The 144,179-nt window shown below is 39.9% G+C and overlaps 2 protein-coding genes and 1 pseudogene across 2 annotated transcripts; 2 read left to right on the top strand and 1 right to left on the bottom strand.

Annotated features, from left to right (window-relative positions):
- Window positions 1-49,320: 49,320 nt before the first annotated feature.
- On the bottom strand, window positions 49,321-102,115 carry CHIC2 (cysteine rich hydrophobic domain 2). The gene is made up of 6 exons (XM_002814789.4): window positions 101,475-102,115; window positions 86,557-86,611; window positions 86,261-86,416; window positions 55,023-55,079; window positions 54,797-54,856; window positions 49,321-50,746 (listed from the first exon to the last, which is right to left on the bottom strand). Exons 1-6 carry the CDS (start codon window positions 101,591-101,593, stop codon window positions 50,696-50,698), a joined length of 498 nt encoding a protein of 165 aa, XP_002814835.1. The 5' UTR covers window positions 101,594-102,115; the 3' UTR covers window positions 49,321-50,695.
- Window positions 102,116-126,589: 24,474 nt separating this feature from the next.
- On the top strand, window positions 126,590-127,803 carry LOC103890428 (mortality factor 4-like protein 2; annotated as a pseudogene).
- Window positions 127,804-139,970: 12,167 nt separating this feature from the next.
- GSX2 (GS homeobox 2) lies at window positions 139,971-142,315 on the top strand. The gene is made up of 2 exons (XM_002814788.5): window positions 139,971-140,734; window positions 141,399-142,315. Exons 1-2 carry the CDS (start codon window positions 140,158-140,160, stop codon window positions 141,737-141,739), a joined length of 918 nt encoding a protein of 305 aa, XP_002814834.1. The 5' UTR covers window positions 139,971-140,157; the 3' UTR covers window positions 141,740-142,315.
- The last annotated feature ends 1,864 nt before the right edge of the window (window positions 142,316-144,179 follow it).

Raw genomic sequence — 144,179 nt, 5'->3', positions numbered from 1 at the left:
TTCTTTGCATTTAAATTCATGAGATAAAAAGAAGGCTCCCTCCCCATCATTCACTGTTCCCTAGACTCATAAATGCCACATATTCTGAACACCACATCTCGGACACACATTTCTCACAGAAAAGAGCTGAAAGGCCTCTCAGTGAGGCCTCCCCCAGCTGAGGGGCCCTCTCAGCCCGGCCTCCCTCAGGGCCTTCCCAGCGCCTCTGCAGCTCCAAGCACAGCGGTTTGTGTGGCTGAGCCTAAGGAGGAATTTGTAGCTGGGGACTGGGGTCACGGGTCTTCTGGTTTTCTACTTAGTGACACGCTTTCTCACACAGGGGTCAAGAGTTAGGGCCTCACCAGTGCATCCTTCAAGATGAGCTGCTAGAAATGTTTTCTTAATAAGACTCCTTTTCTTTTCCCTTGAGACATGAGGGTTTGAACCCTGGGCCTTTCAATCCTTCGACAGAAGCTATAAACCACAAATGTGCTTCACGTTGAAAGGACATGCAAGTGACCAGCACTCTCTTCTGCTTTCTGCCCCTACAGCCCCCGCCTGTCGTATCTGCTGACAACACTCTCTTCTCTTCCTCAGCCGACTGCTTGGGCAGTCTGCCCATTCTGGTGGGGAAAGAAGTGGGGGAAAGCTTCCTCTGCCCCCAGGGGGCCATCAGGACCACATCAGCTCTGGCGGGTGGTCTCTAGCAGGCCTTTTCTCAGCCCCTCCCCCGGCCGCAGACATGTGCACCATTCTCCGCTTGTTTGTGGATGACCTGCCTGTTTAACACATCCTCTAAGAGTTCTGTCTGAGAAGTCACATTTGCCCCGTTGCTGTGAGGCAGAAAAACCCAGCCGCTGCTCTACGGGGAGAACGGGAGAACCAGCCCAGCTCTGGAGGGACGGATGAACCGGAGCACACCCACACTTGTGCTTGCCCCTAAAGCCAGCTGATGTAGATGAATTTGGAATGTTGGAACATATCACAGTGCAGATTTTCTTCTTCTTCTTTTTAAAAATTGTTTTTGCAAATATTTTTAGCAAGTGTTAAAATGTGTGTGTGTGTGTGTGTGTGTGTGTGTGTGTGTGTGTGTGTATTGGGATTTTCTTTTTTTTTTAATTATTTTTTTGAGACAGAGTCTCACTCTGTCTCCCAGGCTGGAGTCCAGTGGCACAGTGGTGTGATCTCAGCTCACTGCAACCTCCACTTCTTGGGTTCAAGCAATTCTTCTGCCTTAGCCTCCAGAGAAGCTGGGATTACAGGCACGTGTCACCACACTCAGCTAATTTTTGTCGTTTTAGTAGAGACAGGGTTTCACCATGTTGGCCAGGCCAGTCTCGAACTCCTGGTCTCAAGTGATCCGCCTGCCTCGGCCTCCCAAAGTGCTGGGATTACAGGCATGAGCCACTGCACCTAGCTGGGATTTTCTTTATTTAAAAAAAAAAAAAAAAAAAAAGCCTGAAGAAAATGCAGGAGGGTAAATAGAGACGAAGAAGAGGCCAGGTACTCAGCTAAGCAAATGAGGGCAATTCTTGACCTCCAATGCTCAGTCCCCCTGCTGTCTTCATTGGCGCAGGATGTGAAGGGATGACAACAGAGGGTGGCTAAGAGCAGTGAGGGCCTGAGCAGGAGCCACGAGCTCTGTGTTGCTGGATCTGAAGTCCCGAGCCTGGGCCTTCACCCTATACCCCGCCCCTGCACTGACTCTACCCCAATCTGCCCCTCACTCTCTCAGCTCTCTGCACCTTGTACTTCCAGTACAAGCTGAAAGAGCCTCTGACGGCTGGCCTGGATGTCACAGGGACACACAGATATGGCTGGATCAGGGAGGACAGAGCGGCAGTCTCTGTGGTAGCATCTCAGGCATGAGGAGGTTTCCCAGTTCTCTCCTGGGTCCTGCTTGGGTTCCTGCCACCTGAAATTCTCTCCTCACAACTTCTGTCTTGTGACTTAAGCTTATAAGAATTTGTCTTCTCGAAAAATGCAAATGTCCTCAGGATGGGATAGCACTTTAAAAATTATGACTATGGAGATCTTATCATCCAAACACCAAATCAGAATATTTTACAAAGCACATTTCCTATCTTTTTTCACTGGATGAATTTTATTTTCTAGATTTTTTTCCTATATCAAAGCAAGTCATAAATGTTATTTAAAAATTTAAACAAATATAAAAGGAAATCTACTCCTAGCTACACATCATTTCCCTGGCATCTACTTCACGAGAAGTATAACCATGGTTAACAATGTGTGGTTGTCCTTCTAGATGTTTCTCTGCGTGTGCATGTGTATGAGTGTGTGTGTGTGTGTGTTGTTGTTTTTAACAAAAATGTCATTCCACATTACATACTCCTGTGGTATTTGGGGTTTTTTTCCCCCATTGGATACACTAGAAACATCTTTCCAGGAAGAATTTTTTTTCAGTCTATAAATATTGCTTGAAAAATCTTCAAAAGTTACATTTCATTACTATACTTTTAGAAGATCATGGGTTTTTTATTGTTTGTTTTTGTTATCATTCTTGGCCTTTATTAAACAGAGTAAAATTATAAGAAGTCAGGGATTGTCTAGGGCAGTGTTGCCCATTCAAGCTTTGTACGATGCTGGAGATGTTCTTTACCTGTGCTGTCCAATACAGTAGCTGGCAGCCACTTGTGGTTGCTGGATACTTGAAATGTGATCAGTGTGACTGAGCAACTGACTGTACAATTTGCTTAATTTTAATTAATTTAGATGTGACTTTCAATAGCTGTATGTGACTAGTGACTACTGTATTGGACAGCGTTTTTTTTGGACGAATTGATCATCCACTCCCAAAGGAGTTATAGAAAGAAACTTTGAGGCCAAATTTCCTGGATTTGAACCCTAATTCTTTCTACTTCCCAGCTGTGTGACTTTGGATAACAATAGAAACACTTTATTGGGTTGTTATAAGGATTCAATGAGTTAATACTTGCAAAGCAATTGAACCAGTGCTTGAACATGCTGTTAGAGCTCAACAAATATTAGGTATAGAATTCTTTCCTGAGAACAGGAATGGAGAGGAAAGAAAACTTTGGGTCAGGAAGGGGAGAAGGATGGAGAAAGGAAGTAGTGAGTGAATAAAAGGGTGCTTTATTCCCACAGTAAGGGCAGGGCAGAGTGCTACCAAACCACAATAGCCTCTCGATATTGCATAGAGTTGCCTTGACTGCAGTCTTACAAAGATGGGGGAGGCAAAAGTATTGCCTGGAAAGTCAATTTTTTCAACCCTTTATTAAATTCCTCTTTTCTCTTCAGCTCTTTATTAAATTATGATAGGGTTGTGAGCAGCTCTGCAGGGTGCTTCCCCTGCAGACCTGCCTGAACCCTGCCCAGGGCCAGGCCAGACAAAGCCCCGCTCAGGACAGCCACTGTCTTCACTCTCTAAGCCCAGGTGGCTGCACAGGCCTCCCAGAGCCTGTGGCAAACAGCAGGCACAGTGTCTCCAGCCCCCGGGGCAGTCCTTGTCCTGCAGCTGTTTTAAAGGCTAATCCCAGCAAAGGGTGAGAAAGAAGAATCTAACTTTGTCACAGAAGCAGGATCCTCCTTCCCGAGGAAAAGTGGAGTCTGTATAGTTAGACTAAGTTGATGAAGTGAAGCAAGTATTTTTCTCATGGGCTGTTTAAGAGGAGTTTACTGATTCAGACTGCAGGCCCCTCCTGCTACACACACACACCACCCCCGTGTCTAGGCTGTCTGGAATGTGTTTCTCTGGTTATTGCCACCTCCTGAGACACTACTTTGAGCAGCAAAATCAATTGACTTATTTGTCTCTCTAACCCCTGCCCACTGAGTGATTCATGAATGATTTTTGAATGAGTCCTTAAAAATCCATTTCTATCACGTATGTTCTCTGAACACTAAGCATCTTTAACATTAGGAACAGGATTTAAAGCAGGGGGGATCCATTGTGTTATCAGTCTTGAGTCAGCACAGATTGTAAAATGCACCCCTTTCTTAGGGAAAGGCATCAACACTAAACTGGTCATTGGGATGCCTGGGTTCAAGCCAAGATTGCCCTCCAGGGTGAATCTCAACTTCCTTTTTTGGTAAAATGTGGCAGAGACACAGGTGACCTTCAAGATCCCTCAAACTTACACACATTGTACACTGCCCCAAGCTCTCAGAGTTGAGAAGATCCTCCCCACCTGGCACCATTTTCCCAGTCAGGCAGCCCTTTTTCAAGACTTGCCGGATATTGTTGCTCTTACTGCAGCTTCTGAAAAAAGGGCCAGTTATTCCAGTGGCACAACAGAAAGGTCCACAACGGTTGTCTTCTATGGGAGCCAAACCCATCCCTCCAGGCCCTAGCTACAGTTCCGATCACCTCAGTTGCTTTTGAGGGGGGATTTTCATTTACAAACCCCTTTCAGAGGCTTTTTGGACGCCTTCTGTCCTGGTGCAATGAAGCAGGCTGCCTTTTTTTCCACCAAATGTCCCAAAGGGAAATGACATTCACCAAGAATTTGGACAAACTTTTTGAGAAGAAGAAACAGTGTGAAAATTGCACAGATCCTTGTTACTTAAAGCATTTGAGAAGAAAACTGCAGGAAGTAGTAGATTCGGCACATAAAGGACATCATTTGCCTGCCTTATTATCTCATTTTTCAGTGGAGCTGACAGGACAGCTGCCTGTTATTACAGGGCACACCAGGAAATGTTTAGCTGCCAAACAGAAAAGAACGAGTGAGGGATTAGCAGCCCTGTTCATGCCACACAAATAGAATTCTTGCACCTGGTAGTCACGCAGTTAGATTTATTATTTCATAGGGTATGTTACTTAAATCCCATTTACAAAGAAACAAAAACAACCCAAAAAGGCACCTTAATGATATTGTAATTATGAGAAGTATTAGTAACCATTTTGCAGTTTTTAGTCTAGATTAAATTAATTGGTGGTGGTTTTCATTTAATCACACTAATCTTTTATTTGGTTTCTATAATGTCACAAATTTACTATTCTATGTTGCAAATCTAAAGCGTTCTTAAAAATGAAAGATCGATAACAGTTTAATCCTCTACAAGCTGCTCTCATTAATGATGTTGTGTAACAATAGAGATCTTTTGCAAGGTGGCAGATCACCCACAGAAGTAAGATTTCAAAAAAGGAAATAATTTCCATTTCAGCTTCATTTCTAATATTACGGGGTAGAGGGGAGAGTTGGGGGGAGCCAACCCCTTGAGCTGCTATCAGAGATCAGAGAGGCTGCAGGGGGGATGGCAGGGCTCCTAAATGGCTTTCTTGTTCCCACCCAGAGTGAATTCACTTCCCTCGTGCCAAGCTCCAGTAAGGAACCTAACAAGAGAAAAAGTAAGTTTAAGATCCTGTGAAAACCACCCTTTACTATCACTGATCATATACTTTATCAGATGATTCTTTGAATTAATTAAAAACAAAACAAAATAAAACAAACCTCCTCATGGAGCCTTGCTGCTCAAATCCTTAAAGCTTTAGGGTAGAAACCTGAGATTTTTAGCTCTTCATTTTCCTGTAGTATCTGTTATGGACTGATTGTGTGTATCCGTAAGATTCATAGGTTGAAATCTTAACTCCCAATGCTATGGTATTAGGAGGTGGGGTCTTTGGGAGGTGATTAGGTTAGAGCCCTCATGAATAGGATTAGTGCTCTTATAAGAAGAGGCACAAGAGGGTTTTCTCTCTCTCTTTTCCTTTCTCTCTCATTCTCTCCTCTCCACCATGTGAGGATACAAAGAGAAATAGCCATCTGCAAGCCATGAAGGAGGCCCTCACCAGACACCAGATCAGTCTGTCCCTTGATCTTGGACCTCTTGAGGCTGGGAAGGATCCAGATTCAGATCCTTCCAAGCCTCCAAAACTGTAGAGTGAGAAACAAGTGTTTGCTATTTCAGCCAGCCAGTCTGTGGTAATTTGTCATAGCAGCTCAAACTAAGACAACATCTACTAAGGCCTCTGTGTACCAACCCTAGATATTAAAAAATGAGTCCAAGTCTGACCCTGTAGGGACTTCTCACAGTCGGAGATCACCAACTCTTCTTGGAGGTGTCAGGAATGTCTTAGTTTTCAAAGGGAGTATTAGTTTTTCAGGTGAGCAGAAGTCAAGGACATCCCAGCCAGAAAGAACCACAAAAAGGGCACACAAAAGGCTTGAGAGGGGAACTGTTAAGTAGTCGGGTGTGACTAGAACTTGGGTGGCTATGGGTGAATGAAGGGAGGGGAGGCTGAGCCAGCACCCAGGGCCTTAAATGTCCTTTTAAGGGATGTGGTCTTTGCCCCCCATGTGATGGAGCATCATAAGCAGCAGAGTAATATAGCTTGGTGATGACTGTGAAATTTACTCCTACGGCACAGGGGAAGATGAATTTGAAGGAAAAGATGCAGAAGATGGGACGATATAGGAGACTCAGGATAGTCCAAGTAGGAGATGCTCAGGTGGGATAGCAGTAACAGTGGAGAAGAAAGAACAGTTCTCAGAGAGCTTTGAGACATAGCTTTAACAAGATGCCAAAGGGATATAGAGAAGAGGTTCTAGATTTTTCTCCTTGGACACATGGGTGAAGAATGGTACCACTAATATAGATGGGGAACTCAGTAGAAATCTAGATTAAGGAATGAGGGAAGAGAGGATCTGCTCCATTTGAGCATGACAAGTTTGAGGAACTGTGGCCTGTGTAGGTGGAGATGTCTGGTCCCATAGCTCAGAAAAGAGTATGAGCATTCAGGCACCAGAGACCTGGTGCATAAAGGGAGTTCAGGAAGCACAGATTTGGGAGTCCTTGTTAGAGCTCTCTTGTACTTATCTGAACAGAGATAGTGGTTGAGTCCACCAGATTCAGTAAATTCACTCGAGGACTGAGTGTGCACTGAGACTAAACACAGGCTGAATACCAAGGTTAGAGACACCACTCTAAACTTGTACATAGAAAGAGCCAGCGAAGGACAGCAAGCTGGAGGCCAGAAGCCGAGGTGAATCAAGTTTTCATGAAAAAGAATGTGAGCAGCCATGTCACCTGCCAGCCAGGCCATGTCTGTGTCCATGGGAGTTGGCAATGAGGAGGTCATCAATCATCCTGGCAAGTGGTTCTCTCTCTTGAGGTGCACGAGGTGGGAGGTGGGGTGCCCAGTAGGGTAGAGTAAGGGCACTGAGTAAAAGAGCTGAATTTCATTGGGATGAGGAGAGAATAGAGGGTAAGAGCATGGAGACCACAAACAGAGACTTGCTTTTGAAGACTGTGATAGAAAAAAACAAATATCCACAAGGAGATACAAAATTACGGAAGGAATTTTTTTTTTTAAAGATGGAGAAAACCTGAACATGTGTGTGAGCTACTAGGAGAGAACCAGGAGACAGAGAGAGATCAGAGACGGAGGAAAAGACAAATCAGTGTGCAGGTGTGGCAGCTGGCCTTGTACTCCTGCTGTAAACCCTGTCTGTGGGGTCAGAAGTGGCGGTGCTGGGAAGAGAGTGGCTGAAGCGCTGGGTGACTGTGTCAGGCTGGCTTTGCACATGCTGATGCCCTTCTCCCTGTCACAAGGGCTCCCCTTCGTCCCCTGCCCCATCACCTCCAAACCAGATTCTGCATACTCCAAGACCCCCTAAGTGCCCTTTTCTCTGAAGACCTCCTCGTTCCTCCAGCTGTAAGTGATATTTCCCTTATCAGAACCTGGGCACTTCATCTGTTTTCTTCCTCATGGGCCAACGTGCTCTATCTTGTATTATTATTATTTGAAATCAGGGCATAACCCCATTATTAGATGTTTAGCTCTTTGCGGGAAGGAACCTTGTCCTAAATAATTTCATTCCTCCCATATCCACCCACATAACCCAGAACAGTGTGTTACACATGCTAAGTATTCAATAACATTCTCTAAAAGGACAAATGCATAACTTGAAGCTAATTTTAATTTCCTACTGGCTGCAACCACTTCTGGGCCACTTCTTGCCGTCATCAATTTCTACTTTCTAAAAATGTAAATGATTTCCATTTTAGCTTGGATGAAATTTATTGGAAAGATAAATCTACTGTAATCAAAGTCAGATATAAAAATATTTAAATTATCTCTGCCACCCAAGGTAAGTTATATAATATGATGGGGTTTTTTTTATCAGTAAAGTAGAAATAATAATACTATCTATTGTATGAGGTTGTTTCCATCATTAAATGACATAATGTATATACAGTGCTTAGCACAAGACCTGGGATATAGTAAATGCTTAACGAACAATAGACATTAATAATAATAGTTATTAGCCAGCTAGATAATTTCTAAGACCTATTCCAATTAAGTTTGTAATTCTCTCTCCATTAGTGCAGACAATTAAGAATAGATTTTATACATAAAATATGCACATATTTAATAATACACCATAGTCATGATGGTATGGTTAATCCTACATTTAATGTTTGTGTTTTGTTTGTTTGTTTGTTTGCTTGTTTGTTTTGAGATAGGGTCTTGCTCTGTCACCCAGAGGTGGAGTGCAGTGGCACAATCACAGCTCACTGCAGCTTCAAACTCCCGGGCTCAAGCAATTCTCCCACCTCAGTCTCTCAGGTAGCTGGGACCACACACACATGCCATCACACCCAGCTAATTTTTGCATTTTTTGTAGAGATGGGTTTTCTCCATGTTGCCCAGGCTGGTCTCTAACTCCTGGGCTCAAGTAATCCTCCCACCTTGGTCCCCCAATTGTTGGGATGACAGGCAGGAGCCACTGCGCCTGGTCCTTACTTTTAAAATTTAAAGTAGGGGAAAAAAAACCAACTCAGAACTTGAAGCAAACTGAGAACATAGCACTTCCATGTTCTTCTCTGTAAACCTTCCTGTGTGATCAGTGGCTATGACAGCTCATTCATTTGTTCATTCCACAAATATGTTTTGAGCACTTACGACATGCAAGTTTCTCTGGAAGAAGCCGCAGGGGAACACAAGGATTAACACAACCCAGGCTTTGCTCTGAAGCATTCTGAGGTGGGAGGAAGATAAATAAATAAACACAAAGCCCAGTATTGTGCAATATGACAAGATACTGAAGAAGACAAGCTGCAGGAAGGAAAGTCATCAGAAAGAAGGGGAGGGGACCACAACATAACCTTGCACCAGGCACATCGATTTAGAAGCAAAAGCCTTAAGATCTTGCCTTTCGGAAGAAACATGCTCTTTGTATTAGCCTCCTTCTCTCTTTTTTAAAAAATTTATTTATTATACTTTAAGTTTTAGGGTACATGTGCACAACGTGCAGGTTTGTTACATATATACAGGTGCCATATTTGTGTGCTGCATCCATTAACTCGTCATTTACATTAGGTATAGCTCCTAATGCTGTCCCGCCCCACTCCCCCCACTCCACAACAGGCCCCAGTGTGTGATATTCCCCTTCCTGTGTCCAGGTGTTCTCATTGTTCAATTCCTACCCATGAGTGAGAACATGCGGTGTTTGGTTTTTTGTCCTTGTGATAGTTTGCTGAGAATAATGGTTTCCAGTTTCATCCATGTCCCTACAAAGGACATGAACTCATCCTTTTTATGGCTGTATAGTATTCCATGGTGTATATGTGCCACATTTTCTTAATCCAGTCTATCATTGATGGACATTTGGTTTGGTCCCAAGTCTTTGCTATTGTGAATAGTGCCACAATAAACATACGTGTGCATGTGTCTTTATAGCAGCATGATTTATAATCCTTTGGGTATATACCCAGTAATGGGATGGCTGGGTCAAATGGAATTTCTAGTTCTAGATCCCTGAGGAATCGCCACACTGTCTTCCACAATGGTTGAACTGGTTTACAGTCCCACCAACAGTGTAAAAGTGTTCCTATTTCTCCACATCCTCTCCAGCACCTGTTGTTTCCTGACTTTTTAATGATCGCCATTCTAACTGCTGTGAGATGGTATCTCATTGTGGTTTTGATTTGCATTTCTCTGATGGCCAGTGATGATGAACATTTTTTCATGTGTTTTTTGGCTGCATAAATGTCTTCTTCTGAGAAGTGTCTGTTCATATCCTTTGCCCACTTTTTGATGGGGCTGTTTGTTTTTTTCTTGTAAAGTTGTTGGAGTTCATTGTAGATTCTGGATATTAGCCCTTTGTCAGATGAGTAGGTTGCGAAAATTTTCTCCCATTCTGTAGGTTGCCTGTTCACTCTGATGGTGGTTTCTTTTGCTGTGCAGAAGCTCTTTAGTTTAATTAGATCCCATTTGTCAATTTTGGCTTTTGTTGCCATTGCTTTTGGTGTTTTAGACATGAAGTCCTTGCCCATGCCTATGTCCTGAATGGTATTGCCTAGGTTTTCTTCTAGGATTTTTATGGTTTTAGGTCTAACATAAGTCACTAATCCATCTTGAATTAATTTTTGTGTAAGGTGTAAGGAAGGGATCCAGTTTCAGCTTTCTACATATGGCTAGCCAGTTTTCCTAGTACCATTTATTAAATAGGGAATCCTTTCCCCATTTCTTGTTTTAGTCAGGTTTGTCAAAGATCAGATGGTTGTAGATGTGTAGTATTATTTCTGAGGGCTCTGTTCTGTTCCATTGGTCTATATCTCTGTTTTGGTACCAGTACCATGCTGTTTTGGTTATGGTAGCCTTGTAGTATAGTTTGAAGTCAGGTAGCATGATGCCTCCAGCTTTGTTCTTTTGGCTTAGGATTGTCCTGGCAACACGGGCTCTTTTTTGGTTCCATATGAGCTTTAAAGTAGTTTTTTCCAATTCTGTGAAGAAAGTCATTGGTAGCTTGATTGGGATGGCATTGAATCTATAAATTACTTTGGGCAGTATGGCCATTTTCACAATATTGATTCTTGCTATCCATGAGCTTCCATTTGTTTGTGTCCTCTTTTATTTGGTTGAGCAGTGGTTTGTATTTCTCCTTGAAGAGGTCCTTCACATCCCTTGTAAGTTGTATTCCTAAGTCTTTTATTCTCTTTGAAGCAATTGTGAATGGGAGTTCACTCATGTGATTTGGCTCTCTGTTTGTCTGTTATTGGTGTATAAGAATGCTTGTGATTTTTGCACCTTGATTTTGTATCCTAAGACTTTGCTGAAGTTGTTTATCATCTTAAGGAGATTTTGGGCTAAGACGATGGGGTTTTCTAAATATACAATCATGTCATCTGCAAATAGGGACAATTTGACTTCCTCTTCTCCTAATTGAATACCCTTTATTTCCTTCTCCTGCCTGATTGCCCTGGCCAGAACTTCCAATACTATGTTGAATAGGAGTGGTGAGAGAGGGCATCCCTGTCTTGTGCCAGTTTGCAAAGGGAATGCTTCCAGTTTTTGCCCATTCAGTAGCTGGTTTTTTGAAAAGACCAACAAAATTGATAGACCGCTAGCAGGACTAATAAAGAAGAAAAGAGAGAAGAATCAAATAGACACAATAAAAATGATAAAGGGGATATCACCACTGATCCCACAGAAATACAAACTACCATCAGATAATAGTATAAACACCTCTACGCAAATAAACTGGAAAATCTAGAAGAAATGGATAAATTCCTAGACACATACACCCTCCCAAGAGTAAACCAGGAAGAAGTTGAATCTCTGAATAGACCAATAACAGGCTCTGAAATTGAGGCAACAATTAATAGCTTACCAACCAAAAAAGTCCAGGACCAAATGGATTCACAGCCGAATTCTACCAGAGGTACAAGGAGGAGCTGGTACCATTCCTTCTGAAACTATTCCAATCAATAGAAAAAGAAGGGATCCTCCCTAACTCATTTTATGAGGCCAGCATCATCCTGATACCAAAGCCTGGCAGAGACACAACAAAAAAAGAGAATTTTAGACCAATATCCCTGATGAACATCGATGCAAAAATCCTCAATAAAATACTGGCAAACCAAATCCAGCAGCACATCAAAAAGCTTATCCATCATGATCAAGTGGGCTTCATCCCTGGGATGCAAGGCTGGTTCAACATACACAAATCAATAAATGTAATCCAGCATATAAACAGAACCAAAGACAAAAACCACATGATTATCTCAATAGATGCAGAAAAGGCCTTTGACAAAATTCAACAACGCTTCATGCTGAAAACTCTCAATAAATTAGGTATTGATCGGACGTATCTCAAAATAATAAGAGCTATTTACAACAAACCCACAACCTCCTTCTCTCCTTAGCTTAAATTCTTCACAAAGGTGAGGAAAGAGGCTGACTTGTCAGCATTAAGTACCCAGTGGGGCATCAGTAGACTAGTTCCACGGGGACTTCTATTATTAAGCCAGCTGGATTATCCTGCTCTCAGGGGCAAAGCAATTTCTATAGGAAGGGTTGGTGGTGAATCTTTTTTTCCCTTTTTAAGATCCCAGAAGAGCTAACAGAATCAAAATCCTCCATCTGAAAGAGAGGCAGTTTTTGGCAGCCTATGGAAGCCTGAGTCTTCCTTCTATTCAGGTGTCTGGCTGGCTCCCCATCATCGGGAAAGAAGCCTCATGCTTCAAAGAAAATAAATCCTCAGAAAACAGAGCATCATTCTAAAAATAGAATTTCCAGACCATTTGCAATTTGTAATATACACTTGGGCTCTTTTGGAGAGGGGAAAGTGAACAAATTGTCGGGACTCTAATTGATACATGGATCGGCAGACATCCTGGAGGAACTTCAGCCTATTGGTTTATCAGGTGGCTTGCCCCTTCTGCCCGTGATGGGTTTCTGGGAGGTAAGCAGGTGGTGGCAGTGACTGGGAGGCCACTTGTGGAGACTGTTGGCCAGTTATTTACAGATCATATGCAGGAGTATTTCAGGAATAACCTGAAGATTATGTCTTTGAAAGTTTTAGCACAAGAGGTGTATCCCACACTTAAAAAATGTCCTTTGCTTTAAAATGTCTCTAAACTTGCTAGATACTGATAACAATTTGAATTGTTTATGTCAATATCAATTTTTGGTGGCCTTAATGGAAACTTCAGAGCATATTGAAGACTATTTGCAGATACATTGGGTTTTTTAATTAATATAAAATTAATTAAAGGACACACTTTAATTCTGAAACCTAGTTTTCTTAAACCTTGAAGTTCAACATAGAAACCTTATTACTCCATTTATAAATTGAGTAGAGTTTAACCATCAGTTTCAAGGAAATTAAAGCTCTGTCAACTAAAGCTGCAGGAACTAACTTTCCCAAACACTTTCATTTACATATTGAATTAATTAAAGTATGTTAAAAATTTCAAACTGCATTTACATACTTAATATACTGGATCTTTTTTAGCACTTCAAATGCTTCTATCAAACAAAATGTTCTCAAATATATGACTCCAGCAAAATGTAACTATAGTAATGGTTTAGAGCCTTAGTAAAAAGGTTTTTAAAGGCTTCCTTATGCCTTTCAATTAAAAATTACAAATTAGACTCTTTAAATTGGGATATTTCCCTAAAAGGGAAAATATTTGAAATACCAAACGTATATTATCCTCAAAATCATAAAAATCTCTTCCTGACTTTACACAAAAATGCTAACTCTATAGATTTCATTTACTTCTCTACCGCTCTACTTTAAACCTTAACAAAATTAAAAGACAGATTAAGAAAATAGCTTCACCACCCCAAACAAAAGGAAGTCACTACTTTAGTGGAACAAGCATTCATATTGGCCAGAGGTTTTTAGCTGAGGCATAAGATTTGATTCTCTCCATGGTAATGACCTGCAACACAGTGAACTCTTTTTATAGTTGCCACAGCAAAAGTGACTCCAAGTCCATGCCCTTTAGACATCACTGGTTTAACCTGGTTTCAAGATACAACCTTACCGTTCTATCTGCAACCCAGACCCTGCACCAGTTTGCTTACCACTTTATTCGCTAGAATAAAGAATATTTATGCTTGATTCCATTCTGAATGTTTTTCTTATTCTTCCATTATGACTCATAAATATCTAAATGATATCCTATAAAATTCTGCATATCTCTCATCATTGCTCTAATTGATGGCCTCAAACCAAGCTGGTCCCCTTCACATGACCCAGCCGGTCTCACAACATGAGAGACAGTTGACACATGTTGTCTTCCTTTTCCCATTAGGTCCATCTCACACATAAGTCTCTTTGATTGTTTCCAAAGGGATTGACCCAAGTTCAGACACAATAGATCAAGTGAGGTGTGGAAAGGGGCTGTCCTTTAAAGACTGCCTCTCAAACTGTAATGTACATATGTACCACTGAGATTTCATTCAAGTGCAGAATCTGATGCAGTAGGTCTGACCTGGGGCCCAAGACTCTTCCTTATGAACAACCCTGTGGCAACCCTGATCTGTTGGTCCTCAGACCACACATTGAATAGCAAGACTGCATAGTTGATGGTACGTGAACTGTAGGGTCAACTTGGCACCTCGATTCTATGAATTATGCAAGCAAACATCTTGTTTCCCTTCACTAAAGTCCTTCTGTCTCTTTCGTCAATCATTGGTCCTCAGCTTACATTTTTAACTAAAAAAAAATTATTGGTGTAAAATTCACATAACATGAAATTAACCATTTTATTTATTTATTTTATAATTTCACCTTTTAGATACAGGGGGTGTAAGTGTAGGTTTATTAAATGGGTACATTGCATGATGTTGTGGTTTGCGGTACAGATCCCATCACCCAGGTACTAAGCGTAGTACCCAATAGGTAGTTTTCAAACACACACTCCCCTCCCTCCCTTCCCTCCAGTAGTCCACAGTGCCTATTGTTCCCATCTTTATGTCCATGAGTACCCAGTATTTAGCTCCCAGTTATAAGTGAGAACAGGAGGTATTTGGTTTTCTGTTCCTGTATTAATTTACTTGAGATTATGGCCTCCAGCTGCAGCCATGTTCCTTCAGAGGACATGATTTTCCTTTTTAATGGCTGCATAGTATTCCCTGGTGTATATGTACCATATTTTCTTTATCTAGTCCACTTCTGATGGGCACCTAGGTTGATTCCATGTCTTTACTGTTGTGAATAGAGCTGTAATGAACATACAAGTGCATGTGTCTGTTTGGTAGAATGATTTGTTTTCTTTGGGGTATATTCCCAGTAATGGGATTGCTAGGTTGAATCATAGCTCTGTTTCAAGTTCTTTGTGAAATCTTCAAACTTCTTTCCACAGTGGCTGAATTAATTTACATTCCCACTAACAATGTATAAGTGTTCCCTTTTCTTCACTGCCTTACCAGCATCTGTTATTATCTGACTTTTTAATAATAGCTATTCTCTGCAGTGAGCCCAGATTGTGCCATTGCACTCCAGCCTGTGTGAGAGAGTAAGAGCCTGACTCAGAAAAATAATAATAAAAATAATAATAGCCATTCTGACTGCTGTGAGATGGTATCTTATTGTGGTTTTGATTTCTCAGCTCATTTTTTCACAAGTATTCTCTCTCTCTCTGAGACACACACACACACACACACACACACACACACACACACACACCAGGTCCTTTTCCTAACCCTTTTCAAACCTGCCAGTGAGAATCTAATGCTTTAGTCACTTGAAAAGTACTCTGTATGCAGATTTGAAAAGAAGGCTATATAGAGAGAACACTGGGATAGTGCTACGGTTTGGCTGTGTCCCCATTCAAATCTCATCTTAAATTGTGGTTCCCATAATCCCCACGTGTTGTGGGAGGAACCCAGTGTGAGGTAATTAATCATGGGGGCAGTTATCTCCATGCTGTTCTCGTGATAGTGAGTGGGTTCTCATGAGATCTGATGGTTTTATAAGGGGCTTTTCCCCACCCTCACTCGGCACTTCTCCTGCTGCCGTCATGTGAAGAAGGATATGTTTGTTTCCCCTTCCGCCATCATTGTAAGCTTCTTGAGGCCTCCCCAGCCCTGGGGAACTGTGAGTCAATTAAATTTATTTTCTTTATAAATTGCCAGTCTCAGACATATTTTTACTAGCAGCATGAGAACAGACTAATACATATAGTAAACACAAACTTCAGCTATGTGTTAATAATAATGACCATTTATTATGTGCTGATTACGTTTGTCACTAGAAGTATTTATCTCATATAATCCTACGAAAAAGGTATCATTGTCACATTTTAAAGGAAGAGAAAACTGAGGTTCAGGAAGGTTAAGTAACTTGTTTGAGGTCAAAGCATTAGTACATGACAGAGTGGCAGATGTCCACACTTCTTTGAAGCTCATCCCACCATGCTGGCCTTATGAGAGCTTCAGCTGATAGAATGTAGCAGAAATGACTTCCAAACTTTGACCTCAAGAAGGCTGGTAGCTTCTGCTCTTGCCTTTTGAACACTGCTATCTCGTGAACAAAAGTAGGCTCACCTCCTTGAGGAAGAGAGACTTTACAGGGATAGAGGCCCAGTTATCCCACTGTGGCAGCCAAACCAGACATATGAGGCAAGTGAAGCTATGTGGGACCAACTATCCTTCAGCCTATTTGCAAGCTAACTGTGGACATATGAGTGAGCCCAGGTGAGCCATCCTAGGCTGAGCCCTGCCTAAATTGCCTACACATTATGGAAAATAAAGAGTTATTGTTTTGACCCAGTAAGTTACAGGATGGTTTATTATGGAACAATATACAACTGAGCTAAGATTTGAATTATAAGGAAGTCTAGATCTAAAACTCTTCTGAGCCCAAAGCCATGATCCATCACACACTAACTTGTGGTCCATAACTGATTTTGGTCCTGCTTATTCCTCTCAGAGTTCTAGCTCTAGACCTGGTATAATCCATATGTCACTTCTGATTTTTCTGTGCCTCCAACACCTTCACCACCCTTGGGCTGACTGTCTTACCTTTCTTATCTTTGGGCTCCGGTCCTCCTTCAAGATTGCCCTATGTGTCCTTTTTTGAGCTGTCTGCCTGGTAATCTGTATGTGGGGGTTCATGTTCTGATCCTGCTTGGGGTCTCTAGGAGACTGTTTCTTAAATTGTACTGTGCTTACACATCTAACAATTTTGTTAAAATGCACATTCTGCTTTAGGTGGTCTGGGGTAGGACCTGAGATGCTTCATTTCAAATAGGCTCCCAAGGTGATACTGACACCACTTGCCAAAGGATCACATTTTGAGTAGCAAGGCTGTAGGCTACTCTGCAAAGAAACTATTTCACTGCTTCCTCATTCACATAAATAATAGTCATAGCTGATGGGGATCATGGCTGGATTCTTCAGCCAAAGAGGGAGTCTCAGCTGTGCATTTATCAGTGACCTGCATACTTACCAGTTTAACCCAGGGAACAATGTTAAATAGAGGAAATAATAAAAGATAAAGATACAATTTTCAAAGCATTCATTCAATAACACAACAAATATTTACCAAGCATCAATGCCAAACCACTATGTGGTAGTATCTAGGTAGGAAACCTCAGGACATCCTCTTCTGAGGGCTTGGATCACGTAAGAAAATACTATTTTATAATGAAATGTCCTTTCTCTAGTCACCTCACAGCCCCCGGAACTAATTAGCTGAATTCTTTGAGCTTTAAATATAATGCTGACTGAAACAATTTGTTTGTAATGCAGCAGTTTGAGTTTGGGAACCAGTGTTACATTTGCAATGTAACAGTATGGTTAGTGTTTAGCTATCTGTACATAGGTGAATGATCAATCTTGAAAAGTATATGCCTCGGCAGCCCAACCCCTTTCCTAAGAATCAGAGATACATTGGCAGGGCGCAGTGGCTCACACCTGTAATCCCAGCATTTGGGGAGGCCAAGGCGGGCAGATTGCCTGAGGTCAGGAGTTCAAGACCAGCCTGGCTAACATGGTGAAACCCCGTCTCTACTAAAAACACAAAAATCAACCGGGTGTGGTGGAACACACGTGTAGTCCCAGCTACTTAGGAGGCTGAGGCAAGAGAATCTCTTGAAGCTGGGAGGCGGAGATTGCAGTGAGCTGAAATCGTGCCACTGCATTCCAGCCTGGGTGACAGAGCAAGACTCCGTCTCAAAAAAAAGGATCAGGGATACACATGATACATGTAGGTAACCCTGTAAATAGGGCTGGATAGATGACTTATTTGATCTGAATCCCTACATTCTTTCCTTCAGGAGTCCCCCCACCCCCCCGCACCGAAAGATAATGTCCTGGAGCTCTCTAGATAGATACCACCACATACTGTTTGGCATAGGTGTCTTGTGAATATTTGTTGTATTATCGAATGAATGCCTTGAAAACAGAATCTTTATCTTTTATCCCTTTTCTCCTTTTACCTGGTAAGTCCTTCTAAGACAAGTGCTGTCTCAGCCCTGACTAGATGAAGGACTTAGTTTCCCTAGGGACCAATCAGCTACAAGAACCACTCCACTTTCCTCTACATCAACACACGTGCCTGTACCTGGAATGGTGAGAAACTGTCATTCTTTTTTTTTTTTTTTTTTTTTTGTGAGACAGAGTTTTGCTCTTGTTGCCCAGGCTGGAGTGCAATGGCGCGATCTCAGCTCAAAACCTCCATCACCCAGGTTCAAGTGATTCTCCTGCCTCAGCCTCCTGAGTAGCTGGGATTACAGGTGCCAACCATCACACCTGGCTAATTTTTGTATTTTCAGTAGAGACGGGGTTTCATCATGTTGCCCAGGCTGGTCTCAAACTCCTGACTGACCTTAGGTGATCTGCCTGCCTCGGCCTCCCAAAGTGCTGGGATTACAGGCGTGAGCCACCACACCCGGTCCAAGAAACTAGCATTTTTAACTTCTCTCTCCTGCCAAGAATCTACCTTTTTCCTTTTCTTCTAGACTTCACAAGGAGAGGGATGAGAGCTTGCTTTGTTTTACCCAGTCCTGGGTTTGCAGTGCAAAGGCCTACTTCTGGAATGATAAACTTCATCTTTAATTAGTCTAACACAGATAGGATCCAGAGAAGCAATGTGGTGTGAGACAGACAGGGTCCCTCCCCTCGAGATGGCCCAGTGAGAGATGGAGACAAGCTGTTGGGCACTACAGGTATGGCTACTACAATGGGGGAACACACAGTGTTCCTCTGAGCATTTAGGAAGGCACCCACTCTTGTTTTGGGAATGGGATTGGGGTGGGGAAAGGAAAGGCTTCCCTAAGAAGTTATCACCTAAGGTGGATATTAAAGGATAAATAACAGTTAGCCAGGCAAAAAGGAAGGAAAGGGTGGTAAGAGAACATCCTGAAAGAGAAAAGCCATTGTGTAAAATAATTTGAAGAACAAGTCATTAATTCAAGTGGCAATGGTAATTTGAGATATGCAAAACATCCTATTTCTTAGTATTTGAGATTTTGCTCCATCTTTTACAATTGTGCTTACTTTTAGAAAGTGAATTCCATAGTGAAAAGCTTCCCTGAGGAATATGTGATAATTGGACAAAGCTTTGCTGACGTTTACCTTTGCTGCATCTACAAAGAAAGAATTTGCTGAGATAACTAATAGAGCAACCAAAAGCAGATGTACCTAATCTACTTCAAGGACACTTTTTTTTTCAGCATTTTGTAAGCACACTAACTGCAAATTATATTACACATAAAATTAAAAATCAACCTCATCTAGTCATCAAAACAAGTTGTGGCTTAACATCTACCAGGAAACAGCCACTATAAAAATAAATTTGAATTTAATTACACAATGCAGCTTTTTAAAAGCCCTTTCCTTTTAACTTTGTATTAAGTTATATTAAGTTAGCCTGACCTTGTAATTTATCTCACCTACAAGGTTTCACCAAATTTGATAGATGCTGAATTACCTGTGACTGACTTATGTTTTTTGTTAGCTTTGAATATGAAAAAGGAAGTTTCCAAATTCTTTTGTTAGTATCGGTTTAAACAGGACTATAATAATCAATCATAATGGGCTCATTTATTAATAGAATTTGAGTATCCCTTTTCCTAAATAGGATCAGAAGAATTTTGGATTTGGGATTTTGGGGGATTTTGAAACATTTGCATATACATAATGAGATATGAGACCCAAGACTAAACACAAAATGCACTTATGTTTTGTATATACCTTATTCACACAGCCTGAAGCTCATTTAATACACTATTTTAATAATTTGCGCATGAAACAAAGTTGCGTACACTGAATCATCAGACGGCAAAGGTGTCATTATCTCAGCCACTCATGTGGACAATCTGTGGTTGTTTGACATCATCCTCATTCCTGACTCTGAATGTATATGCTACAAATTAACAATCATTTTCACTTATTCACACATAAGTACTTAACAGTAAAAAAAAACAACATCCCATTAATACAGTTAAAAAATAATATGTTCAGGGTAACTCAGCAGCACAGTAGATTCACCAGAACACCTGCATCAGCTGCTAAACAACAGTAGCAACAAATAACAGCAGGCTTTCAGCTTTCACCTATGATGCTGTGTTTTGATTAAAAGGTTACTGTCCTCTGTATTTTATTTTTTTAGGTGAGAAGAAACATCAGAAGAAGTCAAAGGACCAGGAAGTGGGTCTTCTAGGGACTAGGAGGCATTCTGCTGAATGGCTTTTAAAAATGTTTCCTCTAGACTCTTCTGCCTCATTAACAATGGTTGTTGTCTCAGAAGTCTCTTTGATTTTGTAAACTGTCATGATTTCTCGTTCTTGAATGAATGCACGCTGCTCTAGTCCTTCAATAAGCCCATCACACATTTTCACCATGTTGTCTATAGGCACTTTTTCTGTAGTGTTAACAACATCAAATTTATGACTATTATGACAATTACCTTGATTCAGAACCATTTTGGCTATTCTACCATCAGGTGGTGAATGAACAACTGGAGCCTCATTATCGATGTCAAAAACTTCTTCAGGCTGGGCATGGTGGTTCACGCCTGTCTTCCCAGCACTTTGGGAGGCTGAGGCAGGAGGATCGCTTGAGCTAGGACTTCGAGACCAGCCTGGGCAATATGGAGAAACCCTATCTTTGCCAAAAATACAAAAATTACCTAGGTGTAGTGGCATGCACCTGTAGTCCCAGATACTTGGGAGGCTCAGGTGGGGGAATCGCTTGAGCCCAGGAGGTTGCCATGATCACACCACTGCACTGCAGCCTGGGCAACAGAGTGCGACCCTGTCTCAAAAACAAAACAAAACTTCTTCAATAGGCCAGGCATGGTGGCTCACACCTGTAATCCCAGCACTTTGGGAAGCCGAGGCGGGAGGATCACTGGAGGTCAGGAGTTTGAGACCAGCCTGGCCAACATGGTGAAACCCCATCTCTATTAAAAATACAAACAAAAAAATTAACTGGGCATGGTGGCATGCACCTGTAGTCCCAGCTACTTGGGAGGCTGAGCCACGAGAATGGCTTGAGCCAGAGTCCCAGAGGTTGCAGTGAGCCAAGATCAGCCTGGGCAACTGAGCGAGACTCCATCTCAAAAACCCCAAAAATGGCAGGGTGTGGTGGCTCATGCCTGTAATCACAGCACTTTGAGACGCTGAGGTGGGCGGATCACAAGGTCAGGAGTTTGAGACCAGCCTGGCCAATATTGTGAAACCCCATCTCTACTAAAAATACAAAAAATAGCCAGGCATTGTGGCAGGTGCCTGCAGTCCCAGCTACTTGGGAGGCTGAGGCAGGGGGAGTCCCTTGAACTTGGGAGGTGGAGGTTGCAATGAGCCGAGATCAAGCCACTGCACTCCAGCCTGGGAGACAGAGCAAGACTCTGTCTCAAAATAAATAAATAAATAATTAAATAAACCCCCAAAACGAAAAAACTTCTTTAATATAAGAAGTAAAAAAACTTCTTCCAGCTTTACTAATGGACTCCGAAGGTATATTTTTTGCATATGTAAGAAGGCCAGACATCATTTTTTTTCTCACTTGACATACAGAATCGTTCAAACTTGTCACCTTGCTCGTCATCATCACTGAACACAGTTGCAGGCCAGAAGTTGTGCCAGACATGCCCAACCGTGTGTTTAGTCATCGTGTTCCAAGCACTGGCAATAGCATATATAGTATCCTTCAGGCTAAACTCCTTTTGAAAACTTTCCACAGCCACACCTCTGTTCACCATTGCTAGCATGCTGTTCAAAAAGTTTATTGATCTAAGGATAGCATGGTCATATGGCTAAATTAATAAAGTCATCTTTGTGAGAAAGTATATGACATAAACATTATTTTTGCTGAGGATCTCAGGTAAAGGATGAGCAGAACAGTTGTCAAGGAATAACAAGATCTTTGAGTGGACATCCAGTTCAGCTTTTCTGCAGTGTGCATGAACCACTGGTACAAAATATTTGAGAAACTGCCAGAAAAAAATGTCCCTGGTGATCCATACTTTTTTGTTAGCATAATAATGGACTAGTAAGAAATTCACTCCTTGTAAACATCAAGTATGCATGCTTTTGCCTATCACAGCAAGTTTACACTCTGTGTGGCTGTTGCATTAGCACATCCCAGCACAGTTATTCTATCCTTAGTATCCTGAATTCCTACAGGAGCTGCCTCATCAGCTGTAGTCAGAGTCTTTCTGGGGTAATAATACCAAAACAGAGATGTTTCATCAGCATTATAGACTTTTTCTGGGATAAGACTCTCATCAGCAATGACCTTGTCAAACTGATACACTTGTACGTGTTTTATTTTATTTTATTTTTTATTTTTTAAGAGACAGGCTCTCACTCTGTCATCCAGGCAGGAGTGCAGTGCAGTGGCATGATCATAGCTCACCATAGCCTCAAATTCCTGGGCTCAAGTGGTCCTCCAGCCTCAGCTTCTGGAGTATCTAGGACTACAGGCATGAACCACCACCCAGCTAATTTTTTTAAAAAAGATTTGTAGCAATTGGGTCACCCTATTTTGCCCAGGCTGGTCTCAAACTCCTGGGCTCAAGCAATCCTCCTGCCTCAGCCTCCCAAAGAGGTGGGATTACAGGCACGCGCCACTGCATCCGGCTGATGCTGGCAAACTCATCAATGAATTGCTCCACTGCTTCACGATCAGCAGAAGTTTTATCACCACAAATCTTTAAAAATTTAATGCCATTCCTAAATTTTAAATTTTTTTAAAAATTTAATGTCTATTCCTAAATTTCTGCAACCAGCCTATTGACTAATCATAGTTCTCTTCAATTTTCAATTCATCGTGACAGGTCTTTGCTTGTTTCATGATCTACATACTATGAAGTGGCATGTGTTTGTTCACTGCAACACTGACAAACCCACTCTTTCAATACATGATTGAGGTCTTTATTTTTAGCTTTATGCAGTGTTTTTCTATTTTTAATTAACTTCTATTCATCACTTTCAGCATAGAACTTCAACAGTCCTGTTTCTTCATGTCATATAGGGTGGTCATTCTAACACCACACTGCTGTAAGATGTTTCACACTTATACCACTGTCCAGTTTGTCCAATAGCTTGACTCTCTGTGCTATAGATAAATATTCTTCCTCTTTCTCTTATCACTGTTACCCATAGGGGTATCTGTAGGGCTTTTTGATATTTTCAACAATATCTTTACAGAGAATAAGCAAAAATAAAGTAAGTAATGCACGTGGGTCTTGGTCCCATGTGGGGCATCATGGGGAACCTGCTGTTGGCATATCTGGCCTGCACACATGCCATGTTATTATCTTTTGTGGGTGTCCTTGCATGAAGGAATCTGGGCATGCCTAGAAAATATACATCACAATTAAAGGGCCTGGGAGGGTGTTTCTTTGCTCGGGGACACTGAAGGAATTGTGTGTTGTGCATCTGTGTTTTGACTTTGACTCATCATGTGAGGTCAGATGTGAAGTTTTCCACTTGTGGTGTCATGTCAGCACTCAAAAAGTTTCACAGTTTCAAGCCTTTTGGATTTGGGGTTTTCATATTAAGGACGCTCAACCTCTTTATTCAGTTGTCTTATGGGGAATTGAGTCCAGTGAAGGGTATCAAGGAATCATAAAATGTTGAGCAGGAAAGTAGTTCAGAAATTTCCAAACTCAAAGTCCTCTAGAGAGATGAAGTATTTCTGTTAAGTTCACGATGCTTAGTGAAAATGTCAGTACAGGTTCACCTTCTTTTGTTGCAATCCTGAAATCTCAAAGTCGAAATCTTAAAATCCAAAGTTTTGTTTTTTAAACATTTAGTGCCTAACTTATACAGCAAAACGTGCCCTACACCAAGGCTATACATCCTACTTAATGTGAATATTCATACATTTTCCTGAAGACACGCTGATGTGCTGGATTATAGAAAACTTTCCAGGACCTCCATGGAGGTGTATATACACCATGAAGCTTTTCTACAGTCTGAAGAATTCTAGGTTACAAAACAAATCTGGTCTCAAGGGTTCTGGATAACAAGTTTTATGAATCCCTAATAATAGTCATTAATTACTGGGCATTTGCTTTGTACCACATATTGTCCTACAATTTTAGATGCATTTTCATAACTTTGATTTGACACATTCCACTCTGACCTCACCTGCTATCTTTCCAGCTCACTAATTCTATTACCCCAATTCCAAACCTTTTAAACCAAGGGTCTCTCCACCATTGGTCCTTCTCCCACTTTGCACTTGAGGTCCTATCTTCTCTTTATGATTACCTGACTTAAATGCTTTGGTCAATTATTATGCTGTAAATACTTACTTCAGAATCCCTCAAATCCCTTGCCCTTCTCTGGCTTTGACTTATTTGTTTAGCAAAACACAACCCTAGTGAAACCCACCTCTTTCCCTGCACTGGAATGGTTGAATATGTCTGGTGAAAACCATGCTGACTGATGTCGTTTTGAGTTCTTAGTCATTAACCCTTAACTGGGCCCTTAATGCTGCCTGGCATTCATAGCCAGGCATGAGAGTTAGGGTTCACAGCAGGATGAGGTTCCCCTCATCCATTCACTCTCCTGTTCTCCTAGAGAACAAGCTCATACTTCCTTCTTCCCCTCAAGAATACTCCTTTCCCCACTTACTCTTAGGTGATTACTATGCTACCTATTTCTCTAAGAAAAGTGAGAGAAACAGAAGAAAACCTCCACAGACTCCCACAACCACATACTCTCCTACCAGTCACTGTACCCACACTCTCAGCCTTCCTGCCTAGTCCCTATGAAAACTCCCTGTGAGTCCCTGGCACCAACCCCTCTCACGTACTCAAGCACATTCTCCTCTTTCCTGCATCGTCAATTTTCACCCAATCATTCAGAGTTAGATCATCAACACAAACCTCTCATAGCCACCCACCCACATCAGCAATCTGTTAAATGATTAGTTAGATGGGCTCCCCCATTTCACACCAAGCTCTGACAATAGCCTCAAGGTCCTATACAACCTGATCTGCAGTTACTTCACTTCTGCCTCTCCAACCACTCTCTCTTCTTTGATCTTTGCTGTCAAACATGCCTGGCATACTCCTGTCCTCTGGCCTTTGTAATGGCTCTTCCCTTTGCCTTGAACCTGCTGCCTCTAGATATCCACATGGCTTACTCCCTCACCAGCTTCACATCTTTGCTCATGTTATCTTCTCAATGGAGGCTACCCTGTCTCCCCTATACAAAATTGTAACCCACTACCAGCCTCCCATATCCCTCAACCCTGCCTTTGGAACCCTTACCCTGCACTGCTATTTTCTTAGCACACATAACTTCTAACATATTAATATATTTTCTTATGCTTATGGTGTTTTATTTGCTTCCCATCCCCCCCCCCTCACTAGACTGTACATGCCAGAAAGACAAGGATCTGTATTCTGTTCACTGACATATCCCAAACACCTGGAACAATGCCTGACACATAGCAGGCATTCAGTCCATGCTGAATGAATGTCATAGTTTAAATTTCACAAAAATCTAATGTGTTAGGTTTTATATTATCTTTATTTTATATATGAAGAAACGGACTAAGTTTTAAAAATAGGCCCATGGTCAAGTCACAAGAAAGAGAGACAGGCAGGAGCCCAGTCTTCCTGATTCCACAGTCTACTTGCTAAATGGCCAGGCCATGTGGCCTCCCTACATTGCCCTTGCCTCAAGGTTTGGAATAAACATGTTGAACTGCATCTACCATCAATAAACCATCATCAAATGCCACAGAATTTTGTTGTGTCCTCTTGGGGTACATGACAGCTTGGTAGTTTTGATCTAACATCAAATTCTACTCAATTTATTTCCTGACTCCAGAAGATAACAGGTCCAAAAGCTCATCTATTCTAGGCCAAAGAGGTTGGTTTCATTCATGTATCCTTTTTTTTTTTTTTTTTTTTTTGAGACAGAGTCTCACTCTGTTGCTCAGGCTGGAGTGCAGTGGCATGACCTCAGCTCACTGCAACCTCTGCCTCAGTCTCCTGAGTAGCTGGGATTACAGCAGCACACCATCATGCCTGGCTAATTTTTGTATTTTTAGTAGAGACGGATTTTCACCATGTTGGCCAGGCTTGTCTCAAACTCTTGACCTCAAGTGATCCACCCCCGCCTCGGCCTCCTAAAGTGCTGGCCAGGCTGGTCTAGAACTCCTGACCTCAAGTGATCCGCTCTGAGGTCACTTGGCCTCCCAAAGTGCTGGGATTACAGGGGTGAGCCACTGCACCTGGCCATTTATCCACTGATTCATTCATTTATTGAGCACCGATATGCTGAGGGTATCCTGTAGACGGTTGATTTGGATGCAGTCAGTAAACCAAATTTGTCTTCTTGAAACTACCATGAAGGAAAAAATGTCCACATCATCTTTGGAACTAAATCCACAGATGAAAAATCATCTTTTCTCTAACTGCATCAGAACCAATGCTACTCCCTCCAGCTCAGGAAAAGCCTCCTATCCCAGCCCCTGTGCTAGGGCCTCCATTCCAGTGGAAGTAAATGTGAGCTACATGACTGGTAGCTTACTAGTTCTGAATGGCTTTGTACTGGAATTTGGAAGGAATGTGTATAGTGCTCAATATGAAGCTCAGTTTGGCTTCAGGGACCATTTTAATTAAATTAATTATCTCTAAAAGAAACACTTAGAGCTGTTTAAGCCTAAACAATAGGTACTTGTTCTCATTTCTAATAGGAGTCACATTGTTCAGAGAGTTCTCTTGGTGAGCTGAGGACAATGTTACCACCAGCTATTTAAGGAAGGCCTTCCCCTTCTTGCCTCATGCCTTCTCTCTCACACACAGGAGAGAGGCTTTCAGAGAAGTGGGATGGAGGGCCTGGCACATTAATGTACCAAATCTACAAATGCACTCCACTGCTTTCTTTTTTGTTGTTTTTTGATCTTTTTGTTTTGTTTTGTTTTACAGCCAGAGGTCTTTTATTTTATTTTATTTTATTAACACCTATGATGCCATGAATTCACAGGGAATAGGTTCCAGCAGCTCAGGCTCCTTCCCACTAGCTTTCACAAAGTGCGCTTCTCTGGGTGAAGCAGACTGGTGCTTCACTTGAACCCAGGTAACTTCCTCTTTGGCTTCTTTCTTTTTCTGATCATTTTCCTTCACACATTTCAGGAAGCTATCTCGGCTCTTAGAGTGCTTAATGTGCTCAATATGCACATTAATTCTCTTGGCAAGAATCTTACCCTTGTTTGTTTACAACAATGCCAACAGCATGCTGGGGAACACTGTAGACTTTCAGTTTTGCCATCGTAACACTTGGGGGGCAATCCTTTTTGAACAGTATCCATTCCATTGATGTCTACCATATCACCTTTCTTATAGATTCGCATATTTGTGGCCAAAGGAATAAGTCCATGTTTTCTAAAAGGCCTAGAGAATGTATATCGGTGCCTCTCCTCTTCCCCTGTGTTCATCATTGTGGCAAATTACTGGAAGGTGGTGGTTTTGGCCGAAAGGAAGGACTGCTTCCTTAACTTTCCTAATTCATATGCGTCTTTTGTTTGTTTCTGTTGTGGATTCTTAGTCACATGGCCTTGTTCTGTATGGTCTGCATTTCCAAGAAAAGGGTCCCAGCCTAAGTGGCCCTTGTTCCCGTGAAGAAATAGGCAGTGTCACTTTTACTTTGTGTTCTTCTTTCCTCCACCATTTCCTCCTAGTGTGTCTTTGTTTTCAGAAACTCTAGACTGATTTCTAAAAATAATATTGTATACTCTGCCTCATTGCAAGAAGACTCAATCTGGCTTCTTTGCTCCATTTTTTTTTTTTGTTTGTTTGTTTGTTTGTTTGTTTTTTGAGACACAGTTCGCTTTTTCGCCCAGGCTGGAGTGAAGTGGCGCAATCTTGGCTCACTGCAACCTCTGCCCCACAAGTTCAAGTGATTCTCCTGCCTCAACCTCCCAAGTAGCTGTGATTATAGGTGCCCACCACCACGCCTAGCTAATTTTTGTATTCTTAATAGAGACAGGGTTTCTCCATGTTGGCCAGGCTGGTCTCGAACTCCTGACCTCAGGTGATCCACCTGCCTCGGCCTCCCAAAGTGCTGGGATTACAGGCATAAGCCACCGCCCCTGGCCTCTTCATTCCATTCTATCTGTTCTTTTTATTATTGCAGTACAAAGAAGTAAAATGATATCTCCCTCTCATCTTCTGCTCCTCACAGTCAGCCATGCCCCCACAACCTTGTCATCACTAGGAAAAGGAGTGTAGGAGGGCTCTCTTCACCCCTGACATTCACTTTTCAGAGCTGTGTGTTATTTTTAAGGATGCATCATGGCTTTGTGGGAAAGCCTTAGTGTGTGTGTGTGTATGTGTGTGTGTGTGTGTGTGTGTAATTCCAGTCAAAGGTAAGAGTGTTTAAAGCTTTTCTGTGTTGTGCTAAGCCCTTCTCCCTGAGTCTTCTCTCTTAGATACAGTGTGATTCATCTAACTCCAGTGACTCCTTAGAAGAGTTGCAAATGGCCATGCCGAGTACAGGGTTTTGGTCTCTGTTCTTTGGTCTCTCTCTCAGTGAGTGAAGAGTGGACAAGGCACACAAAAGAGAGTTCTAAAGGCAGTCAATCAATACTGCAGACTGACTGACAATGGCAGTATTAAGTGCCATAGTGGTTGGGTTTACTGGAATGAGTGCAAAATAAGGACCAGAGCTAGCCAAATTAGCTTTACATAATAACACTAGGCAATTGGTATTGGAAGAGATGGCTAAAGCCCAGGCCACAGGATAAGCAGGTCCCTTCCAGCTTTGACTATAGTTCTGGTGTTTGGTTTTTTGTTTTGTTTTGTTTTTGTTTTTTTGTGAGACAGGGTCACTATCTCCCAGGCTGGAGTGCAGTGGTATGATCCTGGCTCACTGCAGCCTTAACTTCCTGGGCTCAAGCAATTCTCCCACCTCAGCATCCCAAATAGCTGGGACTACAAGCATGCCACCATGGCTGGCTAATTTCTGTATTTTCTGTAGAGACAGGGTTTTGTCATGTTTTCCAGGCTGGTCTCGAACTCCTGAGCTCAAGCGATTTGCCTGCCTCAGCCTCCCAAAGTGCTGGGATTACAGGTGTGAGCCACCATGCCCAGCCTTCACCTTTAACTATCTATAGTTACTTAGCAAGTAGGACTTGGTCTGTAGCACAGTGGTAATTCCACTACTCTTTAACTAAAGTGAGAAGTAACAATGACATTCAGAATTATTTTTAATTTACTTTTGGTATATTCTAATTCATTAATGAGCAAATAACTGAAAAAAGAAGAAAAACATGTTAATCTTCCAACGTTATTTGAAAAAACCAGCTTTGTTGTAACTAAAATTTCATGAGTTATTAATCTGAGACAAGGTCTCACTTTGTCGCCGAGGCTGGAGTGCATGGAGTGCAGTGGTGTGATCATGGCTCACTGCAGCCTCAAACTCTTGGGTTCAAGCAATCCTCCCACTTCAGCCTCTAAAATAACTAGAACTACAGGTATGCACCACCATGCCAGGCTAATTTTTTAAATTATTTTTTGTAGAGACAGGGTCTTCCTATGTTGCCCAGGCTGGTCTCAAACTCCTGGCCTCAAATGATCCTCCCACAGCCTTCCAACACGCTGGAATTATACTCAGCCTCATGACTAACTGTTAATGTCTGTTTTTTTTCTTTCTTTCTCTAGAATGACCCAACCCATTTGACAAAAACATTGTTTTGAATGCATAGTCAAATTCCAAATCATATCAACATCATTTGTTTACAGATAACAATCAAGTGGGTAGGCCAAATCCAAATAACCAATTTTTAAAGTTTTTCTAATATGTCTTGGTACCATGTATTTTGTATCCTAACAATATTGACCTCTACAGGTACGGAAGCAGAGACCTAGTAAAAATTAATGGCAAAAGTCAGTGCATTAACAGATTAGATTGCGGCAACCCTTAATCATGAACTGCTAAACTTTAGACCATGAGCTACCTGTTTCCTAAGATCATTTTAGTGTACAGAAGAGTTTCCATATTTGAAAACAAATTTTAAAAATGTGGGAAAAAGTGAGGTAAACGAGGGTATTAATCATACTCTGCTTTCCATGTTCTAATGCTTAGTAAATTTACTTGGCACACACATATTCTTACATTAGGAAATACATTTAAGTGAGTCTAAGTTTCATTGTTTCAATTTGGAGAAAGGAAAAGATTATTCTGTAGTAGGAAAGGCAAGTATTATACTCTTAGGCTACCCTCTTAACTCTGCTTTGGACAAACACAATAAAGGATAAAAATGTTTATGCTGATTTTCTTCCCTGTGTTTTCCCCATAGGACAGTCTGTATGTGGTCTAAAATCATGACCTATCAGAGATTTACATATTTTTAAAGTAGACTGGAGCCTCAGTGTCATCCCTCTTCATCATGATACTATATTACCTTTTATCAGCCACATCAGGGAAGTATACTTGTTCATTTAAATCAAGGGTCAAACCAAATACTCACGTGTGTGGGAGGAGTTCTTTTTATAACATGACAATGTCTCTATCTTTTGTTTTGGCCTGTATTGATGATTTAATGATGAACTTCCTCCCTGATGTTTATTCAAAGACACTATTATCCTTCTTTTCATTCTAAGGGATTTGGGGGCTATTATTTTTTAGCAGTGGCTGGTATAGGTGAAAGCAGTGACAAAGCTTCTCAAAGCAAGGAATAAGGCAGTGAAGCCACGGACACATAGAGCCATGGGAGAAACAAGTCCATGGGAGAAACACGACTTTCCTCAGGTTAAAGTCGTGGGGTTAAAACCCTTTTACATTAAAACAAGTATGATTACAAAACGTACTTACTGAACAAACATTTATGGTGCCTTTATCATGTGTCAGACAATATTCTTAATTCTGGAAATATAGTGGTGAAAGTTAAGTTGGCCAGACAGGGCACCCAATTTCATGGAGCTGGTATTCTAACAGCGAATGACAAAAATATGAATAAGAAATTCAGATAGTGAAAAGTGTAATGAAGAAAATATACAATGTCACAGTGACAGTGCAGAGGAGCTAATTCAGATAGGCAGGTTGGGAAAAGTTTCACTGAAGAAGGGACATTTGAGCTGAGACCTGAAATCCTAAGAGGAGGGGGTCATTCTAGGCAGAGACAACAATGTATAAACAACCCCACGGGAAAACTAACTTTGGCTTTCTGAGTAACCGAAAAAGACAATGCAGTCAGACTGGAGTGGGTGGAACACTGATGATAAGAAATGATGTCAAAAGGCAGGCAATGGCCAGACTGTGTAGAACACTGGGAGAACAGCTAAAGAGGCAATTGCAATTCAGGTAAGAACCGATAGAAGATAATGGAAACTTAGAAATAAGGAAAAGCGATGGATATGAAGGAAAAATTAATGTACTGCAGGTGTATTTTTGAAGTAGATTATGGGATTATGGGAAATGGAGGAGAAATGACAGCTCCCGGGTTTTTGTCTGAGTGAAATATATGAGTGAAAGGAGAAGGACCATATAGTGAGATGAGAAAGAATGAAAAAAAGAATCATTTCACAGGGAGAAAGTCAAGAGTACTGTTTTAGCCATTTTAAGTATGAAACACCTTTTTATTATTCAAGTAGCGAAGAGTCAAGTGGGCATTTAGGTATCTAAATTTATAGCTCAGTGGAAAGGTCAGAACTGGCAATATAAATCTGTACATAAGATGGTATCTAAACCATGCAATTAGATGAGATCAGAAGAAAACAGAAAAGTCTTAGGCCTGAGCCTGGAGCACACCAACACTTAAGGCTTAAGAGGAAGACCTACAGCCAATGGATAGAGCAAGAAGCAAGAAACTGGGAGAGCATGCTGTTAAAGAAGCCAAGAAAAGACAGACAGTGCATGAAGAGGACTTAATGGCCAGCTGCATAAATGCAGCAGGAGTTAAGAGAGAGATGACTGATGTGGCAAAGTGGAGGTGTTTGTAATCTTGACAAGAGCAGTTTCAGGGAATGGTGGGATCCAAAACCTAGCTAGGGTCCATAGAGGTAAGCTGGAAATGTGAGGAAATTTTTGAGCAGGTTTCTGTGAAGATGTGAGAGAAGTGGCAAAAGAAGATGTGAGGTCAAGGGAGGGTGTCGTTTTGTTTACAAACGGGAAGCAGAAGAAAATGTTTGTATGCTGACGGAATGGTCCAGTAGTCAGAGGCTGGCGTTGGAAAGTTGAAGAGGAAAGTTATGACACAGTAATTTTGGAGAGTAAGAGAACAAACATGTTTGTGAAGCACAGTAAGATCTTTGGGTAGTACCTATTTGAAATTTGTGGTAATGGATTTAAAACGAAATTAGTCAGCATTGGCTTTAGATTTTTCTCCAGCCCCATTCAGCTGTTAGGTGTAAGCGCAGAGTAAAGAGATGGAGCAGTGCTTAAAACAAGTTAGGACTCACAGGTAGGAGACTATGACAGAGAGTAGATGAAGTTGATATGATTACAAAAAAGCAATTGCTAATGACAGGCTATGATAAATTCCCAAGATATGTGTTTATTAAATGTTTGATGAATGACACAGACCTGGAATCAGACTTTACCCCTTCCTAGAAGGGTAAGTCGCTGAACTTAAGTCAATGCTTCCTTTATAGAATTTCTGAGAGGATTTAATTATAATTTTTGTATAGTGCCTAAAATAGGACCTGGCATTGAACAGTCAGTCACTCAATACATGTTAGTTTTCAACTCCACTTCCCAAGTACAATTTCTCTTCCTCGTTCAGTTACTCAACAATCATTTCTTCAAAACAGTCTGTGCCAGGCACATACTGGGTGCTAAGATATAATAGCAAGGCTGAAAAGAACATGCTTTCATGGTATAGCAGGGGAAACAGACATTTTACAAATAACTAAACTTAATATTTATGTTCAGTTGTGATAAACACTGTGAAGATTGACCAGTATACTTATATAAAAGGGAGATGTTGAAAACAGATTTTTAAAACTTTTAAACTTTTGTAAAAATGTTCAAAGAGAATCTGTCGTTAGAAGTTTAACATTCTGATTTATCTGTTTTGAATACGAAAAATACAAACTCAAAGTAAACATCTAAAACATAAGGCAAATCTATCCATACAGAAAAGGAATAAGAAGGTACTGACCAATGAAGTTGAAACAACACTGTCATATTAATCTCAAAAATGGACCAAACTGGCCTTCATGTTAGGGTCAGAATGCATGTGAGAGTTGGGCTCAATTCTTTTAGAATTGTTCCTTAGGATATTTCTTAAGCTTTAACTTTATGCCAGGCATTGTGCTAAGTGATAGAAAGAGAAAAGCAGCCCTTGGCATCCAGGACTTGGCTTGTTATTACCAGCTAGGCCTTGGTGTTCTCCTGTTGAACATAAACGATCTCACAGAAGACCATCAGTCAAGGTTACTCTGTGACCATGATGAAACAGAAAAGACCTCTTCATATCTTGTGTAATAAGACAAAAACAAAGTCGCAGTGCAAAGCACAAAATACTAAATATGAGTGACTGCTGCTTCTTTACAAATTACGGCTTTAACTTAGCTTCATATCCCCCACCTCCTAAATAAGATCTATTCAGACCAATCATAAAATTACCCCACTTCCTTACAGAATCGAAATCCAGTGCAAACTCTTGCTTGAATCCTTCCCAAATCACTCAACACAAGCCCAAATCCTAAAAGAAGGCCTTTCCAGCACTCAGGATTCCCTACAATGTATTCTCTAGTTTCAACAAACAAAAAAACTCAACTTTGTTCAACTCCTTGTGTGTTCCTAGTGGTCTCCTGCATTGAGTGGCATTACCAGTGGAATATATGCATTATATTGTGTAATCCTCACAAGTATTTCTTGAAACAGGTACTATTAACAAATCCATTTTACAAATGAGGAAATGGAGGCACAGAGCTGTTAAGTAACATTTCCGAAGTCACACAGCTGGAGTGGCAGAACCAGAATTAGATTCCAGTCTGACCCCAGTGAGATTCCCTGATAATGTTCCAGATAATTATTTAGAGTTGTTAGTAGGTTAGTCTTTCAGTTTAACAAAGGGCAAAACAGTCTTTCTGTACCTCTATTCCTTCCATCTTACATACTCTTTGGTCTCATTGCTAAACAGTGAGTTCTTTATTTAAGGAATTTTTATTTGCTAGCTTTACAGGTTAAAACAAATTAACATTGGAGCTTGCTAATTTTGGCTTACTTCAGGGTCAGAATGAGCTTCATCAATGACAGATTTGATCAGGTCCACTCACATTCTCAAAATCTTTCAATAGCTTCAGGCTAGAGTTAAAAAAATTTCAGCATGATACGCTTGTCCCTTCTCCCTTTTCTGACCTTATCTCTTGATGCTTCTGCACAATTCATTAAACAGGTATTTTGTACCAGGCCATCTCCCCATATTTTCCAATCATACAGAAATCCTCAGTACTTTTTTAACACAGCCTTTGCATGTGTTAAGCTTCAACCGATGCAACCGATGACCTTTCCACCCCAAATATATTGCTCCTTTGAAGATCCACCCTATCACTTACTTTCCTTGATTATTAGCACTTTTCATACCATGTTACATGCTTATTCCGCCAGCCTCAACTCTTTAGAAACCAAAAGGCATTATTCTCTTTGCTATCCTTTATACTTGGCATGATGCCCAAGATTGGGCCAAGCTTAGACCTTAGACCATTTCTTCATCAAATTCAAATGTCTCCAATTTCTTTAGTAATTGGTATGGTTTGGGTCTGTGTTCCCCCACAAATCTCATGTTGAACTGTAATCCCCAATGTTAGAAGAGGGGCTTTGTGGGAGGTGATTGGATCATGGGGGACAGATTTTTCCCTTGCTATTCTGGTAATAGTGAGTTCTCACAAGATCTGGTTGTTTGTAAAAATGTGTGGTACCTCCCCCTTCATTCTCTCTTCCTCCTGCTCTCGCCATGTAGGAAGTGCCTGCTTCCCCTTCGCCTTCTGCCATAAGTTTCCTGAGGCCTCCCCAAAAGCCAAGCAGAAGCCGTCATGCTTCCTCTACAGCCTGTGGAACTATGAGTCAATTAAACCTCTTTTCTTTATGAATTATCCAGTCTCAGGTACTTCTTTATAGCAGTACGAGAACAGAGTAACACAGTAACACATTTCTAGTTCTGTTACTGCACTCAAAAAATCTAAGTTTAATAAATTGTGCATTAGTCATAATGGAGGACAATTGGTTTTCAGATTATTTTCCAAAAATTTATTGTGGATCAGAAGATAACTGGATTTTTTGGATGTGTGCTTCTCAACCAGCAATGTAAGTTCAATAGGTCTTTGGGTTACAGCAGTGTCAACTCTTGAAGTAAAACTATGATTTTTTTTTTTTTTTTTTTTTTGAGGAAGTCTTCATCTGCTTTGCCAGGCCACTGGTTATACATGATTAGGGGACACAGTGCAATAATGAGTCTCCTTGATAACTAGTAATAATGAATCCTAATACCAAAATGCCAACACCAAAAACAAAATACCTCACAGTAGAATGATTACTTGGGGAAGCAAACTGAAGAGAATAGAAACTAGCTACTACTCTCTTTTGTATACTGAAACTTGAAATTGATGCAAAAGCAATAAAAATATTCTTTAAAGCTAAAAATGTAGTTGCTGGGGATAACAGAAATAAAGTCATACAGCTAGTGTGAAATAACTGAGACAATTTATCTATTTAAATATAATGGGCTGTCGTATGAAGAAAAACATATCAAAAGAGTGGCTTTTAAGCATAGATTTAAAAAACTGGTCCAGATTCCTTTCAGTTTCAGGAAAAAAGGTTAATCATGTATTTTAAAACTGTTAAAACTAGGGACAAAGAAAACACACTTGGCATTAAAATGTCAGTAAGCTTTTGAAAAAGACTACCTTGGAAAGGCAATTTTTGTGAGTAAATAAATTTGCTGTAATAGTATGTTCTATCTTGTTCATATTAGCAGTCTCATTTCCATAGGATTTGTTTAAAAAACTTTAACAATTATATCAAAGTTTCAAAAAGTTCAAAGCCTTAAACCTCTTGTTGAAGAAAGCAAAAGAACCATTTTGTCAAAACAAACATAAAAACTCAAATTCTGAAATCTAAATGTTATTCCAAGACTATGATTGACTTCCTCTACCTCGCCAACACTTTATTTAAAAATAAAAATTGTCTTTTTTGTTGTATTCTGTTTTAAGCTGTTATGATTTTATGTATCACCCCAAAATACTCTACATGAATTTTTTTTTGGAGCGGGGGGACTGGGTCTCATTGTTGCCCAGGCTGGAGTACAGTGGCATGACCACGGCTCACTGCAGCCTCAACCTCGCTGGCAGCTGGGACCACAGGTATGCACCATCATTCCCAGCTTTTTTACATGTTATTTTTATTTGTAGAAATGGGGTCTCCCTAAGTTGCCCAGGCTGCTCTCAAACTCCTGGGCTAAAGGGATCCTCCCACCGTAGCCTCCCAAGTAGCTGGGACTACAGGCGCATACCACCACGCCTGGCTAATTTTTAAAAGTTTTTTTAGAGATGGGGTCTCACTGTGTTGCCCAGGCTGGTCTTGTGGGCTCAAGCGATCCTTCTGTCTCAGCCTCTCAAAGGGCAGGGATTACAGGCGTGAATCACTGCAGCCAGCTCTTTAAACAAATTTTAACATACTATTAAATTATCAGTAAATAGGTTTTAACAATGTCAGCTCCTTTACTTCATCTTCCTGTTCAATTAATTAAAACCATTCTCTAATTGATTTTGAATGATTTAATGTCATTTTGATCCTGATACAAATTTATTCCAAAAATGCAATTTTGATGAGAACATTAGAATTTTAACATGGACTTACTAAAAAAGTAGTTCAATAGGGGAAACAAAGGAAAGAACCAAAACACTGTTCATATCTATCCACTCATGTGTGAAATGTAGCATTCAAAAATGACAGCACATTTGAAGCATAATTATAGGGACACCATAGTGGTGGAAGAAGACAGTATAAGAAAGACAACTGTCAGAGTGCAGTACTCTGGAACATCAAAAGGCTATGTTCGTCATTGATGGCTGTTTCTTTGAGAACTCCCAAACTATGTAAGTTTCTGAAACTGCTCCAGGCATTCAATAAAGCAAAAAATACACTTACAAAAGTGTTTAAAACTTTGTGATTTTTCAAGTATATTTTATAGTTTTATCAAAAATATATCTAAAGTTTTTTTTTAAGTAGCTAAATTTTCAAACTGCACAATAACAAGCTCTTAAATGAGGGATTCTGGTCAAAAGGCATTTGGTCAGCAAAAACAATTTTAGATATTGTAGTTTTCTGCTACTAGTTAACACACTTGAAATTTATATGATACACAATTGTGCTTGCAGAAAATATATTCCTCAATCATGGTCTAAAGCCATAAGGTTATTACTACTGATGCCAATGACCAAAAGTAGGGCCTTTCCTGTCATTTCTCAGGCACCTGCTTGTCATTTACCCTCAAATGACAGCCTGCTGGACAGCCGGGTCCCTTGGGCATAGAGTTCTTGATTCCAACGTTTCAATTCATTACACTAGTCAGGACTATTTCCCGCACCACACTTTGAAACTTTTTCTAACTTCACAGAACTTCCCAAAATATCACTTGTTTCAAAGAATGGCAAACTGAAGTTGAATAATTCAGTCTTAATTTCTAGTTAATATTAATCATAAAATATTACGTTTTTATATTGCCAATTCATTTTCAAGTAGATTAATTTCTACCCATGTAGCTGCAGAATTAGAAAGGCAAGTCTCTGTAGAGCTGGTTTACTACACAGCTGAGGAATGATGCTCGAAGTACCCTTCATTATCCCAAAGCATTTATTACATAAGAAAACATTATGTAGACTTTATGTGCATATTATCTATAGAGAACGTAAAGTAGGTTTTACTAAAATTAATGTTACTACACATCACAGTGTATGTTTTAAAATAAAAAGAGAAATCAAAAATAAAACAACAACAAAGGATATAGTTAGCACATTATTCACTTGTTTGCTTGGAAAATGCAATGAGCGCGCACACACACACACACAAACACACAAATCGGTATTTGTAGACCTGCCTTTGTAATTTAAAATGTTAATGAAATGTAAATTTTTTCAGTACAAAATTCATGAATGTTCATCCCTAGGCTGCATTGTGTCCAACCTTGTAGGAGTCCTTTTTTAAATTTTATTAGTCCCAAAAGTCCTTCATTGTCCCTTTCCCTTCCATCCTACCAGCACCAAAGAAAATACATTTCACAACCACAATTGGAACAGTGGCAGTAAAACAAAAAATAATTTTAATTTAGAAAACAACACACCCCTTGCACTTTTTGTAACGAAATTAAGTTTTTAGGTTCCAAGCTATTCATCATGAAGAGAATGTGTTTAATCTGATGTGAAGTTGGCTACCCGACAGTCTAGTCAGGCTGTAGAATGTTTAACTCGGGGTCTGGTAGGCTGCCAGCCATTCTAAATGTTTTCACACGGACAAGCAATAAATAATTAAATGTCTAAGTCACAGTTCTCAGATTGGGCAGTAGATAGAACTAAAACTTAACCACTTACAGAGACAGATAAACAATTTTTGAGTGGCTGGAATCCAACAATTTACCTTTCAGTTCCCCAGGCATAGGCGATGCTCTTTCAGTTACAGTGAGCCAGTTGTGGCCATGCTTTCTTACAAGGATTCTAAATGATCACTTTTGGGATTTTTAAAAATCACTAACAACCTGCAATGGAAGATAAGTGATAAACTTCCTAAGCTTTATTGTCATTATAAAATTAGGTTAGAGAGGGAAGGGAAGATATCTTTTTTTAAAAATTTTTAAAATAAGAATAGAGACAGGTTCTTGCTATGTTGCCCAGGCTGGTCTTTAACTCCTGGGCTCAAGTAATCTTCCCACCTCGGCTTCCCAAAGTGCTAGGATTACAGGTGTGAGCCACCACATCCAGCTGGAAGATGTCTTATGATTGATAAAAATATTGAAAATATACATGTTCTTCTTTCCTTCCTCCCAATTCTAATGTGGAGGGTAGAGCCAAGTGTATTTTTAAAACCAAACTACTGGGCTGGGCACAGTGGCTCACGCCTGTGATCCCAGCACTTTGGGAAGCTGAGGTGGGTGGATCATCTGAGGTCAGGAGTTCAAGACCAGCCTGGGCAACATGGTGAAACCCCATCTCTACTAAAAATAAAAAAATTAGCCAGGCGTGGTGGCAGGCGCCTGTAATCCCAGTTACTCAGGAGGCTGAGGCAGGAGAATTGCTTGAACCCGGGAGGCAGGGGTTGTGGTGAGCCAAGATCACACCACTGCACTCCAGCCTGGGTGACAAACTGAGACGCCATCTCAAAAAAAACAATTAAGCCCATATTAAAATTCTAATTTACCCATCAAAATTAGTTTTGGAATGCATTTGTATCAAGATCAAAATGACATTCATTAAATCATTCAGAATCAACTGGAGAATGGTTTTAACTGAAGAGGAAGATAAAACAAAGGAGCTGACCCTGTTAAAACCTAGATACTTGAATAGTATGTTACAATTTGTTTAAAGGGCCAGCAAAGGACTCACGTAGGTAAATCCAAACACTTTGAGAGGCCAAGGCAGGAGGATCGCTTGAGCCCAGGAGTTCAAGACCAGCCTGGGCAACATAGTGAGACTCTTGTCTCTTAAACAAATCTTTAAAAATTAGCCAGGCATGGTGTGCTCATCTGTAGTCCCAGCTACTTGGGAGGCTGAGGTGGCATAACTGCTTGAGACTGGGATATGGAGGCTGCAGTGAGCCTTGATCACACCACTGCACTATAACCTGGGTGACAGAGCAAGACTCTCATAAATAAATAAATAAACAAATAAACAAAAAAACTTCCCAGCTGATTTTATGCACATCCCCACTAGATACTTCCAAGGTTTCTTCCAGCTCTGAGACTCTACCTTCTTTTAAATGGATGTGGCCTATAGCTTAGAAGCAAGACCCAATGCTAATACAATTTGGGAAACAAACTAACAAAAAATGCCTCTCCCATCCTTCTCCCCCAATCTTTCTTCAGAGCTCTCTTTCTTGACACACCTGTCAACAGTTTTGATAGACAGATTTAAAACATGTAATGCATTTGTTTATAGATGACCTAGTTCATCTTTGCTCTAAAATGCATATAGAAGAAACACCGGTCAGATGATCATGGCAGAAATTACCATCCAGCAGATATGTTACAAACAGAAGACCATAAAAAGCTGGCTTTGCAGGACTAATAAATCTAGAATATCTCTAGTAAAATTTATGTATCTTCAGAGAATAACTTAGAGTTTTTGTAACATGCTTGATGTGCAGAATAATACACTGCTAACATCTTACGTAGACAAACGGGTTTACCTACCTGTCAGGCTTTCTCAGCATAAGAGTTTTAAAATTTAAAGTCAGTTCTCAATATATTGATTCCAACTTGAAAAATACAAAGCTCTCAATATTTAGTATAGAAATACGTGTTTTTTTTCTATCTTTCACTTATAATTTATTCATCGCTGTTTTTCTCATTCTTAGAATTTTTAACTTTAGGATTACACAATGGAACAATGGTATCATTAATATAGAAACCATTGACAAATACAGTCAGAACTACAAGGCTGGAAACAGAAATTCATACTTATATTTTCCAACTTTTGTCTTTAAGCTGAAGTTAATTTTAAAAGCTTTAAAAATATTACAGGGAGAAAAAACCTCATAAGTACAAGTAAATTAAGATATAAGACCAAAAAAAGTTACATTTGGCCTGGAAATTGAGATTTTATCCATTAAAGCAAAGTAACTGACAAGCACCCTTTGCAGGAAAAATCTACTGAAAAAGACACTGTAAATACAGGAATTAAGAATTTCCTTTTCAGAGTTTTTTTTTTTTTTTTTTTTTTCCTGTTCCATAGAAAGAACAGGGCTATCCCCCTAGGCAATGGCCCAGTCTCACCCTTTTTCAGATGTTTTTATAGATTTCTATTTCCCAGTGATTGTGGAAAGTCTCTGCAATTATTTCTTACAAAGACTATCAGATCATCCAACATTAGACTGACAGACTTCTATTTTGCTGAAATAACAAATCGTGTCAATAGAAAGCCATTTTTCATCTCCAAATACTGCAATAAAAACCTCAGATGCTTCCCTTATGATCGATTTTTAATTTCCTAACTTCTATAGAAACTTTTCTTCATGGTTTTTATATTTTTGGCATTTCTAACTTAAAATATCTAAAACTCTTTAAGTTATATGCATGAAGCATTTGTGCTTTGATTTAAAAAAAAAAGTTAATATCATGCTGTTTGAACAATGTGAGCCACTAAAGGGTATGACTGTGCTACCATGATATTCTTTTTTTTTTTTTTTTTTTTTGACACAGAGTCTTGCTCTGTTGCCCATGCTGAAGTGCAGTGGCGCAATCTCGGCTCACTGCAAGCTCCACCTCCCAGGTTCACACCATTCTCCTGCCTCAGCCTCCCAAGTAGCTGGGACTACAGGCGCCCACCACCACGCCCGGCTAATTTTTTTGTTTTTTAGTAGAGACGGGGTTTCACCATGTTAGCCAGGATGGTCTCAATCTCCTGACCTTGTGATCCACCTGCCTTGGCCTCCCAAAGTGCAAGGATTACAGGAGCCACTGCGCCCAGCCCATGCTATTCTTTAGCACCTCCATGCACTGCAACCTGAGCAAACCACTTCACTGGTTAAAGACACATCTAGCTGGTCTCTTTCCACTCACAGATGGAATACTTGGTTTCTTTTTTTGGTAGGGAGACAGTTTTTGGAATCTAAAATATGACACAAAGTAAGAAACATATAACTAAAACCAATTTAATCTAGTTAATAGCCTCCTCACCTAGGAATACATTCCAACATTTGAAATACACTAGTCCTCAGAACCAAAAGAACTGGTCCATCCACAGGTTATCCTTTACAAGACAACTTCAGGTCATAAGGCATGGGAAGTGTGGCCTCAGTCATGCTCTAGGAAGGACTCAAAAAAGAGATTTAGAAGTGATTTTGCCACCTCAGAAATCTTCAAGCCCTGTATTAATCAATGAGGTAATCTTTGGTGTGCCAGCCTAGGCTCCAAAAGTGGGTGGTCTTTGCAGAGGGAGGTGCTCACTCACTCTACCTCTGGCCAGAGCCAGTTCCTGCAGCTGGACAAGGGCAGCCCACAGACTGCACTCGGCACATTTCTTCATTTCTCACTTGAGTGCCCTTCTTTAGTTTCCTTTCAACTGCCCACTTTATATCGGCTTCATTACACCACCGCTCCATTTGTAATGTAAATTGGGAAACTCGGGGAAGTTTTTCTTTTGGCCTTGTCTACGAAAGAATACCGAGAGGTATTCAAAACGTATTAACACAAATCAATGGCAGCAATAAAAGCAAAATCTCCTTAGCAACATAATCTTGATTGCAAAAGGAGAACTGAGAGCATTTAGCAGAACAGTGGCCCACATGGAATACGCATTTGTCTGGAAGAATCCAGCACAAAGCCTAAAAGAGAGATTATGAAAAAATCCAAAATTAACTCACAGGGAACAGTTACTCTTTTTTTCAAAAGTACACAATTGGCTACATTAAATCTATCGTGTGCTTTTGGCTCAGCAACATTGTATCACACCGCTTTGCAAACTGAAATTACAACACCCTGCATGGTTCACATGAGTTAGAGGGTGTTTTTTGTTTGTTTTGTTTTTTGGATTTTTTTTCCCTTGGTTGATTTCTTTAGTAGAGCAAACAAAAAAGTCTCAAGAAATATTCATCTCATACACAATGCAAAGAAAATTGAATGGCTATCTAACAATATCTAAGACTGTAGGTACAAAAGGTTGGGCTATCTTTTGGGCTTTCTGTGATGGATTCTAAGATAGTAACTAGTGCAAGCAGTAATGGCATTTTTTGCATAGGTCTCTATTTGTGAAAAAAGAAACAAATCACTTCTGAGAATGCTCACGTTTTTCTGGTCAGGAAGAAAAATTTGAATAAAAGAATAAAAATTCAGAGAATAAGTTATCAATTCTTTAAAAACTACAGTATGATGACTCAAGGAAACAAAAATAACTCACAAAATTTCCCTTTAGTTTTTATGTTTCATATAGAATCAACTGTCATTCTGTATTTTAACTGAAACAATCCAGGTGATGGAGTTACCTTTACTGTCTACTGCAAAGAGATGTCTTAGTGTACTGAGTCACAGTTACTTCATCTTTGATTCTGTGTGTGTATGTGTATTTCCATATATGGATCTATATTAGTAAAGGTTTAGACTGGAATCTGGGTCAACTGAGTAAAATGAAAAATTTGTATTACAAATAGTCACTTGATACAATGCCACAGATAAGCTATTTTAAATAGTGCTAAACGTCTATTTACAGAAGTGGCAACTGGAATTATTTCTGCCTCCTATTGAAAGCTTAAAAACTGAAACAGGATAATTGAGAATCCTATTTACAAGCTGTATTAATTTTAAACTTAAGGGATAACTAAAACACCATAGTGGAGAAAAAAAGGTAATATTATATAAGCTACTTTTTTTCCCCTATTCCTTTTTCCAACTATGATGTAAGTTCATGAACACATAAAACTTTATTTAAATTCATTGTACACAGTTTCTAAACTCATATTCATAATGACATCAATTTGTTTTTCCCCACACATTGTACAAGTCAAATCTACAGAAGCAGGTGTGTGTGTGTGTACTCATTCATTCATATGGTCATTTTAACAGACATTATTAGTTTGGCCAATTTCCTTTAAAGTGATTTGATCTAAGTTCCAGATTCCCTTTTCCAATTCCAACTACACTGGCTTAAGATCTCATTTAATATATTATATTCTTTAAAGACAAAATGCTGTGAATTAGCCCATATTTTAGTTTTGAATATGGAATTGCGTGTTGAAATGACATGTTGTAGTAGACTCACTTAAAAGCAACAAAACTCAACTAGCCAAAGCAAGCCAAAAGTGGGGAAAAAAAAAAATCCCTAGCTCAAATTAGTCTCCATTTGTTTACTAAAAAAAGAACAATCAATACAATCAATGAAGACTTAATTTTACAAGACTAAATATACTACAACCAACACAGGACCAAAAACTAAGCCACCTTAAACATAACCCATTATGTATTTCTTCATAATTATGAAGGCCAACAAGTTTTTATCTAACAAAACAATCTCATTTTAAGAAAAATAGGCGGGGTGTGGTGGCTCACACCTGTAATCCCAGCAGTTTGGGAGGCTGAGGTGGGTGGATCACCTGAGGTCAGGAGTTTGAGACCAGTCTGGCCAACATGACAAAACGCTCTCTACTAAAAATGCAAAAATTAGCTGGGCTTGGTGGCTCACACCTGTAATCCCAGACACTTGGGAGGCTGAGGCAGGAGAATTGCTTGAACCTGGGAGGCAGAGGCTATAGTGAGCCAAAATCGTGCCACTGCACTCCAGCCTGGGCGACAGAGTGAGACTCCATCTCAAAAAAAGAAAAAAAACCACGTTTATTTGACAGTGGGATTAATATCTTAATAATGAAAGCAAAAACATAATACATACCTTTGACATTCAACTTTATATTTTACCAGTTATCTTCATTTTCTAATGTTACTAGACTTACCTGAATGCTGTATAATTATCTGAAAGCATATTTTTAGGGACCCTGCTCTTAGTTCTGCATAACTGCTCACCATCAGAAATTTCTGATTATCTTATATGAAAACTATTCCATGTTCATTTAAGGATATAAATTATGTTAGTGGCAAAAAAAAAAAAAAAAAAAGAAAAAGATATAGGAACAAATTCCTGGAACCCTTTATTTTTTTTAATGGTCACATTTATATTATAAAAGATAAATCTGAGTATATTTGTTTCAAGGTAGCCTCCCATTCTCAAAAGACATGATGATAAAGGAAAATTCTATCTAGAATAATATTTTTTCTTTTTCTTTAAAAATAATTTGCATTGTAATATATAAAGAATGTATAAAGAAAGCAAAAAGCTGTGTGCAATTTCTGACCAATGCATAACGTTCACCCTTGTAAACCAAAGAGTAGGATAATAACGCAGTTATTTCTCTCAGCCAGTAGATTTCAGCATTTTGCCTTCCAATCATGTTTGCCTTGATTCTACTGCCACAACTGGTAAGTTTCACAATACTTAACCCTTCTGAGAGGGCATAATGCTAATAACCTCAATAAACATAAAAAGAAATACAGAATTTAAAAGTGCTTTGATACTTGAGTTAAACAAGCTCCTGTTTATAAAGACTTGGTGGCCATGTAATGAGATTGTTGTAATTACCTAATTAAACAGCTGCTACTAAAGGAAGAGGAGTTCTTTAATTTAGAGCAAAAGGTTTCTTGAGGAAATACTCTTTCCTTCTAGAACATTTTAAATCTATACAGAATTTATGCCAAGAAAAAGAAATGGAACCAGTTATACTAAATTAAGAACCAGTAGAAGACACAATAGGATAGAAACTCTGCAGTCTGAAGGTACGTTATGTCTCAATAAAATCGAGTAGACAAAACACTGACCCATCACTTATGTCTCTTGAAGGCTGCTTAACACTATGTTTCTTTAAATAAAAAACAACAGAGCAATATACAGCTTATTTGCCAAAATTAAGGATACCGGGTATGGTCACTTCATCAAAATACTTTCTAAGATAAAGAGCTGGGAAAGCAATATACTGGTTTTCATAAAGAGAAAAAAGTAATCAACTCAATATCAGAGCACCATGTTTATGAAATAGAGGGGATATAAAAAAAGTCATGATTTTGTTTAAGTATCTCAGACGTAACTGTATTTTTAAAAATCTTATTAGAAACTTTCTTCAAAGTACTATATTTAATGTTTCCCTGATTTTTAAACATGCAAAGCATTATAAGTACATATAGGGAATACCCAATCTCTTCCATTTTAAATGCAAAACCTGACAATAATTCAAGTTTGCGCTGACTTTGTAAATATATTGAAAAACCTGTTCAATCATTATTATTAAACATCTAACTACTTACTTTTATATAGGCCTTAATAACAGGAAAATAAACTATTGAAAAATATTGCTTCACAAGATAACACCCTGAGGTAGTCATAGTATCTCCCTGCTTGGGAAATGAAAATGAAACCAAAAAGGCCAAGTAGTTGGATGATCTTGTAGAATATCAGAAATGAATTCCAAATCAGGATCAACATCCTGAATTTCTGTTTTCAGTACTACCTATTAAGATTATAAACAACCTCTGTTAGTTCGATATGCCATTGGGGTGGGGGAGATAAGGCTCCATATTACAGAAACAGATAGAATTATGATTAATAACACCAATAATATTTAAGCTTCTCTTAATTATCTAAAGATCTCCACAGAAGTGCAGAACAAGATAACTCAAGATTTAAAGACATTCTTCAAATCTCAAGATATATTCCTAAAAACAACATAAAGTTGGCCATGACATCAAGGAAAAATTAAGAGTTACTTTATTTAAGAAAGGGTTAAATAAACACAAACGGCTATGGGATAATTAATAGTTTGGTCTAAAATTAGCCTATTCTTTCCTCCCAAAAACTAATTATTAATCACCTTCTTTCAAAAACAGAGGTTTGAGAAGCAACCCCATGTCCAACCATCCTATTGTTCCCTCCCTAGAAAGCGTGGACCATTAGGGTCTTTTCAGAAGGAAACATCAATTGCACCACTGCATCAATTAAGAAATCTCTTTTTAAAATGCATTTTTAAAATCCAAGTACCACCTTAGCAGAAGTGAGGGTGTCAGCCATTCATCACTTAATGCGACTTACTTTAATTGGTCTTCTAAACACCTACCTAAGAATACAAAAGAATTACTGTTCTTATTTTGGGAGGCTGAGGCAGGCAGATTGCTTGAGCACAGGAGTTTGAAACCAGCCTGGGCAACACGGTGAAACCCCATCTCTACTAAAATACAAAAAAAATAGCTGGGCGTGGTGGCGGGCGTCTGTAATCCCAGGTACTCGGGAGGCTGAGGCAGGAGAATTGCTTGAACCCAGGAGGTGGAGGTTGCAGTGGGCCTAAATGGTGCCACTGCACTCCAGCCTGGACAACAGAGTGAGACTCTGTCTCAAAAAAAAAAAAAAAAAAAAAAAAAAAAATTACTGTTCTTACTGGGAGCTTTGAGGAAGAAAGATAAAATTGCAATTCTGAACTATGTTCAGGCCTAGGTAAACACTCTGGACATCAGGAGGACGGCAAAAGAATCCATGGTGTCCAAAAGGATAAAAGGAAAGAGGGTGCCAGACTAGATGCTGGAGTTCAGTCCAAGACAGCTTTAAGACACTATAGTTTTGATTTAGTACTACTGATTAACAGCAAGTCAAAGCAAATATTTACAGTGAAACATCAAGCATGCAGTTAAAGGTTATAATTGTGAGGCTAAATACCACAAAAGTTTAAACAGTCTGACTATGTACATAGTGTTATACAAAACTAGTAGTTTGAACTCATGCAACTGTGGGTCCAACTGTATGTATTACTATTTAATGTCCTTTTACATCCAAAGATAGAGACAGAATATTGTCAAAGATTTTTATGGTTGGCCTGGGTCTATTAATATAAAGAAACAACCAGAAGCTCTCTAACACTGAAAAAATAACACTAAAGACAAAACCTTGGGGAAAGCTGGATTCTTCCTGATTTAAAATTATTCAATTACAAAACTAGTTTTTCTAGTAAGAAAAGAAAATCATTGTTTACTATTATTCAAGGCTTTGTTGAATTTATTTTGTTGATTTTAGGGCAAAATTACATGTTTATATTTTAAATAAATGAAATCTAGTCATTAAAGAGTCTTAATAAAGCATCTGATGATCATTTTAGATAGGTAAGGTGATCTCCATGTAAGGGAGTGCCAACATCTACCTTAGAAGCTGAATGTGTCACATCAGTTTTACTACAGTCATTAGGCTTTGGAGTATCATTTTAACCCAGATAGCCAGAGTTATATATTAAAATATAACAGGGTTGTCAATGTACATTTGTTGAGAAAAGAATGTTTCTATACAGAAATGGTGACTGATTGTAAAATGCCAGTAATGTATTTTAAAAAGACCATAAGTTATTTACCTTAGCCTATGTAGAATCCATATACCAAACTTTCTGCCAATAATATTTTTTCTTGGCCAGTTTAAAAAGCTCTACGGTTTATGTCCCACAAACTTTAAGTCAGAAAACAGAAGCTGAAGAAAAATCATCACTTTAAATATTTCCTTAGACTGATGTTTACTTAATATGGGCATCTCTACTATCCAGTAATGTGGGCACTTAAATTCATGGTTCAAGAAAGGATACAGTTATACTACAGGCTACTAATGAAAATCCAAGCATGAAAATCTAAATGCCCAAGGCATAACTGGCTTATAATACCACATATTAAGTATTCACAGTTCTTTTCTATATATACATTGGAAGTGTATGTTTCTAGGGAATCTTTAAGCAAATGGCACATGGCTGAATAAAATCGGAAAAGCTTTTAAAGATTCGATACTTAATATCATCAACTATGAAAATTATCTTACAGTTAAAATATCCCTAAGGGAATATAGTAATTTTAAAATTATTATCCACAGTAGACTCGTAACAGGAGAATAAATTATGTAAATAGATAAGTTCTTCTTATAAAGCTTATCAATATGGTGCTCTATGGATTTATACAATTTTATACAGGGAACACTGTGTTGCATAGTTTACACAGTCATTATATTTTTCTGATCTTTCTGAATCCTGAGGCAGATTTAGCGTTGTATGAAGATACAATTATTTTTCACACTGAAACCACAGAGGAATACTGAAGTTTCTAGATGGCATTATTTTTAATTGCACTACTTTAAGGTGGTAGGACACACCCTAGACACAAGTTAAATAAAATAAGTATTTGAATTCTTTGTACTTTGAACTCTTCACAGGCAAAGTGTTCTACAAATTCAAGTTGTTACTTGGGGGGCAAGGAAAACATATAATTCTCAAACAAACAAAAATTTTAAATCCTAGTTTTTAAGATAGCTCCTAATATCCAAGACAGGATATAGGACATGAGATACTGGCATTTGACTATTCAAATTTATATAAGATTACAGTACTTTGGTAAGTACAAAGAAATACTTTTAAAAATACAGGTATATAAATTAATGAAACTGGTATTTAAAAGATTTAATACAAGGAAAAAAGTATTGTATAGTGGTACCAATTCTCAATACAAATTATTAAGCATAGTTTATATAATTCCAAAAGTTATTAACATTATTGCTCGATACCACAGTTGTATGGAACAAGTTCTTGACACACATTAAAACTTGTATAATTTCTGGTTTCTAAAAACAAAAATTTACACATAGGTCATTCACAAATCTAAAAGTTTAAAAATGCATAGAGATATGCACAACAAAAAGGAGAAAAAATTATATGTATTTGTGTATATATATATTTAAAAGAAACAAGCTAATCTGATTTAACATGTATGTCACACTCTCAATCAAAACAAGTATACATAACTGTACTGAAAGTGAACTAGTGGATAAAAATAGTACTAAATGCATCCTCCATTTATTAACAATCTTTTCTAAATATCAATGGGATATTAAATACCAGCTTACTTTTAGTTCTAGAACTTTTGCTTTCTTTCAAAAACTTTTCTGAAACATATATCCATTCTATAATTGTGACAGATTGGAAGAAATATTTTCCTTAGAAATTCTGTAAAGGAATACTTCCACTCTTTTGTATGTAAGATTTGATAAACAATAAAAACCCAAGTAAGGCCATTATTATCATCTTGATCAAAAATATACACAGATCGTGATGCTACTATATTTTGTGATCCTGAGTTCTAGTAACCACTAGATACATGCATACCATTCACTGATTTGTCTATTCTAATAAAAATTTAATCCTGTCTTACTACCTTTGAAGACAGAAATACTTTTAAAACTTTTTGATAGGTCTTCATAATGTTACAGATTATCTGCCATAAACAGAGCATTAGGAATTGTATGAGAAAGGGTATGTTAGGTTCCAAAAGACTATTAAAGAAAACTTACTATTTTAAAATAATGACAATATCAAATTTTAAAAGAAAGAAAAAATGATAGAAGAAGTGTGCTTGCTGGAATAGGTAAGTTGAGCCTTACAAAGGTGTTTTTCTCTGTTAAGGAATTTATAAATAAAGGACTGTGTGTACCTTGGTGACAAAATAAAAAAGGCTGGCCACTTTTTATGCTAAGTTCAAATGTATTTTTTTGATAATACAAAAAAGTAATCCTTGAAAATCAGAATACATAACAGAAAAGAGCACAATAACTTAAGTATTAAACATCTGTATGAAATAACTGTTGCAAAGATTGACAAAAATGCACACTTAGAACATGCGGTTATTTAAAAAAAAAAACAAACAAACAAAAAAAACACCACACGATTCTGTAGAACCAATGTTATGTCACCACCAGGAGAGCACCAAGCAAGGCACCATTGGAAAGACAACATACTTGGAAAGTCTCTATAAATAAAGTAAATGCTAATCTGGTCGAAAAATCGGTGTCTTTGGTAAAAATTCTATGAGGATGACCTGTAAAAGGAGAAGAAAAAGGTTTTAAAAGATTTAAACAAAATTTTTTCTTAAAACTTCAATTATATGCTTTCACAATTTTTTTGAAAATCCATTCACATTTTAAAACTGCAACTTTGCATTACTAAAACAGATCTTTATCTGATAATGCAGAGTTCCATCACTGAGAATTTTTCTTTTTATTTCTGGACCTTTACCAAATACACGAAATACCTTGGCTGTATGAAAAGGAAGACAAATAAGCAAGTAAAATCACCGAAGTCTGAGAAGGGTGATATAGATAGTGCTCCTGATACACTGGGGGAGCAAACATGAATACATGCACGCTCCCCTGCACTCATGAGAAAAGGGGCTAGTATTATAGAACTAACTGTATACCAGGTGTTCCATACTACATTGGGTCTCTTTAAACCCAACAACTTTTCTATGGGGCAAGTATTATAATCCTTATTTCACAGATGAGGAAACTGATGATCCAGAGAAGTTGTATCACAATTGAATGTGGAGTCACTGTTTGAATAAAAGACTTTTTATTTTTATTATTTTTTTATTTTTTAGGATTCTATTTTATCTCCATTACAGAGATATAGTTTTTCTATCATCTATCTATTGATCATCTATCTAATCTATTAATTATTATTATTATTATTATTATACTTTAAGTTTTAGGGTACATGTGCACAATGTGCAGGTTAGTTACATACATATACATGTGCCATGCTGGTGTGCTGCACCCATTAACTTGCCATTTAGCATTAGGTATATCTCCTAATGCTATCCCTCCTCCCTCCCCTCACCCCACAACAGTCCCCAGAGTGTGATGTTCCCCTTCCTGTGTCCATGTGTTCTCCAAAGCCTCGCCCTTTCTACCACCCTACGTGACTGCAGCTCACCCAACATTTTTCTTCACACTTTCTCCTTTTTAATCAACCCAATTACATGAGTCTTCTCTAAGTTCTAGAGTTGCTCTTATTTTACTCTACCAGAATATGTAATCTTTAGATAAAAGGTCCTTTATCTCTTAATTTTTTAAAAAGTCCATTTCTTCTTAGGTTAGCAAAATTAAAGCCTAAAATTTGTTCCAAAAGGCCTTTCAATAGGAAACTAAAGGAAAACCAACGAAAACAAAATATGGTAACACAGAATTACACAAAGTGACCAGAGCTAATCTTTCCAAATTTGAATTTTCTTAAATTACAATCAACTCTTTTGCTCCAAATTTGTATTAAATAGATGGTGATTTAAAAATTATTTGATTTTAAAAGTTTCTAAGTCTAGTGAACTCATCATTCTTTTTCAGAAACTGTGTCTTGCTTGATATGACCTCCAGATTTCAATACTTCTACAAATTAGCTGTCTGGGCCAGGAATCTTCATTTTCAGTCTTCAGTTCTCCTGGCTTTTGATCTGCCTCAATAAAGAAGATATACTTCTATACCTGGCTCAAAAATATTCCTGTCCTACTCTAGGTATCCTGCACTAAGCCTTAGCTGTCACATTTGCCACTCTCCTGACCTGTGATTTGCCTAAAAAATATTCACTAGCTCCCTGTTAAAACACTTTCTCCCAACAAGCTTCTTCATTTGAGCTAGATTTTCCTGTTTCTCAGGTTTCTTATCTATAAAATAAAGGCATTGAACTAGATAACAAGATTATTTGCAGCTTTAAAATTTGACAATTAAATGTTTAAACTACTTAGGAGTCAACATTAAATAAATAATTTTGTATTTCAAGTATGTCCTCAATCAGTCTTTATAATTTTAGTCCCCAGGTGTGGGCATCTCCACACTTTATAATATATACTATTAATACATAACATAAAATAAGGGCTATCTTTGCCTACATTTGAACTATTAGTTTTTAAATAATACAGTCTACAAATTTTTCCTTCAGAAGCCACACATAGAGACTGGCCACTTGTCTCATTTATTCTAAATCATCCATCTCTACCATATCTGAACAAAGAAAAGTTAGCACCAAGGTGGTATATATATATATATGTATATATATATATATACATATATATATATACATATATATATATATATTTTTAGTATCTCCAATGTTCAAATTATAATCAAGGATAATTATTTTCTTTTAACAAAATTAAATTTCCGTAAGTTAAGAAAAGTTGAGGAAAAGAGGGACACATGGTTAAAAAGGCCCAAATTCATTAGATAAAATGAATTTTATTTGCTAGTTTAACTTTCAAAATTCATTTTTATAAATTTTTAAGCTACATTATTCTCACTTTCAACTATCACAAATATATATATATACTCTAAGAAAATCTAGCAAAACACATTTTTTCTCCCCAGCTTTTTTTTTTTTTTAAAGAGAGGTGGGTATTGCTATGTTACCTAGACTGTCTTTGTACTCCTAGACGCAAGTGATCCTGCTGCCTCAGCCTCCCCAGCTAGACCACTGGCATGCCCACTACACCCAGCTTTTTCCTAGCAATTGAAATATTTATTTTATCTTTACTACTCTTCTGGGTATCTTCTATGATGGAGTGAAAATAATATAATGGCTTTAGCAGAAGTGCTTAATTATCTAAAAATTCAAGGAAACTTATTTTACAAACAAAGCATATAGTTGAGAATGTTTTGGAAGGTTACTAAATTATTTTATGAATAAATTATAGTCATATAGTTCTATCTGGAAATCACAGCATTGGGATAACTTTTATGTTTTCCTTTCCAAAGTAAATTTAGAAATGCACGAAAAAATTAATACCTCAGTTTTAAGCTTAGTGTTTGTGTTATAAATGTAGTAAATATTTTTTTCACTAAATTCTTTACATCTCCTATCCATCCCTCTCCCCAAAATACATACATAAACGCTCTTACTATCTAAGATGAAAATACAAGACTAGCTAGTATCCTCACCTCAAAACGAGTTACTCAAATGTGTTATGATTATAAAGAAGTACCAAGTGTCTTTCTCACCATCATAAATTAACATGTTTGATATAGTAAAGATAAAATCTACATTATTTGGTTCATTGAATAAAGCTAGTCTAAGACATTTTAAAAATATTTTTTATGTTCAAGGCTAGAAATAGGATTTGACTGTGTGATAATGAAAGAACAGGAAAATGCTAACAGAGATAAATGATTTTATGATAATTTACAACTAAACACTGTTTTAATCAATATTTTACACATACACACACACACACATCTATGATGGCTATATTGTTTTAAAGAATAGACAAAATTCCTCAGAAATGTTGTTAACAGGTACTTCACAAAGGCTCTGAGTTTTATTTCCAACAATTAACTTTTCCTTAGATCTTTTTCTTTTAAAGTAATAACCTGGCCATATTTAAAATAAAATATCCAAGCTCAAAAGAGAATTAAAATTCTTAATTTTCTAGAGTATTCTGAAATTTTCAAAAGGAGAAAAACTGTTCAAGTAAATCATGGAGTCAGTAAATTAAATCCCATGCTGAGTAAGTTCTAAAATTCATTGTATATATGCGCCAAATCAGATATCTTTTAACAAGTAAACACAAGATGATCAACATCTCATCTCCTGCTTACTTTTAATTTTTACAAAGCAGTATTCTAATAACACTTTAAAAGAGATTCTTTAAAGGGCACTGAGGTACGGGCAGTTAAAATCTATAAAGGGTAAAGGTTTCTTAAGCTCCAATGGCTTGGCTGAAAGGTTTTCTTCCATACTTGGAAACTTGATTAGCATTATATAAAAAAGCCATATCTGACTTGCTGCGTAACCAAAGTTGTGGTTATTCTTTATACAGCATCTAAAATTTCACACTCCATCAACACATGTTCAGGCTATTTTATCTTGGCAATTAATTTATTATTTTTCAGAACACAGTGAAGCCTTGTTTTCAAGTCATTCATAACTTTATAAATCAGTCTTACACATGAAACCATGCATCTGTGAACCGTAGAAAATCCTTGCACTCAGGAGATTAAGCTCCTGACACCTTTGCTGATTAATAATCATGGAAAGAATAAGATCAGAAGCAAAATAAATGATCATTTAATAGAGAAACTCACAAAACAGCCCTTTAACTTACATATTCCATCATGTTATTCGTTTCACATTTCCTTTTGCTCAGTCTCCAATGCAAGCACAGCTAGACAAGTAGGAGAGTAAAAGAAGAAAAATGAGCTCTATTTTATTGCAGCACAGAGACTAACCCATTTGTCCACCTTTCATATTTTTAGTTCAACAAAAGCATCTGTTTCCATACTGTGCAATTCAGACCCCAACAGTATGAAGCTGCTCCCTGTGGTACTCACCTTGTGGTATAACCTATTGTTTTCCCATTCTAATAACTTCTCAATCGATCTTCGTGTCTGGAAGACAAATGAGAAAAAAGTTTACTCTTGACTGGTTTTAGAAAACTTTGTTTTGCAGCTGCTTTTTCTGTGCAAAGGGGAGAGGTATAAGACAGTGACTGAGTATAGTGTGGTGTGCATCACTATCGATGTTCTAAGCACTAAATGGTAACCTGAACACAAAGAGTACTCTTTCTTAAAAAAGATATGGCTTTATTTTTATCATACGAATCTTTTTTTACTAGCCTCTGATTTAAAACTATCAAGTTTTAAAAAGCTAATGTCATCTGCCAAATAAAATTAAAGCCCCACTTCTTTCAAAAATGTTTCCAATACTTAAATAGTAACGCGAGTTCCTTAATACATATTTTAAAACAAAAGTTAACAAAATGCAAATGGCCTTTCAGTAAGTTCCAAAACAAAAAATTGGAATATTAAAAAAATCAATGAGTTATAAAATCAAACTAATTTTCACATCATGCTTAAAATAATGCCCATAATTAAAAGCCAGCTTACTTATTATTCTACCAATAGATTTTTTTGAACAGAGCCAAAATTTTATTTAAACCAACATAAAAGTATCATCTGATAGTAAAATCAAACTCTTAATTCAATACTACTGCTTCAGGAATCAACTGAGAATTTACTTCAGTTGATTGTTGCAAGATATGCTATGCTGCATGAAATGTTTCTTGCTTGAGAATATGAATAAAAGAGGATAATTCATGGTGCCAGGTGTTAGGATGAGACTGACACAGCTGCAGGTGCAAAAATGACAGTGTTGCCACCAGGATCAACTTGCAACTTGGTTCAGCTGCACTTTTCTTGCAAGGGAAAGAAAAAAACATCTTACCACTATTAATGTGGTATAAAGAAGTACTAGTAATCAAATATGAAAATTTGCGTGTCAAGCAAGGATTAGCTAGGTGAAAAACTGTTAGGATCAAGCTGGGTTTGAAAAGTTTAATGTTACATAATAAAATTTTAATATGTATTTAAAGTATCTACTTTAAATAGTTACATTACCTTTTAGCATATTAAACATGCTAAAAACACACCAAAGTCACATAGATGCCAATTATAATTCATAACTACCAATGAATTACGACTACTGCCTTACATTTTCCAAGCTTATGTCATAAAAATCAGAAAATCAACTACTTCTCTCGGTAATAACATGCCAATGACTAATTTATTACATTACTTTTTTTGAAGAGTCTTTTTGGCAAGAATTTTAAAGAAAAAAAATGTGCCCTTGTTAACAATGATCAGCAGACCTCACTTGTTTCTTTGTAAAGATAGCCTTTTAGAGGCTGCTCTCCTTTTAAATGAAAATAGGGCAGCAGTTATGGTCACACTTTTTGTTAATTTAGTTGCCAGTCAGCCCCAAATCAAAAGAAAATAAGGCTGCAGAGTGTAATTAACATTCAGTTCGGTCGTTTTGTCCCTTGTCTAGCCCCCAAGCTTTGTTAAAATTGCCATCTGAATGCTGAAGGCTGTAGGGAAATCGATTTGATTCTAATCGCACCATGAAAAGAACATGATCTAACTGCTTTCAGCCCTCCGTAAATCTGTACTAGGTCTTTAGCACAATGCAACTTCCAATTTAAAAAGCACTGAATGTCTCGTCAATGACTTTGTGAAGAAAAAAGAACAAGGAGCAGACATAAAAATTCCAATAGTTGTTTAAGCATTAAAGTTCATTTGCATCACAGCGAACCTGAAAAGGGCTGACCTCTCAAACCGCCTCTCAGGTCTATGAAGTTGTAGCCTTGACAAGCTCACATTGACAGAGCTCATTGACTCTGAAAGGCTACTCTATCAATGGTGAAAAATGGCAATAGGTTCTACTCTGAGCAGGCATCTGCCTGCCCACCCGCTGCTAAACCAATGGCAAAACCGATTCAAAACCTGAATCTACCTTGTAATCTTTCTTTCTAGGGCCTTTTAATAATAGATTAAGATTACAATTTGAGGTTTTACTTTTACTGATGATTTTGGGGGTGGGTGGATGATGAAAGAACTAGAGCAGAACAAGTTTTCCAAGTCCATTGTTTTATATTAATGTATAAAATAGTACCCAAAAGCTTAATACTACATTCTGCAAATACTTATTACTTAAAGAAAAAAATGTAGTTACCACCATCATTTCATCAGAAATTTAAACTCATGTTATAATAAGAATAGATCTCATTATGATATATAGACACATATATACACACAATTTTAAAACTTAAAAATATTTACTTTAACTTAAATCAACTACTAGTATTTGAATCAAAGATAATTACAAAGTATAAATCTTAAATTCCAAAATATTTTAGTAGGAATTCTGAATTTCTTCTTTGTTTATAATTAGGAGTTTAATGATAGGGCTTGGTATAATAATTTTATCTTACAATATTTAAGAATTCTAAAACAAACAAGCCCTGATATGCCACATTCTGAATAAGCATATAAATATAAAATATTTCTACACACTTCACAGTCTGAAGTAAAAGCTGTGAATTAGCACCATCTAATCTTGCTATAAGACTTCTTTCCTGCTTGACAGGTGAAAAAAAAAGCACTTGCACGTGCAGCTTAATTAATCATTGCACTTGACATCTCAATGATTTACAGTGAGGAGCAGGTGAGAACATACAAAACCAGAAAGGAACCCTTGATTTGAGTGGAACATTTCTAGCACACTAAGGTGACAAGTATATAGATTCTAGCAGTCATTTTAAAAAAAAAGAAAAGAAACTGTGCCACAAATTATTTGTTAGTAACAACAAGAGCTCAAATTAAATAGAAAAAAAAAGGTTGAGCTACTGAAAATGTTTAATACTATGCAATTATTGTTAGTTAAGAAAATCAAAATATATTTTCAAGATTAAATACAATACCAATTTGGCAGATACTAAAAAAATGACACTTCGGCATTTATAAAAGCTACTTAAAAGCTTTTAAAAGAAAGCACTTTATAACTGTAGTCATCTAGATAAAAGTTAAAGAGTTTATGTCCACAGGCTGTCAGGTAGCTATTTCTAATGAAATGTAAGATTCAACAGTGTTGAACTCTACACTTGCTAACTGTGGACAAGCAAATCTAATCATATAACAACCTGTCCTTGGTTTTTAAATGTTTATTTCAACTCCAAATTCAAAACAAGCTGAAGCAAATTAATATGCATCAGAAAAAAATAATATGTATGGGATCTGTCAACATGAAACAAAGTACCAAAAAACACCATCTTTCAGTACTCCAGGCCAGTTTCTAAAAAAATAAGTCATCTTTAATTTTCTTAAGAGAATTTAGTGCTTGTGAAAAGCACCAGATTGATAGTCATGGGAACTAAAAATCTATTTAGCTGAAAGAACAGGGGAAAGGGCAGTTCAGGCTTTAGTGCAAGCTTCCCTACAGTGGGCCTTAATCCTTTTCACTGGTCACACCCTGGGGGTGAGGGGACAGGTTAGCGGTTCTTTACCAATGGAATTCTCAGTCTTTCTGCAAAAGATGATCAACAAGAAATGTAACTTTATCACTTATTCTTATCTTTAATTAAAAGACTCACAATATGCAGGCAAAACAACTTTTTTGTGTGAATGGCGTCATGTTACTAACCTGGTCTGGAAGTAGACAGCTCCAAGCATCTGGATCCCACCCATCTCCCTCAGATCACTTTAAATAACCCTTCTTCTTTTGAAAAAAAAAAAAAAAAAAAAAAAAAAAAACACATTTCTTCATTTCCACAGCTTAGTGGTTATATTTTTCTCATTGGTGAATTGGTTATACTGGCTACTTTTAATACAGCCATTCAGCTTTGTGAAAGTAAAAATTAATAGATTAAAAAAATATGATTTCAATTACTGAATAGGTATTAAACAGACTTAACTTGAGCAACAAGTAGTAGTAACATAAGAATAGAAATTTTGGCTTCTATTTATACTGCCTTTGGTTCCTTTCAGATTTTTGGTAGAATTGTGAAAATAAGGAAAAACATGAAAACGGAAAGAGAACTAAAAGGGCCTCAGTAATTCATAAAATGGCTAATAAGGTAATGATTAATCGGCAATATTAGATAAGACATACCCAAATAAGACATACGTTCCAAAGAAGCATTTAAAGTAAGCTTATAACAGCAAAGCACACATACACCTAGACAAACTCAATTACTGCAATAGAAAACTAAATTTTAAACTCCTAAATCTATAATGCATTAATTAACCTTTAACCAAAATAATGTTTTGAATATATTCATAATCTTGTTTTTAACTTATATTTTTCAAATAAGAATGCTATTCATCTTTAGACATCTGTGTAAATTAAATTTGTTAAGTAAAACAATGTTTTCAGCTGTAAATTATTAGGGAGAAACCATATATAATTTAAAATGAATTATTTTAACATAAGAGAACTTAAGAGGAAATTATATTTTTCACTTCTGTTCATTCTGGATTAATATGAAATTTTATATTCCAGTGATGTGCAGAAAATTAAATAATTATATCACAGTATTATGCTACGTGAAAAACCTAGATTCACCAAAAAAAGAAACTAGAATATGATTTCTCAAAAGGATTTTTAAACAAATTCCTTTCCTGTACATTAAAGCACCTTTTAAAATTTTAATATGAACATTAAGTTTTAAATAACCTAGATATATTAAAACACCCACTGAAGTATCATGTACTATTTGTTAAAAGTAATATTTTTAGATAGAAATAAGCTAAAAAAAATTGCTAAAATTTTGTGAATCAAAAATATCCTCTTAGTACTGAGCAGTGTCTTAATAGGTGCTAATCTTCAACAGAATTTCATCAAGTTTACTATCTAGGCTAGTGAGAGAATATTAACTTGTTTAGGTTATACTGGCTATGAATTATGAAAGATAGGGATTCTCTCTCTCCAGAAAAAAAGAAACATGTATACAAACATGCACAATTTAAAGGGGGTTATCTACTAACTCTGAGTAACATTTCAGAAAATACTAACATTTTAAAAAACTAAAATTAAGTTTTGAGGTCCCCATCTGACCCACCTTCTGCCTGACCTATTTCCACTAAGCAATCATCCCACTTGGTCTCAAAGGGTTTTTTTGGTTTCAATAATCTAGTCAAATAAAAATGTGCTTGGGTTGGGGCAGGGTGCAGGAAGGGTCTCCTTGAATTTGGGCAGCAAATATGTCACTATTATTATTTAAAAAAAAATTATCCAAAAAATTAAGAGATAAAAATAAAGTTTCAACTGACCACAGAATATTAGAAAAACTGTTCATAAGACAAAGGAATTTCCCTAAGCAAATAAAATAAAAAGTACGGCTATCAGGAATTTTTAAAAACATATGTAATTACAAAAGAAAGAATCAGTGCTTACTGTCAGGCCTCTGAGCCCAAGCTAAGCCATCATATCCCCTGTGACCTGCACATATACATCCAGATGGCCTGAAGCAACTGAAGATCCACAAAAGAAGTGAAAATAACCTTAACTGATGACACTCCACCACTGTGATTTGTTTCTGCCCCACCTTAACTGATCAATGTGCTTTGTAATGTCCCCCACCCTTAAGAAGGTTCTTCGTAATTCTCCCCACCCTTGAGAATGTACTTTGTTAGATCCACCCCCTACCCACAAAACACTACTCCTAACTCCACCGCCTATCCCAAAACCTGTAAGAACTAATGATAATCCCACCACCTTTTGCTGACTCTCTTTTTGGACTCAGCCCGCCTACACCCAGGTGAAATAAACAGCCTTCTTGCTCACACACAGTTTGTTTGGTGGTCTCTTCACACTGACGTGTGAGACATTTGGTGCCAACGACTCGGGTCAGAGGGACTCCTTCGGGAGACCAGTTCCCTGTCCTCGCCTCACTCCGTGAGGAGATCCACCTACAACCTCGGGTCCTCAGACCAACCAGCCCAGGGAACATCTCACCAATTTCAAATCGGGTAAGCGGTCTTTTCACTCTCTTCTCTAGCCTCTCTCACTACCCTTCAATCTCCCTGTCCTTCCAATTCCAGTTCTTTTTCCTCTCTAGTAGAGACAAAGGAGACACATTTTATCCGTGGACCCAAAACTCCGGCGCCAGTCACGGACTCGGGAAGACAGCCTTCCTGTGGTGTTTAATCATTGCAGAGATGCCTGCCTGATTATTCACCCACATTTCATTGGTGTCTGATCACCGCAGGAACGCCTGCCTTGGTCATTCACCCACATTCCCATGGTGGCAAGTCAATTGCGGGGATGCCTGCTTTGGCTGCTCACCCACATTGCAGCCCAGGGCTCCTCCCCACCCCCCTTCTCCGAGTCTCTACCTTTCTCTTTAAACTTACCTTCTTCACTATGGGCAACCTTCCGCCCTCCATTCCCCCTTCTTCTCCCTTAGCCTGTGTTCTCAAGAACTTAAAATCTCTTCAACTCACACCTGACCTAAAACCTAAATGCCTTATTTTCTTCTGCAATACCACTCGACCCCAATACAAACTCGATAATGGTTCTAAATAGCCAGAAAATGGCACTTTTGATTTCTCCATTTTACAAGATCTAGATAATTTTTGTCGAAAAATGGGCAAATGGTCTGAGGTGCCTGACGTCCAGGCATTCTTTTACACATTGGTCCCTCCCTAGTCTCTGCTCCCATTGCAACTCATCCCAAATCTTTCTTCTTTCTCTCCTGTCTGTTCCTTCAGTCTCCACACCAAGCTCTGAGTCCTTTGAATTCTCCTTTTCTACAGACCCATCTGACCTCTCCTTCCCAGGCTGCTCCTCAACAGGCTGAGCCAGGTCCCAATTCTTCCTCAGCCTCTGCTCCCCGACCCTATAATACTTTTATCACCTCCCCTCACACCCATTCCGGCTTACAGTTTCATTCCGTGACTAGCCCTCCCCCACCTGCCCAACAATTTCCTCTTAAAAAGGTGACTGGAGCTGAAGGCATAGTCACAGTTAATGCTCCTTTTTCTTTATCTGACCTCTCCCAAATCAGTTAGCGTTTAGGCTCTTTTTCATCAAATATAAAAACGCAGCCCAGTCCATGGCCCATTTGGCAACAACCCTTAGACGTTTTACTGCCCTAGACCCACAGGGGCCAGAAGGCTGTCTTATTCTCAATATACATTTTATTAACCAACCCATTCCCAACATTAAAAAAAGCTCCAGAAATTAGATTCTGGCCCTCAACCCCCACAACAGGGCTTAATTAACCTCGCCTTCAAGGTGTACAATAATAGAGTAGAGGCAGCCAAGTAACAATGTATTTCTGAGTTCCAGTTCCTTGCCTCCGCTGTGAGACAAACCCCAGCTACGTCGCCAGCACACAAGAACTCCAAACGCCCGAACTGCAGCTGCCAGGGGTTCCTCCAGAACCTCTTCCCCAGGAGCTTGCTTCAAGTGCCAGAAATCTGGCCACTGGACCAAAGAATGCCCGCAGCCGGGGATTCCTCCTAAGCCGTGTCCCATTTGTACAGGACCCCACTGGATATCAGACTGTCCCACTCGCCCGGCAGCCACTCCCAGAGCCCCTGGAACTCTGGCCCAAGGCTCTCTGACCGACTCCTTCCCAGATCTTCTCGGCTTAGTGGCTGAAGACTGATGCTGCCCGATCGCCTCAGAAGCTTCCCAGACCATCACAGATGCTCTTGGTAACTCTTACAGTGGAGGGTAAGTCCGTCTCCTCTAAATTAATATGGAGGCTACCCACTCCACATTACCTTATTTTCAACAACCTGTTTCCCTTGCTCCCATAACTGTTGTGGGTATTGATGGCCAGGCTTCTAAACCTCTTAAAACTCCCCAACTCTGATGCCAGCTTGGACAACATTCTTTTATGCACTCCTTTTTAGTTATCCCCACCTGCCCAGCTCCCTTATTAGATCAAGACATTTTAACTAAATTATCTGCTTCCCTGACTATTCCTAAGCTAAAGCCACACCTCATTGCCACCCTTCTTCCCAACCCAAAGCCTCCTTCACGTCTTCCTCTTGTATCCCTCCACCTTAACCCACAGGTACGGGACACCTCTACTCCCTCCCTGGCAACTGATCACACGCCCTTTACCATCCCATTAAAACCTAATCACCCTTACCCCGCTCAATGCCAATATCCCATCCCACAGCACGCTTTAAAAGGATTAAAGCCTGTTATCACTCACCTGTTACAGCATGGCCTTTTAAAGCCTATAAACTCTCCTTACAATTCCTCCATTTTACCTGTCCAAAAACCTGACAAGTCTTCTAGGTTAGTTCAGGATCTGTGCCTTAGCAACCAAATTGTCTTGTCTAGCCACCCTGTGGTGCCAAACCCATATACTCTGTCCTCAATACCTCCCTCCACAACCCATTATTCTGTCCTAGCAAACCTAGCTGACCCCACAGATCCCAATTCCTTTCGCCACTCCTCTTTCCGTTCCTTAAAAACAGCCCTAGAAGCTGCCCCCATGCTAGCTCTCCCTAACTCATCCCAACCCTTTTCATTACACACAGCCAAAGTACTGGGCTCTGCGGTCAAAATTCTTACACAAGAGCCAGGACCGTGCCCTGTAGCCTTTCTGTCCAAACAACTTGACCTTACTATTTTAGGCTGGCCATCATGTCTCTGTGCAGAGGCTGCCGCCGCCCTAATACTTTTAGAGGCTCTAAAAATCACAAACTACGCTCAACTCACTCTCTACAGTTCTCATAACTTCCAAAATCTATTTTCTTTCTCCCACCTGATGCATATACTTTCTGCTCCCTGGCTCCTTCAGCTATACTCACTCTTTGAGTCTCCCACAATTACCACTGTTTCTAGCCTGGACTTCAATCCAGCCTCCCACATTATTCTGGATACCACATCTGACCCCCATGACTGTATCTCTCTGATCCACTTGACATTCACTCCATTTCCCCATATTTCCTTCTTTCTTCTTCCTCATCCTGATCACACTTGGTTTATTGATGGCAGTTCCACCAGGCCTAATCGCCACTCACCAACAAAGGCAGGCTATGCTATAGTATCTTCCACATCTATCATTGAGGCTACCGCTCTGCCCCTCTCCACTACCTCTCAGCAAGCCGAACTCACTGCCTTAACTTGAGCCCTCACTCTTGCAAAAGGACTACGCATCAATATTTATACTGACTCTAAATATGCCTCCCATATCCTGCACCACCATGCTGTTATATGGGCTGAAAGAGGTTTCCTCACTATGCAAGGGTCCTCCATCATTAATTCCTCTTTAATAAAAACTCTTCTCAAGGCCGCTTTACTTCCAAAGGAAGCTGGAGTCATTCATTGCAAGGGCCATCAAAAGGTGTCAGATCTCATCATTCAGGGCAACGCTGATAAGGTAGCTAAAAAAGCAGCTAGTGTTCCAACTTCTGTCCCTCATGGCCAGTTTTTCTCCTTCTTGTCGGTCACTCCCACCTACTCTGCCACTGAAACTTCCACCTATCAATCTCTTCCCACACAAGGCAAATGGTTCTTGGACCAAGGAAAATATCTCCTTCCAGCCTTACAGGCCCATTCTATTCTGTCGTCATTTCATAACCTCTTCCATGTAGGTTACAAGCCGCTAGCCCGTCTCTTAAAACCTCTCATTTCCTTTCCATCATGAAAATCTATCCCCAATCTGCCACTCTTGCCTCCCTCTTGGAGTGGATAGATGATCTTTGCTGACAGGACACACTCCAATACTTTCACCCTGATGAAGTCCTATTCTTTACTTTTATACTCACTCTTATTCTTGTTCTCGTTCTTATGCCACCCACTACCTCTCCTCTCCCCAGCTATCTCCATCACACTATCAATCTCACTCACTGTCTCCTAGCCATTTCTAATCCTTCTTTAACAAATAATTGCTGGCTTTGCATTTCTTTTTCCTCCAAAATCACCAAGGCCCTGACTTACTCACTGCTAAAAACAGGGGACTCCGTATATTTTTAAATAAAGAGTGTAAAATTTTTCTCTAAATCAATCTGGCCTGGTATATGACAACATAATAAAACTCAAGGATAGAGCCCAAAAACTCACCAACCAAGCAAGTAACTATGCTGAACCCCCTTAGGCACTCTCTAATTGGACGTCCTGGGTCCTCCCAATTCTTAGTCCTTTAATACCTGTTTTTCTCCTTCTTTTATTCAGACCTTCTATCTTCTCTTTAGTTTCTCAATTCATACAAAACTGTATCCAGGCCATCACCAATCATTCTATATGACAAATGTTTCTTCTAACAACCCCACAATATCACCCCTTACCACAAAATCTTCCTTCAACTTAATCTCTCCCACTCTAGGTTCCCACGCCGCCCCTAATCCCGCTCAAAGCAGCCCTGAGAAATATCGTCCATTATGTCTCCATACCACCCGCCCCCCAAAATTTTTGCTGCCCCAACACTTCAACACTATTTTATGTTATTTTTCTTATTAATATAAGAAGACAGGAATGTCAGGCCTCTGAGCCCAAGCTAAGCCATCATATCCCCTGTGACCTGCACATATACATCCAGATGGCCTGAAGCAACTGAAGATCCACAAAAGAAGTGAAAATAGCCTTAACTGATGACACTCCACCACTGTGATGTTTCTGCCCCACCTTAACTGATCAATGTATTTTGTTATCTCCCCCACCCTTAAGAAGGTTCTTTGTAATTCTCCCCACCCTTGAGAATGTACTTTGTGAGATCCACCCCCGCCCACAAAACATTGCTCCTAACTCCACCGCCTATCCCAAAATCTGTAAGAACTAATGATAATCTCACCACCCTTTGCTGACTCTCTTTTCGGACTCAGCCCGCCTGCACCCAGGTGAAATAAACAGCCTTGTTGTTCACACAAAGCCTGTTTGGTGGTTTCTTCGCACGGACGCATGAGACACTTAGGACCAACAGGTAGAAAAGGGGTAAAGGCAGGGCGCAACAGCTCATGCCTGTGATCCCAGCACTTCGGGATACCGAGAAGGGCGGATCACTTGAGCCTAGAAGTTCAAGACCAGCCTGAGCAACATGGTGAAAACCCATCTCTACAAAAATTACGAAAATCAGCCAGGTGTGATGGTGCACACATGTGGTCCCAGCTACTTGGGAAGCTGAGGTGGGAGGATCACTTGAGCCTGGGAGGTCAAGGCTGCAGTGAACGTGTCACTGCACTCCACCCTGGGCAACAGAGTAAGACCGTCTCAAAAAAAAAAAAAAAAAAAAAAGGAATTGTTTTAAAAAACAAGAAGAAAGGGGTAAAAGAAAATCACCTGCTGACGGATGATAACAGACAACTGGAGAAACAAGAAGAGACAAGGAACCAGCATTTGTGGATCCTCACTTTGGGTCTGACCCCATGTTAAGTGTCTTGCTTTTCTTACCTTACTTAATCTGCACAACAAGCCTATATGGCGGCTTGGACTACTTTCTTTTTACATATGAAAACTAAAGCTTACAGAGGTGAAGAAATGTAAATTTATACTAGGAAATGATGGAGCTCGGATCTGAAACCAGGATTAAATGGCCTTCAATTTCCTGTTCTTTTCATCATGCTACAGAACTATTATAATACTATCACAAAAAAACAATTTTTGTAGGCTGGGCACCTTGGCTCACACCTGTAATCACAACACTTTGGGAGGTGGAGGTGGATGGATCACTTGAGGTCAGGAATTTGAGACCAGCCTGGCCAACATGGTGAAACCCCAACACTACTAAAAATACAAAAATTAGCCAGGCATGGTGGTGTGCACCTATAGCCCCAGCTACTTGGGAGACTGAGGTAGGAAAATTGCTTGAACCCGGGAGGTGAAGGTTGCAGTGAGCCAAGAGTGTACCACTGCACTCCAGCCTGGGTGATAGAATGAGACTCTGTCTCAAAAAAAAAAGAATTTTTGTCAAGAACTTTTCTTTTTTACAGATATGTGATGGATATTTTACAGATATTATTCTGAGATGAATAAAGGAATGGCCCTAGTATACATCTACTAAACAAAGCTGGAAAATAGAGATAATAAATCTTTATACACCTTCTCCTCTGCCCTTCACCTTTCTTATTTCCTAGTACGCCAAATTCTGACAGTTTTTGTCTTTTAAGTATCATTTTAATCTGTTTACTTCTCTTTCTTGTCTACTTTTAAGCCTTTCTCTTCTTGACTAATGCAGTCACTTCACTGAATCCACCCATCTTCCCTTCACTTTAAAATCTTAATGGTTTCATTTCAATTATATTTTACATACATTTGTTGTTAATTTCAAGGCCATTCATGACTTTATAAAGAAAAATTTTTGTAAATCGAACTTTTTTACAGATATTATCCTGAGACAAATAACACATGTATGACATGCAAGTTTTCTTAGCCACTAACAAGGCTATCGGCCTTGAATAATCAACTTACTCTAAAACTATGATTAATGTGTTCAAGAAAAGAAAGTAGAAAGCTGGATGAAAAAATGAAGAATTTCAAAAAAGAACTGGAATCTATTTTAAAAAACAGCAAATGGACACCCTAGAATTGAAAAATACAGTATCTCATATTAAAAACTCAGGTCACAGAAGAAGATAGGTGCAAATCTTTCTAAAAACCACCACACCAATACTATGTTCTAAATATTTACACCCACCTCGGCCTCCCAAAGTGCTGTGATTACAGGCATGAGCCACCGCGCCCAGCCTTAGTATAGACTTATACTATCCCTGGCACCTAACATGGTACATATATGTCAAGAACACCTCTATAAAAAGAGGATGTTTAGACTTCCATTTTCAGCCAAGATGTAGCAATGGACACCAGATTTACCTTCTAACTTGAAACAACCAAAAAAAGAAAAAACATCTTAAATAGTTTTCAGGACATGGAAAAGGAAAGACAGTGATCCCTGAGAAATCCGAAACAATTTGGACAAGTCCTACAATTTCCCAAACTCCCTGACTTAAAGCTTCCAGGCCACAGAAAGCAGGAGAAACCAGGCAAAGCCTAGGGACTCCTTAAGTTAAAAAGATAGAAGTGAAAGAATAGGAAGACCAGGGCAGCTAGAAGTCACAGAGTGAGTACCAGAGGAGAGTGCTGAACAGAGAACGAACTCCAGAGATCTGCAGATAGTCCTTACTGAATATCAAGGTGAGTAATGAGCAAGTATCAGAGGCAGATAAGATCCTATGTAAGGCAAGGCATGGTGGCTCATGCCTATAATCTCAGCACTTTGGGAGGTTGAGGTGGGAAGATTGCTTGAGCCTAGAAGTTCGAGACCAGCCTGGGCAACATGGTAAGACACTATCTCTACAAGAAATAAAAATAAAAAATAAAAATCCAGCATAGTGCCTCTTTCCACCAGCCAGACTAGAAAATGTTCTAATTCAGAGTACCCAGGAGGGTCTTACTTCACAAGGACACTATTCTGGATCCTCAAGAAGTGAAAAACAGAATTACCATATTTCTAGGTATATACACAAAAGAACTGAAAACAAGTACTCAAACAAACACATGCACATCCATGTTAATAGCAACAACTGCTAGTGGAAACAGCCTAAATGCCCATCAACTGATGAATAAATAAATTGTGAGATATACATATAATGGAATATTATTAACCCATAAAAAATGAAGTACTGATACATGCTACAATGTAGATAAACTTGCAAAAAATTATGCTAAGTGAAAGAAGCTAGACGCAAAAGGTCATATATCATATGATCCATTTATATGAAATATCTAGAATCAATAAATCCATAGAGATAGAACACAGACTGGTGGTTGCCTGGGGCTACAGGGAAGGAGTAATGGGGAGAAATTGCTTGATGGGTAAGGGTGTGATTCTGTTGTGGAGTGAGGAAAATGTTTTGAAACTAGATAGAGGTGGGAGTTGCACAATACTGTGAATATACTAAACATCACTGAATTGCTCACTTTTAAATGGCTATGTTACATGAATTTTACCTTACTAATTATTATTTTCAAAAATAAGAAGGCAGGCCGGGCACGGTGGCTCACGCCTGTAATCCCAGCACTTTGGGAGGCTGAGGCGGGCGAATCACGAGGTCAGGAGTTCGAGACCAGCCTGACCAACATGATGAAACCCCATCTCTACTAAAAAAAAAAAAAAATACAAAAATTAGCCAGGCATGGTGGTGCATGCCTGTAATCCCAGCTACTCAGGAGGCTGAGGCAGGAGAATCACTTGAACCCAGGAGGCGGAGGTTGCAGTGAGCCAAAATCGAGCCACTTTACTCCAGCCTGGGTGACAGAGTGAGACTCTGTCTAAAAAAATAAAAAATAAAAAAAATAAAAAAATAAGGCAAAAAATAAGGCCGAGTGTGGTGGTGGCTCCTGCCTGTAATCCCAGCACTTTGGGAGAACAGGGCAAGTGGATCACTTGAGGCCAGGAGTTCGAGACCAGCCTGACCAACATGGCATAACCCCGTCTCTACTAAAAATACAAAAATTAGCCAGGCATGGCAGCATATACCTATAGTCCCAGCTACTGAGGAGGCTGAGGCAAAAGTATCACCCGAACCCAGCAGGCGGAAGTTGCAGTGAGCTGAGACTGCACCACTGCACTCCAGCCTGGGAGACAGAGTAAGACTCTGTCTCAAAAAAAAAAAAAAAAATGAGAAAAAAATGTAAATTTAAAATCTGATTAAAAACACAAACAGCAAAATGAAAGATGAAGAACTTAGCCATAATGATGATCACAATAAATGTAAATGGATCAAAATCCCTAATTAAAAGGCAGAGATTGTCAGATTGAATAAAAAAGCAAGACCCACCACTGCCTATAAGAACAAACTTTAAATAAAAGGAACAAATAAGCTAAAAAAGTAAAAGGATGGAAAAAGATATACCATGCTAACATCAATCAAAAGAAATGGAATGACTATGAATATTAGACAAAGTAAATTTCAGGGAAAAATTCAGGTCAATTTTATAATGATAAAGAGGTAAATCACAAAAATCCTGAAAATTTATATACCTAATTATAGAGTGCCAAAATACATACAGCATAACCTGCATGAATAAATACACAAACCCACAATTATAGTCAATCCATAGAAATGCATTTAAGGAACTGAGAAACTGCCAAAAGTGGAAGTACTATTATTTTATGATCTCACGGTACTGTAGGATAGATTCTGTTCTGCTACATCCTTGTCAACATTTAGTATAGTCTTTTAAAGAGTTTGGGTATGTGTCCCCTCTAAATCTCATGTTGAAATATAATCCCCAGTGTTGGAGGTGGGGCCTGGTGGAAGGTGATTGGATCATGGGGGCAGATACTCACCGCTTGGTGCTGAGTTCTCTCAAGATCTGGTTTTTTAAAAGTGTGTGGCACCTCTCCCAACCCCCTTGCTCCTGCCCTGCCATATGAGATGCCTGCTCCTTTTCATCTTCCACCATGATTATAAGCTCTCTGAGTCCTCGCCAGAAGCTGAGCAGATGCCAGTGCTATGCTTCTTGTACAGCCTGCAGAACCATGAGCCAATTAAGCCTATTCATTATAAATTATCCAGTCTCAGGTATTTCCTTATAGCAATGCAAGAACAGACTAACATAGTCTTTAATTTCAGTCCTTCTAATAAGTATGTAATGTTATCATTATGGTTTTAATCTGCATTTTTCCTAATGGTTAGTGATGCTGAGCATCTGAAAAATGCTAATTTTTCATTTACATATCTTTTTTGGTGAGGTGTCTGTTCTAAATTTTTGCTCAATGTTTCTTGAATTGTTTATTGTTGAGTTTTGAGAATTCTTTATATATTCTGGATAAAAGTATCTGCTTTGCAAAGATTTCTCCCAGGCAGTAGTTTGTCTTTAAATCCTCCAATAGTTTTCAAAAACAGAGATTTTTAACTTTTATGGAGTCCAATTTGTCTGGTGTTCTTTTAGGGATTGTGCTGCTAACGTTATACCTAGTAATTCTTCCTAAGCCCAGGTCACAAGGACTTTTCTCCTGTGTTTTCTTCTAGAGTTTTATAGGTTTAGGTTTTACATTTTGAGTTAAGCTTTCTATTAATATACGGTTTAATGTACAGATTGAAGGATTTTTAAAAATATATAGGTATTTAATTTTACCAATTACATCTCTTTAAAAGACTGTTCTTTCTTTACTGAATTGCCTTTCTACCTTTGGTGGAAATCAGTTCATAAAGGGGTCTATTTTTTGGCTCTGTTTCTTCTGTTTATGTGTTTGTCTATCTTGATGCGAGTACCACACTACTTTGAGTATTGTAGCTTTATAATTATGTCTTGAAATTCGGTAGTGTTGGTTCTCCAACTTTGTATTCCCTTTTCAGAGTTGTTTTGCTTTTGTAGGTTGTCCTTATTCCATATGAATTTTAGGATCAGTCTGTCAATTTCTACAAAAAAAAAAAAAAAGTCCTGCTGGGAATTTAGTTTGGATTGCACTAAATCTATGGATCAGTTTGGAGAAATTGGCCACTTAAAAGTATTTCCTCGCCAGACGCAATGACTCATGCCTGTAATCCCAACACTTTGGGAGGCTGAGGTGGACAGATCACCTCAGGTCGGGGGTTCGAGACCAGCCTGACCAACATTGAGAAACCCTATCTCAACTAAAAATGCAAAATTAGCCAGGCGTGGTGGTGCATATCTGTAATCCCAGCTACTCGGGAGGCTAAGGCAGGAGAATCGCTTGAACCTGGGAGGCAGAGGTTGTGGTGAGCTGAGATCACGCCAATCCAGTTCAGCCTGGGCAACAAGAGCGAAACTCCGTCTCAAAAAAAAAAAAAAAAGTATTTCCTCTTCTGACACATGAACCAATATTTTCCCCCACTTACTTAAGTCTTTTAAGTTTTTTTCTGAGTGGTATTTTGTAGATGTTAGTGTATGTGTCTTATACATGTTTTTTTCATCTTTCTCTGTAAGTACTTAGCATTTTTATGCTATTTAAAAATTGTATTTTTTCATTTTAATTTTTTATTTTTTGTTGATAGGGTATAGCTTTGCTAAACTCACCTGTTAGTTTCAGGAGTTTCTTTAAAGATTTTATCGAATTTTCTTCATAGACAAACATGTCATCTGCCCATCAAGACAGTATTATTACTATACTTGTTGCTTTTTCTTGCCTTACTGCCCTGGCTAGAATCTCCAGAATAACATTGATTAGTAGTAGTGAGAACATACTCTTGGCTTGTTCTTGATCTTAGAAGAAATGCATTCAGACCTTCATTATTAAGTGTCATGTTAATTGTAGGGTTTTTGTAGATGTCCTTTATCAGCTTGAGGAAGTTTTATTCTATTAGGCTGTGAGAGTGTTAATCAAGTATAGATGCTGGATTTTGTCAAATGCTTTTTCTGCCACTTTAGAGATTGTTGTGTGGTTTTTCTTTTTAGTTTAGAAATATGTTGAGTTACATTCATTGCATTTTTGGATGTTAAACCAACCTTACTTACCTTCCTGGGAAGGACAATGTACTTGGCCATGTGTGTTTTTTCTTTTCATGTTTTTGTTGGATTTGATAGGCTAAACGTCTGTTTAGAAGTTTTATATCTATGTTCATGAGGAACATTTTTCTGTAGACTTTTCTTTTATAATATCTGTCTGGTTTTGGCCTCAGGGTAATGATGGCCTCATAAAGTGAGCTGGGAAGGGTTCTTTTCTCCTGATTTTCTAGAAGAGTTTGTGTAGAATAGGCATTATTTCTTCCTTAAATTTTGTAAGAATACACCAGTAAAGGCATCTGGGACTGGAATTTTCTTTGTTGGAAGTTTTTAAATTACAAATTCAATTTACTTAATTGATATGAGACTTTTCAAGTCATCTATTTTATCTTGGTTAAGCTTTATAGTTTTTGTTTGCAAGGAATTTGTCCACTTTAAGGTGTTGAATTACAGGCATACGGTTTATAGTATTCATTAATCATTCTTCCACTATCTTTAAAACCTCTTAGTCTCATCACCTGTTTCATTCCTGAAACTTAATTTATCTCTTCTTTCTCTTTTCCCCACTCTGGCTAGAGATTTATTAATTTTATTAATCTTCTCAAAGGTTTGATTATTTCTATTGATTTTATGCTTTATATTTCATAGGTTTCAGTCTGACCATTATTTTTTTTTCCCCCTCCTTACTTTGGATTTAATTTGCTCTTGTTTTTCTAATTTCTTAAGGTGAAAACGGAGGTCATGGATTTGAGGCTTTCTAGTGTAGACTTTCAATGGTATAAATTTCCTTCCTTGAACACTGCTTTAGTAGTATGACACAAATTTTGATATTTTGTGTTTTAATCTTCATTTAATTCATTCTGCTTCTAAATTTCCCTTTTGATTTCTTTGACCAATGAGTTATTTAGAAGCACTTTATTTAGCTTTCAAATATTTGGGGATTTTCTAGTGATTTTTCATTTACTGATTTTTAATTTAATTTTATTGTGGTCAGATAACCTACTTTGTATGTTTTGAATCCCTTTAAATTTATTAAGACTTGTTTAATTACTTTGAATAAGAACTATCTCAGTGATCTGTATGTACTTGAAATGAATGTGTATTTGCCTATTGTTGGTTAGAGTGTTTTATAAATGTCAATTAGGTTAAGTTGGCTGATATCTGTAGGGATTTTCTGTCTACTAGTTCTATCAGTTATCAAGACAGTGGTACTAAAATCTCGTTAAGCTGTTCTTGCATTGCTATAAAGAAATACCTGAGACTAGGTAATTTATAATGAAGAGGTTTAATTGGACAGGCTGTACAAGAAGCATGGCACTGGCATCTGTTCAGCTTCTGGGGAGTACTCAGGGAGCTTATAATAATGGTGGAAGATGAAAGGCAGCAGGCATCTCATATGGCAGGGCAGGAGCAAGGGGGTTGGGGGAGGTGCCACACACTTTTAAAAAACCAGATCTTAGGAGAACTCAGCACCAACCTGTGAAGTTATCTGCCCCCATGATCCAATCACCTTCCACCAGGCCCCACCTCCAACACTGGGGATTACATTTCAACATGAGATTTAGAGGGGACACATACCCAAACTCTTTAAAAGACTATACTAAATGTTGACAAGGATGTAGCAGAACTGAATCTATCCTACAGTACCGTGAGATCATAAAATAATAGTACCTCCACTTTTGGCAGTTTCTCAGTTCCTTAAATGCATTTCCATGGATTGTCTCACAACCACAAAAAAAAAAAGAAAGGAAAGGAAGCTAAACATACACATGACATACGACCAAGGCATTCCACTCAGGAATTTTTACTCAAGTCAAAAAAAAAAGTGTATGTCCCCAAAAAGACCTGAACAAGAATATTCACAGCAAGCTTTATTTATACTGACTAAAATGTCCATCAACAGGTAAATAGATAAACAAATGTGGCATATCCATATAATAAACATTATTCAGCAATAAAAGGGAATGAACTACCGATGCAACAACACTGTTGAATCTCAAAATCATAGTAAGTAGAAGACAAAAAGGGGCCGGCCAAGCATGGAGGCTCACACCTGTAATCCCAGCACTTTGGGAGGCTGAGGTGGGTGGACTGCTTGAGCTCAGGAGTTTGAGAGATGAAACCCTGTCTCTACCAAAAATACAAAAATTAGCCAGGCGTGGTGATGCGCACCTGTGGCCCAAGCTACTTGGGAGGCCGAGGTGGGAGGATGAGTGGAGCCTGGGAAGTCTAGGAAGGCTGTAGTGAGCCATGATCATGCCACTGAACTCCAGCCACAGTGACAGAATGAGACCCTATCTCAAAAATAAATAAATAGAAAATAAAACAAGACAAAAAAGAATGCATATTGTATGATTTCATTTAGATAAAACTCTAGAAAATGCAAACTAATCTATAGTGCCAGAAAGCAGATCAGCACTTGCACAGGGAAGTTTCTGGAAATGATGAATATGTTCACTATCTTGATGCACATAAGTGTATCAAAACTCATCAAATAATATACTTTAAATATGTGTAGTTTATTGCATGGCACTTATACTTCAATAAAGCTAGTAAAATATAAATAAAAGTTTTGAACATGCCATTACCAAAATACACTGTATTTAAGGCTGTGAAATAAAACATATTTAAAAGAACTGAAATCACACCAAGTATATGCTTTGACAGTAATAAAATTAAACTAGAAATCAGTAACAGAAAAGTTTCCGGTAAATCTCCAAATACTTGGAGGTTAAACAAACTTCTTGATAATCCATGACTCAGACAGAAAATCACAAATACTTTGAACCAAAAGAAAACAAAAATACTATATAAAAATGTGTAGGATATAGTCAAAACAGTGCTTTAGAGGGAAAGAGCATTAAATGCTTATATAAGAAAAAAAGAAAAGACAAATCAATGACTTCTACCTTAAGAAACTAAAAAACAAAAGTAAATTATATCCAAAGCAAGAAGAAATAATAAAAACAAAAAATCAATGGAAGTGAAAACAGAAAAACAACACAGAAAATCAAGAATAAAGCAAGGAGTTTGCTCTCATCACTCCTACTCAGCATTTTATTAGGACTCCTACACTGTGAAAAAGAGAAGGAAAAGAAAAAGTACACAGATTGGGAATAAAACTGTCATTATTTTCTGACAACATAGTTATCTCTGTAGAAAATCCCAAGGAATCTACAAAAAAGTTCCTGGAATTTAATAAGTGAATTTGGCAAGGTTGAAGGACATGATGTTAATATGCAAAAATCAACTGTATTTTATGTACTAGCAGTGAACAATTGAAAATCAAAATTTAAAAAACAACACCATTTACAATAGCACCAAACCCAAAGAAATACTTACGTATAAAGCTAATAAAACATGAGCATAATCTATATGCTACGCAAAAAACTACAAAGCTCTAACAAAAAAAAGTCAAAGACCTAAATACATGGAGACTATGTCATGTTCTTGGTTTAGAGGACTTAATATTGTTAAGATGTCAATTCTCTCCAATTCATCTGTAAATTGAATGTAATTCCAATCAAATACCAGTGTTTCTTATACATATTTGACAAGCTAATTCTAAAATTTATAAAGAAAGGTAAAAAAATTAGAACAGCCAAAACAATCTTGAAAAATAAGAAAAAAATGTAAAGGCTCATCTACCTGATTTCAAGACTTACTATAAAGCTACAGTAGGCTGGGCGCAGTGGCTCACATCTGTAATTCCAGCACTTTGGGAGGCCGAGATGAGAGAATCGCTTGAGCCCAGGAGTTCGAGACCAACCTGGGCAACACAGCAAGACCCTGTCTCCTTTTTAATTAAAAAAGAAAAAAAAGCTACAGTAAACTAGACATTGTGATATTTAATCAAGATAGACATATAGATCAACAGAACAGAATAGAGTATGGAAAGAGACCTACACAGGTATTGTTGACTGATTTTTGACAATGTACAATGGCAACTCAAGGGAAAAAGGACAGTCTTTTCAACAAATGGTACTGGAAAACCTAGAAAGTGATATGCAAAAAAAAAAAAAAAATTTGACCCATACCTCACACTCATATAAAAACCTGAGTCAAAATGGGTCACACACCTAAAAGTAAAGAGATCACAGGAGAAAATTTTCATGACCTTGGTTCAGGCAAATTCTTAGATACAGCACAAAAGTACAATCTATTTTATTTTAAAGTAATGAATTCATCAAAAGCAAAAACTTTTGTTCTGCCAAAGACATTGTTGGAGAATGAAAAGACAGCTACAGACTGCAAATATATATTAGCACATATCTGCCAGGGGACTTATTTTCAGAATTACATGAAGAACTCTCAAAACTCAACAAGAAATAACAATTTTTAAATAGGCAAAATATTTCAATGAGCACTTTAACAAAGAGGTACAAATGGCAAATAAGCACATGAAAAGGTGCTCAATATCATTACTCATGAGGGTAATGCAAATTAAAACCACAATGAGATGCTACTATATATCTCTTAGAATGACTATAATTTCTATAACTAACCATATCAAGTCCTGCAAGGATGCTAAGCAATTGGATCTCTCATGCATTGCTGGCTAGAATGCAAAATGGTTCACCCACTTTGGAAAACAGTTTGGAGATTTTTTATAAAATTAAACATTCACTTACCATATAACCCGGCAATCCCCTTCCTAAAAATGAAAACTTGTGTTCACACAAAAACATGCATGTGAATGTCTATGGCAAGCTTTATTCAAAAACTGGAAACAACTCAGTGTCTTCAACTGATAAATGGATACACTGTGATACATCCAAACAATGGAATACTACTCAATAAAAAAGAATAAACTACTAATACATAAAAGAAAATAGATGAATCTCAAATGCACTAAGCTACATGAAAGAAGCCAGACTCAAAAAGTTATATACACTATTTTATTCCATTTATATAACATTCTAGAAAAAACAATATTGTAGGGATAGACAACAGATCACTGGTTGCCAGGGTTTAAGAGCTGACGAGGGTTCAACTGCAGAGGGACAGCACAAGTAAGTTTTTATGGAAAACTGTTATGTATCTTGATTCTGGTGGTGGTTACAAAACTCTATGCATTTATCAAAAATCACAGAACTGTATACAAAAATTTTACTGTATATTAAAAAACAATTTTCAAAAATAGGCAAAGGTAGTTAAGAAAAAAGGCAATTTGGAAGGTCTAAAAAATAATCAAAATGACAGAACATGCTGGGCGCAGTGGCTCACGCCTGTAATCTCAGCACTTTGGGAGGCCGAGGCAGGCAGATCACCAGAGGTCAGGAGCTCGAGATCAGCCTGGCCAAAATGGTGAAACCCCGTCTCTACTAAAAATATAAAAATTAGCCGGGCACGGTGGCTCATGCCTGAATCTCAGCACTTTGGGAGGCCGAAGCGGGCAGATCACTTGAGGTCAGGAGTTCAAGACCAGCCTGGCAAACATGGTGAAACCCCGTCTCTACTGAAAATACAAAAATTAGCTAGGCATGGGGTCAGGAGCCTGTAATTCCAGCTACTCTGGAGGCTGAGGCAGGAGAATCACTTGAACCGGGGAGGCGTAGGTTGTGATGAGCTGAGACCACACCATTGCACTCCAACCTGGGTAATAAAAGTGAAACTCTGTCTCAAAAAAAAAAAAAAAAAAAAAAAATTAGCTGGGTGTGGCTGCAGGCACCTGTAATCCCAGCTACTCAGGAGGCTGAGGCAGGAGAATTGCTTGAACCTGGGAGGAGGAGGTTGCTGTGAGTAGAGATCGTGCCATTGCACTCCAGCCTGGATGACAAGAGTAAAACTCCGTCTCAATAATAATAATAATAATAATAATAATAATAATAATAATAGAACAGAATAAAAACAAGGTCTTGGGAATAATATCAGGTTATAAAAAGAGGGCTAAGTTGGGGATAGATTTTTTTTTTTTTTTTTGAGACGGAACCTCCAGCTCCCTGGTTCAAGCGATTCTTCTGCCTCAGCCTCCCGAGTAGCTGGGATTACAGGCACGTGCCACCATGCCCAGCTAATTTTTATATTTTTAGTAGAGATGGGGTTTCACCATGTTGGCCAGGATGGTCTCGATCTCCTGACCTCCTGAGGGGATGGATTTTAAAGGCAAGACAGAACTGCAGTTTTCCAAATCAGTGAATAATGTGAAGAAAGTAAAAACACTGAGCTACATATCAAGTATGCCTTTGGTCCTGATTTGTCTTAGAGTCTGAGACCATTCTAACCATATAAGAGGATTTCACATCACAAGAAAGAAAACAGAAGTTCACAGGCTGGCAATTTTTTATACTCATGCCTCTCGATCGAGGGTTCTTAACATACAGTACTTAGAATTCTGGGAATCTGTGAAAGTAAGTGAAATGAAAAAATATCTTTTTAACCACTAACTGAAATGTATTACATTTCCTTAGGTTGTGAATGTATGCAACTAACTGCAATAGACTAAACAGGACCTGCACCTTCATCACTTAAAGAAATCACAGATTCTTCCTATCATATCATTATTACCACGGATTTGTTGCTATCTTATTTTGTATGCATTAATAAACATATTTATAAATCACATTGAAGTTTTCTAGTATTTTGATAACTGTATTTTATATAATTGGTTTCCTTTGTAATCCATGTATTTTACCTTATACATTTAGAATACATTAAATATTTTTAAATATATATAAAGCATCTAAGAAAGCATTCATAGGCTTCCCTAAACCATCAAAAGGATTTATGGCAAATAAAACGTTAAAAATCCCTGCTCTAGAGGGGAACATCACACACTGGGGCCTGTCGGGGGTTGGAGGCTAGGGGAGGGATAGTATTAGGAGAAATGCCTAACGTAGATGACGGGCTGATGCGTGCAGCAAACCACCATGGCACGTGTATACCTATGTAACAAACCTGCACATTCTGCACGTGTACCCCAGAACTTAAAGTATAATTAAAAAAAAAAAAAAGGAAAAAAAATCCAAATTATTTTGCCCCCATCTTACAAAGCACCTCTTTCTCCAGGGCCTGTAATATCCTTCACACATGCATGAAGTGTCACTCTTACCATGGTTATGTAACAGTTTACACCCAAGGACAGATATGTATGGCTTTTTTAAAAAGCAAGTCATGTTTGTTTATGCTACCTGGATAGTAGTCCATATAAAATTAAATGCATCAAATAAATATTCCATCTAGTCATATAAAATACAAAGAGAGAACTTAAGACTCAACACTACAATGCTAAATGAAATGTACTTTCAGAAACTACAGATTAAACTAGCTTAAAAAGTCAATCTTATATCTCACATAAGAAGGAATTTAATGAAGGCATTTCAAAAAGGATCTCAAGTTGATAAGAATGCAAAGTTTAACTCATTTACCTTTGTTTTCTAAATACACCGTACACACTGCAACATCTTGTTACTCATTTAAAGGTTTAAAAAAAGGGTATCAAAACAAAACCAACACAAACAAGCCAGATCTCAAAGATATCTACAGTATTAAAACTCTTAGGATTTTTTGGGTTACATGATGGCAATTACCAACCAAGTGAGACATAGCAGGCATTGAAACAATGGAAATGCCCACATAGCAGAAGGGAGTGAGGGGATCCAAACTACAAGAGCCACAAAATCAACTGTGGATCCAGAGACGAAAAAATGTTCTGTAGTGCAAAGGTAATCTGGTGAGAATGATGAAAAAAAAAGAACCATTTTTAGAAAAAAGGAATATTAGAAATATTGAAGTAAATATCACAAGTCATTCTATTACAAAAGCATTAACTCCTTCCTATCAATAGAATGTACCAGTTTAAAAATTTTTGGTAGGAATATGTCTTCTATTTTATAACAGAAATCAAGGGACAAAGAGAATTTGATCATCCATACTTCCTACTCTTATTGGTTGTCAAAATGTAGCCACATAAAACTGTTCATTCATTTTCAACTTAACAAAATATCATTTCTGGCTGGGTGCAGTGGCTCACGCCTGTAATCCCAGCACTTAGAGAGGCCAAGGAGGGCAGACTGCTCGAGCCCAGAAGTTTGAAACCACCCTGGGCATAGAAACCCTGTCTCGGCCGGGCGCGGTGGCTCACACCTGTAATTCCAGCACTTTGGGAGGCCGAGGCGGGTGCATCACGAGGTCAGGAGATTGAGACCATCCTGGCTAACACAGTGAAACCCTGTCTCTACTAAAAATACAAAAACTTAGCCAGGCGTGGTGGTGGGCGCCTGTAGTCCCAGCTACTCGGGAGGCTGAGACAGGAGAATGGCGTGAACCCGGGAGATGGAGCTTACAGTGAGCAGAGATCGTGCCACTACACTCCAGCCTGGGCAACAGAGTGAGACTCCATCTCAAAAAAAAAAAGAAACAGTTGATCACTTGGCAGAAACTCTACAAGCCAGAAGAGAGTGGGAGCCAGTATTCAACATTCTTAAAGAAAAGAATTTTCAACCCAGAATTTCATATCCAGCCAAACTAAGTTTCATAAGTGAAGGAGAAATAAAATACTTTACAGACAAGCAAATGCTGAGAGATTTTGTCACCACCAGGCCTGCCCTAAAAGAGCTCCTGAAGGAAGCACTAAACATGGAAAGGAACAACTGGTACCAGCCACTGCAAAAAAATGCCAAATTGTAAAAACCATCAAAGCTAGGAAGAAACTGCATCAACTAATGAGCAAAATAACCAGCTAACATCATAATGACAGGATCAAATTCACACATAACAATACTAACCTTAAATGCAAATGGGCTAAATGCTCCAATTAAAAGGCACAGACTGGCAAATTAGATGAAGAGTCAAGACCCATCAGTGTGCTGTATTCAGGAAACCCATCTCACGTGCAGAGACACACATAGGCTCAAAATAAAGGGATGGAGGAAGATCTACCAAGCAAATGGAAAACAAAGAAAAGTCAGGGGTTGCAATACTAGCCTCGGATAAAACAGGCTTTAAAGCAATAAAGATCAAAAGAGACAAAGAAGGCCATTACATAATGGTAAAGGGATCAATTCAACAAGAACTATCCTAAATATATATGCACCCAATACAGGAGCACCCAGACTCATAAAGCAAGTCCTGAGTGACCTACAAAGAGATTTAGACTCCCACACAATAATGGGAGACTTTAACACTCCACTGTCAACATTAGACAGATCAACAAGACAGAAAGTTAACAACGATATCCAGGAATTGAACTCAGCTGTGCACCAAGTGGACCTAATAGACATCTACAGAACTCTCCACCCCAAATCAACAGAATATACATTCTTTTCAGCACCACACCACACCTATTCCAAAATTGACCACATAGTAGGAAGTAAAGCACTCCTCAGCAAATGTAAAAGAACAGAAATGATAACAAACTGTCTCTCAGACCACAGTGCAATCAAACTAGAACTCAGGATTAAGAAACTCACTCAAAACTGCTCAACTACATGGAAACTGAACAACCTGCTCCTGAATGACTACTGGGTACATAACAAAATGAAGGCAGAAATAAAGATGTTCTTTGAAACCAACGAGAACAAAGACACAACATACCAGAATCTCTGGGACACATTCAAAGCAGTGTGTAGAGGGAAATTTATAGCACTAAATACCCACAAGAGAAAGCAGGAAAGATCTAAAATTGACAACCTAACATCACAATTAAAAGAACTACAGAAGCAAGAGCAAACACATTCAAAAGCTAGCAGAAGGCAAGAAATAACTAAGATCAGAGCAGAACTGAAGGAAACAGAGACACAAAAAACCCTTCAAAAAAATCAATGAATCCAGGAGCTGGTTTTTTGAAAAGATCAACAAAATTGATAGACCGCTAGCAAGACTAATAAAGAAGAAAAGAGAGAAGAATCAAATAGATGCAATAAACAATGATAAAGGGGATATCACCACTGATCCCATGGAAATACAAACTACCATCAGAGAATGCTATAAACACCTCTATGAAAACAAACTACAAAATCTAGAAGAAATGGATAAATTCCTCGACACATACACTCTCCCAAGACTAAACCAGGAAGAAGTTGAATCTCTGAATAGACCAATAACAGGATCTGAAATTGAGGCAATAATTAATAGCTTACCAACCAAAAAAAGGCCAGGACCAGATGGATTCACAGCTGAATTCTACCAGAGGTACAAGGAGGAGCTGGTACCATTCCTTCTGAAACCATTCCAATCAAAAGAAAAAGAAGGAATCCTCCCTAACTCATTTTATAAGGCCAGCATCATCCTGATACCAAAGCATGGCAGAGACACAACAAAAAAAGAGAATTTTAGACCAATATCCTTGATGAACATTGATGCAAAAATCCTCAATAAAATACTGGCAAACCGAATCCAGCAACACATCAAAAAGCTTATCCACCATGATCAAGTGGGCTTCATCCCTGGGATGCAAGGCTGGTTCAACATACAAAAATCAATAAACATAATCCAGCACATAAACAGAACCAAAGACAAAAACCACATGATTATCTCAATAGATGCAGAAAAGGCCTTTGACAAAATTCAACAACCCTTCATGCTAAAAACTCTCAATAAATTAGGTATTGATGGGACGTATCTCAAAATAATAAGAGCTATCTATGACAAACCCGCAGCCAATATCATACTGAATGGACAAAAACTGGAAGCATTCCCTTTGAAAACTGGCACAAGACAGGGATGCCCTCTCTCACCACTCCTATTCCACAGTGTTGGAAGTTCTGGCCAGGGCAATCAGGCAGGAGAAGGAAATAAAGGGCATTCAATTAGGAAAAGAGGAAGTCAAATTGTCCCTGTTTGCAGATGACATGATTGTATATCTAGAAAACCCCATTGTCTCAGCCCAAAATCTCCTTCAGCTGATAAGCAACTTCAGCAAAGTCTCAGGATACAAAATCAAGGTGCAAAAATCACAAGCATTCTTATACACCAATAACAGACAAACAGAGAGCCAAATCATGAGTGAACTCCCATTCACAATTGCTTCAAAGAGAATAAAATACCTAGGAATCCAACTTACAAGGGATGTGAAGGACCTCTTCAAGGAGAACTACAAACCACTGCTCAATGAAATAAAAGAGGATACAAACAAATGGAAGAACATTCCATGCTCATGGATAGCAAGAATCAATAATAGTGAAAATGGCCATACTGCCCAAGGTAATTTATAGATTCAATGCCATCCCCATCAAGCTACCAATGACTTTCTTCACAGAATGGAAAAAACTACTTTAAAGTTCATATGGAACCAAAAAAAGAGCCCGCATCGCCAAGCAATCCTAAGCCAAAAGAACAAAGCTGGAGGCATCATGCTACCTGACTTCAAACTATACTACAAGGCTACAGTAACCAAAACAGCATGGTACTGGTACCAAAACAGAGATATAGATCAATGGAACAGAACAGAGCCCTCAGAAATAATGCCACATATCTACAACTATCTGATCTTTGACAAACCTGACAAAAACAAGAAATGGGGAAAGGATTCCCTATTTAATAAATGGTACTAGGAAAACTGGCTAGCCATATGTAGAAAGCTGAAACTGGATCCCTTCCTTACACCTTATACAAAAATTAATTCAAGATGGATTAGCGACTTATGTTAAACCTAAAACCATAAAAATCCTAGAACAAAACCTAGGCAATACCATTCAGGACATAGGCAGGGGCAAGGATTTCACGTCTAAAACACCAAAAGCAATGGCAACAAAAGCCAAAATTGACAAATGGGATCTAATTAAACTAAAGAGCTTCTGCACAGCAAAAGAAACCACCATCAGAGTGAACAGGCAACCTACAGAATGGGAGAAAATTTTCGCAACCTACTCATCTGACAAAGGGCTAATATACAGAATCTACAATGAACTTCAACAAATTTACAAGAACAAACAACCCCATCAAAAAGTGGGCAAAGGATATGAACAGACACTTCTCAAAAGAAGACATTTATGCAGCCAAAAAACACATGAAAAAATGCTCATCATCACTGGCCATCAGAGAAATGCAAATCAAAACCACAATGAGATACCATCTCACAGCAGTTAGAATGGCGATCATTAAAAAGTCAGGAAACAACAGGTGCTGGAGAGGATGTGGAGAAATAGGAACACTTTTACACTGTTGGTGGGACTGTAAACCAGTTCAACCATTGTGGAAGACAGTGTGGCGATTCCTCAGGGATCTAGAACTAGAAATACCATTTGACCCAGCCATCCCATTACTGGGTATATACACAAAGGATTAGAAATCATGCTACTATAAAGACACATGCCCACGTATGTTTATCGTGGCACTATTCACAATAGCAAAGACTTGGAACCAACCCAAATGTCCAACAATGGTAGACTGGATTAAGAAAATGTGGCACATATACACCATGGAATACTATGCAGCTATAAAAAAGGATGAGTTCATGTCCTTTGTAGGGACATGGTTGAAGCTGGAAACCATCATTCTCAGCAAACTATCGCAAGGACAAAAAACCAAACACCGCATGTTCTCACTCATAGGTGGGAATTCAACAATGAGAACACATGGACACAGGAAGGGGAACATCACACACCGGGGCCTGTTGTGGGGTGGGGGGAGGGGGGAGGGATAGCATTAGGAGATATACCTAATGCTAAATGACGAGTTAATGGGTGCAGCACACCAACATGGCACATGTATACATATGTAACAAACCTGCACGTTGTGCACATGTACCCTAAAACTTAAAGTATAATAATAATAATAATAAAAAGAAACCCTGTCTCTATTTTTTTAAATGTTTTTTAAAAAATAAAAAAATTTATTAAAAAAAATTTTTTTAAAGTATCATTTTTATACATATAAATACAATTTTTAAAAATTTTAACAAAAATATAATACATTCAATCTATAATAATTTGTCATATCTCTACTAACATCTTAAAATTTTATTTGTTTGTTGAGACAGAGTTTCACTATTGTTGCCCAGGCTGGAGTGCAATGGCGCGATCTCAGCTCACTGCAACCTTCGCCTCCCAGGTTCAAGCAATTCTCCTGCCTCAGCCTCCTGACTAACTGGGATTACAGGCGCTCGCCACCACGCCTGGCTAATATTTTGTATTTTTAGTAGAGACAGGGTTTTACCATGTTCGCCAGACTGGTCTTGAACTTCTGACCTCAAGTGATCCGCCCGCCTTGGCCTCCCAAAGTGTTAAAATTGCAGGCATGAGCCATTGTGCCTGGCCAGAATTTTTTATTATAAGCAGTCAAAATAACGAGTCTTTAAAATTATTTTTTCTGATTACAGAATCACTTTGTGCTCACTACAGGAAACTTGTAAAATATAAAAAGAAGAAAAGAATGTCCCATAATCTTACCAATTAGAAACAACCATTGTAACCATTTTATTTCTTGTATGGGTACTATCTTAGAGTTAGTAAGAATACTATTAATTAATACTTATTAACCACTTCCTTTGAGCTATTCAAGTTTTCCAAACATTTTCATTTTACCTTTACAATAATCCTATTCAAGTAGTACGTGAACATTATACAGTTGTGTCAAGTAGGGTTTAAAGAGGTTAGGAAATGTGCCTAAGGTCACAGAGAAAAGTGGTAGAGCTGAAGCCAGCATCCTTGATCACTATACCACACCACCATCAATGTACAGATAGAGACAATGCCATACACTACTCCTTGCTCCTAAAATTATAAATATAATTTTTAGATGGCTATTTAATAACAGCACTTGGATACATAGTAACTTTACTGACTCACTCCTCTCCTGGATCAGATTATTTTCATATTGTATTCAGGATAGTGTGATTCATTCAATACAAAAAATAAAAACTAGATAAATGCAAGACTTGCTTGTCCGCTTCTAAATTTAAATTAAAAAATATAATTCAACTTACTCTTTTACTGAGGCAAATAACTGGCCACATACTGCAACCTAATGTGCAGCAGCAACAAAGGCAGCCACAAAGTAGCCAACGTACATTAACAGGAAGGTTCTTCTTAAGACAACTGTTAACTCTGTTGATGCTGGCTTTAAATTCTTCAGGAGCTACCTAAAGAAAAATTTTAAGAAATAATAACAATACAATATTAATGTCAAAAAACATGACTCATGAGCATACTTTTTTCTAATTTTCTCCGAAAAAAACTTTCATTTTGAGGCATACAAGTAGTACATAAATGAGCCACTCACTTTTCCAGTCAATGAAGAAGGGAATTCTGATTCAAATTTGTTGCTCAGTCCAAATCTATTTAAAAAAATAAGAAGAATATGTTATTACATGTTATTGTTGTCAAACATGTAGACCATTTAATTTAAAGGTCAAGTCAATAGAAAGAATTTTCACATATGGAGGAAGTTTGAGACATAAAATGGAAGTTTGAGATAAAATAACTGTAACAAGCAATTTATGAAATGTAACAAGCAATTATTTTAGCAGTTAAATGGAAACTTTTGCATAATGATAAGGGGCTGAACGTTAATTAACTAGCAGTATGTAAACAAAAATATAAATGGTTCATTTAATTTGAGCTACCAACTTTATATCTTAAAAAGTAACTACAAAGCATATTATTTTAATGGGTGGGATAGCAATTTTTTCCAGCTTTTAACGTTATTGGTGGAAACAAACAATAGCTGTGAATTTTAGCAGGTGTCCTACACAAGCAATAAGATGAGGAGAAGGAAAAATGCAGGAAAAACAGTGAGGAGGGGAAGAATAAGGAAAAAGGGAGAGAAAAAATTAAAAAGTAGGAATGGACAAAGTGCTACCAAGAACTGTCTTAGGTTCAACACCTATTTGTCAGTGCATTAGATGGTATGAAAGAAAATGTAGACGTGTACTATACCTAGATCTATTCCTATTACCTAAAAGACCTTTTCTTGAATCATGGTTAAAATATTCCATGGCTTTAGAACTGATAAAAGATTTAAACTATTTTCAAAGAATGGTAAATATAACAAGAAGATAAAAGACATAATAAAAACAACCTATTTTGCTTTTATCTATTACAAGTCTACCAGTACTTGGAGAACAGAGAATCCATTCAAATCACAACTACTGAGTACATTCCATGCAACACTTCAGTACAGGCTTTCATGGCTTTTACAGCTTCCTTTGTTTCCTTAAGAAATCACACACGAGACCACTTTTACTTTTATATAATTTTAGATAATTTTGAAAGTTCATGTAATACACTGTAAAGTTTTGAAGGGGGGACTCCAACTTTACACCTAAATCTAAATGGAATCTTGAAACAGGCTTGTTTTACTCATATTCCACATACATCCATTTCACTATCTCTACATTCCTCCAGTCTATAGTCATAACTCAGTGCAAACCATTCCAATCTGTTATCCTGTTTTCAAGTTTATCTTTCCTGATAGACCTTTTCCATTCCAAACTCCTTCAACATTCTCCTCTGAAACTCTCAATCTGTTGATCTGCAGCTATCAGGATACCTCCTTATATCTTATCTTAAAAAACAAAACAAACCTTAAATACATACAGTTATGTGCCATATAACAATGTTTCAGTCAGGACATACTAGAAGGTGGTCCCACAAGATTTTAATACTGTATTTTTACTGTACCTTTTCTATGTTTAGATACACAAAAACTTACCACTGTGTTATAACTGCCCACAATACACAGTACAGTAACATACTGTACAGGTTTGTAGCCTAAGGGCTATGGGCTATACCATATAGCCTAGATGTGTAGTAGGTTACACCATTTAAGTTTGTATACACGCACTCTGTGATGTCTGCACAATGATGAAATTGCCTACTGACCCATTTATCAGAATAGTCCCCATAGTTAAGCACCACATACTTGTATATATCTTCACTTTAACCACAAACCCTGTTGAAATGCCACTCTTTCCTTAGAAATTCTCAACTACAGTTCACTCCTGACCTTATCTATTCTAAAGAACTTTACCTCCTGCACCTCCATCTAATTCAGCAACCTACTCACTGTGATATATTCTGCATATTGTCATCACTTGGGACTGTATCATCTCTGAAATTCTGAACTGTAAAATTTTTCTCTTACCACTGCCACCAATCATTTCATTTCTCCCATCCTTACTAAATTTGTTTTTTGGCCTCTGGTTGTAATTTATTGCTTCCCACCCCTCCATAGCTCCCTATGACTCCATTTCCTTCCTTATTTGCCAGAACTACATAGTCAATCATTTTGAACATACTCCAACAAACACCTTTAATCATCTCTACAGTGTCCCTTGCCAACCCAGGTTCAATTAAATTGTTTACTTTCTTCACACTGCCTGGAGCTACTGGAGAAAAATCACATTTATAAATGTATCACCATTAATAAATATACATATGACATACATATCTTATTTCTAACCTCATGAGTATTATTATAACAATCTTTATTCATCCCCAGTAAGTTCCCTTTTCCATGCTCCGTAGTTGTTGTGCCTGTCTTTAGGTACTCCACTTTATCCTCACAACTAACATTTTTTTGCAAATAACCACAGTTGTCAACTCTGAGAGAAAAAAATGTCATGGAATATAAACTGCTTTACCTTCCCTCCCTTTTATTTTTGGATTTACTTATATATCTTCAGTATTTTTACCATCTCTCAATGAAGGAAAGCTTCCAAAAACTAACCATTTACTTCTGGGTGCCTCTCCTCCAGTCTCCTCTGCAATTCACTGTATTTCTACCTCGCTTCAGGCTCCTTAAACATAGCCTACAAACCCGAATTAGTCTATCCACCTGAGGATGTGAATCCTTATTTCTTCTTCTCTCTCAATGTCTGATGGCATCTATTTCTTTCCTTCCTCAACTAATGTTTTGAAAGACTCCTTTACATTAACTATCTTTACGTTACCTCCCATTCATTATTCAAACTACCACAATCCAGGCTTTCCTACACACTTCTTCACTAATAAGACTGTTCTCATCAGAGTAGTTGAAAACAACTTTTTTCAGCAAGTCTTCTTTCATATAGCATGCTTTCTCCTGGCAAAGAGCTTGAATGTCAGAATTTCTTATTTGGCACAGGCCACAGCAAATATCTCCTTTGCTCTGTTTTTCATCCCTGCCAAAACCTTCTTTTTTTTTAATCCCAATCTAGACCAACCAAAACAATAGTAGCAGGTAGAATTTTAGCAAGACCATCTTATTTTATTAAATGGATAAGAAAAGTCACACTTCTTGTTTGATAATATAACTGTAAAATATCACCTCTAATGATTTATTTTTGACATAAACCACTTAATTTTGACAATACCTTAGTTCTGGCTTCTTTTTTAAGTTCAGCAGGTGGCAGAGATTGTTAGAATGAAAATGGCATATATATTTTGTTTTCAATTGACAGCATTATAAATGTACCTACAAGTTTACATAAAAGTTTTCATATATGGTAAAAATAATTTCCTTTATTCTAAGACAAAGTACAATTGGCTCAGCACAGTATTAGAAAGGCCAAGTTTCATCCCATAAAATAATAATTTGATGTACTTGAAAGAAGAGCAATGATTCCTGCATTGAGTAGGAAGCTGAACCCCCTTCAGACTCTAATAACCAAATGTTCTACTAATCCAAAAAGCTAGATGTAGCACTTGGATAATTTTTAAAAATATGATTTAAAGTAGGTGGCATCTTAATTCAGTTATCTACAAGACTAATTAAATTTAAAAAAATATTTTACGTTGGCAAGAAGGTCAAGATGGAAAAATATCACACACTGTCAATGGAACTATAAATTGTTATAACCATTTCAGACTAATTTGGCATTGAAAATATTTATACCTTTGTCATACTGTTTTCTCTTTAGAAATATAATATTACCTAAAAAATAACTTGAAATGTGGATTAAATTTATGCATAAACAAGTTCATTGAATCTTTATTCACAAATATAAATATGTATCTATTTATAACATTTTAGGAATGGTCAAGAAAATTATCTTATCTCAATATAACAGAATATTAAACAACCATTAAAAATGAAATTTGCAAACTAAAAACATGGAAATACCATTGAACATAAACTTATTTCCCTTCCCTCCCTTTCATTTTTAGATTTATTTATGTATCTTCACTATTTTTACCATCTTTCTCAATGGAGGAAAATGTTGAAGAAGAAAATTCAATATACCATGATATTAACTGAAAAGAACAAAAATCTTGCAAGTTGATAGAATTTTCAGGAGTGCCATCTGGTAGTATGTAAAACGGGTCTTAAAAAATATTCCTACCCTGGCTGGGTGTGGTGGCTCACACTTGTGACCCCAGCACTCTGGGAGGCCGAGGCAGGTGGATCACCTGAGGTCAGGAGTTCGAGACCAACCTGGCCAACATGGTGAAACCCCGTCACTACTAAAAATGCAAAAATAGCTGGATGTGGCAGTGGGCACCTGCAATCTCAGCTACTCAGGAGGCTGAGGTAGGAGAATTGCTGGAACCCGGAGGCAGAGGTTGCAGTGAGCCGAGATTGCATCACTGCACTCCAGCCCGGGCCGACAACAGTGAGACTCAGTCTCAAAAAAAAAAAAAAAAAAAAATTCCTACCCTTTGACCCAGTAATTCTACTTCCAGAAATGTATCAAGAGAAAATAGCTGCAGTGGCACAGATATGTTAATGAATAATCAAGTATTCTGTAGTGTTATTTTAGGGAGGAGGTATTAAAGACATTTTGTGTCATTTGTTGTTTTTTTAAATAAGAGCTATTTTTCAGTAATGTATAGTTACTGCTAACTAAATAATTGACGAGTATTTTATTTTGTTTTTTTGAGACAGAGTCTCGCTTTGTTGCTCAGGCTGGAGTGCAGTGGCGTGATCTCATCTCACTGTAACCTCTGCCTCCCGGGTTCAAGCAATTCTCATGCCTCAGCATCCCAAGTACCTGGGATTACAGGCGCTCGCCACCATGCTGGGCTAATTTTTGTATTTTTAGTAGAGACGGGATTTCACCACGTTGGCCAGGCTGGTCGCGAACACCTGACAAGTGATCCGCCCACCTTGGCCTCCCAAAGTATTGGGATTACAGGCGTGAGCCACTACACCTGGCAGACAAATATTTTATAATGTACAATACCACCCTAATTTTGTTTTCTTATTTGAATATTTTATTTGGTATTAACTAGGTATTTTAAGATAAGTAAAGGAAATTTAGGTTCACTAATCAATAGTTTTCTTGAATGCATTTCAATGTTTTCCATAGTTCAAGTCCATCTAATCCTCTGTCCTTCTTACTTCAGTTTTAACTTCTTCTGTGTTCCTTGTATCTCCTCATATTAACAATGTCTCTTGGCATTCACTACTGAACTATCATTTTAAATTAAGACATGTTTTGAACTCATAATGAATTTTGCTTTTTAAATGCAGAAATGCAAGAATCCACTGCTTCAACTTGTTTTGCCCTTAATCAAAAATGTATGTTCAATGTGTCTTTTCTTCTGAGTTACAGTGATATTTTTAACAGTTAAATTTTTAAAACAGAAATATCTTATAATTAAATTAATTATAATACAACAATCTGAAAAGATGCTACACAGCTCAAAACCATGTATACTAGAGAGAGTAGTCTGTTACTCCGCATGCCTAACTAGGAACTCCCTATACTTTGGCTAATTAGATCACAAGTGGGCATCTGTTTTAAGAACAGCTAATCCCTGGGCTGGGTAGCAGCACATGGAATGGCAAGGCCAAACAGTCCTGCCTAACTTAGATAACATTAACTAACTCAATCAGCTCTCTCTTGAGGTATCTGAACATAAGACAAAGAGATGGTAACATGCAGAGCTGACAGAGAGAGGGCTTAAACTGAAGTCAAGATGTAGTAAAGCCATCGATAATTAGAAGTCAAAATAAACTGAAGCCAATAGTAAGCAAAAACTGAGATCAGCAGACAAGTAATGATGGGCCAGATCAGGAGGGTCTTGTAGAACATTAGAAGGACTCTGAAGGAGATGGGGAACCTTTGAGGGGCCTGATACAGAGAAAAGACTTGAACTGACTTATGTTTTAAAAGGATCACTATAGCAGATGTACCAAAATGATTGTATAAGAGGAGAGGCAAAGGTGGAAAGGTGGAGATGGGGAAGAAAAAAATATATATATATTTTTTATAATTTAGATGGATTCTTGCTATGTTGCCCAGGGTAGTCTCAAACTCCTGGGCTCAAGTGATCTTTCTGCCTCAGCCTCCCGTGTAGCTGGGATTATAGGTACATGCCACCATGCCTGACTTAAGAAATACATTAAGCGTAAGGCAGAAGGGAGACTGGCAATTCACTCCAGCCGTGTAGGTGGCAAAATAGGGCCAAATTTTGAAGACAGAGCCAAGATGTCAAGACAGAATGGATGCAGTGAAAGAGAAAGAGGAAAATCAAGAATACATCAAAAAGTTTTTGATCTAAACAAACAGGGTCCTCGATTTGCCATCAACTGAGAATGGAAGACTGCTGTTGAAGCTGATTTGGGGTGTAGATTATGAATTCCGTTTTGGATATTCTGGATTCTGAGACATTCAACCTGTACAAATCTATAGATACAGAGAATTTTTATGTTCCTACAGATATGACAAGACCTATGAGCATATGAACTAGAAATTTCAAACTGAACACACTGGTTATGCAGATGGCACATGAAGAGAGTGCTTATTTCCTAATGTTGAACTTTGAGCTCAATGAACTCAAATTTTTAGCTAGTTTTGGAGATAAAGTCATAACTATGGAAAAAAATTAACAGGCTTTGATGCATATAAATCATGCTTTAAGTTTATCTGGTTGATTCACCATATGTCTGAATATCAATGTAGCTCAAGGAGGATGGGATCTAACTGAAAGTATACTCTATTTATACAAAAGATACAGAAATCCTGGAGTTGGAGACGTATATTTGGGTTTCAGAATAATTCTAAAAATTTTAACTCTGTAACCACATTCTGAAAAATATTTGAGTTCATCTGGTTTTATGAAAGTTTAATCTCATTCAGGAAACTAGTGAAAGCAAAGACTTCTCTAAAGCATGTGTTAAATTTACTCTATCATAAACCTCACCATTATACATAGTCTTATAATAATCTAGCATTAGCATTTTATCAATTTTTAATTATTAAGGTTATAATTTCCATTATTAACAGATTAAATATGTTGTTAAGCAGTGAAAGTTATATAAGTGTATACCGATGAAAATGCACAGTATAACTAACTTCTGGTGATATAGGGATGCAGCTGATCTAACTTAGCAACTTTTAAATTTTCTGTACTAAAGAAAAAACATTTTTGTATATCTGATTTATACATATTTTAGAATATTCTTCATACTTCTATAAATCTTAAGAGCAAAATAATGATGCTAAATTATGTTAATTTAAGCAAAATATATGGTTGAATTGATTTACAATATAGACTAACAAAAATATTCATTTCAAGTAACATTTATAATTGAGTAGTTTAGAAAAGACCAAGAAAGGAGACTGGGTACATAGGAACTCCACCACTGAACTAACCAATGCCCACGTTATGTCTACAATGCAAGATCAAACAGAACAAAACAAGAAGCTCTTGCAGGAAGCTCACTATATATAGTACATTCACTTTTTTTATCAATCAAAATAACAAAGTTAGGTTACCTTCAAGTCCAACCAACTCTATCCTAAGTAGACAGTGGGAGAGAAAAAAAGCTTAAGAACAAAAAAATTATTCTTCAGGGACACTGTGAGAACATTTCAGCTCCTACGGATGCAACTGAGTTTTAAATGTAAGATATAAAAAACACAATTTTTTCCTCAAATCTAATGAATCATGTACTGAGGGCTGTCACATACCACACACCTTATAGCTAAAGGATATCACGTTTACGAGGGTTCCCACTTCAAAATCTATGATCTTGTGGGAAAGACGCTCTACTTCTGGCATGTGCTGTTCTCTTGGCATACTAGCTGCCCCAGCAGCAGAACAGAAAGTGCTTGTATGCCATCAAAATCACTCCCAGCGAACAGTAAGGGTAGCCAGTTATTTAACCTCAGCCTACACAAAGCTAAAATTAAAAAATAAACAGACCAAAACAAACATAACAACTGAGGAATTAGACAGCAAAAGTGGCCACTGCTATGTATTTCCATACCTCATAGGAAAAGCTGTGAAATTTGATGGTTTATACACAGAACTGTAATAACTCCTTTAATCTAGAAATCAACACCCTAGCTGGGGCCACCATCACGTCTTATGGAGGCTGCTTCAATAACCTTCTAAATTTCATCCTAATCCCTTTACAATCCTCGCTGACCCCTACTGAACTCTCCAACCTCATTTCAAGACATTATCCCCTTTGTTCACTATATTCTAGCCATAATATAGAGGTATCCTTTCAGTTCCTCAGGCAAGTCAATTTTGTTTTGGCTTGGAGTCTTGGAACCTGCTGTTCTCCAGATTCAGGGGCTCTTGACAGGACTCTCATCCTTCCTAAATGTTAGCTTCCTCAGAGAGGTTCTTCCTAATCACATTATTTTCAATCACAGGATCTTATCCATTTCCTTCACTGCAATTTTATCAGATAAAATTTGTCTATTAGCTGTAAACTCCATGAGGGCAGAAACTATGTGTGTTTCATTTTGGGTTTCATTATATACCCAGAGCTTTGTGCAATACCTGGCAGAAAAATGGGCATTTAACAAATACTCATTAAATTACTTATCAGGAAACCTCAACAAGACAGCTGATAATCGAAGATTAAGCAAAAAATACTCTGAGAAAACAAAATAAATATTGTAAAACCCAAGTACTGAAACCCAAGCATCAAAACCCACGCATCTACATTCAACAATCAGAATGAACTTCTCTTACTTTATATGCAGTTCTAATAAGGCTGGTTGGTTGTTTTGCTTCCAAGAACAGCTGACCAATTACAAAGACAGAAGAAAGCAAACCAAAAAGAACAGCCCACATATGAAATTTAAATGAAAGTGCCATTTAGAGAAGGTTCTCAAACTCCAACATACCTCAGGGCCACTAAGGCATCACTGTGTATCAATCTGATAGCCGCTTTTGATTAAATGATTCCTCTAGTCAATTAGATAATTCTGATCTATGCTCAGAATCTTGTTTTAAAGCAGAAAAGCATACATCACATTTTAGACTGACTTCCCACAAAATGGTAAAGAGTAACCAAAAAATGTGCATGCAGGGTTAAACATCAAAATATGTCATAAATGATAATTCATTGAATGCCTATTAATTAGATAAATTCTCTCACACGTAACCTCTAAGGTGGATATTATCTCTTTCGCAGATGAAAATACTGAAGTTCGCAAAGGTTAATTTACTTATGGTTACTGTTAGGAAGTGACTGAGAATTGAAACCAATTTGCCTGATATCAAAGACCACACTTTTTCCACAGTACCATCTATTACTTTCCAAATATGTCTGATAGAATCACATAACACTCTTACCAAAAATAAAAATCCCTAGACTCTTCCCTTCCAGACCCAATATTCTGATTGGGTCAAAAGTCACATACACACACACACACACACACAATCTTACACAGAAGATACTAGAAGGATACTTAAGAGCATCTGTTGCTACATGTTATATTTAAAGCTTAATTTTATTAAGAATAAAATCTAAATAGCTTTATAGCAGATTAGAAACCTAAGCCAGACATAGCTATTAGAGATTTGAAAGATTTCTTTCTGAGTATACAGCTGGCCTAATATCCTGGGCCTTTAACCTGTTGACAGTATAAACTCCAGCTGGAATTCCGCTTTAGAGTAATATTATTTATTTAAATTATTTAGAATAGTATTTGATTATTTAGTATCATAATAATTACATATAATTTACTTTTCACCATTTAATCCCTCTTTTCCACTTAGCTAGTCATATAAAATTTTAAGTACTAATCAATTTCATATCCCTTGGTAGGCAAAAATCCAACACGGAACTCTTTGGACCAAATGTCATATGAATTCTCAAATTCAAATACAGTAAAAACTTTGAAACCTCAGTTAATTACCATATTTCTCATTTCTTCAAGAAAATCTATGCATTAAGAAATTTTAGTAGTTGGTCCAAATAAAATGCATAGAAGTTTTTCTTCACATTACCAAAGATATGTATTATATCAAATTACCAAATTATAATAAAATTAATTTCCTCTCAAACTATATGGAATAAGAAAAATCTCTGGGAAGCCACGCATGGTGGTTTATACATACAATCCCAGCATTTGGGAGGGCTGAGGCAGGAGGAACACTTGAAGCCAGGAGTTCAAAACCAGCCTGGGCAACACAGTGAAGCCCCATCTCTACAAAAACCAAAAAAATAATTTAAAAAAAAATTAGCTTGGCATAGCAGCATGTACCTGTAGTTCTAGCTACTTGGGAGACTGAGAAAGGAGGATCACTAGAGCCAGGAGGTCAAGGCCACAGTAGGCTGTGATCAGGCCACTGCCCACCAGCTTAGGTGACAGGGAAAGATTGTCTCTAAAAAAAGAAAACAAAAATCTCTGGAGAAAAAAAAAAAAGAGTTATAAAAAAAAATCTACCTTAATTTGATAATTTCCTCACAATTACCAGATTTCATTTTTTAAAACAGAGGAGCTATTTATCTTTTCAATGTGATAAGTATTCTATTACAGAACCTTGTTTGCCTTTGTTAGGAGGTGCAGAGAAGAAAACAGTGATTCATTTGGCAATTCTGACAAAATCCAAAGACGTATACAATTACTTCATTCATTTAGAAAATATTGTAGGAACTATAATATTTTGGACACTATATTAAATAGTAAAGAAAAATCAATAAACACGACCTCTGCCCTCAAGAACTTATAGCCTGTGGAGATACATCAATGAAGCCTTCAAAAATTTCAAAACAGAAAGCTTAATCTTTAGAAATAAATAGAATATGTCTTAAATATTATGCTCGGGAGAAAGAAGTAGGAATTATAAAGGTTAACAAAATTGTTTCATTGAAACGATTCTGTAATTTGGCAACTCACATTCAGGTCTCTTACTGCTAACCACAGCATCTAGCAGCAGTCCTGAAATACTGACACATTTCAAGACAATTTTTTACTAACTCTACCATTTGAAAGATCAATAAACACGAAGGTGTTCTTGTGATGTCTCTTATTCAAAAATCATATTTCATCCCAATGTAGTTCCCAAACATTTTCAAGTCACATTTCTAAATCTTTAATCTTCCATAACATATCTGGAATGAAAACAAGCAAAAAGTGGTTTCCGACAGCCATTGATAAAAACTGGTGTTGAAGGATAAGGAATTCTTTGTGGAGATGGTAAGATTACACCTCAGAAGAGAGTACATGAAGACATGGTAAAATTACAAGAGAATAACATTAGAAACAAACCTCAGCAAAATAATTTGGCTCTATGACAGGGCTTGAGTTAGAAGTCAAAGATTATACATACTCTAGGAAAGCCCCAAGTTTGATTCTGAAACAAGAAGGGTAGAAAGTGGAGATGGGAGCAAATAATGTCTGTTATAATGACAGATTACCTAGGAAATATTGGCCTAAAACTACTTTTAAATTCTAACTTTTAGACTGACACATCCTTTAGAGTTATCACTATGAAAAATGAAACTCTTCAATAAATGATCAACATATTTTGCAAATATATTTTGAAGCATAAGGAACTCCATAATTTTAAAATATTAACCAATCTGGTCAAGACTACCTAATAGTCTTTTTACAGTATTACTGTTTATTTTAGAAACTATTTTTCCTCATTGTCAATTATATGAGAAGTCACCACAAAAGCAAAAAGGAAAGCTACTTTTAATTGAATGGTGAGTGTAAGTATTTTAGGTTACATGTACCTAAATACTATGCAATAACAGGAATTTATCATTTATTTTCCTTCCTTCCAATACCACTTTCCTCAAAATATGCTTCTGCACAAGATTTCCCCATATTGCTACCTAGAAATCTAACAATGAAGGGAAATATTATACTTAAACAGAAGAATGTCAGAAAAGAATACTGATCATGAGAGAAGTATAAAAAATAAGTCTGATTTGGGGGTCAAGATGAAAACATTTGTATTAAAAAAAGGAAAATATTTGTATTAAAAGCCACTTTAAAGCAGACTTTAGGCAAATTAAACATGTTGCATCCTATGTCACAAAAATCTGATTATGCCTAGAGACTAACCTAGAGAATGGAAGATAACTTTCTTTCTCAAATGACCACAATGACATGCCAATCACGTCACGTGAGAATACAAGTTTCTAAAATAAACAGTAATATTGTAATACATTAAAGCAGAAAAAAAGAGCAGAAATAGTCAACTATAAAGGGCTACTCAAAAGTTACATCTGTGAAAAACATATGGATTGATCTATATCCTTCTAGACTGATCTAGACTACAGATGATTCAGTTTACATGGCCAATTACTTTCAAATTGGTAAAGGAAGACTGCTCTGATCAGCACCTAATTAAAAAAAAAAAGGTGGGGGAGGGGGTGTTAAATTTAGCCAGTCTTACTACAACTGTTCTAATAGCTCTTCCCATTTATATTTAAAGCAAGAAAAATTGAATGTGCTCAACAGTTATAGTAACACATATGCACCAATTCTAAAAACCTTTATAGGTGTTAACTGGGCTACCCACTGGCATGGTGTGCTAGTGTGCCTGGGAATTATGCATGACAGAGCCATGTTAAAAAAAAAGTTTTGTATTATTACCTATGTCGCCACAAAACAGGCTTAAGTTTTCAATGCAGAAAGATCCTTATTGTCATCAAAATACTTCAAACACAGCAATTTAAGCACATACACATGCTTAGAAATGGAAAAATAAGACTAAGGTGAATCACTGTTATGTTTGATAATGGCAGTTCTAATTTTTTAGTACTTTGTTTTACACCTGTTTCTCAAAGTGGAAAACTATATCTGAGGAGAATAATAAAAACTAGTATCTATTGAACATAGTACCACACACTGCAATAAATTCTTTTCATGTACTATCTCATTTAATCCTTAATAATCTTAAAAGGTATCAACTATAACTATCCCCATCTCAACTAAAGGTCATGAATAAACAATTTATCCAGGAAGTAGCTGAGGTAGACTTTAACCCAGAGCCTAGAACCAAGATAAATTGGAGAAGAAGGAAGTTGCTGAGGAAAATCAGAGATTTAACTCACAATGTAGAAAGGCATACTGTTTATTGATGATAGATAGTCCCTCCCTATAACCTGGAATAGTTTTCAATCTTGGCTACACATTAGAATCACCTGTGAGATTTTATTTATTTATTTATTTATTTATTATTTTAACTATCCATGCCTAGGACCCTCACTTAGTATTTGGCCTTCAACTGGCCTGGGGTGGAGCAAAGACAAGGGTCTTTTTTTAAAGACACCCAGGATTCTAATGGACAGCTAAGTTTGAAAACCACTAATAATTATTTTCTACCCTATTAACCTCTCCACGTAGCCAACTACAATCAAGTTTACTGATTATCTAGGTTCTGAGCACTTTGCCCACTATTGCATTTTCCACTTGCCCAACAAAGTGCTTAGCTTTTCTCCTCCTTAACACAGGAAACATTACAACTACAGCGGCGCCTTTTTAAATGACAAAATTCTCTAGCTTTTCTTTGACATGACGAATGTAGAAGGAGGGATAGACGACATGACAAAGTTTGGAAATCACTTCTTTAAGCATCCACATACTCCTTAGGCTTAAAACAATGCAAAAAGGTCCTAAAAGTCAAAATAAAATCAAATGGCAGGTTATGAATTCTGTGATATATGTTAAAAGTTTAATATCCATGATATTTGGTTATATTTCCTAAGCTGGTGACAACACTTAGAAAGTATTATTGTGGTGAATTAAATTCCACTGTCTTGTCATGGTGCTGTGATGGCAATTATGCAGTGTTTTTACCCTGTTAAGTCACCTGAATATAAACTAACAGGTGCTAAAGAAATTAAAGCATTACATAAGTATAGTCAAACAACAATACGGCTGGTCATACGAGAAATGCAATTATTTTGCTGACAAACTTATATGAGAAGTCTTACTGTTTCCGAAACCTAAGTTATTCACAGCACATCCCACTCACTCTTCACCAAAATATAATGAAGACTATTCCAGACATTCTCAGACTTGCTGCCTCTTTTGTTTTACTGAAAAGGTGAAGAAATACAGAGATACCTGACAAGTATGGAAGTCTGATCTATGATTTCAACAAGAGATCTAAAATGAGAGAGTATCAATATAATACATCAAGTGGTACAAAACTGTGGACTTCATAGAGAAACATTACAAAACTTCCTGCTTCCGGACAGCTCATTATTTGGTTCAAGTCTTCACATTCCTTTATTTGTCATGGTCTTTCCGAAAGCCTTTCATTCCTTATTAATATCAGACTTTTAATGTTACTAGTGGGACTTTCCAAATTAAGAAGCCCCAAGTTCGTGCCCCAAGGAGGAGCTTCAGGACTACAATCTTCCCTCAGTAACCTGAGCAGAGTGTATGTCCCTCACGTAGTTTTGTTGCTGTTGTTGTTGTTGTAAACATATTTCTTTTTGTATATCTTAAATTTGTGTTCAACTCTATATTTTTATCACGTACAAGAACTTGCATTAGTTCTGCGGAAATTAGTGGAAAAACTGGGAGACCTGTGGGTATGTGTGAAATAGACACGAAACGGAGCTTCGCTGCCAATTGTCACTGGGGTCTCACACGGCCCAGATCTGGCCTCTGAGCCATGTCACTGGGTACAAAGGCACAGACAACCACAGGACAACTGGGCGAGAAAACAAGGAGGCTCCGCGTCAATAGACGTACTTCCACCCTGAAGGGGAAGGGTGGCCCGCCGGGCAGACCCTAATGAAAACCCGTGCCTACTAGGATCGTCACATCGCCCGGGCCTGTAGGGCCTGCTAAAGGGGTGTGTGGAGGAGGAAGGACAGCGTCCGTCCCCACTTCGGAGACCCAAACAAATGAAAATAAGCCAAGTTCTCACTTCCTGGTCGCCTACTCTTCCGAAGGCCCCCGACACCAGACGGACACAGGGGAAACGGGGCTCCCGTGGAGTAACGGGGCCCACCCCAGCCCGCACCTCCCGCCCTCGCCCTCCTCCGGGCCTTACACGGTGACGTGACCGGAGCCGCGGACGACCACCGGGTCCGGCGAGTACTTGAGCAGCTGCTCCTCCAGGGCCCGCTCCTCGTCCTCCTCTTCCTCATAGATTTCGTCGAAATCCGCCATCCTGAGCCTCCGAGCTCCCCTGCCCAAAGGGCCTGACTCCCGGGGTTGGCGCCGGGGTACCGGCGGGCGAGGCGGCGGAGGCTGAGGGGAGTCGCCGCTGCCGCCGGCTCCGAGGCCGCGGAGTTCGCTGTCGGCTGTCTCGGCTCCGGCTACACAGGAGATGGGGTCTGGACCGTCGCCGCCACCGCCGGCGCCATTACCATCAGCAATAACAACAACACAATGTCAACATCCGCCCAGAGGCCGACACCTCCACAAGCACAGCCGCCGCTGCCGCCGCCGCAGCAGCAGCAACTCAGGCAACCACAGCAACAGCCCGAGCCACCCGCAGCGGGAGCAGCCGGCTACGGCATCGCGAGACTTCCCAGGCCAACGGGCGGGCGGGCGCGTGCGTGGGCGCGTGGGCGCGCGGACGGGCTGGCGGGCGGGCGGGCGCGTGCACGTGCGGCCTCGCGCGCTCCCAGGCCGCCGTCTTTCCTCGGCTTCCACCCGCCGACGGCGACCGGGGCGCGCGCTCCCGCCGGCGCGGCCCCGCCCGCCGGCTTCTGGGTGGCGGACCCTGGGGGCGGCGGCTCCGCTGACTGGAGGCCGCGACCCGCGACTCCGACAACGCAGCTCGGAGTGTCCAGTGGGACATGCAGTTCCCCAAAGTCATCTCTAACCAAAACAAACAACTGAAAAGAAAAGCCCTGGCTGGAATAGACACATTTTTGTGCGTGTCATTGCCAGTTTATCTAATAATCGCATCTCGCTTTTCCTCAGATTTTGAGTCTATGATGAGTACCAGAGTCTCTTTTTTCCCAAATTGAGGAGTCCAGCAGAGACACTGCAAACATTTGTGCCCACCACAGGATTTTCCAAGACATCTCCAAATTCAAACATCTTGTCCCTTGATCCCCTTAAGTATAATCCAATATATGAGGCCAACGATGCTGGTATTTTTTTTTTTTCTTACAAGAAATCTCACCGTAGTCATGCTATGAAAAAAAACTGATAAATTACCTGTATTCCATATTAGAAGATGCAGTTTCTTGCCCCAACTCCCCCACCAAACATAACCTGGTTTTTGTTGTTGTTTCCTTAAAATCTTAGGGAATTCCTTTCCTTTTCTTACCAGTTCCTACCACAAAAAAGACCTGAAAGGGAGGAGGAGAGGAAGAAAAGGAGGCAGGAAGGAAGAAAGGATAGAAGGAAGGACGAGAAGAATGAAAGAAGAATGGGAGAGAAAAAAAGGAAGAAGGGGAGGAAGGAAGGAAAAGGTTTAATGGAGTCTACTTAGCTGCCTAGTAACAGTTGAAGGGTCACTTTGGGTACTTGGTTTCATTAAGCATATAAACAGTACAGGGGAAGGAGTGGGCTTCTGAGAAGAGTCCTGGACAGTGAGGATACACCATGGGAGAAGAAAGGATAGTTCTACTGAGCCCAGCGCTGGTCAGGCTCTTCTCCAAGTGCAGTGTTCACGTCCAGTAGTCGGCTTTAGATGGGTCACTGTTGACGTGGAGAAAGTGCAAAGGAGGTCAATGAGGACAGTGAGAGATGCCAACCTCCTTTTGGAAACAACTGAAGGAAATGAGTGTGGTTAGCCAAGAAAAAATGAAGGAAAAATACAGTAGTTGTATCAGACTTATTGTATCCCTCCCTGGAGGGTATTTGTTCATTCAACAAATATCTACTGAACTCTAGCTATGTGGCAGGCACTGTGTGCGTGTGTGAATGAGGCACAGGCCCTGCCTTCCGGTAGCTTATCTATTGTTAAGGCAAGCAATTGTCATCTCTGCCAGGGGCTCATGAAGGAGGACACAGGGAGTGTCAGTGGGGCACACAGGAGGCAGCTTGGTCTGGTGTTTAACAATGTGTGTTCTGGAACCTGACTACCTGGCCTTGAATCTCAGCTCTGCCACTTACTGTGTAACCCTAGACAAGTCACTTAACCTCCCTGTTCAGTACCTGCCCCATTGGGATGCTCAGCAGATTCAAGGGCTTAAGATCTGTGAAGTGCCTAGAAGAGGGCCCAGCACACAATAAATACGGGGTAATAGGTGATGCTTAAGGCTCCCTAGCTTATCAACCCTATGAGGGTTACCACAGCATTATGTAATATTTTACTGCTTATAAAGCACGTGCATAATATATCATTTAATATTCCCCCAAGAACCTGTGAAGAAAGCAAAGAGGGTGTATTTATTTTCAGATATGCTATGTTTCAGAGATGTTATGATATGCTATATTTCAGAGATGCTATGTGGCTTTCTCAAGGCCGTGTGACGATTTAAGATTTAATGGTCTAATTGAGTGTACTGGTGGGCCAAGCTTTCCTGAATGTCTTTTTTTTTTTTTTTTTTTTTTTTTTTTTTTTAAGACAGAGTCTCACTCTCTCACCTAGGCTGGTGTGCAGTGGCACCATCGTAGCTCACTGCAGCCTTGAACTCCTCAGCTCAAGCGATCCTCCCTCCTCAGCCTCTGAATTTCCTTCTTGGCAGGAACCAGGAGACTAGTGGCTGCACTCAGTTAAAGGAACAGCTGCAAATGGGAAGATAAGAAAGAGAATAAGAGGAAATAAGGTCAGTATGTCCTGGCACAGCCAACACCTGGCTGTGGCTGAGAATTCACCTTTATGTAGAAACAGTGGCCAAGATAAGGGGCTAGTGCCCCAAAGTATCTAAATCATCACATAGCTGACAACTTCCCAAAGACGGAGGAAGCCACACAGAGCTCCTTAGAACTCCAGCACCTTCCAGAGTTCCTGCTTCAGAAAAGGAGCTTAATAAATGTTATCTGAATTGAGATATAGTGTTACTAGTGCTCTTTCCAGAACACTATGACTTAATTAGGCTTCAGAGGACTATGAGAACCTCACCCTTATCTTCACACTGGCTCGATGTGGGAGAAATGTTCTTATTCTAAGATCTATTCAACAGAGAGATCTTTGTGACTCCCACTGCCTGGGTATACGGTGGAGGGAGGGAATTGCCTTTTCTTTTTCTTTTTTCCTTTCTATGTGTGTGTCTGTGTGTGTGTGTGTTTTCTTCTTTTCCCTGCTCTGAAAAACCTGTCAGAGCCAGCAAAAGGGTGTGGGACCTAGGAAGAAGGCCAAAGGGGTGAGCGAACATGAGTCAAACATTTTCCTGATGAGAGTTGACATCATAATTCCAACCCTCCACCTCCGCCCCGCCAACCTTCCAAGATCCAGTTTCCTGTAAAACTCCTCCCCCAATTTCTTCCTGGAGATAAGCCGCTTTTCCAGGATCCTCTCCCTCTGTGTCCAGGTACTCCCCTGCACCCTGCTAAGTGCCCATCCCTCCATAGCCTCCTCTTCATTGGAGTTTCTCTTTACATTCTTGTCTCACATATTTTCATATCTACCTTTAGACCAAATGGCTCAAAACCAAACTGGATAATGTCAGGCCTCAGGAGTCAGCAAGACTTGTTTTTAAGGCAAATATTCCTTAGTTAATTCCTTAGACTTGAAAACTTCCCAGTTCCATTTCTACCTAGCGGAGTGGCCATTGGCAGCTTCACCTTTCTAAGCTTCCTTTTCTTCATCTTCAAATGGAAACTATGTCCTGGGGTTCTGGAGGATCAAATGAGATCGTGCATGTACTATGGACTGAATTGTGTCCCCCACCCCCAATTCATATGTTGAAGCCCTAACCCTCAATGTAACGGTGTTTGGAAATGGAGCCTTTGAGGTAATTAGGTTGAGATGAGGTCAAGAGGCTGGGGCCCTCATGATGGAATTTGTGCCCTTATAAGAAGAAATACTAGATAGTTTTCGATCTCTCTGTGCCATGGGGATACAGCAAGAAGACAGTCATCTGCAAGCCAGGAAGAGAACTCTCACCAGGAACCAAATCATCAGGAACTGTGAGCTAAATTTCTGTTGTTTAAGTCATCCAGGCTACAATGTACTGAATGTTTACATCCCCCCAAATTTGTATGTTGATATCCTAGCCCTCAAGGTGATGGTATTAGGAAATATTAGGGCCTTTGGGAGGTGATTAGGTTATGAAGGCTGAGCTCTCATGAATGGGATTAGTGCCGTCATAAAAGAGGCCCCAGAGAGCTGGTTTGCCCCTTCCACTATCTTAGAACACAGCAAGAAGACAACCATATACAAGGACGAAGCCCCTCACCAGACACCAAAGCTACCAGACATTTGATCTTGGACTTCCAAGTTTCCAAAACTATGAGAAATAAATGTTTGTTTATAAGTCACATAGTTTATGATATTTGATTACAGCAGCCCAAAGGGACTAAGACACAGTCTATGGTATTTTGTATGGCAGCCTATTTGTGTGGAACAAAATATACTCAATGTGCTTTTTCCTATTCTCCCGCTTAACAACAACCAACACAGAAGACTCTCTGTGACCAGATATGTTGCGGGGTTTTCCCCACCAACAAGCAAGCAATCAGTTCTGCAGTAGGCACCAGCTGTATGTCCTAATTCAATTCCAGCACTCTCTACCTGGGGATAGCATCAAATCCCACAGGTTGAGGGCTCAGTCCTCAAGACTGCACCCTCCACTTCAAACACCAGTCACAAGTCCGGGTCTCCAGAACTTCTGACTGACCAGCTATAAATTGGGGTTCCCACAACACCCTCCTCAGGTTCAACTAATTTGTTAGAGTGGCTCACAGAACTCAGGGAAACAGGTTTACCAGTTTATTAAGAAGGATATTTCATTACATTTCATTTCATTTATTTATTGAGACAGAGGTACAATCACCATTCACTGCAGTCCAATAGTTATTTATTTATTATTTATTTATTGAGACAGAGGTACAATCACCACTCACTGCAGCCTCAACCTCCTTGGGCTCAAGCAATGCTCCCATTTCATCTTCCTGAGTAGCTGGGAATGCAGGCATGCACCACCACATCCAGCTAATTTTTATATTTTTTGTAGAGATGGGGTTTCACCGTGTTGCCCAGGCTAGTCTCCAACTCCTGGGCTCAAGTAATCTACCCACCTTGGTCTCCCAAAAGTGCTGAGATTATAGGCATGAGCCACCACACCCAGCCAAGAAGGATCTTTTAAGGGTTACAAATAAACAGCCAGATGAAGAGACACAGAGGGTGAGGTCTGGAAGGGTCCTGGGTGCAGGAGCTTCTGTCCCCACGGAGTCGGGGTGCTCTGCTTTCCCAGCACACGGATGAGTTCTTGTTCACCTCCCTGTAATCCTCCACGTGTTCAGCTGTCTGGCAGCTCTCAGAACCCTGTTCCTTCAGGGTTTTATGGAGGCTCATTACGTAGGCATGATTGATTAAACCACTGGCCATTGACTTAATCTTCAGCCCCTTCTGGTGATCAGCTGTCATCCTGAAGCTACCTAGGAGCTGCCAGCCTACAGTCAACTCACTAGAATACAGAAAGACATTGCTTTGGAGTTTCTAAGCATTTTAGGTGTTGTATGCCAGGAAACAGGGTCAAAAACCAAATATGTATTTCCTGATACCACACAGCCCAACCTGACTTGAGAAAGCATATAAACCCTCATTTGTTCACTCATTCATTCGTTCAACAAATTTGCATTGAATGCTTCTCATGTGTCACACACTGTGCCAGGAACTAGGGATTTAGCAGTAAACCAAACACAGTCCCTGCCTTTGTGAGCATAAAGTCCACTGGGGAGGACTGACAGATAATTATAAAAATAAATAACTGTTAGAACTGTGATCAGTTCTCTGGAGAAGCACAGGGGTCCATGGGAGTAGTAAACCCACCTAACCCACTCCAAGAAATCAGGATTTATTCTCTGGGAAAATGACATGTAAGCTGATGAGCTAAGCAAAGGTATGGAGGTAGGGAAGTAGAGAGAAGAGAGGAGAAAGCTCCAGACAGTGGGAATAGCATGTTTAAAGACCTTGAACTAGAAAAGAGCACAGCTCAAATGAGGTACAAAACAAAGCCAGTGTGGGTGGATCATAGTGAGGAAGGCAGAGCCAGATTGGGGTTGAGGTCAAAGAGGCTGGTGGAACCTTGATGGCCTTTGTAAGAAATCTTAAATGCATGCCAAAGGTAAAGGAGCCAAGGATGTGAAGCCAGGCAGTGACGTTATCAGATGTGCATTTTTATTATTTATTTATTTATTTATTTATTTTGAGACGGAGTTTACTCTTGTCGCCTAGGCTGGAGTGCAATGGCACAATCTCGGCTCACTACAACCTCCACCTCCCAGATTCAAGCGATTCTCCTGCCTCAGCCTCCTGAGCAGCTGGGATTACAGGCACGCACCAGCATGCCTGGCTGATTTTTGTATTTTTAGTAGAGACGGGGTTTCACCGTGTTGGCCAGGCTGGTCTTGAACTCCTGACCTCAGGTGATCTGCCCAACTCGGCCTCCCAAAGTGCTGAGGTTACAGGCGTGAGCCACCAGGCCTAGCCAGATGTGTATTTTTAAATCCCCAAGTGGGAGACCAGTAGTCCAGCCTAGCCTGCCTGCACCACTTCCCAGCCTGTTATTCTGTAAACGGCACACATTCTGTAACAACACTCTCAGGATTTTCAGTAAATCATATCCCCTCCATCCTCAGTACATGTGATTAGGTTAAGCTGACCATATCTCCAGTTCCAAGAGTGGGCATCTGACCTAAAATGTTCAGGTTGTGCCCCAACCTTAGAGTTTTTGGTGCCCACAGTATAGGTAATATAAAATAGCACTACTGCTCCAATGCTTTAGGATTAATGTATGTGCAATACAACTATGCAAAAGGCCTTTAGGGAGCAACAGAGATCCTCTTCGGCTTCCACACAACTGTGGCCACTAAGGGAGAGGGAAGGAAGATGATCTAAACTAGGCTGAGAGCTTCCTGAGAGCAGAACCAATTATGCTTGGAGAAAATGCTAAATGTGTATATAGATTAAGCATCCTTAATATGAAAATCCAAAGCTTGAAATGTTCCAACAAGCTTTTCCTTTGAGTGTCATGTCAGCACTCAAAAAGTTTCAGGTTTTGAAGCATTTTGGGTTTCGGATTTTTAGATTAGGGATACCCAACCTGTATAGCACATATAGTATTCCAAGCACTATTCTAAGCACTTTGTACAAATCAACCCACTTAGCCTTATAAGCCTTATAAACATCCCTATAACATAGGTACCGTTTTCATCCCTGTTTTAGACATTATAAAACTGAAGTACAAGGAAGTTAGGTAACTTGGCCAAGGCTACACAACTAGGAAGTGGTAGAGCCAGAACTTGAACTAAAATAGGATCTTTCCTCATCCCATAATCTTACCACTATGTTACACTGGTCTTAAACACCACTAGAGAAATATCTGGGTTCCTTACATCAGTCTTCCTAACACCTACAACAGTGCCTGCCATATAATTAGTGATTAATAAATATTAAATGGGGTCAGGCGTGGTGGCTCACGCCTGTAATCCCAGCACTTTGGGAGGCCAAGGCAGGCAGATCACGAGGTCAGGAGTTCGAGACCAGCCTGACCAGCATGATGAAACCCTGTCTCTACTAAAAATAAATACTAAATGGATGGCTACATGTATAAAATCATATTTTCCAGATCATTTCACACTACGTGTACACATTTGGTTCAAAATTGGTCCCTAAAATGTTGTTATAATAAATCTATGAAATCCATGTGGTTTCTCTTAGATTCCCCTGGAGTAATATCTAAATCTAAATAATAATAATACCTATAAAGTATCTAATTTAGGCTGGGTGCAGTGGCTCACGTCTATAATCCCAGCACTTTGGGAGGCCAAGGCAGGCGAATCACAAGGTCAGGAGATCTAGGCCAGGATGGGTGTCATGGTGCGTGCCTGTAGTCCCAGCTACTTGGGAAGCTGAGGCAGGAGAATTGCTTGAACCCGGGAGGCGGAGCTTGCAGTGAGCAGAGATCGTGCCACTGCACTCCAGCCTGGTGACAGAGCGAGACTCCGTCTCAAAAAAAAAAAAAAAAATTATCTTGGCCAGGCTTGGTGGCTCACACCTGTAATCCCTGCACTTTGCGAGGCCAAGGCAGGTGGATCACGAGGTCAGGAGACCGAGACCATCCTGGCTAACACAGTGAAACTCCGTCTCTACTAAAAATACAAAAAATTAGCCAGGCGTGGTGGTGAGCGCCTATAGTCCCAGCTATTCGGGAGGCTGAGGCAGGAGAATGGCGTGAACATGGGAGGGGAGCTTGCAGTGAGCCGAGATTGCGCCACTGCACTCCAGCCTGGGCGACAGAGTAAGACTCTGTCTCAAAAAAAAAAAAAAAAAAAAAAAAAAAAAGTATCTTTTAAACCAACACCATAAATATAAAATACAAGTTGTACTTAGCTCTCTTCACTACCATCTTTTAAGTTCACGACAATCTGGAGATTACTACTAGAATCATAGGTTCATAAAACCAGAATGAACCCAAAAGTCATCTGGCCCACACTGGCCTTCAAAACCATGTACCAGTCTGCATCACACGGTACTTCCTTCTTTAGCTGAACAACTACAATACTTGTATTAAATATCTATAGCATATTGAGCATATACAAAAATATTATGTTCTTCCACATAAAAGACTAGATTCTTTAAGGTCTAGAACTATGACTTAGTTATTCTTGTAATCTAAGCCCTTGACTATTGCCTGGAATCCAAGAGTCATTCAATACATCTTCATCTGTTAGTTCTGGTTCCTGTCTCTGAGGACACACGAAACAAGTCTGCTTCTTCTATATGATGGTCCTTCAAATATGTTAAGATGTGCGCAGCTGGGCATGGTGGCTCATGCCGGTAATCCTAGCACTTTGGGAGGCCGAGGCGGATGGATCACAAAGTCAGGAGATCAAGACCACTCTGGCTAACACGGTGAAACCCTGTGTCTACTAAAACTACAAAAAATCAGCCAAGCATGGTGGCGGGCGCCTGTAGTCCTACTTGGGAAGCTGGGACAGGAGAATGGCATGAACCCAGGAGGCCGAGCTTGCAGCAAGCCGAGATCGTGCCACTGCACTCCAGCCTGGGCGACAGAGCGAGACTCCGTCTCAAAAAAAAAAAAAGATGTTTGCATCCCAAATCTTTTTTGTTTGTGAGCTAAACATGCCCATTTACTTCAACCATATTTCCTCCTGGAAGGGAGTTTCTAGTCCCTGCCTCTTTGCAGAGGCAGTCTCTCACTCCCATCAGCCTTGGTTTGGTCAACAGCCTTCTTAACATTTGGGGCTCTGACTAGATGGTGTGACTTAACTAGTGTGATAGCCAGCCTTCAGGATGGTCCCTGAGAGACTCATCAACTTGTGTGCAAGCCATTCTATAGTTCCCTCCCATACTGAATAGAGGTGACCTGTGTGACCAATAGGACTTGTGAAAGTGACAGTATGTGACTTCCAAAGCTAAGTTATAAAAGACATGACACATTTTATCTTATTCCCTTAAATAATTCATTCTGGAGGAAGCCACTCACCATGTCATGAGGACACTCAAACAGGCCTGTGGAGAGACTCACATGAACAGGAACTGAGGCTTTCTGCCACTCATGGGAGTGAGCCACCCTAAAATTGGATCCTCCAGCTCCAGCCAAGCAGCCCCAGCTAACATCTTGACTGCAACTCCAGACCACCCAGCCATTCACCAATTCCTAACCTCCAGAAACTGTCAGAAATGACAAATGTTTATTGTTGTTTTAAGCTATCAAGTTTTGGGGCAATTGGTTATGTAGCAATAGATGACTAATACAGCAAGGCTAGAAGAAAGGGGGACTTAGCCCTTTCTTCCTGACCCTGGATATCATAAGAAACAGTAGAAAGACAAAGAAAAATAGATCAAACTATTAATTTTTAAGGTCGTAGGTTTTAGGCCGGGCGCAGTGTCTCATGTCTGTAATCCCAGCACTTTGGGAGGCCGAGACAGGCGGATCACAAGGTCAAGAGATCGAGACCATCCTGGCTAACATGGTGAAACCCTGTCTCTACTAAAAAAAATTCAAAAATTAGCCAGGCGTGGTGGTGCGCACCTGTAGTCCCAGCTACTCAGGAGGCTGAGGCAGGAGAATCACTTGAACCCGGGAGGCGGAGGTTGCAGTGAGCCAAGATCACACAAATTGCACTCCAGCCTGGGTGACAAGAGGGAAACTCCGTCTCAAAAAAAAAAAGTCATAGGTTTTTTTCTCTTCTGTGTCTGTTTATAAAATTTCTTAAGGGATATTTTTAATTAAGTTGTTTTATGTCTCTGTTAAGTGCCATACTTAACTTACATAGACACTTAAAACATGGCTTTTAAGACAATAGTTTCCACTTTTAAGATCTGAGAGGCACAAGCACTTTTTTTTGGCCCCTGAATGCATGCTGAGAAAATCTACTCTTTATCCTTTGGAACTCTCACTTGAAGCCAATGGCCTTCTTACACACCAGTGTTAAGATTTTCTGTAGTTCTTTGCACATGCTACAGGGAAAAGTTGGATTTAATAGTTACAATCATGTTGGCCTTCTCACTTAATTGAGATTAGGAAGTACCCAGCTTCATCTGGGAACTCAAAAGAGAAGTTGTTTCTATGTTCTCCCACTGCCACCTCCACCTACAACACACACACACACACACACACATACACACACACTGGCCTTACTATGGTGTTTCTTCCCTATTTTTAATTTTTTCTTATATTTATGTGATTTTTTTTCTGAATATGTCTACTTTTTGAATTCATACTTTTCAAATTTCTTTCTTTTCTACTTTATTGGCTAGTATATTTCAACTTTTTCTTAACCTGAGTGACTCTTAGGTAGAACTAAAATGTTTTAAAAAATTCTCAGCTGGGCACAGTGGCTCATGCCTATAATCCCAACGCTTTGTGAGGCCAAGGCAGGAGAATTGTTTGAGCCCAGGAGTTCAAGACCAGCCTGGGCAACATGGTGAGACCCTGTCTCTACAAAAATAAATTTTTAAATTAACCAGGTATGGTGGCATGCACCTGTAGTCCCAGCTACTCAGGAGGCTGAGGTGGGAGGATCACTTGAGCCAGGGAGATCAAGGCTGCAGTGAGCTATGATTGTGCCACTGCACTCATCTGGGCAACAGAGTGAGACCCAGTCTCCAAAAATGTATAAAAATAAAATAAAATAAATTCTCTCAAGTCAGTTAACTTTAAGGTGTCAATATCCAGGGCATAACCTTGCTCTCAGTGACATTAAGCACATAAAGAGATACCTGAATTCGAGCTTTGAGGATCATCTGGTGACTCTGCACTTGATATATTTAAAGATATCAATGTGTCCTTTGAAGCTGTAATGGACTATGAGGTAATCTGAAAGTCCGGAAAACTAAATACACGTTAGTTACTGGAAGAATAACTTAGTCTTGGAGAAACAAGATAGTTTTAAGTGAACGTCTTCAGAAATCTTGCTATTATCTTTTTATGCTGTCGTTAATCACACCATTTGGAGGACATTTGGATACGAACATGTAAAGAAATGCAATATCTTTATTCAGAGAAATAAGGGGAAAAATCAGGTAAAGAAAAAAGTAGAAATAATATTTATTTATTTTTATTGTTATTTTGAGACTGAGTCTCACTCTATCACCCATGCTGGAATGCAGTGGCTCCATCTCAGCTCACTGCAACCTCTGCCTCCTGGGTTCAAGCAATTCTCGTGCCTCAGCCTCCTGAGTAGCTGGGATTACAGGCACCTGCCACCATGCCCAGCTAATTTTTGTATTTTTAGTAGAGATGAGGTTTCACCATTTTGACCAGGCTGGCCTTGAACTCCTGACCTCAAGGCCTGCCTCGGCCTCCCAAAGTGCTGGGATTACAGATGTGAGCCACTGTGCTGGCCATATTTATATCAGTATTTACATACTGCTTAATATTTTATAAAACACGTTCATTTGCAATGTCACATCTGACCCTCACCATACCCCAGTGTTGTAAACAGAGAGATAGTCATTCCATTCTATAAACTTCAGAGAAAAGTTAAATGACTTACTCAGGCTGGATGTGGTGGCTCACACCTGTAATCCTAGCACTTTGGGCAGCTGAGGCAGAAGGTTTGCTTGAGCTCAGGAGTTCAAGAACAGCCTATGCAACATAGCGAGATCTTGTCTCTACTAAAAATTCAAATAAATTAGGTAGGCGTGGTAGGGCACAGCTGTAGTCCCAGTTATTTGGGGGGCTCAGGCAGAATTGCTTGAGCCAGGAAAGCCAAGACTACAGTGAGCCATGATCATGCCACTGTAGTCCAGCCTGGGCAATAGAGTGAAAATCTGTCTCAAAAAAAATTAATTAATTAATTAATTTAATTAATTTTTAAAAATGACTTACTCAAGCTCAAATGGCCCCTAAAAGCTGAAATACAACTAAGGTCTAAGACTTCTGCTGTAGGTAAAAGTTTCTACTGCAAGGGAGAACAGATAAATAAGAAGGAAAAAATATAAGCAATGAGAAAATAAAGCTAACCGGTTTTACTCAGTATAATTAGCAATTGTCGAGTGGTTATTTTAAAAGTCTATTTGCTTCCCCAAAGATTTTACAACCCATGATGATATTTAAGAAACTGGGCATTTCTCCATCAGCCAGGAAGGACATTGGTGTTGAGGATAATAACTACCATGGCTTCCAGTGTTTTGAAGAAATTTCAGATGCATAGCCTTCTGGCCAGGTGTCTGTGATTTCATATTGTCAGAGCATTTCTTGTAACACTGGGGGTTGCAGCTCTCTTAAAGTTTACATGGCTGAACCAAGAAAGAAGATATATGTAGATTTCTACAGAAATTATTATTCCATGAAAGATTTTGAGAAGATGAAGAGGGCTGGTATCTTTCAGAGTGCAAAGTGATTTTGGAATGTTAAGAATGTTTTGGGATTGAGTTCCTCAGAAGTTTGTCACTGACCTATGTTCCTGAACTATGAAACATGAATATGTGGGCCAAGGAATCATTTGTACTGATAAATAAACAATTAAAAATTTAAAAAAAGAAACTGAGGAAACTGGGTTAACTCAACACTTGTTATCCTTGTTATCATCTGTGTAATGCAGCTAATTATAGTACTCATTCATAAAGTTGTTGGGAGGATTAAAATGAGACAATATATGACAAGTACTCAACGTTAGTTGTCATTAAGGATGTTGTTATTTTAATCAGGATGGACAAAATTCTAGATAAAGAGTAGAAGATATGCGTTTTCATGCTGTTATAATCAGCCAACTATAAATTCTCTTCCTTCAGTTCTTTTTTCTAGAGAATGAAGACAATATTCCTCTCTAGTTGCCTCCTTCACAGAAAAAATTCACCAGAATGGATTGTGTTCTCAGCACTGTCAAAGCCTTGTAGAAATACAAGAAGATCCTGCAACCATTTTTCTCTTCCAGTCTTTCTCCTTGCCATTCTGAGCAAAGCCATACTGCAGGGCAATGGAAGGGTATATGAATGGTCATTCATTCAGACTTACATGGCTGTCTGGCAATTTAAGAGTTCAATGGCTGAATTGGAAAGAACAGCCAGCATGATTTTATTGTTTTCTGAGAATCAAATGAACAGCTCACACTATCTATGAGAGGTTCATTGAGATGGCAATGCACCTATCATCTAAGGAACAGACAGATTATTTTGCTGAGGATGAGCATAGTCACTAGCCTGTAAGAGGTTTCTCCACAAGAATATGCTTCCTCAAAATGTACTTGCAAGGCTGTTGAGGCTACTGCTCACCTTAGACATGATCCCACTTTGGCCCTAAGATCCCACTCTGCCAGTGGTTCTGTTAGGTCTCTATAACTTCATTTCTATAGCAGCCCTCCTGCCACCCGGCTGCCAACTGTGAGGACCTGTTGTTCAAGGGCATATCACATGAGCAGGTGAGCATTCTTATTAGTATCACAGAGCAGCTATCATTCACAATTACAGCATGAATGTTGACTAAATCAGAGACCATTCAAACCCACCTACACCCTGTGACATCAGCATGTGGTTCTATTCTGCCCTGCCTGATTTTAGATGCTTTAGGAATGATGTAACTGGCAAATAAATCCTAAGTCAAAATTTTTTTGATGATAATCTCAGATCAACTGAGAATGATGCCAATCAACCCATGAATGTAATGTGTCTCACATGTGGATTCTATAATTAGTGCTTACTAATAGAGGTTTCTTCAAGTTACTGAAATGAGTTTACAAACTTTAGGTAGCTCAGGACCCTACCCTCACGTATATGTGAGATTTCATTTTTATAAATGCCACTGTCAAAGGGTCAGATGTTGCTTTTTATTCTCATTGCTAGGATGGTCAAAACCAACATTTTGATGGTTGTGTTGAGCAGAGCAGTCCAGTCAGATTTAATCCAGCCAGATTAGGATCATGCCATTAGAGAACAGTTCCACAATCTTTTCTAATTCCTCTTTTGTTTCTGGATCGTAATTAAAATAATATAGGAACAACCTTATTAATAAAGCTTGAATTATATTTGTCTGTATTGAGCTGGCCTTTCATTTTTCTGTCACACAACCTTAAAAGATCTCTCATGATTTATTCATTTATTTATTGTTTTGAGACAGAGTCTGTCTCTGTCCCCAGAGCTGGAGTGCAGTGACACGATCTTGGCTTACTGCAACCTCCGCTTCCCGGGTTCAAGCAATTATCTGGCCTCAGCCTCCCAGGTGGCTGGGATTACAGGCATGCACCACCACACCCCGTTAATTTTGTATTTTTAGTAGAGATGGGGTTTCGCCATGTTGGCCAGGCTGGTCTCAAACTCCTGACCTCAAGCGATCTGCCCACCTTGGCCTCCCAAAGTGCTGGAATTACATACGTGAGCCACCGTTCCCGGCCTCTCTTATGATTTGTTAACTGTTATCTTTACATTTTCCTACATGACATTAAATTATACAATCTTTGAAATTTTACCATATACTTTCTTTTCCAAGTTAGTGTTAAAACTTCCCCTTACAGAGCCGGGCGCGGTGGCTCATGGCTGTAATCCTAGCAATTTGGGAGGCTGAGGCGGGCAGATCACTTGAGGTCAGGAGTTTGAGACCAGCCTAGCCAACATGGTGAAACCCCGCCTCTACTAAAAATATAAAAATTAGCCAGGCATGGTGGCGGGTGCCTGTAATCCCAGCTACTCAGGAGGCTGAGGCAGGAAAATTGCTTGAACCTGGAAGGCAGAGGTTGCAGTGAGCTGAGATTGTGCCACTGCACACTTGAGCCTAGGTGACAGAGCGAGACTCCATTTAAAACAAACAAACCAACAACAACAACAACAAAACTTCCCCTTCCAGAAAACTGACTTTTATCCTTTCCTTTTTTGTCCCATTTTTTCCTATATTCTCTTTCTCCTGAAATACATTATTTCTTTCCTTTCACCATAATCATAGTGATCTTTTTTCTTTTTCTTATTTCTTTTACTAATATCTCAAAGGTGTTTTAATTGCTCACTGAAAACTTTGTTAAATTTAAACCAAAAGACATTTTGAAGATTAATGTTTAAGAAAATGTCTTCACACTTAAACTGCATAGCAGCAGATATAAAAATATTTCTTAAAAATAGGAAAAATAAGGCTGGATGCGGTGGCTCACGCCTGTAATCCCAGCACTTCAGGAGGCCGAGGTGGGTAGATCACGAGGTCAGGAGTTCGAGACCACCCTGGCCAACATAGTGAAACCCCGTCTCTACTAAAAATACAAAAATTAGCTGGGTGTGGTGGCACATGCCTGTAGTCCCAGCTACTCGGGAGGCTGAGGCTGGAGAATCACTTGAACCTGGGAGGCAGAGGTTGCAGTGAGCCGAGACCATGCCATTGCACTCCAGCCTGGGTGACAGAGTGAGACTCTGTCTCAAAAAAAAAAAGGAAAAATATTGGTCAAAGTGACACATATTTTATCCTCTCGGAGACATTGGTTAACAATTATCAACTGTCAAAATCAGCATATCCCAATGTGCATTTATTCTGAGAAAAATCTAACATGCTTCCAGAAGAAACAAGGGGGGAGAGTAATAAGGTTTCTGTTTGTGTCAGTTACTATGCTTTAAGTTGCAATTAATGAAACTCAATTCAAACTGTCTCAATAAATAAAAAGCATTTATTAGCTTCACTGATGGTTGAACTCCAGAGGTGGGGCAGGGAAGGTGTGATATAATCAGGCCTCCAGCTCCATTTCTTTGCAATTCTCTGGGCTCTATATCTGTGTGTCAGATTCTTCTCTCTTCTCTGCAAAATGACTGCAGAAGATCCATTCCTGACATTTACACATTACACTCTTCAGAGTTTAAGAGAGGATTAGAGTTCTTGAAATACCCCCCAAAAAAGTTCTAAAATTCACCTTTATTGGACCTTTTCAGGTGACATGCCCTTTACCAAACCAATCAATCACTGTGGAAGGTATAACGTGTAATGATTGGCTAAGCCTAGATCACATGTTCTCCTTTGGAGCCAGAAGTAATGTCAATTTCCCCACAATTACAAGATTGAAATAAAGCATGAACACAATGGAAACAACTAACTGATGTCAATTATAAATATATTGGAGAAATATTGGCCTATACCACCTCTTAATTCAAACACAGTCTTGAAAATGGAGAAGACTTCAAACCTGGAGAATAAGCATTGAGAAGACACCAGCCTAGTGACATTTATTATCACTAAAACTTAATGTAAGGAACCATTAAAACATAAGCCCATTAGGAGAAAACATATTCTGTTTTGTTCACCACTTTTCCCTAGTGCTTTGAAGTGTTAGACACATAGTAAGCACTCAATAAACATTTGTTGAGTTAAATAACTATTTTCTAATGAAAAGTCTTTTATCTGAACATTAGCAAGCTTTGTCCTCAAAGGGCGGGAGGGTCCATAAAACACTAAGGAAGCCCCTTTTGAAAATAAAGAAAAAAAAATGGGCGAAAGCAGGAGCAGCATTCAACACATAGCCCTGTACAAGGAGGAATGGAAAAACATCAGGAAAATACTAGAAATTGTTTCTGTCCTTTAAACAATGAATACTAAAACACGGTATACCATCAAGATTATGAGCCACAGTCTCAAAGACATGGGTTTGATACACATATACAGTCAACTAATCTTTGACAGGGATATACAATGGAGAAATAATAATGTCTTCAGTAAATGGTGTTGGAAAAACTGGATATCCATGTGCAAAATAATAAAATTGGATGCTTCTCTTATAATATACACAAAAATTAACTAGAAATGGCTTAAAGTCTTAAGCTAGGCTAGGCACGATGGCTCGAGCCTCTAATCCCAGCACTTTGAGAGGCTGAGGTGGGAGGATCACTTGAGGTCAGGGGTTCGAGACCAGTCTGGCCAACATGGTGAAATCACAACTTTACTAAAAATACAAAAAATTAGTCGAGCGTGGTGGCACGCACCTGTAATCCTAGCTACTCCAGAGGCTGAGGGAGAAAAATCACTTGAACCCAGGAAGCGGAGGTTACAGTGAGTTGAGATGGCGCCACTGTACTCCAGTGTGGGTGACAGAGGGAGACTGTCTCCACAAAACAAACAAACAAACATGACAAAAAGACTTAAGCTAAAGTCTGAAACCACAAAATTCCTAGAACAAAACATAGGGGAAAATTTCCTTGACATTGTTATTGGCAATGATTTTTTTTGGATGTGATACCAAAAGCACAGGCAATAGAAACAAAAATAAAGAAGTAGTACACTGCATCAAATCAAAAAGCTTCTGCACAGCAAAGAAAACAAGCAACAAATGAAAAGAAAACCCACAGAATAGAAGAAAATATTTAAAAACCACGTATCAGATAAGGGGTTAGTATCTAATATAGAAAAAGAACTCATACAACTCAATAGTGAAAGACAAAAAACCTGATTTAAAGATAGGCAAAGGACCAGAATAGACATTTTTTCAAAGAAGACGTACCAATGTCCAACAGGTATAGAAAAGTTCCTCAGCATTACTAATCATCAGGTAAGTGCAAATCAAAACCACAATGGGATATCACTTCACACCTGTTAGAATGGCAATTATTTTCATCCCTGAGAGGTTTCAGAAATTAAAAAAAAAACAAATTAAAAAAATAAAAATTTTTAAAAATAGAATGGCTATTATCCAAAAGATAAAAGATGAGTGTCTGCAAGGGTATGGAGAAAGGGAACCCGTATACGCTGTTGGTGAAAATGTAACTTGGTATAGCCATTATGAAAAACAGTATGGCAGTTCCTCAAAAAATTAAAAATAGAACTCCTGTATGATCCAGCAATCTCACTTCTGGGTATGTAGCCAAACAAAATGAAATCAGTATCTCAAAGAGATATCTGCATGTTTACTGCATGTTATGATATCAACTTAAGTATTCATCCACAGTTAATGGATAAAGAAAATTTGGTATATATGTATATTCAGCCATAAAAAAAGAAAATTCTACCACTTGTGACAATGAGGACATTATGCTAAGTGAAATAAGCCAGACAAAGAAAGACAAATGCTATATAATCTCACTTATAGGTGGAATCTTAAAAAATTGAGCTTACAGAGGCAGAAAGTAGAATAGTGGTTTCCAGGAGCTGAGGCAGGGGTTTGCGGTACAGGGTAAGGGGGAGAAATGGGAAGATGTTGGTCAAGGGTACAAACTTTCTGTTGTAAGACTAAAGAGCACTGGGGTCTTGGCCGGGTGCAGTGGGTCATGCCTATAATCCCAGCACTTTGGAAGGCTGAGGCAGGTGGATCATCTGAGATCAAGAGTTCAAGACCAACCTGAGCAACATGATGAAACCCCATCTCTACTAAAATACAAAAAATTAGCTGGGCATGGTGACACACACCTGTAGTCCCAGCTACTTGGGAAGCTGAGGTATGAGAATTGCTTGAACCCAGGAGGTGGAGGCCGAAATCACGCCACTGGACTCCAGCTTGGGCTACAGAGTGAGACTCTGTCTCAAAAAAAAAAAAAAAAAAAAAAAAAAGGTACTGGGGTCTCTAATGTACAGCATGGTGACAATGGTTAATACTGCATTGTATACTTGAAATTTGCTTTGAGAGTAGATCTTAAGTATTCTTACCACACATGGTAACTATGTCAGATAATGGATGTGTTAATTAGCTTGATTGTGTATTTTATATATATATATATATAATCATTTCACAATGTGTATATATATATATTAAATTATCACACATATACCTTAAATATATACAATTTTTATTTGTCAATTAAATTAAATATATACAAATTTTATTTGATAAATATCTCAAAAAGCTGGGGAAAAAAAAGACTTAGGTTTGAATCCAGGTTCCACTGCCTATAAATTAAGACCTTGGGCAAATTACTCCTTTATTTGTTTCTTTTCTTTTTTCAGAGACAGGGTCTCACTATGTTACCCAGGCTGGCCTTGAACTCCTGAGCTGAAGGGATCCTCCTGCCTTAGCCTCCCAAGTAGCTAGGACTACAGGCACACACCACTGTGCCTGGCTTCAAATTACTTCTTTGAACCTTTGTTTTCTAGTCTATAAGATGAGCATGATACCCTTCTTACTCTTTATTGTGATAGTTAAATATGGTAACATTACAAAATGCTTAGCACAGTGTCTGGCATGGCAGACACTTGATGAATGATACTTATTATCACTATTATTCTCATCATCTGAGATACTTCAATTTGATGTAGTCAAATATTCTATTCTACTTATCTACCTCTCTAAGTGAGGGCTATTCTGTAACATACTGCTATGGAAAGATCAGGAATCTGCCCTAGACATATATAAATAAGTACTTTATGCCAAATGAGTATAAATTTTACGTCTGGTATAATTTCTATGGGGAGATAAAATTTTAATTGCCATATAGGAAACCATTGGTGAATTTGGGATGATTTGATGTGTTTGTTTTGGGTTTCTTCTTGCCGTTGTTGTTGTTGTTGTTTTTAGAGATGAGTCTCACTATGTTGCCCAAGATTGTCTCGAACTCCTGGTCTTAAGTGAGCCTCCTGCCTTGCCCTCCCAAACTGCTGGGATTATAGGTGTGAGCCATAGCACCCAGCCTACGTTTTTACCATTGGGAAGCAAATGTTTTGTGGAGAAGCTATAGTTTTGAATAGCAATTTAAAGATGAAAAATAGATGATAGAGGTGGAGAAAGGTGTCAGTGGGAAACCCCACATATGGTAAGATAACTATGTGTGCCATGGACCACAAACAGGCTAGCCTGGTCGAAGCAAAAAGGTTGATCCCGAACGTAATGGGATGAGGGCATTAGACAGGTAAGGAAGTGACTGATGGAAAATCAAGAGTGATAGCTGATGATGAATGGTGATATTGTATATGATTTTGTGCATTGATATACCATTTTTCCTTTCTTTTTCCATCTACATGGATCTCAAAGATGAGCAATCTTCTCTCTGGAGATGGATAAGACAGAACATTTTGCAAGCCCTTTAAGTCCTTCAGGAAACACAAACATCCTGTGATCTGTCACTCAGGATTCTGACTCAGACTGGGAATCTGAGCAATGCTCATGGTAATAAGCCAGGACCAGGCCCTAAACATCTGGCTGCTCCACTCTATGGATCTTTGGCATGTTAAATGTCAACAGACCTTGTGGATATAAAGTTGACTCAGTCAGAAAACATCTACAGTCTACATGGAAAAGAAAGTCTTTTGGAAAGAAAAGAAGGCAGGGTGTCTGAACCCTCCATCAGGATTTCCCTACTCCACTCTATTTCTATTAGATGAGAGGGATGAGGAAAGAGTACTCAGCCACCTTTTCAAGTCATCTGGTGGTCAGGGCTATTTGTAACTCTAATCTCATATTCATACCAATCGTTTCTAAATCCAATCCCATATTTACACCAAGCTGTCTTACAACCTTAATTTGGTTTCCTAGGTGTATTCCAGTTCCACTGTCAAATGGTAAGTACTAGATTATCCCTAGATAAACTCACCAAAAGATTATACAAGTCCTTAGAGGAGGGAAGTGAGACTGTAGAAGAGACTCAGCATCCAACAAATATATCACATAGTATATTCAAACTACTCTAAGTACTACACCAAAACAATGACTTTCCTGACCACCATCCTAACCATGACAGCAACCCTGGGTAATTTCATCTTATCATATTGCTTCAAATATTATATATGCTTTAAATAATATAAGCTGATGCCATTTTTATTTCTACTCTCAATTTCTTTTTTCTTTCTTTCTTTTTTTTTTTTTTTTGAGACTGAGTCTTGCTCTATTGCCCAGGCTGGAGTGATCTTGGCTCACTGCAACCTCTGCCTCCCGGGTTTAAGCGATTCTCCTGCCTCAGCCAACCAAGTAGCTGGGATTACAGGGATGTGCCACCTTGCCCAGCTAATTTTGTATTTTTAGTAGAGACAGGGTTTCACTATGTTGGTCCGGCTGGTCTTGAACTCCTGACCTCAGGTGATCCACCCACCTCAGCCTCCCACAGTGCTGGGATTACAGGCATGAGCCACCACGCCCAACTCCAATCTCAATTTCTGTTAAATTCAGATCCATATTTCCAACTGCTACTCTACATCAAAAATTTCCTCTTGGCTATTCTTACAGCACTTAAAACTCAAAATGTTTATAACCAATTTATCTTCTTTCTGTTCCACTCACTCTATCTACAGTCTCATCTGAAACAACAAAAAACTGCTTATCTTTCATCTGTAACCACTATATTTGTTAACACAATCATATTCAATACAGACACCTGAGCTAGAAACCCAAGTCCCCACTGACCCATTTGTCTTTCTGTACCCCTGTCCTATCTAATTAGTAGCCAAGGCTCATTGCTGCTACCTTCCAAATTACTCTTGAATTTATTCTCTCCTCTCCATTCCCACCACTACTGATTAATGTGACACTTATCATTTCAAATCTGGACTTTGGTACTGGACACTAACTGTCTCTGGTTTCTCTCTCTTCCAATCCCATCCTTTACAATGATTACAATATAATCATTTCAGTTTTCTGCTTAGCATCCTTCAAAGACCATTCATCTTACTACAGAGGCCTTCATACTTCTTCACCTGCCACTCACACTCTTTGCTTTCTGCCACCAAGCAGCCCTTCCTGCTTCTGTCTCCTGCATGCAGCTTAATGCATATCCATCCTCTGGGCCTGTGCTCACTCTTGAAACTTTGGCCTAGAAGTCTCTTCTCCTGCTGTTGTTGTTTTTACTCTGAGCATCTCCTAGAAATAGTTCAAGGCTCAGTCTCAGAGTCCATGATGCCAGCAGGAAGAAAGAACAGATCTCTCTTCCATGGTTCCACAGATTGTTGCATGCCACTATCACACACTTATTTGAATTCATTGATGGCTATGGTTAGGTGAGCCACTGTGCCCAGCCCGGGGTCTAGTCATCTTTGTAGCCCTAGTACCTAACATATGTAGGCACTCAGTAAATAATGGTGAATTAAACTAAATTGAATTTTAATAGCAACTGTCTCCTATTTCCAGAAGTTCCTCTAACAATATGATGCATGCCTAATATTTAAAAGTAGCCATTATTCTGGTAAGTTTTATATTTTGTTGACAGCTAAATACACTAAGAGTCCTGTCTGGATAAGGGTCATTCTTTGGCCAATTTAAATGGTATTGTGATTATATTAGGCCCATATTGTTTGGAATCTAACTAACTTGTCTGATCTCAGAAAAATTAAAAAAAAAAAAAAAAAAAGAAAAGAAAACACAGGTAAAAACCCCTCTCAAGGACAGCAATGACGTAGTTAACTTTGGCTACCAATGCACCTTCTACATTCATAATTATTGTGACTGATGCTTTAGAGCACCCAGAATAGGGAAATAGTGTATAACTGAGACCTATTAAATTCTAACAGGCTAAGCACAGTGGCTCACACCTGTAATCTCAGTACTTTGGGAGGCCAGGGCAGACAGATCACTTGAGGCCAGGAGTTTGAGACCAACCTGGCCAACATGGTGAAACCCCAGAAAGCAAAAAATTAGAGTATACTCAAAAAAGGATAAAAAATTAGCCAGGCGTGGTGGTGTATACCTGCAATCTCAGCTACTCGGGAGGCTGACGTATGAGAACCACTTGAACTCAGGAGGCGAAGGTTGCAGTGAGCCAAGGTTGCGCCACTAAACTCCAGGCTGGGAGACAGAGCCTTGCTCTGTCTGGAAAAAAAAAAAAAAAAAAAAAAAAAAAAAAAAAATCGAACAGGTAGCATAGAGGCAAAATCTGTGAAAAACTAAACACTGAATTGATATAAATAAAGTGTTCTACTCCTTATCTCAAAATGTTAAAGTGCTATATTTTCCCCACTCACATAAAAAAGTAACAATTTATGTCATTCAAATGATAATAAAGAAATAACTCATTTATTTTATTAAATATGAATGTCCTTAAGGAACAAGTATTATCTTTAAAAACCTGTTCAGAATTGGTAATTTTATATTTACATCTATCTTCTGAATTATATTACCTTTTTACCACTTTTGTAGGTTACTATGATAAATTCTTGCCTTAACAACAGCTATTGATTTTAATTATTGAGATACCAATGATTTCGTAGGGGGATGCCAATTATTACGAAGTATCTGTGGAAGACAATAGTGCTGTGTATGCATTCAGAATTAGGGACACTGTCTTGCTCAATCAGTTTTCAGTCAATGAGTTCATCAGCTAAATCTGATGGACTGACAGAGAATCCAAACAGAGTAATACAATGACTAAGACAGTAGTTGGTTTGCCCAGAGCAGTCAGATGAGGAAGGGCATCGAGCCAAGTCCAGAGACTCAGGGCAGACTCCAAATGAGCTCTAGCTAACAACAAGACAATATCTCTTGTTTTCAACCCCGTGTAAATTATAAAAACAAGAGGATGTGGCCATTATGGTGTGTTTCCCAAAAACCGCTCATGTAGCTGTGATGTGAGCAGCTAAAGAATTCCACAGGCCAACAGTGAAGGGAGAACCTCAGCCCTAATATCAGGGCCACTGGATTTAGAAGCATCCACAGTAAATCCAGTAACTTATTAGTTTTCCTCATTTAGTCAGGAGGTCTGGAAAGGGAACTTGTCTCCCACCAAAAACAAAATGATACTTTGACTGCAAGTCTAAATCCAGGATCTGCTTTTGGCAAGTCCTTTAACCTCTCAATATCTTATTGTGGAAATAATAGTTAAAAAAACACAAAAAGTCCTATCTAGCTTAAATAATTGTGCTGACCCAAGGACATAACTGGTTGGAGTCTTTATAAACTGCAGTCCTGTACACAGGTAAAATAGAATGGTGAGGAAGCATCCACCTAGAACAGTGACATTCTTCTTTCAATCCTTCATAAATTATTGAGCATCTCCTCTGCCAGGTTCTGCTTTATATGCTTAGGAAACCATGAAAACAAGATAGCTTAGATCTCATTCATTTTGAAGCTTCCACTAGGCCTTTGATTCATGTGCAACCAGCTTGCAAAATGCTGGTCATACACAAGTTTTGGGCTCTGCCCTCAAGCAGAGGGGCATGGAGAAGATTATGAGACAGATGATGATAGTAATAAGATGATGCATTGAAATCAGTGCAAATCTGTTTCATCTCCATCCCAACCTCACCCTTTTACTGCACCATTGAGTTTGGGGTTTAGTTTAGGAGGTCCTGGATGTAAATTCACCCTCTCTTTGAAATAATAATGGCCCTCTTCTCATAGGATGGTTGTTCTCAATGAACCCAGTAGACATAAATATCCTGCAGGAGCTTCCATTCTAGCAGGGAGATTGAGACGATAAACGTAAATGCAGGATATTATGTAGCATATAGTTGGAAAGTGATGACTGCTATGGGAGAAAAAAATAGAGCATGGAAAAGGGATTGGGAGTGCAGAAGGCACAGTAGCGGATTTGATATTTTAAAAAGAGTGAGAAAGTGGCAGCTAGAAAGATCTGGATTCTCATTTCACGTCACAATTCAGAAAAGCTAAGTTTGCTGTATAGTAAGGCTCAGGAGATCTGATCCTGATTGTAGAAACCTCTGATTACAGAATCTTGGATTGTATCTCCCACTTCATCCTCCTAGACCATCCTGCAAGATCTTTAAGAGTCCATTTGGGAAATCCCTAGGAGTTCTTGGAAAGAAGAAAGATTGTTGGTTGGAATAAAAACAGGGTTGAATGAGTTCCAGAAAGCCAGGTTCTCAAACTCATGGACTCAATCTGCAGAAGAAGACAACTTCAAAAAACCAACTAGAAGCAACATGCAGAGATGAGAGGGGCCTCCTCAGGAAAGAAGGCAGCTGGTCCACAGCAGAAAAATCTTGAACCACCTCTCTCAGGAAGATGCGGGGTTGCTCTGCAGAGAACTTCCTAGCTTCAGGATCCGTGAGGAAGACCAGAAAGAACAAACAGAGGACTCCTGGAAACAGATATGGGGGCAGTACCAGCAAAGCACCTCAGACCCCAAGGAAGGAAAGAGCCTGAGCAGACCTCACTGTTGAAAGCGAGGACGCATTTAAGAACAGAATGGAAGTTAAAGTGAAGATGCCTGAAGAATCGAAACCATGGCTTGTTGGGGACTGGGACTTAGTTACCAAGCAGAAGCAGCTGTTTTAACTCCCTGCTAAGCAAAATGTAGATGCAATTCTAAAAGAGTATGCAAATTGCAAAACATCGCAGGGAAACGTCGATAATAAGGCATAGGCAGTTAATGAAATTGTGACAAGAATAAAAGAATATTTCGATGTGATGTTAGGCACTCAGCTGCTCTACAAATATGAGAGGCCCCTGTATGCAGAAATCCTCTTGGCTCACCCTGATGCTCCTGTGTCCCAGGTTTAAGGAGCACACACCTACTGAGGTTATTTGTAAGAATTGGAGAAATGTTGGCCTATATATCCCTTGATGAGAAGAGCCTTGTGTTATTGTTGGGCCATTTGCATGATTTCCTAAAATATCTGGCAAAGAATTCTGCATCTCTTTTTACTGGCGGTGATTACAAAGTAGCTTCTGCTAAGTACCACCACAAAGCCCTGTGCTGGTCTACAGACCACTTACTGTTATTTGCCTGAGATCTGGAAACACTTTTTGTTCTAGTCTTTTTCTTGTAAAATGGATGTTCTTTAACATTGTTAATGTAAAACAGGGCTTATGTTTCAGTTTGTTTTCTGTTCTGTTTTAAACAAAATAAAAGGAGTGTAAGCTCCTATTCTCATTTCAAAGTTGCTACCAGGGTATGCAGTAACTAGAACAAAGAATAAACATTCAGTAGAACATTTTATTGCCTAGTTGACAACATTGCTTGAATGCTGGTGGTTCTACCCCTTTGACACTACACAATTTTCTAATATGTGTTAATGCTACATGACAAAATGCCCTGACTCCTAGTGCCAAACATTCAATTTAATGTATATACCCAAAAACCCATGCATTTGTTCTCTTTTTTTAATGATGCTTGAAGTAAAACAGCCCATCCTCTGCAAATCCATCTATGTTGTTCCTTAGGCATTCTATCTTTGCTGAAATTGTTGAAGGATGGTGGTTTGTTTCATGATTTTTGTATTTGAGTCTAATGCATGTTGTAACATGATAGAGGCAATGCATTATTATGTAAGCCACAGTTTTCTGGAAACTGTGGAATTCATTTCAGATCATAAATAAAATTTGTTTCTAAATTTCAAAGCAAAAAAAAAAAAAGAAAAAAGATAGTAAGAAAGTGTCTTTGGAGGAAAGACCTAAAGGTGAGGAAGTAAGACATGTGTGAGCTTGTAGGGGAAGAGTTCTCAACAGAGGGGAAGGCTAGAGAGGGCCAGACCAGCAAGGAAAACAGAGGGAGCAAGTAGGCCAGTGGTTGGAGTGGTCAGAGACAGCCATGGTGGGATCATGGAGGGCCTTTTGTTCTTGATCTGACCTGATCAGACTTCTGTTTCAAAAGGATCCTTCTGGCTGCTCTGTTGAGAACAGATTGTAGAGGCAAGTATAGGAAGAATGAACCCCGTCATCCCTATGCAGTAGTGATGGCTTGGACCCATGTGATAGTGGTTGGAGTGTTGAGAAGTGGTCAGTTTCCAGTTACATCTGAAGATAAAGCCTTCAGGACTTCGTGATGGGTTAAATGTACAGGATTAGAGAAAGAGCAAGAGAGGAGTCACAGAAGATTCAAAGGATTTGGGCAAGAGCCACCAGAAGATGGAGATGCCAGCAACAGAGACCTGAGGGTAATGCAGGAACCTGGAACTCCTGTACCTTCTCTTCTCCTAGTTTCCAGGGCATCTTCCTGCAAGTGTATAAAACTGTAGGTAGAGGAACAAAGCTGATATGGTCCTATTTGGTGACTGTAGGAGAGACTGACCACTAAGACCATTTCATCCCTCAAGACCTCAGTTTCCCTAGATATATAACATGAGATAGGTCAGTTACATAAGGACAGAATTCCTTTCTTGCTGTTAAATTCAAGAACCTAGATCTGCAATCAATTCTCCAATCTTTCAAGCCTCCTTTTTGTTTTTTTTTTCCTTGGGAAAACATCTCAATAATGAAATCCAATCTTTAAAAATTTTGGTTTTAAACAAAATTATATTGTGATCAGCTTGAGCCTAGGAGTTCAAGGCTACAGTGAGCTATGATCCCACCACCATGTTCCATATATATATATATATATATATATATATATATATATATAGTGATCAAAATATTTGATCAAAATATCAAAAAATGTTTTTAGTAAGTCAGCTTCTCTAAAATAAAAATAAGTATGTCTTGCAATTGTTTATACAATACCTTGTTCCAGGGAGGTACATGGCTAATCAGGAAACATATTTCCTATGTCATATTTAATCAGAAATTTTGCTCACAAGGTTAAATTACAGCATTCATTTTGTGCCACTGTGAAAATATTCCCTTCCATTTTAACAGGACTAAAAATGCTTCCAAAGCTGCCTAAAAGAATATTCAGCTCCTATAGGTTCTTGCTGCATTTTTATTTCCCTTGGTAACAGCACTTTTGATAACATTGTTTGAAGAAAAGAAGTCATAGTAAAGGATGAGGATGAAGTATCTGATACTATAATACTAGCCTGATGCTAGAGGAGAATGTAATACAGGCTGAGTATTGAAAATTTGCAACTTATTGAGCACCAACATGACATCACAAGTGGAAAATTCCACATAGAAGTACTTAAAACGTACTGCTTCATGCAAAAAATCATTTAAAATATTGTATAAAAAACCTTTAGGCTATGTACACTGAATAAGCTGTATATGAAATATAAATGAATTTTGTGTTTAGACTAGGGTCCTCTTCCAAGATATCTCATTATATACATGCAAATGTTCCAAAACCATAAAAAATCCAAAATCTTCAGACACATCTGGTCCCAAGCATTTCTAATAAAGGATACTCAATCTGTATAAATTATACACAATTTAATTAATTTATTTTATATATATATATATATTTTTTAGATGAAGTTTTGCTCTATGGCCCAGGCTGAAGTGCAGTGGTGCAATCTTGGCTCACTGCAACCTCCACCTCTCAGGTTCAAGAATTCTCCTGTCTCAGCCTCCCAAGTAGCTGTGGCTACAGGCGTGTACCACCACTCTAGCTAATTTTTGTATTTTTAGTAGAGATGGGGTTTCACTATATTGGCCAGGCTGGTCTCGAACTCCTAGCCTCAAGTGATCTGCCTGCCTCGGCCTCCCAAAGTGCTAGGATTATTGACATGAGCCACCACGACTGGCCTAATTTAATCTAAATCCAGAAATAATCCCTTAAACTTTGTAGCTCACAAACACATCCTGCCTCTTTCCCCACAACATTCCATCAGACTCAGGGAACATCATCACACATCAACATCGTCATAGTTTGTATACTGAGTGCTAAGTATGTGCAAGGCATTGAGCCAAGGGATGTCAGACTTAACTCACTTAGTGCTCACAACCATCCTGTGAGAAGAGGGTCATTATTATTTCCATGGTCAGAGAGAAGGTGGATTCACATCCAGGACCTCCTAAACCCAATCCCAAACTCAGTGGTGCAGTGAAAGGGTGAGGTTGGGTTGGAGATGAAATGGATTTGCACTGATTTCAATGCATCGTCTTATTACTATCAGTGTTTGTCTCATAATCTCCATGCCCCTCTGCTTGAGGACAGAGGCGACAAAACTTGTGTATGACTGGCATTTTGCAAGCTGGTTACACATCAATAAAAGGCCCAGTGGAAGTTCCAAAACGAGTGAGATCTAAGCTATCTTGTTCTCATGGTTTCCCAAGCCCAAGTAGAGCCTGGCATACTATAGGCACACCATGGATGCTCCCTGAGTACATGAACATAAAGATGATCCACAGGTGGGTGAGCAATACTGGGGGCAGGTGAAAGGGAGGACCTCGAGGCAATACTGCCAGAGCCCCTCCTACTTAGAGTGTCCAGGCTTCTACATGGGGAGACAGCGCACCCCCCAGACACTCCCGCCCACTCCTTTCTGGCTCGCTGAGTGACGCCAGTTTCAAGCCTCAGCCCACTCCAGGCTCCAGGACCAGCAGAGCGGGTCTGCGTGGACAGAGGCACTGGGCTGCGCCCGTCGCGCACCCCACCGAAAGGAAGGCGTGCCTAGTGGGGAGGCGGGGCTTGAGGGGCAGGGCGCACGCAGACACACTCCTGCTCTCTCTACGCACATTCTCACACTCTCGTTCACACCGCACTCACCCTGTGCACACCCCCAGTTTCTCGTATTCCTCACATTCACACATTCATACACTCATATATTCACACACACCCATGCTCCCAAACACGCTTCACTCACACAGCTACGCGCACTGGGATCAAAGACCACATTGGGTACAGTGTACACTGCTTGGGTGATGGGTGCACCAAAATCTCAGAAATCACCACTAAAGAACCTATCCATGTAACCTAACACCACCTGTTCCTCAAAAAACTATTGAAATAATTTAAAAATAAAAAAGGAAAAGCAATCTCATTCCGTACCCTCATTCTAATTCACTTTTCACCTCTTCACACACCATCACGCCCACGTACCTTAATCTCACTCTTGACAGTACACTTATGCTCGCGCTCATGCACACTCGCCCCCACCTCTCCTTCGCTCTTTACACGCGCTTGCGCGCAGACACACTCAAGGACTCCCTACCCACTTACACTCACGCATGCGCACAAGCTCACACGCGAACTCTGCCTCCTCACTCGCGCTCGCGCATGCGCATCCGTCGCGGAGAGGACGTTGTGCCGGGTGTGGGCGCGGGTGTTTGGTGGCCTTTGCAGATGGGCTTGTTTTGAGGCTGTGGGATCAGTGCGATCGTTTAGTTTTCCTTGGTTTCCCAGTGAGAAGTAAGTTAGCCAGGAAGAGAGAGGCGGAGACCCAGGGAGACCGAGACTGTAGGAAGGGAGTAGGTTGCGGTTTTAGAGCCGTGGGAGCAAGAGCGCCGGGTAGGAGCTGTCGCGCAGAGAGCGCCTCGCGCAGCCCCAGAGCCTGTTTGTTTACCCTCTTGCTCGGAGCGGCTTCTCCAGCGTCTCATTTCTTCTGCCTCCCTTGGCCTCGCCCAGGTGTGGGACGCGGGCGAGTGAGGACGGACTTACAACCGTCCTCGGCCGCGCAGCACAGGGTTCCCGCGCCCTATCCCTATGCCCCGGGGACACAGCGCAGGAAACTGAAAAAGGGACTCAGCGTTAGAAACTATGGTTGGAATTCTCCCTCTGCCACTTGCTATGTGGCCTTGGCCAGGTTACCGTTGTCTCAGAGCCTCCGTTTCCTATCTGAAATAAGGAATCATTCATTCAACAAATATTAATTGCCATCCTAACATATGTTACCTCTGGGCTGGACGTTTGGCATACACTGGTGAATACATAAAACAGACCCAGTTTCTGCCCAGGAGCAGTTTGCAGTCAACAAGCATACGGATTGATTATGATGAGGGCTTTTAAATAAAATAATAATAATATTGCTTTCATCCACTCCAAATGTTTTTCAGCGCTTACTGTGTTCTGCGCACAGGTGAATAAAAACAATCATGTCCCCTGTCCTCATTCTAATTCCAGTCTGTACATTGGACTGGCCCTCAGAAACTTTAATATATAGGAAAACCAACCACACTAACCAACAAATGGACAGCCAACAAATAAGGAAGTAATAAAAGCACCTACCTCACAGGGTTGCTGTGAGAAATAAAGGAGGCGTTAAAGCCTTCACCCACTGCCAGGCATATAGTAGGTGTTCAATAAATGCTAGGTGTTACTAGGTGGTTAGTATTACTTAGTGCCTAAAAGGCTCTGCCATCACTAGCTGTGTGACCTTGGTTCAGTCTTTGAACTTCAGTAGTTCAAATAGGGTTCTCCGCAAACATAATGCGGAGAAAATAATGGCATTTTATCTGGGAGGGCTGTTGCGCGGATTAAATGAGGTCATGCAGGCAAGGCTCTTGGTTCAGGAACTGCCACACAGTGAGAGCTCGGAAAATGTACCTACGAGTATTGTCATATACTCGAAAGGCGACTGTTTTCCTCCCATGCAAAGCAGGTCGGTGTGCAGCAAAGCTGGGAGGTTTCTAATATCACAGGAACGTTTTCAAATTTAGGATGCAGTCCCAAGAGGGGACGGCCAGGACGCCAGAGCCTTTGACGGGGGCGGGGAGTGGCGAGGTTAATGTAGCTGCTGAACAAAGGTATGCCCAGAAACCGAGGGCTAGAAAAACCCCACACTGGGCGCCTTCAGTGTGCGAGCGCCAGGCTGCGGAGGAGCCTTAGAGGGCAACACTCGGCCGGGAAAAGGCGCGGGGGGACGGAGAGATGGTTGTGCAGCGGCTTCCTGGCTCCTCGTTGCCAAGCCCAGGGACTCTGATACCTCATTTACAAGCTTCAAGAGCCCATGGAGCTGCAGGTCTCAGATAATAAAACCAACAAGAGAAGCCACGAGCCTTACCAGGCACCAGGCCTGGTGTTAAGGAGTCCTTAAAACCTCATAAAAACTCGAAGACGGTGGCATTTTCTCTATTTTACAGATGCAGAAACTGAAATTCTTTCTCCACTTTCCTTGACCTCCTTTCAGTTTTTGCAATTAACCAAGAGAAACTCTCGGAGGCTTCCATCAGCACCCTTCGGTGGCCCGGAACGCATTCCCCATCCCTCTTTCCCAGGCCAACACCCGCACATCTTGCAGGTCTCCGTTTAAATGTCACTTCAAGCTTTGGTTTTATCATCACCCAGAGCCCCTTGAGCTTTTCTTTCATATTCACACGACCTTTTTAACTCACCAGCTCCGAGTTAATTTGTTGATTCGCTTAACCTGGAAACTCCCCGGGGGCGGGTCTTGCGCTACTGAATTCCCTGGCGCGCAGCCTGGGGTATAATAGGCGCTCAATACACACTTTCCAACTATCAAATGACCAGATAAGGCTCAAAGAAGTTACGTTGCTCTCTTCAGATTCCATGATAGGAGGGCGTAGGGGGCAGGATTTATCATTTATTTCTCAACTACATCAGAACCGCAGGCAGAATTCTGGTTGACTTCTGTCTCCCCCTCCATCTCCACCCCGCCGTGTTCCAGCCTCACATCATTAAATCGAAATCCCTTAGGTAATCAGTATTTTTATAAAGCTCTCCAGGTGATTTTTGTAGATGACCAAGGTCGAAAACCAGAAGGGCTGGGCTGCTAAAAATTATAAAGAATTGCTCTTATTTTAGTGACTTTTTTTTTTAAGTCTTTGCTCCCATAACTAAGCAGCTATTTTGGCTCCAAGCTTTCAGAAAATTTAGGCCAAGGGAAGTGGGGAATTGGTATGCATGTGAATAATTCAACCCTCCTCTTCCACACTCCCTGCCTCCCCCGCCCGCCCTCCAATACAAAAACCACATCTCTGAATAGGGTAGTAAAAAATAGTAAGTGCCAGGAGAACTGGAGAGGGAAGGAGGGAGGTGAAGCATTTGCTTCAATTATCCGGATAATTGTTCCCCACCTCAGGCCATTGTTACTGAAATGAAACAATATTCTATTGGATACTGTCTTGGCCTTTTCAGGCCTGCTCCCTGCAGTGCCTAGCACACGCTGGGCACAGAGTAGGCGCTCGATAAATTTTGTTCTGATGACAGAGGAGAGCTCTGAGGGTGGGAGAGAGGGATGCCTTGTTCGGCTTGAGGATTTGGGGGTGGGCGAATATTAATTAAAGTGAAGTGGGGAGCAGAGGGGCTGTGTGGCAGGCGTTCAGTGCCATCAAAACTTTTTTCCAACTGGGCTGTTCCTGAAATTCTAAGCCAAACCCCTCACTTATTGCTCAGAAGACCTCCACTACCACCCCCCCCCAACCCCCCTCTCCCCGCTGCTTCTTCTCAGAGGGCCGAATTGAACTCTTGCAACTGTGGTGAGCACAAAGGCGAATTCAGGTTTCTCAAAAGCCCATCCGTTCTGAATAAACACCAGGGAGAAGCAAGATTATTTTTGGTGGTGCATGAACACAGGGCCCACAGCCTGCCCTCCCTCTAGAAAGTCCTTCCCTGGCCTTGCATTAAAACTAACAATATTGGGGCAGCTGAAGGAATAGCCTGGCTCCTGAGCCCCCCATCACTTAAGCAGTACAAGAATGTGGGGACTAGCTCCCAACTGCCCTCTTTCATCTTGACCCACAGCTTTTCAAGAGGAGCTTGAGTTCTCTATGAGTGTGTATTTGCTAATTGCAGCCGGGGCTTTAATGAGATTCTTTTAACTCCCCCAAGCTCGTTTGCAGGTTATAGCCTTATATGGGGACCCACGTTTTCCACCCTGGCTACACATCCTGTGAACAATTGCCTCTCCAGAGCCTGAAAGGAGAGCGAGCGCCCCATTTCTGCTGAATACACGTCTCAGTTCATCCAAGGCTGGCGGGCTTTTGATGGCCACAATGCAAGTTACGCCCAAAGAGTGTCTCTTTGGTCAGATCGACAACGCTTGGCTTCACGTTTGCAAGTTAAACGGGCAGAAACCCGGCTGAAACTCCCACGCCAGACGCCAGGGACATTTCCCTCCGCCCTGCTCAGAGCAAAACTGGGGAATGGGTCTGGGCAGGGGGAGGAAAGAAAGGAGGGGTCGTTGTGAGCAGAGGGTGGGGGAGAAGAGAGTTCTTATTCTCAAAAGCCACCTAGAAGAAGAAAGGGGGGGGGCCATTTTCTCTGGCATTTCTTATTTTTATTTTTTCCATTTTGCTTTGTTGGCAGCTTTACCCAAACAAAAAATAAAATAAAATGAGAGCATTTTCTCCTTGTCTTCACCTAGGTAGCTGCTTTCCTCCAGCCCCTGAAAATGTGACTCCTTCATAAAATCAAAATTTATGATTATTCAAATGTTGGGGACTGTGAAAAGAGAGGAAGAAAGAGAGAAAATTAATATTGCAGCTGTTCTTCTGATTAATGAGAGATAATTGCTCATGAAAAGTCACCCCTGTGGCATTTTGTTGTCTCCTGGATCTTTGTTCTTTTCCACTATTATTGAGGACTTTCTTGAAGACTAAGCGGTTCTTTTCAATTTTTGGGTATTCAGAAAGGGTTGCCTGGTTACAGAGAATGGGGAAATCTCGGGCTATATCGGGTAAGATGTGCCACAGACAGCAATATCACAATGCCACTCGGAGAAAAGGATGGATACAAGTTAACGATGCACTTTCAATAAAACATTCATAGACTTGTTCACGCTTTGATAATGACCTCATTAAAGGGAGCTGGGGGCAAGTAAGTCCTGTCTCCTGTTTGTGTTCGGCTAACAAAACCCAGCTTTGAGATCATTCATCGCTTTGGAAACTAATATGAAATCAATGTAAGAGGAGCAAATAAATCCGAGGCGGCTCCGCCAACTCCCGGGCTGTCCCGCCCTGCCTGCAGCCTCCATTTGGAGCAGGAGAACCATGTGGGCAAATGCTGAAACTAAGAGAAAAAAAGGACTGCGGATGAAAGTGGTGGTGGTGGTGGTGGTGGTGGTGGTGGTGGTGTGCCGGGGGGGGGGGGGGGCGGGGGTTGGAGGACACAGAGGGAGGGGCAAAGTGGGAGTTACAGCCTGAAAAAAACAGCTAAGACAGGAACGGGTCAGAACTCTGTGGCCTGTTGAATAAGCAACGCTAAGTCCCCGCCCTTTACTTTTCCTGACTTTGCCCATGAAAGGAAACAGGAAGAAAGAGAAGTGAGACAGGAATGTGGGGTTCAGGTCAGGTGCCATTCCAGAGCTGGGAAGAAGTACTGGAGACCTTTTGGAAGCTAGAACTAAGAATTCAAATCTCAAGGTTGGGCTGAAAGGAAACTGCTCACCCAGGCTCAACTTGGAGAATCCAGAGACAAGAAGGCCATGCCTCTGCTGTTCTTTCTAGAATAGCTTTGATTTTTTTTGTAAGTTGAGGGTAAGGGTGGAGTGCCTTGGCCAGGAGGAAGTACAAAGAACAATTTTGTTACCATCATATATGTGACACTGTCTTGCACTCAAGGAAGACAAAACCATACTCTATCGTCCCGAAAAGATTTCCCCCTTCCTTTAAAAGAACTAATTTTCTCCTTGAATTATGAAAGTAATGGCTTAGGTAACAGCCTGTACTCTGTACCCGACTGCTTAATACTGAATAAATCCTTCCACGTGGCTCCCAGAGTCGTGGCAATTAGAGCTCATTATAGGCTCATAAGAGCTCTCATTTTGGGGATTACTTAATGGACGATGAAATTTTATCGGACAGAATCACTGAGAAATAAAATTGTGTGGTGGCTCAGGCACCATGGGCACACGCCAATGGTCTGTCTGCTCCCTCTCAGGAAAAGAAAGCTGAACTTGGGGTCTCCTGCTGGTTCAGGGCACTGCACTCTGGGGAACGGTAGGGCTGGGCAGGGCCGGGGTCGGGTGGGGGCAGTGCTGCCCCGGGGGCATGGAGGGTAGGCTTCCTTTGAGGAGGGGATAGGCAGGTAGGGCCAGATAGGGGCTGGACTAAGAAGAGAAGGAGGGAGAGAGACTGGTGGACACTGAGAGATCCAAAGAGAACTAGAGAAGTGAGTCAGAGTGGACAGAAACTATGCAAGAAATAGGATTCCAGTATACTTGCTCTTGGTGGGCTGAAGCAATTAACCAAGTACCCTAAGGGGCAAGTTTTTCAGACTTGGTCTTGCTTTCAACCTCAGCCTGGTCTGAAACCACTGCTCCACTTGAAGTCTTTAGGAAACCCCGTGAGCCCCTCACATTTCTCAAAATTCCTTGGCACTGAAAAATGAAAGTTTCCATAGTCAGACACAAATTGAATAAGATGCACAAGCCTCTTGCATAGTTAAGATTCTCTAAAGTAAAATGGTCTGCACATGGGTGCGATTTCTAGGACTTTAGCATAGGAGCTGTTCCTCTGAACACATCCCAAACCGCTGGGAACATTGCGACTCAAACCATCAGCCCAAAACAGACTGTGGATAACCTGGTACCTAACCCAGAGGAGGAAAAGAGAGAAAGCTATTATTCTTAAAAAATATCTATATATGTATCTATATCTATATCTATATCTATATCTATATCTATATCTATATCTATATCTATATCTATATATCTATATCTACATCTATATCTATATCTATATCTACATCTATATATGCTTGTATAGTTGCAAAGTGAATGGGGGAAATCGAGTCATCTATTTCGACAGTTTAGGACTGTAAAAAATATCCTGCCATTCAGCAGAGTTTTTTTTATTGCCATTCTCCATCAGTGGCTCCAAGCCTTCTTCCTGGGGCTGAAATGATTTCAGGGATTGCCTAGATCCTCCAGTCATGAACAAGGGCGGGCTGGGGTGAGGCTGAGCGTCTGCAGACCTTGTGGTACAAAAGTAGTTACAGCTGAGCTGCCCCATGTTAAGCCCTGAGACTCCTTAATTGTTGTCACAAGATGTTGGATTAGCACATTTCTGGAATAGCTGTCTGTTTACACTCCAGAGACCCACCGTCCACTAACCGCTTTCTAATTGAATTCTAATCACATTCAAATAGCTCAATAACCAGCCTCAGCTGCAATTCATAAAACTTTAATTGCCATCCATAAATCCTGGGCTCCCCAGAGCGGGCATCCCTACAACCCAATTACACTTCTCTAGCAAGCAAGAGAGACCGTCACAGAGATGGAAAGAGGAAGACAGAGGATGGAAAGATAGAGCCGTGCCTCTAGCTAGTGCTCTCCTGGATTTGGGCACCTTGTTCTCTCAGGTGGAGGGAGTCCTGTCTCTAAGTTTCTTAGCACCATCATGAACTCAGGATTGAAGTTAGCTGTTCTGGAAAAAGGATCAGACTTCTAGCTATTGCCCAGCCTCATGGCCCCAGCCCGCTTTTCTGCAGGGGGAAACGAAGAGAGAAAATGGCCACCTCTGCTGCCTTGCCTTCTCCGAAGATAAATAGTCCCAATAGTTTGGCAGCCACTCTCTCTCGGGCAGTGAGGGGTGCGCTAGACTTCCATGGACCAGAGAGATTTCCCTTACAAAGCCACTTCTGCCAATCAGAGGCAAGATTCCCTGGATGGCTGAATCCTCTTCATCCTTTTTAGGTTCTTAAGATGCAGAGGAAAGAGTGCTTCCTGGTTAGCCTTGCTAAGCTGCCCAAGATTGGTAAAAATGAGGGACAGGAAATCCTCAGACCCAGAGTGAAGGTCTATCTAATCCCTTCTCCGTCTTTAGGAGGGCTTGGTGTTTGAGGTCCTCCCTCCAAAATCTTCAGGATGGAGTTTGTAGGGTTGCCCTGGAATGCCATGGTGTTAACTACTTGGAGAAAGAAAAGGGTGACTCTTCAACATCTCTCTCTGCGGAAGTGGGAGGTGCCGATCAGAAAGGGAAACAAGGAAGGGTCGTTGGTCTGAGTGGCCCCAGGAGGGCCCCAAGTACAAAGACACTTCAGATCTTGTCGAACATCAGCATAAAAAGCTTGACGGTTTCTTAGCTGGGAGGCCTCACTATTCTGCGCCGGACCGTCCTGAACTAACCACCTGAATGACCTCTGCCAAGTCCAAAAGCTGTGGACAGGGGTAGGTGTAACCGTTGCCAGAGCTGCGCTCAGGGACTGGACGACTGCCAGTCCGCCGCCCGCACAATCCTGCTCCAAACCGCAGGCCTCACACTTCACCGCGCCGCAGCCACCCCTACCACTGAGGAGCTGGGAACACTGAGCATTCCTATTAAAAAGGCCTCCAAGTCCCCACCTGGTACGCTTTGCGGTGGGGCGTGGGGAAGAGTTAGGCTGGGACCAGGGTAGCGAGAGGGGGTGGGATGGAGGATGCAGCGCTGTGATTTCTCAGTAAAGCGTGGAGAAAGAGGGGGAGGAGGCCGGCCTCCCCGGGAAATTAACAAAACCTACACTTTGCAAAGTCTCCCCCATCCCCCTCCCCCGAGTTCTTCCCCGCCGCGCGCCCGCCCCTCCTCGCGGCTTCTGTTGTGACTCGGGCAGCCTATCCCGAGGGTGGGGAGCTGCCGAGGAGCCTGAGCCGAGCGGTACTCCGCAGCATCACGTGCCAGGGTGGGGGGCTATAAAATACCCGAGCCGGGGCTCCGGGCGGGGGACGTGAGGACCAGCCCTCTCCGGGGACCCCTTTGTTCCCAGCCCAGACGCCAACACCTCTGCGTCCCCAAGGGCTTGACTGCCCGTGTCTGCGCGGCTCCCAGGGCAGAGCTTAGAACACTAGAGGAGAGGGGTCGCCGCGACCGGCCGGGGCTTCCAGCCACCCACCCCTCTCGACATGTCGCGCTCCTTCTATGTCGACTCGCTCATCATCAAGGACACCTCACGGCCTGCGCCCTCGCTGCCTGAACCGCACCCCGGGCCGGATTTTTTCATCCCGCTTGGCATGCCGTCCCCATTGGTGATGTCCGTGTCCGGCCCTGGCTGCCCGTCCCGCAAGAGCGGCGCGTTCTGCGTGTGCCCTCTCTGCGTCACTTCGCACCTGCACTCCTCTCGGGGGTCTGTGGGCGCCGGCAGCGGGGGCGCAGGGGCCGGGGTTACCGGGGCCGGAGGCAGTGGGGTGGCGGGGGCCGCAGGGGCACTGCCTCTGCTTAAGAGCCAGTTCTCTTCGGCTCCTGGGGACGCGCAGTTTTGCCCGCGGATGAACCATGCGCATCATCACCACCACCCGCCGCAGCACCACCATCACCACCATCAGCCCCAGCAGCCTGGCTCGGCCGCGGCGGCGGCAGCAGCAGCAGCGGCGGCGGCGGCGGCCGCGGCGGCCTTGGGGCACCCGCAACACCACGCACCTGTCTGCACCGCCACCACCTACAACGTGGCGGACCCGCGGAGATTCCACTGCCTCACCATGGGTAGGGCGGGGTCTTGGGGCACCTGCGCTCCGCGCCTTTCGCGCTCCTGGAGCAAACTTTCCACCTCCAGTGGAGGAAGTGGGAGCCCGGGGACAGGGTGAAGAGGGAGGAGGGGCTTTTAGTGTAACTGTAGAGTCAGCCACAGAAGTTCCACGAAGGTGGAAGTTAGTTTGCCAGCTTCTCCACTCAGCCTGGTGCGTTTTACTCCTAGTAGTAGGTGCTCGAGTATTGCCTTATTAATACTGGGGCCTTAGGGACCTCGAACGTCACGGCGGAGAAACCGGAGGTTAACTGCTTGGGGTTTGGGGTGGGTGTGTTTGAAACTGTGTGACATCCCCGCGTCGGGGCTGGCTAAAGCGTTTTGACGTTTTTGGCTAAGCCTGCGCACTTCTCCGCTTGGCTCAAAGGGAGACGATCAGATAGTGCAAGCCCCCATCCCTCTTTAATCCTGTGACTTCGCATCCTGCGCATCGAAGACCTTTATTTGCTTTGTACGTCTCTTTTCTTCCCCACTAAGCAACCACGTGCCTTGAAATGGGAAAGGGATACAGATGTTCGGCTGGGCTTCCCCGGGTGGGTCCCTGAAATGCGTCCTGGTTAGCACGTGGGGTGGGAGCGCCTTGCCCGAGCCTTACCTCTCTACCCTCTCTTCGCTGGTCCGCAGGAGGCTCTGACGCCAGCCAGGTACCCAATGGCAAGAGGATGAGGACGGCGTTCACTAGCACGCAGCTCCTGGAGCTGGAGAGAGAATTCTCTTCCAACATGTACCTGTCTCGACTCCGGAGGATTGAAATCGCCACTTACCTGAACCTGTCGGAGAAGCAGGTGAAAATCTGGTTTCAGAACCGCCGAGTGAAGCACAAGAAGGAGGGGAAGGGCACGCAGAGGAACAGTCACGCGGGCTGCAAGTGCGTCGGGAGCCAGGTGCACTACGCGCGCTCCGAGGATGAGGACTCCCTGTCGCCGGCCTCGGCCAACGATGACAAGGAGATTTCCCCCTTATGAGAGAGGGCCTCCTCCCTCACATCCCCCGCTCCTGGCAGACCAGGCAACGCCAAGGCGTGGGGCACCCAGGGGCCAAAATCCTTGCTCATTGCAGTGGTCCCATCTGGAGAAGAAACGAACCTGGAAGTTCTGGAATGGACAAGCCGGGGCCTGACCCTTCGCGTCTCCTTCTTGACCTGTTTATCTGGGGCTCCAACTCGAAGTTATAGATTTTTTAAAAAAATGTAAATAACCTATAATTCAACTCATTCTCGTCGTATAACAGAGGAAAAACAGGGTTGGTTTAAGTTTAACACTGTATGGGGTTTTTGAAAGCACATGTCATTTCTCCATCCCTACTCTCTTTCAGAACTCGATAAGAACACAGGCTTTATTGATTATTTTCTGTTGTAGTTTTCAAACAAAAATACCCAAGTTGAAAATAATTTAGAAAATTAGACCCTGTAGGTCTTGCGCTCTGAAATTTCGCCTGGGGAGAATTTAAAATCTAAGTCGCTGGAAGTCCCTTTGTATGTGAATAGTTTTATATAAAATTTATATTTATATTTATTTAAATAAATGAAACAAAAAACAGAATTTTAAATCTGTGGTATTTGCTCTCCCTATCTTCTCCTGCCCCCTCCTCCAATGTCTAGAGAAAGGCATATGCAGGAAAAAGCTGTCTGAGGAATTCGAGGAAAATGTTGAGTAAGAACTTGGTAATGTGGGTCTCTTGACTGAGGGAGTTTATGGCTCAATAGGTTTTCTATGTAATAGAACTTTCGCCAAGGAGACACCTTTAGTCATGATGGCATCTACCAGGCAGTGCCTCTCCATCCTTAAAATAGGCAACCTCCTCACAGTTGATAGGACAATCACTCCATTTAGAATGACATTGACCATTAACGACAGGTAAACCTTTATTTAGCAAGGAAGGGTAAAAATCCCCCATCTAGTTTTTGTTTTCTTCTTTCTACTTCCTCATTTCTCTCAGTACGAAAACTTGAATTATGTGAAGGAATTTGTAGAGTCAGAATAGTTTTAGGAAGAGCAACAATCCATCAAACAGGTCAGAAGCAAACAGTGGAAACTTAAAAACGATGCTACAAGCAGAATTAGCGGGTTTTTAATGTTGAGAAAACAAAAAGTCAGGGACAGGAAGTATTCTTTTCAAAGATCTATAATCTCACTTTTTCAAAGCAGCCCAGAGATGCCTTTAGACCTTTGAGTTTTGGGGTTTTTTTCCCGGTCTCCCTAAGGTTCAGTTAATTTGGCTCCCTTGTAGTCCCCTCCCGCCCACCCCCCTTCCCATAGCCTAGCAGAATCACTTCCTTTAAGCCTGGTCCCAGAGAAGACTTATTTCTAGCTCTTCCCTCAGCAGGGCAACTGGCTCTCTCCTCAGTGCAGCCTGGGCTTGTTATCTTAGGGAGAGAAGCGAAGAAGCTGGAAACAGGAAAACGAAGAGGTCTCATTCCCTGCAAGCTGAGCCCCACTAATCCTCAACTGGTGTGATTTCTGATTAGGTTCTATAAAGATGCCACCCAATAGGTTCAAGCCACAGGAGTTAATGACAACACACATACACAAGGGCTTTAGGTCTGAGTTACTTAAGGCCGGTCGGACTGAACCTCACCAGGTGCGGTTGGGGTTCTATAACTGGCCACGGTTTTCCCTGAGTGTTGTCTTTAGCGCGCGCGCGCGCGCACACACACACACACACACACACACACACACACACACTAGGCTCAGAAGGAAAATCCCTCTTCGTTCCTTCAAGGGACACAGGGAGGAGGGTCCGCACTGTGTCAGGCTGAAAAGGGAGCTGCCGGCGCTTTGTGCAACGTGCTGAGCTCTGTCCTGCGCAGAGGTCCCAGACAGCCGGCTCACTACTGCCCGGCCTGGGAAGCTCAGGCCTCTGGATCTCTTTCCTCCTGTCTCTCACGCGCAGAGCTCCGGGATCTTCGCCCTGCCCTCCACGAAAGGGAGGAGGCGCAGGCCGGCTGCCTTTCCAAAAGATTCTGTCTCCCTTCTTCCCAAGAAGCAGGCCTCTCCGCGCGCGAGAACAGAGGTGGGAGGAAGGGAGTGTGCAGGCGCAAAGAACAGGAGTTTAGCAGACTATTTCCACCAGGGGAAATAAGGAGCACAAAAAGCCCTTGCTGCAGCTCTTTGCGCTCTTGCCCAAAGCTAAGCTTCCTCTGGGCTGTGGGGAGACCCCTCTGGTCCCCGTTCCATCTACCCAGCCCGGCCCCTCTGGGCTCAGCGCTCGGGTTTAGCCCTCCCCTATGTCCATGACTAGCCCCGATTACAGTCTCTTAAGCCTGTCCGGGCTCCCGGCTCCCAGGCCCTGCGGAGCCACGCACTTGGAACACCTGGTACCTCGGGCGGTGGGCCCAGCTCTGCCATGCCGCAGATAGCCGCAGCGCCAACCCTGTTTAGAAGGTTTGGATCTGCTTGGATGGCC

Source organism: Pongo abelii, chromosome 3 (genome assembly GCF_028885655.2).
Source record: "Pongo abelii isolate AG06213 chromosome 3, NHGRI_mPonAbe1-v2.0_pri, whole genome shotgun sequence".
NCBI classification, from domain to species: Eukaryota; Metazoa; Chordata; class Mammalia; order Primates; family Hominidae; genus Pongo; species Pongo abelii.
Note: the sequence above shows the minus strand (reverse complement) of the source record. Positions and strands in the feature narration are given on the sequence as shown.

What these genes read in the sequence shown, in the direction of transcription:
- CHIC2 (XM_002814789.4), bottom strand. Translation starts at nt 101,593, where the DNA reads ATGGCGGATTTCGACGAAATCTATGAGGAAGAGGAGGACGAGGAGCGG. An exon ending in TTATTTGCCTCAGTAAAAGA is followed by an intron (nt 55,080 to 86,260) that starts GTAAGTTGAATT and finishes TTTGTCTTCCAG; the next exon opens with ACACGAAGATCGATTGAGAA. An exon ending in ACAATAGGTTATACCACAAG is followed by an intron (nt 54,857 to 55,022) that starts GTGAGTACCACA and finishes CTACTTGTCTAG; the next exon opens with CTGTGCTTGCATTGGAGACT.
- GSX2 (XM_002814788.5), top strand. Translation starts at nt 140,158, where the DNA reads ATGTCGCGCTCCTTCTATGTCGACTCGCTCATCATCAAGGACACCTCA. An exon ending in ATTCCACTGCCTCACCATGG is followed by an intron (nt 140,735 to 141,398) that starts GTAGGGCGGGGT and finishes GCTGGTCCGCAG; the next exon opens with GAGGCTCTGACGCCAGCCAG.